The sequence below is a fragment of the Aythya ferina genome (assembly GCF_964211825.1).
Source record: "Aythya ferina genome assembly, chromosome: 14".
In the NCBI taxonomy this organism is placed as follows: Eukaryota; Metazoa; Chordata; class Aves; order Anseriformes; family Anatidae; genus Aythya; species Aythya ferina.
The window spans coordinates 7,066,245-7,205,058 of NC_140312.1; the positions used below are offsets into that span (position 1 = coordinate 7,066,245).

A 138,814-nucleotide genomic window follows, 5' to 3' on the forward strand; every position below is an offset into this window, starting at 1 on the left:
AGAAAAGCTCTTGGCTGGGTGTCTGGCTGAGATGGGCGGCCCGGCTCGGCAGGCGGCAGATGGCAGCAAAGCCGGGCTCAGGCTGTGCCTCCCCTGCCTGAGGCTCCCAAATCCCTTCCTCGCTGTGTCCCGGGTCAGCAGCAGTATTTCTTTCCTAGCAGAGTGTCCTTCCAGGGAGAGGGGCCTTCAGCCAGCCTCTGCACACCCCCAGTGCTTTATCTGCGGGGACCCACGGCTGGGGCAGTGCTGGTGAATTCAGGCCCGAGCCGTATCCCAAAGCAGCCACCTCTGCTTTGCTGCGTCTCTGCGGGATGTGGGGAGGCACAGTCCCAAAACCTCCCTCCTTTACGTGTCCTGGGGTCTTTCCCCTTTGGGGAAGGATTAAACAACTCCCACTGTGCTCCCTGCTGCTTTGCTGGGGGTTTCTGATCCCTCTCAAGGGAGATCCTGAGACCTTGAAGAGGGAGGAGCCCCCCAGAAATAAAATAAAATAAAATAAAATAAAATAAAATAAAATAAAATAAAATAAAATAAAATAAAATAAAATAAAATAAAATAAAATAAAATAAAATAAAATAAAATAAATAACAACAAAACCAGCAAAGCACCAGGTGGGGCAGCTGTATCAGGTTTGCAGTGTTTGTTCCTGCCCCCAGCCAGCACAGCTGGAGCCACGAGCCCCTCACAGGGTGACCAAGGCACCCCAGAGATGGGGTGAAGGCAGAGGAACAGCTGGGGGGGGCGAGGAGACGCCTGTTTGGGGGATTTTGTTGAGTCATGGTTTGGGACTGGCAACCCTCCAGCACTTCACAACCAGCTGGAAGGAGTTTGGGGCTGTGCCACCCTGAAAGAAACAGAAGGGGAAACGAGCTACAGCCCTGACGGGGAGCTGGGAGCATCTTTTCCAGCCCGCCCAGCTCCCACAGCCCCCTGCTCGGTTAAAAGTAAATGGGGAGGGAGCAAAATCTGCTCTGCGGGCGTGCAGCCCCGCTTGTGGGGCAGCTGCCACCGGGAGGGTGGGCACAGGACAGGATCAGGCTGTGCCTGGAGGCATGGGGGGCTGCAAAGAGGCGACAGGCCCTGGCCGCATGATTTTAGGGAACTCAGCCTGTCCATAGGAGCGTAGAAAGGCTGCAGCAGACCTTGTTTGGTTCACTGCAAGCCCATTCTTTGCTAGCACCTGCCCTGGTGGGAAATTCTCCCTGCTCAGACACAGCCCCTCTCTGGGGCACGAGTTATCTCCGGCGCTTGGGTCCTGGGTGCTGGCATCACCCCACCCAGCCTGGCTTGCCTGAGATGCTGTTAAGAGCCAGGGCTGCCCTCTCCTGATTACACACGTGTGTGAAGCTGCGTTTATCGTGGGCAAAGCACTGCTGGCTCATTCATCCCCTCTGGCCGCCGCCTCCGATGCCGAGAGCCCTGTGCTCGGACCCCGGCTGCGCTATCTCCCCTCTTCACGTGAACTGCACTATTTGCAGCCTGCCTATCTGAAAAGCAGCACCGAGCAGGACGGGGGCCCTGGCCTCTGCCCAAGGCAAGGTGCCATTTCCCACTGCCTGGGGACCTGGCTCCTGCAGGCAAGGACAGATCCTGATTGCTCCCTGCTGGTGCTGCGACCCCCTGGGGGCCAGCAGCTGCTCCTGGGGCAGAAAGACCTCCCAAGTGAGATGAAAAGGGTTAAAAACAAAACAAAACAAAACAAAACAAAATTTAAACGTGACCTCACTGCAGTTTCTTTGGGAGTTGTTTTTCGGGTGTTTGGAAACACCTTGCACTGCGTTGGGCAAGGTCGGTGGCATCCCAAGTGGTCCCCAAAGAGCAGCTGGGGCACCTGCATCAGTCAGCAGATCCCCTGCTTGGAAAAGGGACAATGTGGAAGTGTTTGGTCCCCCAGTCCATTCAGAGATCATGGGGAGGGGGATGCAGGGACAGCTGCTGGAAGCTGTGGGGAGTTTTTCTCTGTATTTGTCTGAAGGTCGCTCAGGTGTGCCTGGGTGCCCCGTGGTCAGCAGGAGCACAAGCAGATCAATGCCCCAGCCTCCACCAACATCGTCAGCTATCGTAGAGTGTTGTCACCATGCACAGAAAGGCAGGAGGCACCTTAACGAGGCTCACTAACGTACATTAATTAATTAAGAAGTAAGGCAGTACCCAGAGAAATGGCCAGCACAGGAACCGCAGTGCCACATGGCACAGGATGGCTCGTGCCTCCCCGAGGGAGCACAGCGGGCAAAGCAGCCTCAGCACCACCAGGGTGAGAAAACGGAGATTTGGGGCTCTGCTGCTGCCGTGGTGTGGTCCCAGCGTGGCTTTTGGCTTTCCCTCACGTCGCACCAGCTGCAAGCAGCCCCTGCTGCTCCGCAGGCCCTGGCTGCCGTCCTGCTCCATGCTCCAGCTGCCTTCACATGTGCCTCCACGCTCAGATAAACTGCGGGGATGTTTTGGTTTGGCACAGGCTTCAGTTTTGCATCTTTAGGAGAGGAATTACAAAATAATAAGATAAGCCTGCAGACTGGAAACAAGCTCAAGAAAAGCCTTCTCGACTGTAAAGAAGTCTCCGCTGCCTTGCGGACCTCTGGGCTGAGTGTGATTTGGGGCCATAAATTCCTGCAGAAGGTTTCTGAAAATCTGGAGAGACCTCAGCATTGCCCTGGGGTGGGACTGTGTCGAGCTCAAGCTGGCTGTGCTGAACAGAGAGAAGATTCTGCAGCAGGAGCAGCAGCTTGCAGGGGTGGAGAAGGGAAATATGGGCTTTTCCCCCTGTTTGTTGTCTGTTTGTTTTATTTCATAGGTAGGAGAGGAGAGAAAAGGTGAGGAGGGTGAGTGTGGCAGTGTCTGGCTCCTGGTGTCTCCACTCAGAAGCTCTGGCCCTGCTTGTTGTCAGATGAAAAAGGGTTTAGGAACAAAGGGGGTTAGCTAAGAAGCATGAAAATCTAACAGACTGAAACACCGGCAAGAAATCTTGGCTCCGACTGCACGCAGCCTCACGTTGCATTCATTTTGCTCATGATTTAACTTCAAAGTCTAACAAACACCCTGGCAGGAGGTTGGACTCTTACAAGCCAGCGCCGTCACTCACGCCGGATGATGAAAAGCCCTCAGATCACCACAAAAGCTGGCAAGCAACACAACAAAATCCACCTGCGAATTCTGCTCTTCTGAATCCAAACAGCAGGAAAAATCTTTGGCTGGTGCTGCCGTGTGAGCAGCACTGATCCACAAAGTGCCATGCGGTGAGGTGGCATCCAGAAGTGGCTCACAGCCCTGTAGCCCCCACCACCTGGAAGAGGAGAGATGCCATCACTGGAAGAGGAGAGATGCTTCTCCGACGGTGCTGCTGGAGATTGTGAGCAGGGAGAGCCAAGGAGCTGCTTTAGTTGCATTTCTTCCTCTCTGGCAGGGAGAAGAGGCTGAAGCAGACTCCAGTGGGAAGTGTCGCTGCCTACCTGTGCTGTGTCCTTATTTGTCACCGTGATGTGCTCAGGAAATCTTTCCCTCCTCTAAAGCAGAACTATTTTACCCAGCCCCTTCAGCATTCCCAGCGCTTACACAGAGGTCAGTGGGATGAACCCATTTTGCAGAGCAGGTAACAGAGGACAGCACCTGTCCTGTGCCCAGGTTCAGCTCCCCGGTGCTGGGAACATCTCCAGTCCCTGGACTGGGTGTCTTCTTCCCTTGTAGCTTGCTTGGCTGCCAAGAACCAGAGCTCGTTTGGAGGTGCAGGGGTAGAAGAGGCAAGGGCCAGAATCAAGGCATAAAACAGAACCTCTCGGCCTGGATTTGTGGTCCCTTCCCTGTGCCTGTGCCAGCTCTCCATGGGCAGTGGATGTAGGAGGCTCCTGGATGCTTTGCAGGAGGGTGTCCATGAGCATCCCATGGTCTTGCTTGTCCCCTGGAGCCATGCCATATTCAGAGGCTAAGTAGAAGTGCTGCAGTTCGTGCCTTTGCAGCTCTTGAGGAGCCACCACTTAGGGCTGGCAGCAGTGACATCCGTAAGCCACAGACCAAGCAATCCCTTTCTCCCATCTTCAGGACCAAGTTGAATTCTCCAGCCCTCCTGAGTGCCCCTGCACAGCCAAGGCATCCTCTACAGCCCCCTGGGCCCTGCAGCACCATTTTACACCCCCAACCCACATCCCTGCAGGCTGGGGAGCAGAGGGACGGCGGGTTTCCCATCGCCCAGCCCCAACCCACTTTGCAGTCGCCCGGCCACAGCTCGTTCCCATCCCCAGTGACCTCCCTGGGGACAGAGCATGAGCGTGCGCCCTCGTAGCTGTCCTGTTTGTATACACAGGCCCGCTGTTGACACAGATCTCTTAATCCCCCTCTCTGTCCCAGGGACTGTGCTGGTACAATGGGAACCGAGGCTGGGTGCTGGCACTGCACTTTGCTGAAACCCTTTTACCTCTGACTCGCTGATCAGCTGCTGACGGGGTGTTATCGGCGGCCGTGCCCACGTGCTGGCGAAGGGGCCTGTCCCCAACTCAACTTGGTGGCACCGGGAAGAGGCTCAGTGCAGAAACCTCAGCTGTGGGCCGTGAGAGGAGACCCGAGCACCATGCAGGAACGCTGGATTTCTGCACTGCTTCGTGAGAGCAGGTGGCTCAGCCCCACGTTCAGGACAGATTTTCAGTCGGAATTCCTGTCCTGTTCTTGGGATGCCCATCAGAGCCCAAGTCATATGAACCTGAGGTGTTTGTGCCTGCTGCTGGAGTCAACGTGGCTGCAAAAGTGAAAAGGAAAGCGCAGTGGAAGGATGCTTGGTGTCCTTGAAATCCTGGGCCCAGAAGTCTGAACTCGCACACAAAATAATGGGAGAATTTTAACTTTCCACCTCCCTGTTTCCCAGTTCCCTAGCTGTCAGAGAGGGAGAACGGCACCGGCTGGGTCCGTACGCACTGGGGCAGTGCACAGCTCCCAGCACGCTGCCTGCCAGAGAAACACCCGGCAGCAATGTAATTATGTTGTGGTTCAGGGTAAGATTTGAAAGGCAAGGCCCAGGGCTTTGCTTTGACTGCAGAGGGGTAAAACAATATTTAAATAGCTACCAGCCTCTGAAAGCAGCAGGACTCCCATGGGAAAAGAGAGGATCTGCGGCCATGCGCTGCTGATGGGTTTGTCGCAAACACGCAACCTGCAAGGGGGGAGAATGAAGCTGCTGGGAGCTGCCCCTGATTTAGTGTTTCATAAGGCTGATGGTCGACTCTGAGCCTTTCGGTTGTTAATTATCCCTAGGTGCTTAGAGAAAAAATATCCCAGGAATCCCAGTCGTAAATCTTATTGATTCTCACCTTGAGTCTTCGGGAGCTTTTAGGGCACCTGCACAAGCTGCCGCCATGTGAATTAACTGAGCTCCGTGGACCAGCTGCTGGCTGGTGTCTCCCTGCACATTGGGCACGAGGCAGCAAGATGCACGTCCACAGCCAGCTCTAGCACGAGGTGCTCCTGGCAGGAGAAGCGCGGGCTCTGGGGACTCGCAGCGCATTTCCAGCCTGCTTTGTTTCTCAGTGTGAATGGCACATCCTGGGAGGGGGACGCAGGATGTCTCATCCGAAGCACAGAGACCTTGAGGCATTCTGAGAAATGATGGCAAGGCTTTTATAGCTCATCTCTGTTTGTGAAAGCGTCTGAAAGATTTTTGCTGAAATTTCTGAATGTGGAAGAGGTGCAGGGGGAGGAGGAGGCAGTGTCCTTGGCAGGTAAATATCCATTTCAGAAAATAGCAGCCTCAGTGGTCAACTTCGGCTGTGTTTGCCAAAGCACCTGGAAAGAGAAATCACTTAGGGGATAAGTTAAAGCAGCCTCAGGTTAATATATCCACAGCAAAGTATACAAGGTGGGAAATTCTCATCTAGAGGAGGTATGGCTTTCTGCAGCCCATATCATCAATAACAAGGCAGTGGGGGTGTTTTCACAATTCTTGAATAGAGTAAGTTATGTATTGACGTTAGGAGAGTGCCACAGGAACGCCGACTTTTGGAGCAAAAAGTTGTGACGATAAAAGCAGTCACCTACCAATAGATACATTTTGCCCACTCGATCTATTTATTAAAAACATGCAAAAGCTGCCGAGCAGCCTTCAGATGATTAATTCTGGGATTTTTACACCCATTTAAATCTCACTTTTTAACACCAGGAATAGACACACGGAGCATTGCCGACACAAACCTGTTTGCCAGGGCATTTTCCAGAGGACTGAAGATGTGCGTGAGCTGAAGAGGAGTTCGGCAGAGCAGATGTGAGCCGGTCTCTGTTCCACTGGTGGGGCACGGGGCCCGAGGAGCACAGTGCTGCCAGGCTGGTCTGCGAGCTCGAGCTGCTGAGCCAAGCCTGTGGGCTGCGGAGTCCTGCTAAGCAAAAGCACTTGGTAATGGGAATGTAATGGAACTCGTTAGTGTCTGCCATTTTATTAGGCGGGTTGAAAATTATTTATCGGTGCGGATGTGCTCAGTCTTCCTGCTGATCACTCGTATGTTTTGCTAGAAGGGTACAAGCACATTTATCTCAGAGCCAGGGAGTCTCTCCTACCTCTCAGAATCACTTGGCCGCAGATATAAAGGGACCATGGGACTGTCTGGGAGCACTCAGCATATTCTGATTAAATAGCAGAATAAAAGGTTTGGGGTGTTTCCTTTTAAAATACTCAACTTCTTTGGGAATGGCTCCACACCAGCACACCACAGCGCGAGCTTTTTCCTTCACAAATAAGATCTTTGGAAAAATCTTGCCTTGGTGGATGTCAAAGGTAGCCCTGCAATTTGATCGATCATGCTGAATTTGCAAGTCTCAGGGGAGCAGAACAGATATGGCAAATATCTGGGACAGCTGAGCGAGTCAGAGGGCAGCAATGTGAAGGACTGCTGGAGAAGAATTTGCATAACCTTGAGTGTGTCGTCCCGCACAGCGTCCCTGCCCGGCAGAATTCACAGAGCAGCAACAACTACGTAAATAATTCAAAGCATATGACTCAGGATAGGAAGTTTGGGTTTTTCTTGGCAAAATCCCCTTTCTCTTTTCACAAGCTTTAAGGTGCCCGATCCTTAATGTTCTGCTGTTCGTGTTTAAAGCATGGGCTTGCAGCTGGTGGCCTCACCAGGGGACAGAGCGATCACCACTCGCTGGTAGCCAGCAAGCGGGGTGAAGGTGCTGGGGAATGGCCATGAGATTCGCTTCGAAAGTGTGCTCCTGGTCCAAATGACCTGTGAGGTTGGCACAGCTTTCGGATGGAGGGAAAAAGGATGCGATGGAGAGCACACCCAGTGTGCTGCAGCTGCTCACGGGCACTGAGGAGCAGATTACAGCTAAAGCAAAACCCTGTAAAACACACTTCACGTTGCTCCTCTGAAACCAGCGCCTGTCAGGCTCTGCTACTCACTAACGTTGCTGCTGTCGTTTTACAACCCGTGGTGTCTAGCTGGGCTCAGATCTGGTTTTCATGTTGCTGAGGAGGCAACAAGGGTTGGAGAAATGTTTCTTTTTTGCTGTTGTTGTTGTTTTTTTTAATGTTAGTTATTTACAAACACATCTCTTTCAGGAGAAACATACTCCTGGTTTGGCCACAAATTGCTCGTGGGTGTTGATATCATCTTAAACACCAGGCAGTTCAAAAACTGTTAACATAAAGGTGGGTGTTTGGAGTACATCAGCTGAAAGGTTCAATGCATCAGGAGCTCGGTTTAAAACATCAGCCACCCTGCTGGACCCTTAGCAACTTGCTGTGGGTTTTTTGAGGGCTGGGGAAAAATTCATGGGGCTGAAGGGGAACAGCTCAAACTGCTCAACTCGGGTCAGAACCACCCATGGTACTTGTATGAATATAGATAAAATCAGGCAATTGGAATATGCAAAAGGGGGCTGAGCAGGGGGCTCAGCTAGCAGGAATGGGATGGTGTAGCTAAGGGGTACGTCGGTCACGGCTGCTTGGCGCTTTCCCCATGCACACACCCTTAGCAGGAGGCCTAAGTGCTGCCACTGAATTAAAGTGAGTCCCAAAGTGAGGATCGCTGCCCCAGGCAAGGTCGTCAGCCTGGCAGATACAAAGCTGGGGATATTCAGGGTCAGGTGAGACTTGGAAGTGCTCGGAGAGGTTAACGGCCACCATCAAAGCGCCTTTAAACCTACAGGCCGGTGTCAAAGCAGCCGAGGTGTCTGTGACAAATACGCAAGCCATGCTTTATTCAGGGAGCAAATAAGTAAGCTGTTGTACTCAGATCAAGGGAGGCTGGGAGCTTCTGCCCAAATCCCAGCTCTGCGGCTGCTGATGCTGGCAGAGGAGTTTCCCCTGAGACTGCTTCCTCGGGGGCTGCTCGGTGGCTGGCTGCGCTGCTGCGCTGAGGCGAGGAGCACAGGGCTGGGAGGCAGCCCCGCAGCCGCTCAGCGAGGTCAGGCAGGCACGGGGACACGGCCGGGGTGAAGGATTAGCTGGAGAGGCAGGCTTGGGGATGACGGCTTGGTGCTTTCATCGAATTTGGGGAAAGAGGAGCTGGATTCGTTCCCAGCGCCGCGGAAACGCAGCGACTTCTTGGCTGCTTCTCAGCGCGTCCCTGGAGCCTGGGAAGAGAAAATTCCAGCTACCGCCGCACTAAATGTTGCCTGGTGGGCAGAGGAGGGGGAGAGGGGCCTGGCAGAGGTGAGGACACCGAGGGAGGGCTGGGGTGCCTGAAATTGCTGGACATTGCCAGTCTGTTTAGGCTGACTCGAGTCTGCATGCATGGAGCACAGCTCACTTGCAGAACTGGGCAGGAGCTTCCCTTCACGTAAGGCTGTCTGAGAGGTGGCCACCAAGGGCAGCAAGGCAATTTGTCCTCTTGGCTGCTGCGTAAAGACTGTACCTAAGCCCGGCTGCTTGCGTGGATCCCTCTCGCCCATTAATTTATATTTTAGCATTTAAAACCATGACAGCATTTGGTCTGGCTGGCCACAGGGTGCGCGTGGAGCACGAGACTCACCCGGCTCGCCCCTGCCTCGCAGCCCTTGAGCCACTTTGGCTCTCGCCCACCGCGGGCCGCTTGCTGCTCACGTGGCAGGCAGAGCCCAGGCTGTCATCTGCTGCCCAGCTGGGGCTGGCACCACGTGTCCCAGGGGGACTGAGCACAGTAACGCTGCACCCAGCTATAGGAAGGGGAAAGGGACCCCACCAGGCTGCTTGTCCCCCAAAGTGCAGCCAGATGAGGCTCCTCAACCAGCAACGGGTTGTGCTCACCGCCTGGGGACCCGCTCCTTGCAGAGGGCAAATGTGTGAGCCTGGCCCAAATGGCCAGGAGTTGTGTAGTCCCTGAGCTAAGCTCGTGAGAGAGTAGAAACCCCCCGGGAAACATGGGACGGGACTACCAGGAGTGTAGGACACGGCCTTGTTGTTGCAGCTCAGATATGACACCATCCGCTCTGGATCTTCAGCCTGGCAGCAAGGCCAGCAGCCACCTCTCCTAAAGTTATAATCAACTTACATAAATTTCCTTTTGCAATTTTACCGGGCAGATTCTTACGCGGTATTTGGGGCCGTGGCACGTGCTGGTGATCCCTGAGGCTGCGGTACGTGGTGACGTTGTGTCACACAAGCGTGCTCTCTAACTCGAGGGTAACCAGGAGGATCCCAAGGGAGAAAACCCTTTTTAAAGCCTGTGTGGGAATGGAAGTTTCCTCAGGCTCCATCCTGGTTTCAGGGCTCGAAACATGAACTGGAGAACTAGGCAATGAGGTTATGGACCTGGAGCTGGCTATCAAGGGACGCGGGAGGCCAAAATGGCCTCAGCGGAGAGCCAAAGCCTCCTCCCTGTGGGGGTCTGTCAGACCTTTGATTCTGTCGCCCTCCTGAATGAGATGCTGAGCTACGTTCGCCTCTCCCCTCTCCTTCCCTTCTAATAGCTAAGCTGTGAAATCAGCTTTTCATCCTTCTCCACGCACCGTCAGCTGGAAGCTGCGTTCACAGAGCCTTGTCATGCTGTCAGTTTTCCCGAGGGGTCTGCACAGATGCCTCACTGGAGCTCTATTACAGCCAGGTTTCCTGGATGAGCATCTCTGGGTACGAGCAGAGCACGTGCTCTTTGTCGGAGAGAAGAGGCTGGGGCAAGGCTTGTTGTCAACCAAAGCGTCACCGAGAGGCACCGTGAATCAGGTCTTGCTACACGATAACAACAGCAGCGCAAGTTTGACATCACGCCTTGCTTTTTGTGGGGGGGTAATTTGTGTGTACCTACACGCAGGATTTGGCCTCCCTGCCCGGCCTGCTCTAAGTATTAAGGGACGAGGACTTGAGGACATCAGAGACAATCACGACCGAGCAACATTCCGTCTGCGGGAGATTAATCAGGCATTTTAACCTCCTCAAATGAAAGTGTGCAGGTTTTGCTGGGTACAAAAGCCAGTCCTTTAATCTCCTTCCATGAAACACATTGCATTCCCCAATCATCTTTGTAGTCCTTGCTCCATTTCATCATCCCTGAATGTGGATAACCACAATTACACACACTGCTCCGGAGGAAGGTTCATCAGTGCCGGCTGTAATGGGATAAAGAGCTTCTGATGCACTCGAGGCTCACGCTCGCCTTTTTCATGTCTTTTGACGTGGCGCAGTCAGCCTATGACAAGGACCAAGCCACTCTCCCCCGGTCACCCTCACCAACCGGTCTTTCTCATGGTCACATTGAACCCTCCTGGGCCAGGCGCTGTCCTCAAGGACCTCTGCCTTGTAACCTATCCCTGACGGCCCCACAACCCGCTCCCATCCCATGCCAGGCCCTGTGTCACCATGCAGGGTGCAGCCAGGAGCGCACCCCTCTTGTGGTGTCAGGCGTGGAGCCCCCATCCCAGAGACCCCTCTTATGGTGTCAGGTGTGTAGTCCCATCCTAGAGACCTCTCTTACGGTGTCAGGTGTATAGTCCCGTCCTAGTGACCCCTCTTGTGGTGTCAGGTGTGTAGCCCCATCCCAGAGACCCCTCTTATGGTGTCAGGTGTGTACTCCCATCCTAGAGACCCCTCTTATGGTGTCAGGTGTGGAGCCCCATTCCAGACACCCTTCTTATGGTGTCAGGCGTGTAGTCCCACCCTAGAGACCCCTCTTATGGTGTCAGGCATGGAACCCCATCCCTGAGACCCCCCCTCTTAATCCTTCCTCCTCATCCCCCCCCAACACCCTCACCACCAGCAGCCCCCATTTTAGGGCCGGGCACCCCCAACCCACAGTGGGCGACCCCTTCCCACCTCCCCCAGCCCCACAACAGACACCTTCAGGTCCCTACCTCACCCCCCCACACACACCCCAAAAGGGCCCCTTTAAGCACCCCCCTCCCGCCCCCAGCCGTTGCATCAGGCACGTGCGCGCGGCCGGCCCCGCGGGGGCGCGCCCCGCCCCTCTCCTCTCCTCTCCCTCTCTCTCTCCCCGCCCCTCCCCTCCCCTCCCTTTCCCTTTAGCCGCCGGGCGGGCGCGCGCGCGCGCTCTCGGGCACGCGGAGGCCGGGCCGGGGCGGCGCGGTGCGCGCCCCCGCGGCTAGTCGCGTGGTCCCCGCGCGGCTCCATATTGCTGCGGCCGGCCGGGTAAAGGGGGGGGGGGGGGGAAAGAGAGAGAAACCGGGTAATAGGAGCAGGAGCAGCAGGAGCAGCAGCAGCGCTCGGGGGCGCGTTCAGGGGAGTTCCCCCCGCGGGGGCGCGCAGATGGCGACGCAGGTGGAGGCGCTGCTGCCCGGCGCCCCGCTGCTGCCCGCCGAGGAGCGCGCCCTGGTGCTGAAGCCGCCGCAGGACGGCGGCCGGGAGAAGGGCGAGCAGCAGCAGCAGCAGCAGCAGCAGCAGCAGCCCCAAACCCAAACCCAAGCCCAAGCTCAGCCCATGGGCCCCGACGGCGGCCCCGCGGCTCCGCGGCCGCCCAGCGCCAAGCAGCAGAAGGAGGAGAGCAACAACCAGGAGAAGGAGAGCCTGCTGCGGGGCGCCGAGCCCGAGGAAGGAGCCGAGCCCCCCGGGGGAGGAGGAGGAGGAGGAGGAGGAGGAGCGGGGGGGCGCAGGGAGTTCATCGAGGCCCCCCCGCCCAAGGTGAACCCCTGGACCAAGAACGCCGCCGCGCTGGCGGTCAACGGGCAGTCGCCTCCAGGTAGGGGATTTGGGGGTTAGAGGGGATTTGTTTTTTTTTTTTTTGGGGGGTGGAGGGGTATGGAAGGGGGGGGGGGGGGTTGCAGCGCCGACCGCGCCCCGGCCGGCCGCGCCATGCGGCACAGCGTGGGGCCGGCCCCGCCGCGGCCTCCGGGGGGAAAGGGGGCGGCGGAGGGAAAGGGGAGAAAGCGTGGGGGGGAAATAGGGGGCTCAGGGGGAAAAAAGGGGGTCGGGGAGGGTGCCGGGGGTTGGATTTTGGGGGTGCCCGGCGGGGTTGGGGCCGGGCACGCGGCGGCGGCCTCCCCTTCCCAGCATTCCGCCGCCGCGCAGGCAACGTGGTTGCTGCCCCGGCTGGCGGCGAGCATGTGATTTCCCCGAGAGCGCGGCCTCCTCCTCCTCCTCTTCCTCCTCTTCCTCATCCTCACCCCCCTCCTCTACCCTCACACCCCCCCCCCCTCCCAGAGGGGGGCTCCCCGCCCGGCCCTCCCCACGTGCGCGGCTCCTTTCTCTGCCCACCCGCCCCCTCCTCCTCCTTTTTATCCCCCCCCCCCCTTTCCCCTTCCTCCTTTTTTTTTTTTTTTTTTTTTTTTTTTCCTCCTCCCGGTATTGTGGGGGCCGGGCGCTGCCTCCCAGCCACCATCAGGACCCCCCTCGGGAGCCTTCCTCCCATTTCCACGGCTTCCCCGAGCCCCGGCAGCAGGGCCCTGGCGCGGGGCTGGGATTGCAGAACTCCATTTTCCTCCACGGGCGTCGCCTCCACCGCCGCCTCCATCGCTCGCCCCTGCCGAAATCGCCGCCGTTTGAAGCAGGGTGGCGAGCCTGAAGTTTGCACTTTTTCATTCTCCTCGGCCTCCCCGCGAGGCTGCCAGCCAGATCTGACATCAGGCTCCCCGCCGTGTTGGGTAGGGGGTGGGTTATTATTTTTTATTTATTATTTATTTTCTGCAAGAGCGGCGCGCGGGGCTCGGCCGCGCTGATTCATCGGGAGGGGATCGATCCCCGCCGGGCGCTCGGCGGCTTCCAGCCGGAAAGCTGGCGGCGTAATGGTGGCGAGGAGGAGAAGTTCGGTGTGCCAGGTAAAGGTCTGGGTTTGTCGCCAGCCTGGTGCGCCGTGACACGCAGCTGGCCACATCGCTCCTTTGTGTGGGAGCCGGGCCCCGCCGCGCTCCCTGGAAATCAACCCGAAGCTGTAGGGACGCAAGAAAAGGTCCCTCAAAATCCCGTGCAGGCGGCTGCAGGCCCTTCGGAGGTCAGGGCTTCGGGGTGGAAGCCAGCACTGTGGTGGCTTTGTGGTCCTCCAGGTGATTTTTGTTGTGGTAGGGTGAGGGGCTGATCCCGCAGCGCACGGGGTTTTGTTGGGCCCGGCCTGATTGTGCCGCTGTTCCCGGAGGTGTTTAAATAATGGAATTGGTTTTGTGACGCTTGGCAGCAGTGCCTGGTTCGTGTGGTGCCCCAGACGCTGCCGTTCGGCTCTCCCGCACTCGGGGCATTGTTTCTTCGGCCGCCTGCTTCGTTAGCAGAGGAGAAGACGTGTCAGGCGAGCACGGCTGGCTCGCTCCCACGAGAGGCAGGGTAACGTAGTAGCCTTTTACCCAAGTGCCTTCTTGGAGGGTTTGCGGGCCCTTGCCAGGTCTGCGTTGCTTTGGGCGGAGGGTTTCTGACAGCAGATATTTTTAAAAAGAGACTCGGACATGAGTTTTTGCAGGAGATGTGCTGGTGAGGTGAGCTCTGGTCTTTCAGTGACCTCCAGGAGATCACCCAAGAAACGTGACTTCTCTGTATGCTTGAAACAGGTTGGGTGCTTATAAATTGTGGAAGGGTATTACTGAATGGTTTTGGTTTCTAAGCATCACATGGAGAACCATGGGTTGTGATCTCTGCACTCCCAGTGCAGTGCTTGTGTGCCGAGATCCGAAATGTTTCCAACCCTGATCCTGCCAGGGGTAGCAAGGAGACCTAGGAGCCAGCGAGTATCAGGTCAGCTCTGTAAAGATGCGGAGATCCCTCTGTGACTCGTTTTACAGGCTTGGAAAGCCCTAATTTTTTTATAATGATTGTATTAATCATAGGCCTGTAGAGCAGATTCAATGGACAAGACATGCTCCTCAAGGTGTTCACCTGATGTGTGTTGGAAGTAGTGCTTGTAAAAGTGAAGGGATGGAGCTCTGCCGTGTTCAAGATCATCCTGAGCTGCTGCTGCCCGTGTCTGAACACAGATGTGGAAAAGCTTGGAAGTCCATGGGATTGTGCAGGTTTCTGAGCCGCTTGACTCCCTGCTGCTGAATGCCACCGGGGAAGGTTGGCTGCACGGCGGGGGCTGATGCTGGGGAGCTGTCTGGATTCGGTGGGCCAGGCTTGATCCTCGGAGTCGGGTGGCTCACGTACCAAGTCTTGGGGTATGCCGAGGGCTGGCAGCGAGGTTTGCAGTGGGAAGTTGGAGTTAACCTTCCTGCCTGCTCAGGGAGGTGGACTGCTGAAGCGAAGCCTCTCCTCGCTGCTTAGCCCCTCCTCCCAAAAGCACGGCAGCGTGGCGTTAAGTGGAGCAACCATTAGGTCGGGTTAGGCAGCAGCGATACTGCTGATGCTGGAAGCTCGGGCGCTGGCGGAGAGGAGCACCAGGAAAGCTCCCTGGTGCTTGGCAAGGTGCGCGCCGCCTTGGTGAGCTTGGGGTGGGAAGGGGGGGTCCTTGGAGCTGGACACGTGGATATGGCACACAGGAACACGGCCAAAGAAGCAAGGCTTGCGTTAGCATGTGCTGCTCGTGAGGGACGCTGACAAGGCTGGTGATGACTCCTCATTTTTGCTCTCTGATGATCAGGTGGTGAGGGCTGTGTGACCGTCCCCTGGCTGAGCGTTCCCTTATCACATAAAGCAGCCAGAGCCCGACGTGTGAAGGCAGGACGGCAGGGAGGGTGCGCGCAGTAGCGAAGGAAGCCTTTTCTGACAAAAACAGCTTTGTGCTTTTGGCTATAAACCAAACTTGAAATATTTTCTCCAAATCCTTCTATAGAGGAGGAGAAGTGTGGCTTGCAGTTGAGACAGCTCGACCTTCTGGAACATTTTGTGCTCCTCCGTTGTGCCCAGCACCAGCGCTGGCGGTGACGCAAGCGTTGGTGCAGGCAGGTGTTAACAGCACCCCGTTTTGAAAACCTTCTGGATTTCTTTCAAGAAACGTTGCATCAAGGCACTTGGCACTTAATTTTTAAAGCCGTTTCACATCTTGGAAGGAAGAACACCCAGGTTTTAATGGCTGGCACCGCCAGCTCTGGCTGCGCTGACTCCTATGCAGTTTCTCCTCCTGGTTGCAGACGCTCTGCCGTGAGAAAGCAGCACCCGGTATCTCCTAGCGGAGGTGCAGGAGGTGCTCTAGCTTCTTGAAGAGAGTTTGTTGCCTGCCATTTGGCAGATGCACGGGGAGGATAAGCAGCGCCTTGCGGAGGGCACACCTCGGTTCCTAGCAGCAGGCACCGGGGGTGAGCTGACTTCAGAGAGCGCCTGGTGGTTTATGGCTGGTACCGAGGAGAGGGCAGGGAAAGAACGATCCGGGCGCTGCTCACCCCTCGCTGACTAACTCCCCAAAGGGCTTTCCTTGAAACCAGCCTCCAGTACAGGAGATAAGCTGTATGGGAAGCTTGTTTTACCCCTGGCATTTCTTCACATTCGGAGCAGACACGCACATCTGCCTGCCTGGGTATCCAGCAGGGCAGAGCTGCACACACCTATTTCCAAAGTGTTGGGCAATTCTTGCTCTGTCGTGGCACGTAATTGTGGAGCTCTTGGGGCTGTTGGTTGCAACAGAGCTGCTATCGCAGCAGGAGTCCTCCCCCCGTCGCCCCCAAGTTTCCTCTCTGCCATACGGTTTTGTTCCGATCCCGCAACTCGCCTTTGAGTAACGCTTCCCGTTTCAGTGGGGAGCACGAGGGCGGCTGGAACTCCCTGCTCCCAAAACGTGAAGGCAGGTTGGTGCTTTCCCTCCCCCGCATGCCTTTGCCCTTCAGCTTCGTGCTGGACCTTTGCCCTGTTGTGCACTGTTTGTTTCGGGAAGGCTGGGGAGCGCGGCGCGGCTGCTGGAGAGCTGACTCATGGGCTGTGGTTGCTGGGATTTGGAGCTTTTTTTCTACCTGGACCTCTCGTTCCCGACTGCCAGCCACGAGGTATCGCCGGGTGATCCTCACCAGCCTTCTTTCACCCCCACCACCCTTCCTTTAGGGGTTTTGTTGCCTGTGATACCACGGGGCGGTTGTGCTGGGATCGTGGGGCTGGGCAGAGGGAGGGCGCAAAAAGGGCTGGGAATCGGGGCACCGGGCTGCAGTGCTCTGCTCTGGCTCCCAAATTATGACACCTGATCCTTTCACTACGCTCAAATAGTGTGAAATTGTCCTCAGGGGAATGCCAAATGCCGGCTTGGATAGAGTTAGGTTTCTCCTTGCATGCTTGAAACTACTCTGTAAGGAATCTCCGATCCCACCTCAGCGGTAGCTCGTTTGGCTAAATAAGGAACGGGCGTTTGAGTAGAAAGCCGTGCTCTCTAGACCAGATTAGATATTGTAATCCTCACAGTTACCGCAGCTGCAAACAGCAAGCGTTAAAAATATAATCACCTTAATGAAAACCTAAATACACTTGCACGCTGCCGGAGGATTGCGGTGTCCTTTGTGACCATGCAGCTCTCGGAGGAGCCCTGCTCCCAGCTCAGCAACCAGGTAAACCGAGGTGCAGCTGCCTCGCTCGCTGTGGGGCTCGTAGATAACCAGGGGCAGAGCTGGGAAGGCTTTTTGCTCTGTCCTCCCAGTCTGATTGGGAGCGGTGAGCTTTGTTCCTTCCCAGCCGTGATGCACGTTTCCATGATGGCCTTTGAAATGTTATTTATCTGCTCATTTTGGCACTGGAGCCTGAACTGATGTGCTACCGGCGGCTTAAATCTGTGTGCCGTGTGGTCTCCGGCGTGGCCAGCTCTGCTCTTGTTGCTGTCTTCGGTCCCAAACTCGTTCTGTAGGGCCTGGACCTTGTCACGTGGGGTTGGGAGATTTTTCTCCATGCACTGAGATAAAAGTGGCTGCTGTGAAGCTCCAGTAGCAAGTGGTCGAGCTGCGTGGCTTCAGGTAAGAGGAGAGAAAGGAAGGCTTCTTAGAAGTCAGCGCGGTGTTACAAGAACTTAGCGCAGTGGTTTGTGTATTTAGGCAACGCTGGTTGGTGACCAGAACAAATGGGAACCGAATTTGCCCTTGAATAAATCAATTATCGGGGCTGTTTGTGGGAAGAGTCCTGGGTCAGGGTCAGGCTGGGGTGGCTGGAAGGGGCGCACTGGGGGTGCTGCAGCAGCGAGTGTGACCTGGCGCGAGGCGTTTGGAACAAAACGGGTTTGGTGGCAGCTTTAGTGCTGCACGAGACATACGGTTTTTTGGGAAGGGCTGTGGAAAGCGTGGCCAAGTACAGTGTCACCGTGTTTCCAAACACAGGCTCATCCTGTAACCGCAGGTTCCCAGAAAGCCCTCCTGCCTGACCTTCCTCTATCGGGGCACGTGTTTGTACAGCGCTCCTGGGGGGCTCCTGGGGGCAGGGCGTGTTGCCTTTGCCCAGCAAATCGGCGCTGGGCACGGGGTCGCTCTGCCAAACCCAGGATCCCAGCGGGCTGCTGATGGAATCGCAGAAGCCATCCCCAGTGCCCAGCTCAGGTGTGAAGCTCGCTGTGGGTTTTGCTGGGGTCAGGAGCTCTCCGTGCGCTCGAGGACGTTTCTCTGTGACTTGCACGGAGAGGGAGGAAGGGCCGTGAGTTGCTGGACTAATGCCTGCATTAACAGTGCTTTACCTTCAGCGTCCTTCTGGGGCAAAGCTGACTTAGGAGCAGCCGCTTGCCTCGACACTTTTGGGGTCGTAGCGGTGTGTGGGAACACGTGGCAGGCGGTGCTTCCCGGTGGGTGCGAGGTGTTGTTTTTTTTTTTTGGTGTTGTGTTTTGAGCCAGCCTATTTCTTTCCATGGTCACAAGTCGGAAGGACTGGCGGAGATCTCAGCTGCAGATAGCCTGGTGCTGACGGGCTGTGGGAGGTGACGGTGGCAGCCCTGGGTCAGCTGGGAGCTGCCGTTTGTTTCGGAGATGGCCGAGCCCTGGCTGAGCCTCTGATGAGGCCCAGGAGCAGAGTCCCTGCCCCAGGAGGGCGATCGGGGAGGAGAAGCATCTCTGCTGCTCCACAGCCTTTTATTTTTATTTTTTTCAATTTTGGTGCAGAGAGAGCCCTTGGAGGGGGTGACAGCACTAGCCAGGGAGGTCCTTGGGGCACCTGGAAGAGCCGTGGGGCTCAGATGGAGCTCGCCAACATCACTCACATCCTCGCCACGCCAGCAGCGACAGGAGAGCTGGGCAGGGAGGGTGGAAACACGCGGTGAGAGGGCTCGGCACACACGTGCTCCGTGCCGGTGCCGATCCAAATCCACAGACCTGAGCCCATCCCCAGCTTTGGCAGCCACAGGGGAACATCCCCGAGGGTCTCTGCAGGGCGGGGGGCTCGGAGGAAGCAGCATCGGTGTCCCCGGCACGGTGCCGAGCGCGTTGTTCCAGCCAAGCGGCGGCGGCGCTCCCGCAGAGTGACTCTGCAGTCTGCAGGGCATGGCTGCATGGCGGGGAGCAGCAGGAGCAGCAGCAGCCCCTCTGGCAGCAGGCGGCAGGGCACGGGGACGGCTCACTTCTCCTCCTCCTCCTTTCCCAACACCCTTTGGGTTGGGTTTTTTTCTCCCCCGCTCGCCGGTCGGGTGATAGGTGGAGAGAACGGGGCGTGGGGGGGGGATCAGGGTTAGATTCGGGAGGTAGGAGTCGGTCTGAACCGCTGAGAAAAGAGGTGAGTTTTTCCTGCCTGAAGTATGCGGGGAAACGAGTATCAGATTGGAAAAGCCACAAAAATGAGGGGAGGGGAAGGGAGGGGAGGCTTCGGGCGGTGGGAAAGGGAGAGGAAGGTGCGTGGGGAGGAGGACCGGAGAGGTTTGGGGGTGGTGCCGGACCTGCCCGCTAACTCGGAGGTGCCGGATGGGGGGTACGGTGTTAAATCCCTCCAGCTGGCTTGTTTGCAACATCTTTTCAGCCTGCTTCCTTCCTCCCCCTCCTAACCCTGCCTCTGGAAGAGCCTGGTTAGGGAGCAAATAAGCGATTAGTGATGTGCCGAATGTTGGTTACCAAACTGCCTGGGTTGCACGCTTACAGATGAAAGAAGCTGGTGAACAAATGGAATCGAATTTATAATTAAGCAAGATTTAACGATTGATAAGCCAACGCTCGCGTTATGCTACAGGAAATTAGTTTCTTCAGATTCTTCAAGGTCAGATCTTCCTTTTTTTTTTTTTACGGAATATCGCAAAAGCGGCGCTGAATTTATTCCTGCAAGGCCGTTCAGATTCTCATTACAAGGATCTTCTACCTTTTGCTGGAGCCCTTGTGGATATTTGCGCAGTCAGCACAGTGCAGGAACAAGGTCCGTTTCTGTCAACCCCCCTGAACCCACCGAGCAAGCCTCCTGAAAATAAAGACCCTAATACCAAATTCCTGCTTGCCTGTGGATGGCAATGCCCTTGGTCTCGTCTAGCACAGGGCGAGATTTAAAGGGGTGACCGAGGTGCTTGGCTGTGTCTGGGTGCCGACAGGCAGCCACAAAGGGGAAAACAGAGCAAAGGAAGTGTGAGGATTGATACCGGTACACACTAACCCAGAGAAATGATGTGGCCGCAGCAGCAGGTACTGAAATGTGGAAAAATGAATCCTAAAAACGCTGCTAGGAGGTTTTACTCTGACTGGAAGAGAAGCGATAGGGTGTTTGTGCTGGAGATCCCACCCAGTAGGACAGGAAGCGAATCACGGAGGTGGCTCCGCCATGTGCTCGGATGACAAAGCATGAGGCTTTCCTGGCTGTAATCACGTTAAATTGCAGTTTCCAATTCCCTGCTAAACCTTGAAAGCTCGGGGGAGTACCTAATGGGATCTGATGCAGCTGGGTGCGCGGGAAGCCACTGCACAGGGTCTTGCACTGAGCTGAGCAAAAGGGGGACTGGTTCCTTTTGGCTTCCCAATCCCAAGTGAACTGTTACACCGCTGTTTTTTTGTTGGTGGTGGTGGTTTTTATTTATTTTTTTTTCAAATCAGAGGATGGTGGGTGTGACACTTGCACTCTGAGCAGGGAGGAATTTGATGCAAGTGACCCTCATCTTTACAGCACAGAATTAAACCTGGAAGCACAACTTTGAAGAAGATGTGGAAGGGACGTACCAGATTACGGCAGCCAGCTCGAGTGCTTCACTTGGCGTTGACATCTACATTAAGCTAATTAACAGCAGAGAAGTGGAACCAAGGAAGGACAAAGGTGGAGGGTGATCAGGAAAGCTCTGAGTTTAATTAAAACCAACCAGGTAGCCTGGACCGGAGCAGGGAATGTCTCAAATAGGCTGTGAGCCTGAGGTTTTCTAGTTCAGTTAAGGATTTTAATTGTTGTCTTTACTGTGCTGCCTCCTGCACCCTATAGACCCCTTGCTTGACCCTCTACCTGCAGCACCGAGGTGAGAGCCTTGGATTTCAGTCCTGGGGCTTTCATGGGGATTTATGGCATCCCTGCCTGGTGTCATGGGCATATCTCTGATCCTGGGGCTGTTGGGGGATGAATTTCTGGCTACTGTTTGCCCACTGGGGTGGGAGAGGGATTCTCCTTCTCCATGGGGAGAAGGATGTGCCTCGCTCACCATTTATTGCGCTGTCCTTAGGCAAAACTTTGCTGTTGTGTGTTGGAGCACTGCCTGCCCTCGTGTGCGCGCAGAGCGAGCAGCGGGGCAGTGTGCAACAAGCCTGTTATAGGGAAACCCCATCCTTTATCAGTCGCCATAGGGTGGGATCCAGCTGGCTTTCGGGCTACGCCAAAATGGCTCCTGTAGCTCAACGAGAGTCTCTTCAAGCCCCTTAATTTTGCCTGGTCATGCCTGAAACTTCACTGCCCGTTCAACGTCCAGTAGCTTCAAGAACAATTTGGGGAGGGTGACTCTGCCTGTGCCGGACCCAGGCTGGTGTAGGCTCCTTCTGGGCTGATCTGGAGGGCTGGAGGCCTCCAGCAGTGTCACTCCAGGCTTACAGGTGATTAAGGGCCACGAAGCAGAGTGCTGGGTCACCGGCTGCTTCATGGGAATGGCAATCGGACTTCTCTTTTGCTCTTTCCCTGAAGGTGCCGCCTGCTTTCTCCACGGCTCCTTGTCTGATGCGTGAGTGGAGGGGTTGGGGCTGTAAGCACCGTGCTGCTTACCCGTTTGGGGAGAGGGGAGAAGGGGTTAATGGCAGGGAACATCAGTGTTTGTTCTCTCCAGTACAAGCACTGATAAGTGGATGGGAGAAAAAACAGCCGTGACCTTACAGTTATTTTCTGTGTGTCTGCGCAGATGTGAGCGGTGGGTCCGCGGGGCTGTTTGTTTGGAGAGCTCTCGGTTTCTGTGGTCAGGCTGACCAGGCACATTCCTCCGAACCCCTCTGGCATCGCTGACACCTGGCGAGGAGACCTGGGCCCTTCTTTCGAGCAGGTCCCCGAAAGGTGCTTTGGCCAGGTCCCACCGGTGGCTGTGCTCGGGTCCGTGCCGCACAGCATCAGTGGGCTCCTCTCCCCTGCAGTCAGGAGGAGGCTCACAGTCAGCAAAAGGCACCAATTCAGCGGGGTTCATCGTGTGATTCAAAAGCTAGGGAGCTCTCTCAGATAATAATGCTCTCATTTTGCAGCAGGGGACTTCTTCAGGGGGTGTTCCCCTTGCAGCTCGCTGAGGCTGGAGCTCTCCGTCCCTTTCCAAGCACATGAAGTTAGCTGGGGAGCCCCAGGTGAGCTCTGCCAAGGCCTCAGTCATTTCTGCACTGAAAACCCATTGCAGTTTGTGGGAGATCAGTGCCAGAGCTCACCCTGCCTGCAGCTCATCAGCCCTCAACACAGGCAACTGGGGCGTCCCCAGGTAGTGGCCCACCTGTGAGAGAAGGAACCGAGCCTCTGCTCTGGATGGAGATCAGAAAACACTTCAGAGGGTCTAACAGCCTGGTCTGACCCTTACAAAGAAGGGATTTGGGAGCTGACGAGTGCTTCTGCATTTTTTTTTCCCTTCCATCTTTTATTTGAACTGACCTTTGAGGTGCCTTCGGGCCTGACCGCCGTTGGTGAGCAAGACCTTTTATCTGGGTTGCATCTTCCACCCAGCTCCAGGTTCTGCTTCCCTTTGCGGGGGTGAGGAGCCTCCTCCTTCCTGGCGTTGTTAGGAGGTGCTGGAGCTGGCAGCGGGGCAGGGTGGGGAAGAGCAGGACCCTCCCCGAGCAGGCTCAGCAGGTAAGGAAGGAGGGGAGCAGGAAGCGAGATCTCAGCAGGGACCTAATTGGCCTTGCTAATCTCCGGGCTTTGGGTTTCTTGCTTTGCTGCTTTTTCCTAGCAGACCTCGCCCCCTTCCCTGCTGCTTTGAAGTGGCCGGTAACTGTCTCAGGAACCTGTGCGGGCACCGTGTGGGCCTGCGAGGGGACGCCAGGGGGTGGGATCCGAGCTGAGAAGTCGCCCGGGGATGGAGAAGAGATTGAAGGAACGCCGGTCTCTGCAGCAGATGCTGGACTGTGTAACTGGGACCTCTTCCCTACCAGTGCTGTTAGCATCGGGAGGATTGCCTGCGTAGCCAGAGGAGCAGAAGTGGAATTTCCCCACCGGGTGGAAGCTCTGGTCTGGGGGAGATGCCCCCAGTGGTCCTGCCGTCCACCAACATTTCCCTGCCCTGTCCCTCTCCTGGGCAGCCAGAGCAGCCTCTGAGCCATCACGACCAAGCTCTGGTCACGGCTCTGCTGCCGAGTCCCTGCGTGACCTTGGAGAGGTCATTTTTGTGCTCGCATCCCAGTCTTTCATCTGCAAACTGTGAGGGGTGAGTTAGTTGCAACTTCCATGGCCTGAAGCTGGGACAAATCAGCCGGTGCCTTCCCGTAGCTGGGAAGAAGCGGCGAAGGACGCGGGCTGCCCAGCTGCTCGTGGGGAGGCAGAGGCAGCAGGGATGGATCCTGTGTCCTGCTGGGGATGACTGAGGACCCTGCCGTGGTGGCACGAGGTGCTGGGGCTTTCCTGGGGTGCACGAGGCTGGTCCTCAGCCTGCAGCCGTGGCTGTGGCTTTGGGGGTGCAGCGGGGGGAGATGTGGGCTCCTAAATAATGGGCTAGCCTGCCTGGAGCTGTCCCAGATACCTGGATGGCAGCGGTGGGCAATTAGCCCCCGGGGAGGGGGTTTGTGTGTGCACGCAGCAGCGTCTCTCTGTAAATGCCCCAGTTTAACACGCGGTCTCCTCCTCTGTTTAAAAATACCACCAGGCAAAAACCATGATGCCGTATTCCCCCCTCCAACCCCCTGCGCACCTAAAATAGGAAGGACTGGCCTCAATTCAGTTACGTTTCTTGGGCTTCCAGCGCTGCAGCTCTGGGTGGTGGTGTTCAGAGCCGGTACCCCCGCGCCGTGCCCGCGCCCTGGTGTGCCGGTGCTGCACGGGATGCTCAGCGCCCTCCCAAACATCCTGCCGGCTGCCACGCATCCTTGACCTCTTCCTGCTCTTGCCTTTCCTCCACCCCCTGCACTGATAGCAGGGAGAGGCACAAAACTTGGCTTCCCCCGAGATGCAGGCAGCGAGGGTAACGCGTGGAGCCGAGCGGGATGTTCACGTGCTGGGGAAACACCTGGCTCGGCGGAGGTGGGCGCTGTGACAGAGAGATCTCCACCGCCTGCTGGAATTATAATCCTCCTGCTGAGGCACCGGCTCTCGGCCTTCCTGGGTTTTTTTTTGGGCCCAGGGTGAGAAACGAAAGAGCCTGCCTGCGAGAAGGGGAAGGAAACGCGAGACCACAGGGCCCGAGTTCTCTCGCATCGCGATAGCGGCGCCGTCTCGCCCCTTCCCGTGGGGTTGCCTGGGGATGGTTTGGCGTTGAGCTGGCACGGTGAGGCTGGGCGTAGTGAGGTGCCGTGGGGCAGCAGGGCCTTCCCTGCCTCCCCTGTGTGGGGAAACCTCCATCGAGTGGTGTGGAGCTGCTCCAGAGCATCGTCCCCTGGCCTGCGGTAGGGCGCCTGCCTTGGGAGCCTTGGAGGGAAGCGGGTGGGGAAATGCTGCTGGAGAAATCCTTGGGGCTGGTGGGTTTCAACACTGAGGCTTTGCTTGAGCAAAAAGCTGTGTGGTCAGTGTGTTTGAGTCCTCTGTGCTTCATCTGTAACCTTCAGGGACTGAACGGGGCAGGCAGCTTTGGTTCTGAAGCATGTTAAAGGGGCTCCTTGGAGGCAGCCCCAGTGAGCTGTCTGTGGCCTGTTGGCCACGCGTGTTTGTGCCTCCTTCCCCCCCTCCGTGGCTTTTCTGGGGAAGAAAGCACTGCCCGATTTAGGCTTCTCTTGGGCACACCAGGTGCTGCCTCTAATTGGCAGGCTAATTTCTAATCTAGTCACTTGTGCTTGCAGGGAAGGAGGCGTCCCAAAGGGATGTCGTGCCTGGCAGTCCCTGCCGAGCCCTGCCTTGTGCGCATCCTCCGAGCACCTCTCTGTTTCAGAAAAGCGAGTTCCAGGGACAGATTGCTCCGTGCTCCTTCCTTGCAGGGTGAGGAGCTGCCTGCAAGCCCAGCAGTCCGAATCTGTGCGTGGATGTAGACCTTCCCCAACCACTGGTGTGATGAGTTGGATGGGTTCAGCTCAGCCTCCCCATGCCATGAGGGCTGAGGGCTGGAGGACACGCGAGCCCCATTCCTCAACAGGGGTCACGCTGGCACCTCTGGGGGAGAACACGAGCTTTATCCGCCCCTGGGCAGCACGCGTGGCCCCTCGTTTTTTAGTGCCATAAGGCACTGAGGTGTTCCCACCCCTTCTCGAGTTGTGATGGCCGGGTGAGCCTTGGTGTCCTTGAGCCCAGGGTTTGGCTGCGAGCTGAGCAGCGCCTGCTTTGCCTTGGGGTGGTGGCACAGCTGGTAGGGAATGTCCCAAGGGGACCTGGCAGCAGTTGTGGCTTCTGGAAAGGGCATCCTGGGCCTCTCGTGGGCTCTGCAGTGTCTGGCCAGGCTGAAGGTGCCTCTGGTGAAGAGTTGGTGGGCCGGGCTGCCAGGAACACAGGCTGGAGAGCTGCGTCTGGCAGGGCCGCACCGAGGGGATTGTGTGCCAAGGCCTGCAGTCACTGGCTGGCACAGAGGAGTTCCTCTCCTCAACCAGTATTTTTCAGTATTATTCTCTCAATTGTTAATCTTTTTGGTGGTACCCAGTGCCCCCAGCTGACCCAAGCGGGTGGGATGTGCGGTAACCACCGCTTCCATCCCGGTCTTCCTCGGAGAACTCGGCTGGGGGTTGCCCAAGCAGGGGAATAGAGAAATGGCCTCTGCTTTGGGACCTGATGGCTGGAGCACATGGTGTTCCTCCTGGTTGTTGTGGGAGCCCTGAGCTCATCAGCAGTCCTCACAGAAGTGCAAACTGTTCGGATGTGCCTGGCTGAAGCGCTGTGGGAGGGCTACAGCAGCACCTGCAGTCTGCACGGGCTCCAGCCTGGTGCTTGGAGGCTTTTCTGGACCCTTTGGCGTTTACCCAAGCATGGCCATGAGCCCTCTGCACGATGACAGAGGGATTTTTGATTTTTTTTGCCACTTGCTTCTGCTCCCCCCAAGTGGGATGGAAGCATCCCTGCCCCGAGGACGCCTTGAACTGTGCTTTTTGGGGGCAGAGAAGCAGCAGCTCGCGGCTGGGGGTGTGTTTCGGCTGCTTCTGCATTGGCTGAGCCCTGGCCAGAAAGCAGCGCCCTGCCGGGGGGAGTCCTTGCTGCAACTGCTGTGACTTTCCAGCTGAATGTGTGTTTTGGGCCGCTGATAAGCTGGAGCCAGGGGCCTGCCCCCTGTCCTAGGAGGACCTTGGCTTGCTGGCAGCCTCCCTTCCCCCTATTCTTCCGAGTTCCTTGAAGAAAATATAACGTATTGCTCCCAAAAATATGCTGTTTTCATAGCTTCTTAGGAAGCCTTTATCTACAGGGTTTCTCCACATGTGGTGCCTGCCCTGCCTGCATCTCCAGAGAATGGATCTTACCTCTGATCCTCCCCAGCTGTTCAGTACACATTGTCCTTCCAGTGACAAATAGGCTCCGTTAGGAGACTCCTTTTTTGTGTGTGCTTCTAACTGGGAATTGCCCGGGGGTGGGAGGGGTGAGTAGGCTGTTATTTTGGGGCCTGAACCCCTCCAGATCCCAGTACCTCTGCTCCAAGGGCTGTGCTTGCTGAGAGCCATCTGAAATGGGAAGGCGATTGCCCAGGGCCATGTGTGATGTTCCCCTGGCACCCTGGGGGTGCTGAGGTGGGTGCCAGCTCTGGATTTGGCTGCCCCCTGCCCTCCCCTGGCTGGTCACAGCATTGTGCGCTGTGCAGGTCTCTGTTTGGTAACGCTGGGCAGGGGGCTGTCACCAGCTAACTTGTGGTGTGGGACTTTGGACATCTCCCGAGCTTTTTATTCCTCACTAGAAGCCAACACAGAAGGTTATTAATGAGAGCAATACACTCAAGTAAACACTAACTTCTTCAAAATCTTTCTCACAACAAGTGGTTGAATTGAGGTGGGTTCCAAGCAAGATTGATATTTAACTTGGGATACTAAGAAAATACTTCCTCTGTTTAGCTAAAGCAAACAAATCAAGAGAGGAGGGACCTTTTAAATGTGATTTGCACTCCAGCTGCAACCAATACTGATATTTTCTTTTTTTTCTTTCTTTTGCAGATATATTTCCAGCTGACGGCCAGTCTGGTATGTATTAATTAAAAATGGAGTTCTTCAGCCCTCCCTCTCCCCTGCCTTTCCTGCGCTTCTCCTTCTGCAGAGTCAGCATTAACCAAATCTAGATGACTGGTAGAGGAATATGCAACAGATGTTATTTAAAAAAAAAGAAAGGGTGGGGGGGAACCTACAATTTTGTTATTTCTGTATGGCAAGTGGCATCTTCATGCTTTCTTGTAGCGATGGTCTCGGGCTCTTCCTCCAGGCTGTGATACCGTTGTGGTGCCAGGACTGACAGTGGGGTTTTTGTTTTACCCAGTGATAGCACTGGGGCAGATTCTGTGATCCCAGGAGCTGTAATGCCTTTTGGACATCCCATAGCAAAGGCACTGGGAGTTGGGGCAGTTTGTGAAGTGGCCTTGTGCGACCACGGTCACATCAGTGTGTGCACCTCCTGCCCACGTTTCAGGCTTTGCGGTGGGATCCCATTTTCCAAGTTCCCAGCAATAGCAGGAGGATAAATGGCTGCTGATGGTGAAGCACTGCATGATCGGGGTTTGGAAGTACAGAAATCAGCTCCGTTGTCTTAAAGCTGGTTTCAGTAAAAAAAACAAACAAACAAACAAAAAAAAACCACTATTTTTGAGGGGTCTGGTGTGTCATCAGAGACAACTTGGTTCATGAACTGCACAGAGGGTCAGAAATTGTGCACGTGTATTTGTTTCCAGAGCTGGCTAACGGGGCCGTCACACACAGCTGGATCCCCTGGAGTTGCTGAAGATGCCTCTCTGGGTTTCAGAAAAGCTTACAAATGCTTGGGTTGCTTTTCACAATTTTAATCACTTTCAGAACATGCTTGAAAGTGAAATATTAAGCACGGTGCAGAAGGAGGAAAGGCGTCTATCCATGCATTGAGTACAGCAGGTCTGAAGCCAGGACGCAGCAATGACTGCACGGAAAAATTCCCATGACTTAGAGGTTTTTTCTTCCCTCCCCTTGTAAGATGCTTTCCTCCGCCCTGCTTTCATCGGGTGTTGTGCTCTGCCTGCCCGTGCTGCAGACTCAGATGGCCTTTGGCTGGCACCTCTCCATGCTTTGCAGCTGCTGGGGACCTTCACAGCTGGCTCTGGGGTGGAGCCCAGGCGTGCGGCTGCAGCCGGCGATAGCGTGTGGTGTGCGCTGTGTGTCAGGGGGGTCGCAGAAAACATTGCCTGCAGAGCCAGGGGACACCCCTCTGTATTTTTAAGTAGATAAATGGAAGCTTGAGCAGGATTTCTCTTAATGATGGCTTTAACACCTCACAGTTCTTTCTCATTTCTTCTTGAGAGCAGCCTTAAAGCTGGTGCTGCGCCGCTTCTTGCCGTGCGCCCTGGGAGCCCCAATGGCTCCACACACAGCGCTGTGGATACACCGAGGGCAGGGTGGTGCTGCCAGCAGCGTGCTCCCGGATCAGAATCTGGTGTCCTTTAGCCCAAGGAAGCATTTAGCACAGTGACCGAAGGTGCTGCGTTGTGGTAAAAGGGTTGGGACCTGCACGGGCCAGGAGCCTGAGCCGAAACACCGGCCATTTTGTAGGCACGGCAGCAGCAGCGTGCCCCAGAGCGTGTGGCTGCTTGTTGGTGTGAGGCTGCTGGAGGCGTTGTGCCCTCAGCCTGGTGTCACGGGCAAGCACAATGGAGGTGGAAAGGGAGCAGCGTTTGCATCCTGGTTACCTAACAGCATTTGGAAATGAAGCTGCTCCCTCGGAGAGAGTACCGGGGGCCTGCCTCGTGTCTGGCACAGCCATTCCCAGGCCTCTCCCACGCTCAGCAGCCAGGCTCCAGTTGCTTTTCAGAAGAAGCCACTTGAGACCTCGTGATCCAGAGTTGAGGTGAACCTCGGAGAGATCTCAGTACCCTTGAGAAACGCGTGCTGAGCTCGTTTGTGTGTTGCCAAAGCAGGAGGAAAGGCTTCCTCCCACTTGGGCTCCCCACTTCTGCTGTCAGAGGAGGGCCTTGAGGATGTCTCCACTCTGTGGATGTGTCAGCCTTGAACATCTAACCCCCCACGAGGCTGCCCACCTCTCAGGCCGTGTTGTGCAGGAGGTGTTGAAGTTTGCTGCCTGCTGTTCAACGAAGAACTTCTGCTTGCTCCGAGCACATCTGCCAGCTTCATGCGATGCTCCCGCTGCTGGTTTGTCAAGGGATGCCTTCCCAGCATCGCTGCAATCAGCCCATCTCCCTCAGCAGTGGAGAGCCCCAGCCTTTTTGGTCACACCTCCTAAGGGCTGTTTCTGCTCAATTGAATTCCTCTGTACACCCATAACACTGCTGTGCCCTTGTTGAAATGCAGAGACCAGACCTGACTGCGGGGTTCGGTTTCATACAGCAGCAAGTGATGCTCTTTGTCTCATTTTCACTACTCCTGATGATTTTTTTTTTGGTCGTCTCCATCCTGAGATAATCACTGGAGAACTGTCAGCAGGGCCTGATCCACCTTCCCTGAATTATAAACGCCACTTTGAATTGAACGCTCTTGAAGCTCTTTCATAAAGAGATGTGGGTGATGCTCCCGCTGCAAGGAAGCGGTTTTTAGTCCTTTATAAAGAAAAGGAGGGGAGACGGATCTCTAAATTGGCACAGAAAGTGCTGTGCTGCGCTCCCTTCTGTGGCCGGCTGCTCTCAGCTTCCTTCGGGAAGGCTCGCTCTGATTAAGGGCTTTTTGCTCTTTTTACTTTTTTGTGCCTTAAGAAAGGAGAGGCAGCCGCCTGCGGCGCTGGAATCGCCTGGATGGGCGAGCGTGGTTTGTGTAGCAGGATGCACGGGGCTGTGAGCCCTGGAAGGGAATCGGCAGCGTTTGTTACAGCAGGTTACTGAGAGGCTTGGATTGCGTTGCCTTTGGCTTGAGGCGGGGGCTCAAGTGAGGGTGTTTTATTCCATGCCTGGAGAGCGTACCCTGAAATCAGCTCAGCTGATTTCTGGAGAAACACTGCTTAGAGGGAGACCTAGGCCTGGCCTCCCCAAATCTCAGTGTTTGCTGTTCCAACCACCCCAGGACAACTGCTTTCCCCTGCCCCCAGAGACAGGGCTGCGTTTCTGCCTGGTGGTGCCGTTGTCATCCTGGTCCCCCAGGCTGAGCTGCTGCTGTTACACGGACTTGGGGAGGCAGATCTGCAGCTGGTTTGATGCAGGCTTCGAGCACAAGGTCTGGTGGCTGCTTTGTGAGTGCCCGCTGCCCAAGGGAGGCGGCTGGTCCCGCAGGGAGGGCTCTGCAGGAGCAGGGCTGGGCAGAGGAATCACAGCAAGGAAAGACTTAAGAGCGATGTTATTTGGATTACCTCAGTCTCCTTTCTAAAAACGCGGCCTCTGGATCTCCTCTTTGAGGTGACAGCTCCTCCAGAGGTGTGCTTTGTGTCAAGTTTGCACCTTTTCCTTGCGCGACCCCCTCGCCTCCCTGGGCTGCTGCCTGCGGTGGGAACCGGGCGGTCCCTGCTGCAAGGGGGCTGGCGGCAGCGCCCGGCTCTCGCTCCCTGTCTGATCCCTGTTAAATATTTACAGTGAGACGTACCAGATGCTTCTGAGGAAGGCTTTTTGTCAGCTTCCAAGTCCCCGGTCGCAGCTGCGGCGAGGCTGACGGCCATTAAAGGGCTTGCATCTGTGCGGGGCTGCGGCACGGTGACCTCGTGCTGCTCGCGCCGCGGGCCCCGCCGCTTGTGCTGTCTCATCGGCTGCAGCGGGCTGCGGGTGGAGAACACCCCTCTGCGGATGACAAGAGATTAATGATGTCTGGTCCTCGGGCTTTTTTTTTCTTTGAAGCTCCTCCACTGCAGCGGGAGGGGGAGCGGGCGCTGCTCTCGCAGGACCGGCCTTTTGTTGCCGTGCACCTTTCTTCTGGGGCTGGCTCCGCGTGGCAACAGCACATGCCTGACCCCAGCACGGCTGCTTCTGCCCCCTTTTTGTTCCAGGCACGGCCTTGTCTGCCTCCTTGGCTTCCACAGAAGGAGGAACAGGCTGATCCAGGCGAGGCAGAGCTCCCACTGCCAGCTCCGAGCATCGCCACTCTCCTGCCACCCAGGGCTGGACCCCACAGCAGAGCCCCGCTTCTCGCTGCCAGCCCAGCAGCTGCAGCCTTTCTGCCCAGTGCCCCCCCTTCCCCGTGCTGGTCACACACTGGTCAGCTTCCCGGCATACCTCCTGCTTTCAAGATAAGCTCCAGGACCTTGGGCTGGGCCCTGTTTGCTGCTCTTGCTGCTTATCAGCTCTCGGCCGCTGACAAGGTGACCTGCGGCACCAAGGACCGGGCGGGAGGGAAGGTCTCCCCAACCCGTGCCGTGCTTTGGGATGGCACCGCTGGGACCCACAGCACATCTGCGTGTGTCTGCGTGTGTCTGTGTGACCACGTGCACCCCACATCACTCGTGTGCTGAGCACCCCGGTCCTGGTGCCAGGACCCGGCTGGATGCAGGGCTTGCAGCACGCCGCGGAGGTCGGCTCCTCGGGAGGGGCGGCCTCGCTGGGTCATCGTTTTTCAAACTAAATATAGTTGCCTGCGCTTTCATAAGGCTGGGATTTTGGCGTCACGTGATTTGTCTTATCCCTCCTGGCCGGCAGTCAGTCAGAGTAGGGGATCTTGTGTCGGAATGGGTAATAATTAACTGTTAACTAGCTTTTCATTAGGGGCTGGCAGAACAGGCAGAGCGGTGCTGCGGAGGAGGGAAGCAGGAGCGGAGGAAACCCCTCTGGGTCTGTCCTAGAGGGTGGAGGCCGGTGCTGGTAGGACACCCCCCTTTAATTTGCAAATCAGCAGCCCCCAAAGGTGGGTGGGTTGGTTTTTCTTGTGCCTTTTACGAGTAGTCGGAGTCCTGCCGTGTCCTGCGCGTCTGTCCTTGCCGTCCTGTACTTCCTGCTCGTCGCCCCTCCCTCTCCCCAGCCGCTGATTTTTTTTTTTTTTTCAGGTCATGATCTATCAGCTGGGCTCCGGGCTGCCCTGGAGGAGAGCCTGACCCCCAGCTCCTCCATGACTTGGCTCCTCTTTCTGCCTGCCCTCATTCTCCCCCAGGCCCCTGCGGCCTCGTCTCGGTGCTGAGCGCTCCGCGGCGTCCTCCCCTCCCCGCCCCGCCGCGGAGGTGCCCTTGCTGTGCCTCGGCGCCCCGAGCAGCAGCAGCTGAAGCCACTCGCCTCTTTTCTCAGGGCTCGGCCTCTGCAGCCCCAGCCTGCCCCTGACAGACGTCCACAGGTTGCAGGACCCGTGTGGCATCTGCTGCGGGCGCCGCCGGCTTTCCCAGCCCTCTCCATTAACTGTTTAATCCGCCGGGGAGCGTTCGCAGATGTCCTCGGAGGCATGGGGGCGGCTGGCGTCGCTCTCCCGCGGGATGACAGGGGAATTGCTGGCTCCGTGCTCTGCCGGCCAGGGACATGCCTGTGCCAGGGAAGCCAGGTCAGGAGCTGGGGCTGGAGCTGTGTGGTAGCGTGGGCGCTGCTCCCCTCACCCAGGGACAGCGAGGGGGCTCCGGATTGCGCCCTGGTTGTGAGCTGGGCATCCCTGGCTGAGTCCCCACCGCAGTTTGGAAGCCACCAGCTCCCAAACTCCACCAGTTCTTGCAGCAAAGACCATGGGAGAAGTCAGCTTTCTGTAGAAAACTTGGGAATTTCTTGTTGTCTCCTCCTGTGCGACCCAGGGATCGGTGCAGGGCGTGCGCGTTTGTCGTCGGTAGTGAAAGTTTCCTAGAAATCCTCTTGGGGGAAGGACGTCACTTGAAAAAGTGGTTGAAAGATGTCACTTGCCCTACAGATGGTTCATTTGCTACCTTTAATAGCAGTCAGCTGTGCCAGGAAAAATCCACGGTGTCCTCAGTGGTGCTGTTCCCGGTGGCGTTTTCCTTACCCGCTCCTTCCTGATGGCAGCTTGGCTGTGAGCTGCGGGGCTCCTGCCCTGAGCTGGAGGGCTGCGGGAGAGGTTTGGGCAGTGCTGGTAAATCCACACTGGTCCTGGAAGCAAACTGGAGTCAGACGCTGTGGATATGTGTGTGCAGGAGCTTGTAGCTCAGTTACAGGCATCAGCCAAGGGATGCAAGATGTTGTGGAGCCGGGAACACAGCTCCGGTGCCGTGCTCCCAGCCCGGGGCTCTGGCTCCGTCCCGCTGCCTCCCATCACCCTGCCCTCAGCCTGCCCCTCTGCATCTCCCCGGGGCCAGCCCCCGTGCTCTGGGATCCTGCTTTAGGACACGCAGGTAGGAGCGTTGCCGTGCTCTCTGCAGCGCTGTCAGATGCCCTTTTTGAAGTTATTTTTAGCCAGTGATCTTTGCAGCCGTCGCAGAGCTTCCATTGCGGAGAAGTGTAGGCAGCTCCTCGCTTCCTTCCCTGTGACAGCAGGGCTTGCGAGGTGGAGCTGGCTGCTGAGGAGCTGCAGAAAATTGCTGGGAAGGCTTTGAACTGTGGTGCCTGCAGCTTGTCTGGCTCCTGCTGAATGTGCTTCCCACGTGCTTTGCGGGATCCTGCTCCGCTCTGCAGTTTGATGTCTTTTGCTTGATCCTTGCCCGTTGCACAGCAGCTTTTTTTCCACGTGCGAGAAGCTTCTCAGTTGCAGGGCTGTTGAAATTATCCCTCCTAGCATCTGACCCTGGCCATGAAGGTGTGCTGGGAGCTGTGTGACCGCTGCCCCGGGCAGCGTGGTGCTGGCTGCAGCCACTTCCCTGCAGTCCTGGAGCAGGAGATGCCAGCTGCCAACAGCTGGAACATTTCCTTGCGGCAGCATCTGGTTTAAAACTCCTGGCGAGCTCTGTTCTGGTGCTCCCTTGATTTTCCACGCTCATGCACAGCTACAGCTGAGGTTCGGTGCAGGCAGAGCAGCGCTGTGAACCCGGAGGAGGTGCCTTCTCTGTCCCAGTTTGCCCTGAACCGTGCGGGTTTCGTGCACCTGATGGTGTCCCCAACAAAATGTGGGCACGCGAAGCCAGATGCTGCTGTAAGTCCCGGAATTTCCCTTTGTGTGCAGAGCTTTGGGACAAGTGTCACAGCACTTGTAACGCTGGGAAGGGGAAGGCTGCTGTCAGCTTGCAGGGCACGTCTGCCCTGCGGGACTGATCCTATAAACCTCTCCGGAGGAGGCGTGGTGCTGGTGGGCACAAAGATCACCGGCTGTGGCTTCTGGTGCCTGGGCTCGGTCAGGCTCCTGCACCAAGCTGGGCTTGGCCCTGGCTGGATCCCTGCTGGATCCCTGCTTCTTGTGGGAACTGCTCTGTGGGTCTGCCCTGCACTTCGTGTCCCCGGAGGGACTCGTGCCCTGCTCCAAAAGGCTCTGAAGGTGTTGGCTGCCGCCAGAGCAAGCAGCTTACCCCCAGGCTGCTGTTCTGTGCCTGCACAATGAGTCTGCAGAAAAACGGAGGGATGGAGCAGTGAAGTAGCATCCTGCACAGCTTGGGAAGGAGGGAGGCTGCTCTGGGGAATCCGGGGCTTCCAGCTCGTCGCCTCCACCCCGGCAGGATCCGCAGCACGGAGCCATGCCCCTGCCTCAGCCTCTGCAGCACAAAGTCCGAGCTCTTGGCTGAAAATCCGCCCGCATCAGCAGTTTTCCCTAGACGCCAGCCCGCGGACTAGCAAGGCTCTGGGGCAGGCCTGCTCCCTTTGGGGGGACTTGGGTATTGGGGACTTGGATCCAGGGGAAGGAAGGATGTGCTGTGTCAGGGCTGGGGCACGTGCAGAGCCCCAGGACTCCGCATTCCTGCGAGCATCAGCTGCCTTTGAGAGGCTGGAGCGGGGTGCCAGGAGCAGGCAGGACAGTCACTTGCTGGAGATGCAGATATTTCTGCTGCGTAATGCCCCAGCCCTGCAGATCTGTTCCCCCTCTCCATCTGCCTTTTCTAAATATTCTTCACGAGCTGCAGTGGATGTAAGGGGTGGCTGGGAAGCAGGCTGGCTGCTGGAGGGGTTGATTTCCCCAGGTAAGGCGGCTCCTAGGCTGCGTGCAGCGGTCCTGCAGCACCTCCCTCGCAGGGGAGCACCCTCAGGTGCAGAGCTGCTGTGCTGGCTCCTGGTCCTTGTTCTGCTCTCAGCTGCCAGGGGTTTGCTCGCCTGGATGCTCCCTTCCTGCCTTGAGGCTTCCAAAAACAGCTGGGAGGATGATCCGATTCCCCCTCGGTGCCACAGACAGCAGCAGGCACAGCCTGGGGGACTCAGTTTTGGCAGCCTGGCTGCTGAGGATGAGCAGGGAGGAGGCAGGAGGCTGCAGGCAGCGGTCGGGATCAAAACTGGGGACCTGCTTTCTATTTCTGGCTGCCCTTGCATCTGCTCTTTGACCTCAGGCTCCCTTCTCTGGTCTCTGTCTCCTTGCCAGGCTTGCACAGCTAAAACAGGGGCTCCCTCTGCAACCATCCTGCCCATCCCCTTGCAAAGGGGCACCCTGGTCTTTGTGTAGGTTTCCAGGCAGTGCCAATGCACCTGAACCTTACTGCAACCCAATAAACACAACAGGAGACGTGGGGTGTGCTGGGGCACAAACCTCCTGGGTCGATGTCCTGCAAGTATTCACAGCAGTCAAAACCTGCAGGCTCTGCACGCCCTGGGAAGGGGACGGAGGATGGTTTGTCTCCTTCCAAGGCTCCCCTGGGTGCTCAGGCAGGTTTTCAGCAGAGCCACTGACTGCACGCAGTCCCCCTGCTCTGCTCAGCAAGGAGCTGGTGCCCTGAGCATCCATCTGAGACGGATGAGGTGCCCCCAGCTTGGCCTCTGGAGCCGTCTGTTGGTACCTGCAGGGTGCCTGGGGGGGTGGTCGCTCTGCACCCTGACTGCCCCAGCTCTCCCCTGCTCCCTGGCACTGCTGCTGCCTTGGATGGGGTCAGTGTGGCCCCAAATACCTGCAGGGGTGTCCCGCCAGTCCTTTACGTGGTCCCAAGCACCAAAAGGGAAGTGTCCTTTTTTTTTCCTGATTTCTTTCATTTTAAGTTTCTGTCCTGGAAGCCTCCATATACCCCATTGCTCCCCAGCAGTGACAGAGGGCAGCAGGATTTCCTCAGCATGGTTCAGCAGGGGCCCTCCCAGCCGTGTGCCACGCAATGCACTGCTGTCCTTGGGGGAAGGTTTGCTTCTTTTTTCCTAGCCTGAGCGCGTGGCTTAGCCTTGTCTGCCTGCCTGCCAGCACGGTCACACCCCCTCTGTCTCCTGCCTTCGTGTGAGCAGCCCTGATCCCATCCTGATCCCGTCAGAGATCTCGATGGGTCTCGGCTCCATCCTCGCTGGCCTGGCTGCGCTCCCTGGATCGATCCCTCCATGGGGCTGCAGTGCCCGCGCTGCTGCAGTGCTGTGCTCGGCGTGTTTTGTCTTCCCCAGCGCTCTGCACACGCTAATGAGTCCTCCCAGCGCCTCTCAGCTAGATAAGGGCTCCCTGTGCCTATCTGGCTGATAAAAACGAGTTCTGCTGCTTGCCTTAAATCTGCTCCTCTCTCCCCCGCAAAGATGCTGGAGTCCGGGGCACCCACCCCTCTGCGCTGCCTCCCTCTGTCCTGACACGGGGTGAGGGGGCTCTGGGGCCACAAAAGGGCATCTTGCCCCCAAAGATGCTCAAAAATATCCCTGCCTGCGAAGCTCTGGAGCTGAAACAACTGGAGAAGAGGGCAGGGGGCCGTCCCCACGCCACGGGGCTGCAGTGGGGTGGGAGCAGGCGTCCGGCAGCAGGTTTGCAGTGGGCTGGGGAGCCCTGCTGCCCCCCAGCCCTGTGCTGCGGACCCCCAAGGCTGCAGACTGACTTCAGTCATTATTTTATATTTTTTTTCAGCAGTGCCAGGTCCCTTGGTGCTCGTGTCAGAGCGGGCAGGTGCTCCATACCTGCGGAAAGCCGGGCTGGCTGCGGGTTTGTGCCGTAGCGCTCGGCGCCTTTTGAAGCTATATTTAGTTGGTGACATCTGTGGGCGGCGAGTGGAAGATTTTTCAGGGCTGGTTTGGAAGCGCTCTTTCTTCCTACGCCGGTAGGGAAGTTTTAAAAGCCTCGTGGCAGGCTTTGCGCCGCGGAGCCGGGATTTTCATTGAGGTGCACGTGGAATAAGTGAGGCGCACGTGGGATCGCCGCTGCTGGGTGGCGGGGGCAGTGCCAGCGGGTTGTGCTGCTCCTGGGGGAAAGGGAAAGGATTTGGGGACCCAGCTGGGAGCTCAGGCTCTCCCTGGGGTGAAATCACCATGTGGGAGCCTTATGAAAGGGGGCTGGGGAGTGGGAGCATGGATGGCTCTGTACTTCGATGCCTGACTCGGCCTTAGTGACACTTCAAAGCCTCCAGCGCGGAGCAAGGCAGGGCCAGCGGGATGAATCACACGTTTCGAGGCAAGGAAGGGGACCGGTTTTGATCATCTAGGCAAAGTTGACCTGGCTTATGCAGCAGATCAAAGCCAGCTTTGAATGGAGCTGGGTAGGCTATCCGGGGTGGGTCCCGGGGTGTCCCCGGATAGCCCCAGCAATTCCTCGGGGCTCTTTTCCTCACCTTCCCCTCTATGCCCTGCTCTGGAGCGCTTTTGTTTCGAACAAAGCCGGCGGAGTTGGTGCTGCAGGGCTGCTGGCGCTGTGCAGAAACGCTCCCTGCTGCCAGTGGGATGGCCCCGGGCTGAGCAGTGGCACTGCCAACAGCGGGTGCCTGGCACCTTGCTCAGGCTGCCCCTCGAAGCCCCTCAGCCCTGCTGCTGCTCAGAGACCTTCAGCCAAAAGCAGGAGGCAGGAGAGGAGTTTTTTTCCTGGTTTTGGGAAGGTGGTGTGTGAACAGGGGCTGGGACAGGGCACAGAGGGGCTGGTGCTGAGCTCCCTCACCCGTCCCGCCAGGGCCCAGGGGAGGCACCGTGCCTGGAACAAAACTTGGGTGAAAAGCTGCGCAGGCTGAGCCTCACTCTGAGCCTCCTTCCAGCCTTTTTGGGACCGGTGCCGCCGCCTGACCTCGTGCCGTTCTGGCAGGGTCAGTTCCGACAGCAGTTTCCACGCCAGGCTTTTAGCCTACGAACCTCAAAGCACCCCAGAGGTGCTCGGCTACCTAATTGCTCCTGGCTGCGGCAGGGTTGAGGCGCTTCTCAGATCCGGCTCCTTCTCCGGCCGTTCCCTCTCGTGAACTCGCTGCCCCGTGCTGGGACGCACCGGAGATCAAAGCAGGGCACGAGGCGAGCGGCATCCGCGTGCTGCGGGCTGGGCCACGTGGCTGCAGGCACGGGGAAGGCCGATGGTGCTGGGGAGACGCCTCGCCTGGTCAAGGGCATGTTTGTTTGGCTGCGCCCAGCAGCACATCGGGCTCTGCGTGGAGCAGCCTCAACTCCTCGCCACCTCTCTTCCCTGCCTGGCAGGGCCGAGCTGAGCACGGGGTGCCCAGGGCCTCACTCAAGGCCCCGTCTGCTCGGGGAATCGGCCACCTGGGTGAAGCAGGAGGGGCAGCTTAGGCTGACGGGCTCGCCCCGAACCTCTGTAGCAAGGTTGTGTGCTGGGCGCCTTCCCTTCATCCTGACGGGCCCTTCTGAAGCTCTCCTTGCTGTTCGCCTTTCTGTTCGGAGCCCTCCTGTGCTGAAGGGGGAGGTGGCTCGCTTTCCCCCTGCCTGCTTCCACAGCCCTCAGCTGGGTGTTAACACTTCTCTCTTCTCCTCCTTTTGCAGAGCAAACGACTCCTGCAAAAGTGGTGAGGGCTGCCAACCCCAGGCAGCGGAAGGGAAGCAAGGTAAGTGTGTGCCTGCTGCCTCCAGCTCCTGCTGCGGGTGTCGGTGCTGTGTGAGCACCTCGGGGGGCTGGCAAGGAGACCCCTTTCAGATGTGGAGGGTTTGATGTGCTAACCTGGCCGTTAACATGCAGGAGAACATCCTCACTCCACCTCTTAAGCATTTTAGCATCTTGCACAACATGGACTGGTTCCTTCCCACCTGGGCTGGGGGAGAGCTGTTCGTGTCCCCTCTTGAAGGGAGCACTCAGAGCGTGGTGCTGGTTGTGGGAAGGCTGTGTCTGCAGGCCTGCTTTCATCCCTCTCCAGTCTGTTCTTTACTGGTACACAGAGAGCTAGGGAAATTGAGCAACAAAGCAACTGCTCTGGAAGAAGCAGGGCGATCTGTTCCAGAGGCTCGACGTGTGGTGGAGGAACAGTTGCTCCTTGAGAGCATTGCGTGCAGCTGGGGCACAGCTAGGGAACCTGCCTCCCGGGGAGACAAGTGTGGCACCTGGATGGAGAGCCGTGGTCTTACGGGCAATTTGGTGACTCCAAATGAAATTAGAAATAATAGGCCCCTCAAGGGCGAGGAGGAGTTTCTGTGCCCAGATCATTGTGAATTCAGTGCCCAGCTGTGATTCATTGCATACCCCGGCAGCTGTTCTTAGGCCCTGTCCTTGTGCAGCTCTTTATCTCCATCCTGCTTCCAGCAGCATGTTTCTTCCGAAAACTGGGGGGGGTGGAAATGGTGATGGTGGCCTGGTCGTTCTGCTGCCAGATCCCTTTGCTTTGCTGTTGCCAACACGTGGTTGCAGCTGGGTGCTTAAATGAAGCTAAGCCTGGCTGTAACCTGCCACCAGGTGGAGACAGCTGCTTTGGTGGGATGCCAGGGCTTTAGGTGGATTAAGGATGCTGAAAGTTGTGTGCTTTCCCTGTCCGAGGGACAAGGACTACGATGAGTTACCTTGGGCAGCTTGGTGCCTTAAGCTCTTGCTGAGGCAAAAAGCTTGGTGGGAGCTGGAAGCTCACAGGGCTGGTGGCAGCCCCACAGCAATCCGTGATGGGCATAACCTTACCTGCAGCTATCGGGGATTAATTTGGGTGTTACATGGGTGGAGAGAGAGGTTTGTGCAGTTTGGGTGTGATGCCCAAACCTCCTGGGGACAGCTGTTTGCGGGACACCGGTGGGTGATGGCAGTGGCAGCGTGTCTGGGAGGGTTTCTGGCTGCTGATCCAGGGAATGGCACCTGCAGGTTGTGTACTAACGAGACCTTTCTCTTTGGCTACAAGGTTGGTGACTTTGGTGATGCTACAAATTGGCCTACGCCTGGAGAAATAGCCCACAAGAGCGTCCAGGTGAGAACACACAACCCTCAGCTGGTGTCTGACCGAGCTCCAGTATTTCGCTCCCCTTGTAGCGTGCCCGGTGAGGCTGTGTGCTTGGCAGGCGCCTCTGCACGCTGATCCTCCAACACAGCAACACCAGGGGCTTGCTCAGCTGAGCAGGATCAGGCCCTTACAGACCTCCCTGTCCCTCTGTGGCACTGGGAACTCTGCTGAGCCGGGCTGCTCGGGGTGCTTAGTGCCAGCGCGGAGGCATCCAGGAATAGCTGGGTGCAGGGGATTGCCTTTTAGGGCTGCCCGGCGCATCGGGCTCCTTCCCTGGGCGCTATTCTGGGAGCACGGAGCCCGGTCTAAAGCCCTGGGCTTGGCAGAGCAGGTAGGGCAGCTCCCAGACCCGATCTCCTTGGGGCTGCTCAGTGCAAAAGGGGGCCTGGGCAGTAGCTGCGACTTGCAGTGGGGAAACTGGAAAGAGCTGTGAGAAAGGGCTTGGGGCACGGGGAGAGGGGGAGCTTTCCTACTGCAGACACGGGTGGTGTTGAAACCTTTCTATTTTGGGATGCTGCTTCGCCAGCTCCTGGTCGTGTGTCAGGGCACGAGGGTCACTCACCCTCTTGCCCCTGTCACTGTCTGGTCCCTTCTAGGAACCACCCGTCTGGGAGCACCAGGCCTCCCTGGCAGCCCTTCTCTGTAACATCTGTGCCTGGGACTTGTGCCTCTGCTTGGGCACTTCCCAGCATCCGTGGGGCACCTTGCTGTGCTCAGACACGAGCCCTTCCCCAGGAACAGGATAGCTCTGGGGAGCATGAATCTGGGGTGCCCCTAGCCTAGGGGAAGGTCCTCCTGTTCCTGCTCTGACCGGGATTGCTGGGCTCTGCCTCCAGCTTCTCGCACCCCTCACATTTTTCCTGTATTGATATCTCAGCAGCCACACAAAGCTCCTTCCCTCCGGAAACTGCCTGTCAAGAAAGACATGAAAGAACAGGAGAAAGGAGATGGGAGCGATGGCAAAGAGAGCCTGAAAACCAAATCGGATGAGTCTGGGGAGGAGAAGAATGGTGACGACGACAACCAGAAGTCGGCCCAGAAGAAGAAAGGTAACGCAGGACGATGCAGACTCCTGGCACAGACCAGCCCTGGGCTTAGCCTGCCTCCCCCTCTGCAGCCCAAAGCCAGCTGGAAGTGTCTGCTGCTTACCCTGTGGGCTCAGGGTTATGGTCTCAGTGCAGGGATAGCTGTGGTGGGAAGGTGTTTGCAGGTTTTAGCAGAGCCAAGTGCTGTTTTGGTGACTGGAGAGGCTCAGGCAGGTGCTGAGGGCTCGGATGGCTGCGTGGGGTGGCGATGAGTACAGGTCTGGGGTGGTCTGGCCTGTTCAGCACCCTGTTGCAGGGGAGCAGGGCCCAGTAGGTACATCTGTGTCTATTTGGGGAGCAGGGCAGCAGTGTCTGCCTTCTCGTGTGTGTTCCACGGTGGCACAGAAAAGCCTCTGGCTTTGGGTTGCATCACCTGTGGTTGACACTTGGGCTTGGTTTAGCCTGAGCCTCCTCGAGTGGAAAGGAGGGGAGGAAGGACAAGTGCTACAAAGCCACAGCGGAGTCTTGTACCGTGCTGCTCCAAGCCTGAGAGCCCCAGCTGGAGCCTTTCAGCATCCTCGTGGTGCCCCATGTACAGTTTTGGTGACAGCAAGGCCCTGAGGGATGTCCAAGAAAAGGTTTGGCCTTGCTGCTCCCCGCACTGTGTGTGTGGAGGAAAGGGTCTGTGGGGTAGAAGCGTCCGCTTTCTGAACCTGTGTCACACCCAAATTCTGTCCTTTTGCAGGCAACAAACACAAGTGGGTCCCTTTGCAGATCGACATGAAGTCAGAGGTGCCTCGGGACAAAACGGCCTCGCGGAACAACCGGCAGAACGAGCAGCACAGGCACCCCTCCAACAACCGCGGCGAACTGAAAGGTGGGCGCTCGGGCTCGGACCCCACTCTCCTTCCCCGGCCACGGGGAGGGACCCAAACTTTTTTGTGCATCCAAAGAGCTCCGAGAGCAGCTGGCTTGATCCGGGGAGCTGCCTTCCCCTGTAACACCCCTCCTGCCTCTCTGTTCCCCATCTGCTGCAGGCTGGCACCCGGACAACAAGCACGAGCGCAGCTGGCAGGACCACGACGAGACCTCCAGCGTGAAGAGCGAGGGGGGAGCCGTGCGAGGAGCCTTCCGCGGCCGAGGCAGGGGCCGTGGCAGGGGCCGGGGCCGCGGCAGAGGAGGTACTTGCTGTTTGTGCTGCCTTGTGGCAGAGAGAGAGAGCAGGACACGTGCCGAAGCGTGCAGGGCTGTGCGTGTGAGCCGGGCTCTGAAGCAGGCTGGGAGGGCAGGGCGCTGCGGGGCTGAGGCAGGTCATCCCCGCTGGGCAGCGAGCTGCTGTTCCCTGGCCAAGGAGGGCTCTAGATGTGAGATCCCCCGCGAGGAGCTCCGTGCTGCTGCGGAGGCGGCATCCTGCTGAGCTGATTTTACTAACAGCAAATTATTCCTGTTAGTATTTTAATAAAGGCAAACGTCTTTCCATTACTGGGGCCAAGCTCCTCCACCTGTTTTCTGCCCTGTGCAGCGGTTAAAGCATGCTGGTGCTCTGCACGGGCTTTGTCACGTTGAGAGCCGAGCAGGAGGCGCTGCTTTTATGGGGAAGAGCGTCTGCAGCAGCGTTTGGTAGGGCTGTGCCTGTGCAAACCCTGACAGAGCTTCAGCGCAGAGCCTTGCCGTGTTATCTAGGCTAGCCAGGTGCCCTTGGATGAGAGGGTAAATGGCCTCCCTGCATTATGGTGAGGCTGTGCGGGGATCCCTTCTGCAGCAAAGGCTGAGGGATGGGGCAGCAGTGCCCTGTTCTGTGCTGTCACAGGGACCCAGGGATGGTGCTGAGGGAGCTGTTGGTGCAGGAGCCTGGCCCCACGTAGCAGCTGGCAGATCCTGGGCCCTGTGCTGACCGGGGGGCTTCCCTCGTTGCTGTTTTGCAGCGCACTTCGACTACCAGTATGGGTACCGGAAATTTGAGGGCTCGGACGGCTCCCGCACCCAGAAGTACGCAAGCAACATCACTTACTACTTCGACAACATCAGCAGCACCGAGCTCTACAGCGTGGACCAGGAACTGCTCAAGGACTACATCAAGCGCCAGATGTAAGCGCCGCCTCTCCTCGTGGGGACGTTGTTTGGGGGGGGGTTTGTTCACTGCCCTCCCTCGAGGCTGTGGCTGATCCCTGGGGCAGGGTTGGGGCCGAGGGGTGTTTGCTTTCTGCCATGGGCTGTCTCTGTTCAGCCTCGAGCAGGTGTGGGAGGGGATGTTCCCATGGGGGTGGCCTGAGGAAGGTAGCTGGAGTGCCTCTCACTGATGCATTGTCCGTGCAGAGAATATTACTTCAGCGTGGACAACCTGGAGCGAGATTTCTTCCTGCGCCGCAAGATGGACTCGGACGGCTTCCTGCCCATCACCCTGATTGCCAGCTTCCACCGGGTGCAGGCGCTCACCACTGACATCAGCCTCATCATCAAGGTGAGGGCAAGGACAGCTGAATTTCTGCCTTCTTTGGCTTCTTACTGTCCCTGTCTGAGAACTGTTTTCCAGCAGGGTCGTGGGTGAGATGCAAGTGGCACCTTCCCTTGTCCTTCACCTGCTCCCTACTCCTCCCGGACCACCTAGGGAGGAAAGGCTGGGGCTGAGCCTCTCCGGGCCAAAGCAGGGCCTTGAGTTAACTCGGTATCACTTCCTTGCAGGCCCTGAAGGACAGCAAGGTGGTGGAAATCGTGGACCAGAAGATCAGAAGAAAAGAGCAGCCAGAAAAATGGGCTCTGCCTGGCCCTCCCATGGCAGACTACACACAGACGGACTTCTCGCAGTTCATCAACTGCCCTGAGTTTGTGCCCCGGCAAAGCTTCCAGAAGGAGACAGGTGAGAGTAGGGGGAAGTGTGGGACCAGCATTGGTGACACGGACAATGGGAGAGACTGAGCCACGAGTGTTCCCCGAGGCAGGGCTCTGCTGTTTGGTTTCAGGGTCTGGGCTTGAGAGGCCAAGCAGGGGATCTGCTTGGTGGTGTTGTAAGAGTTTGTTTTGGCAGGAGATCTGTTAGATCTGGTCTCACTGGCTCCAGGCTGTCACAGGAAGGTTTCCCTGGGAGCAACAAAGTCACCACCTGTTTAGGGCTCTCTGCATTTCTGGGAAACCCACGCCCGCAGAGTTCTGTGGTCACCACCAGCATCACAGCCTTAACCAGAGTTTGTTTTTCTGCACTCTGGGGCAATGCGCTGGTAAGCAGGGCTGATCCTGCCTTGGCTGCTGGATGTTGACGTGTCCCACAAGCTGTGCTGTCAAAATAACCCCATCTAGGTCGGGTGCTTTAAGTATACAGCTCCCCAGGCTCTCTGCCTCCTCCTAAAACATCTCGTGGCTCTTCTCAACTCCAGAATCTGCTCCTGGCTCCCCGCGTCCTGCCAGCCCGGTGCCCACCAAGACGGAGGAGGTTAGTAACCTGAAGACGATGCCCAAGGGCCTGTCCGCCAGCCTGCCCGACCTGGATTCAGAGACGTGGATCGAAGTGAAGAAGAGGCCTCGGCCCTCTCCTGCCAGGCCCAAGGTGTGTAGCGGCTGTTGGGGTGGGGGCTGCCGGTTGTCTGAGTGACTTTAGCTGCAGGCAAGCAGCAGTTTTCACACAGCATGACGTCTGTTGGTCATGGGAACGATGTCCTGGTCTCTCCAGTCCCCACTCACTGCATCCCCATTGCCTCCCCCACCTACAGAAACCAGAGGAGTCGAAAACCCCGCAGCAGCAGAAGCAAAAGGACCAAGATGAACCCGAGGAGTTGGATTTCCTCTTCGACGAGGAGATGGAGCAGATGGACGGCCGCAAGAACACGTTCACCGACTGGTCAGACGAGGATTCGGATTATGAAATCGACGATCGGGATGTGAACAAGATCCTCATCGTGACGCAGACGCCTCCTTACCTGCGCCGGCATCCTGGCGGGGACCGGACTGGCAACCATACATCCAGGGCTAAAATGAGCTCAGAGCTGGCCAAGGTGATCAACGACGGGCTGTACTACTACGAGCAAGACCTGTGGACGGAGCAGTTTGAGCCAGAGTACTCGCAGATCAAGGTGAGGGCGGCTTATCCGGGGAATGGAGCTCGTGGCTCCTCGCAGGGAGCCTTGTGTGCAGCGCCTTGGCCTCGGTGGCAGCTCGGGGTGATAGAGCAGGTCCCAGCCCGAGCGTAGGGTAGAGCTCAGCTGGGATTAATCCTCTCACAGAGCTCAGGATTCCTGGCTCCCAGTGTCATGCTCTGCTATGCGGAGGATAAATACAGCTCAGCAAAGTGCTGTAAGGCTGCAGCCAGTTAGACGAGGTGCTGGTAACGAGGTGACCTGGAAAATGTGCAGTCTGCCAGGGTCAGGGCTGTTGGAGACCAGCAGCTAGCGTGCGGGCAGTGCCAGCCTGCTGGAGGGAGCTGGCTGTCTGTAGTGCCCAGCACTTGATGACACAGTCCCTTGAGACCTCGCTGACTGGGGATGTGTTCATTGACGACTGGGCCACGCTTGGCTCCTCGTCTTCCCCGGTTTTCTGCCAGTTTCCATAGACTTGGGCTTTTTATAGAAAGCCCATCTGCTTCTCTGAAATACTCGAGTCCCAAGTTGGTGGCACTCGCAGTCAGGGTCTTGCCTAGCCTGCAGGGACCGTGGTTATTTGGCCACGAGGTGGAATGGCCTGTGGGAGCTTCCAGCTGGGCTCCGTGTCTCCGTGTTGGTCCCTGGCACACTGCTGAAGCCGTGCTGCTCCTGGGGGTGGCTGACGCTGCGGGTACAAGGGGAACAAGTGACCGGGGCTGCTGTGAGGGTGCTTCAGAGAAACGGGAGCCTGGGCCTAATGGGAGAAGCAAGCAGCTCGGATATGGTCCGTGCAGGGCCCTGTTGTGTGTCCACTGTTTCCTCTTAACCTCTGAGCAACGTGGCACCCTCCTGGGCACCCGGGCCCTGTTGCTGCGTTTTGTGCTCTGTGTTGCGGCTGTTGCACAAGCAGAGCGGTGGTCAGGATGAGCTGTTGAGATGAGGGGAGAAGAGGGCAGTTGGTTGCTTCATCGTCTTCCTCTTCCAATGCAGCAAGAGGTGGAGAACTTCAAGAAGGTGAACATGATCAGCAGGGAGCAGTTCGACACCCTGACCCCAGAGCCCCCCGTGGATCCAAACCAGGAGGTCCCTCCTGGCCCCCCCAGGTTCCAGCAAGGTAAGAGACAGCGGGACAAGAACAAGTAGGGCTGAATTTGTCTCCTCCTTCCTTCAACAGCAGCTGGGGGGAGGAAGGAAGCAAGCAGGGCCACAGGGTACTTCTGGGCGAGGGAACCATCCTTCCCAGAGCAGTCCCAGCTGAACATTTTGGAGTTCCAAAAGCAGGAGCGTCCCCACTGCGTGAGGAAACTTGGGCACGCCTCCGTGTAACACCAGGGATGTGACTTCCCTCTTGGACCCTCCCATCGCACTTCCCTCGCTGGGTTACCCGATCTGCTGGGCCTTGCTTGCCCCTGCATGGGGCCCGGTGCCCAGGCGGAGCTGCTGGCCTGCCCTTCTCCTAGAAAATACCTTGGAGGGGCCCTGAAAGCTCAGGTTTTGGGCTGTCTGGCCAGGCTGGTCACAGACTGGGTGTCAAGTTGCTTGTCTCAGGAGGGTTGGGATGTGCCCATGAGTTCCTGTCCCCCCCCAAAACACCCGTTCCTTGGCTGTGGTGGTGCTCTTGTGCTCAGAGCTCCGTCTGACACGGCTGGGGGTTTATCCCTGCAGTACCCACAGACGCGTTGGCTAACAAGTTGTTTGGAGTCCCCGAACCTTCCACCATCGCCCGGTCTTTGCCTACGACCGTACCAGAATCACCCAACTACCGCAACGCCAGGACCCCCCGGACCCCTCGCACGCCGCAGCTGAAGGACCCGACCCAGACCCCCCGGTTCTACCCGGTGGTGAAGGAGGGCAGGACAATAGATGCCAAGGTGGGACCAGGGCTGGGAGGCTGGGGCTGGGAGGTTGGGGCTCTCAGGTGGGGCCTGGAGAGGCAGGGGACGCGTTCCTGATGCCCTTTGTCTTGCAGACCCCACGGAAGAGGAAGACGAGGCACAGCTCAAACCCTCCGATGGAGTGCCACGTGGGCTGGGTGATGGACTCGCGGGAGCACAGGCCCCGAACCGCCTCTATCAGGTACTGGAGATAGGTTCCTCCACAACCCCGTGGCTCCTGAAACAAGAAAGGGAGGGAGCAGAGGAGATCTGGTTTAGCAGAGGAGATCTGTTAGTCTGCAGACGGGGGTTGGACCTGTTGTGTTCTTCCTGGAGGGAGCTGAGGGAAGTCTGAGGCTCTGCAATAACAGTAAGAAACTCGTTTGGGAACACTGGTTCCAGTCCTAATAGGATCCCCATTAGCTCAGGTCCCAAACCCAGAGCAGAAGCAGTCACAGGGAGCTGGTGGGAACAACAAAGGAGTGCAGCGGGGTGGAGCAGGATCCTGCTGTGCTGCTGGCTGGGTGCAAGGAAAGGGCTTGACCGGGGTCTTTTATGCACAGCTCCAGCCCCTCAGAGGGCACCCCAGCTGTCGGAAGCTACGGCTGCACCCCGCAGTCCCTGCCCAAGTTCCAACACCCTTCCCACGAGCTGCTCAAGGAGAACGGCTTCACGCAACACGTCTACCACAAGTACCGTCGGCGCTGCCTTAACGGTAGGTGTGGGATGCCGGCACCACTGGGTTTGGGGCCGGGTGCCTTTGATTTGCTGCGCTGGGGCGCAGGGTTTGGCAGCAGAGTTTGCACACAGAGGTAAATGGGGTCCTACAGGACAGCCCTGCTGGTAGCTCGTGTTTCCTCATTGCCTAGAAAAGCGAGCTGTGGCTCGGGGTGTCCAACAACGGGCTGGGTGTAGTTCCAGAGCCCTCCTGTGTGCGAGCCCCCGTGCACTGATCAGTTTTCTCATGAGTCCCTCTCCCCGAAACAGAGCGGAAACGACTGGGCATTGGTCAGTCCCAGGAGATGAACACGCTCTTCCGATTCTGGTCCTTCTTCCTACGAGATCACTTCAACAAGAAAATGTACGAGGAGTTCAAGCAGCTGGCTGTGGAGGATGGAAAGGAGGGATACAGGTAGGAGAGGAGGGACAGAGTGGCCTTTCTTGGGAGGGGAGTGAGGGAAAAGAGGTGTGGTTTGTTTTTTTGTGATACACAGCAGGACCCAGGTGTTCTGTGCACCAGTGTCTGAGCACCGCATGTTCTCCCGTTCCCAGGTACGGTCTGGAGTGCCTTTTCAGATACTACAGCTATGGGTTGGAGAAGAAATTCCGGCCAGACATATTTAAGGACTTTCAAGAAGAGACCATCAAGGATTACGAAGCTGGTAAGTGCCTCCTTTGGCTTCTGCTGTGCCTAGCAGAGATGTAGCCTGGATGTGTGGCTGCCCCGTGCCTCCTTTTCTGCCTTTATGGCAGCCACGGAGTGCTGGGTGATGTGTGAAGTGATGGGCTGTCCCTCAGCATTGCTGGTGGTGAGAAATGCTCCTGCGCAGAGCTCTGAGATGGAATGGGGGGTGCTCAGTGGCCTGAAGGCTCTTGGGGGTATGTATGGAGGTAGATAATGGAAAGCTGTGGCTTTCCCACAGCTCACCACGATCACCTACCCAGTCCCAGAGCCTGGGGACACCCCTGTCGAGAGGGCTCCCAGTGCCTGTGTAGGTTGCTTTGCTCCAGGTTCTCTGCATTGCCTTGGTTGTGCCAGCCAGTGGGACAGGAGGGCCTGTGGGGCGAGCAGTAAGCCTTGAGGAGAGAGCTCTGACTCCTGGCTTGATTTTTCTTCCCCCTTCAGGTCAGCTCTACGGGCTGGAAAAGTTCTGGGCCTTCCTAAAATATTCCAAAGCCAAAAACCTGGACATCAACAGCAAACTGCAAGAATACCTCAGCAAGTTCAAGCGCCTCGAGGACTTCCGAGTGGACGTGAGTAGAAGCAGTGCCCGCACCGCGCTGAAAACCCCCACGAACACCCCGCAGCCTCTGCGAGGACAGAGGGCTTCAGGGGCCCGGTCCCCAGCAGTGCTGGCCAGGGGGTGGGTGACACCTAGTGTCGTGCCCCATCACTGCAGCTGGGCCAGGAACCAGCAGCCTCAGCTGAATCCTGTCATTCCTCAGCAGCTTCATCGCTGAGACAGCGATGTTCAGCCCTGCTTAGCCCCTGGGATTTCTTTTTTTCAAGCAGCCCTGCGTGGTTTCCTTTCCCCAGGGCCTTTCCATGTGCCATGGCGGGGCAGTGAGTGAGGCTGGGCATGGCAGGGTTGTGCTGACGTTTCTGATCAGGTGCTGAGGCTCGCACAGCATCCATGGAGCACAGGGACATGAGCAGACAAGGGTGAAGGTTAGGAGAGGTGACAGATGGGGGCAGAAAACCATTCAGTGAGGGAAGGAGGATGCCTGTTGGTTGGGATGGAGCAGCAGAGCAGCATGTGCTGCCCGTGCTGACACACTGGGTCTCTTCCTGCTGCTCCTTGGGTCTTTCGGATGCTGCCTGAGCCATCGGTCAGGCTTCCAGTCACTGCTGCCTCGCTGTCTCTAAAGCAAAGCAGTTGCTGCAAGGTCTGAATATTGCACATCCACTTCAGGGCAGCTCTCTGGAGAAAGGATGAGTGCATCTTCCCTGATGAGCTGGAGAGAGAGGAAGAAAGCGAGCCTTAATGGCTTGAGTGAAGCCAGCCTCGTGCAGACTTCGGCTCCCAGACTGCTGGATCGTGCCCCTTTTGTGGAGGAGGGAGGTGCCTAAGAGCAAGGTGTCCCCCTTGTGCTTTCTTGGAAGGCTGGCTGCCAGCAAATCTGGCAGTGGGAGATGTGGAGAGGAGGGGCAGCTGTCCCAGTCCTGTGTGCGTGGGGCGAGCACGTGTGATCCCTGTGGGCCAGAGAGGCTGCAGACAGGCTTCCAGCAGGGCTGCCTTCTAATCCGGGGGGAGGAAATGCGTTCGGAGGCGGCTGTGCTGATACCGGGGTGCTTCCATTCCAGCCACCCATGGGAGAGGAAGGTGGACACAAGAGATACCCGACGACATCGGGGGGAGACGGCAGGAAGCGCTACCCATCCCAGTCTTCCAGCAAAACGGTCAGCCAGTGCCCAGCCAGCCAAGCCCACGCCTCGCCCAGCCAGCCTGCACAAGAGGATGCCAAAAACCTGAGCCAGCAAGTCCCTGCCCCTGCAGCCGCAGAATTGCAGACAGTGGGGAAGTAGAGGGGCTGCAGCTTCGGCTTCCCTCGGGGAGACGGGGTGGGGTGGTGGGGGACTGGCTCGGAGAAGGGGAGCCCCGAGGGGTGGGACAGGAAGGGAGTTGGAATGTGGGTGCCCAGGAATAGGCTGCTGGGGAGAAACTTCAACGCACACGATTTTTTTTCTCTTGTGGCTGGAAAGCAAAGACGATCCGCATCTAAAACACCGTTTTGCTATTACAAACCTGACCAGAGCCAGACCTACCCCCACCAGGCCCACCCTCTGCTTTTCTTTACCGCCCCCCTTCCCTCTCGTGCACACACTCATGTCTTAGTGTCTTTAAAAAAAACAAAAACAAATGTTCTGGCTGGGTTGGAAAGGGGAGATTTTTTTATTATTATATATATATATCAAGTTTTAAATTATTGCTAGAAGTTTGTCCAGATTTACCAAAACAAGTCTGCTCTCTGCGGCCCCGACGACTCCCCTCTGTGTCCCCCCCCTCGGACCGCTGGCAGCCCGATCAGGAAGCTCGGAGGAGCGAGGTTCCCCGCCGGGGACCGAAGCCGCAGCGCGTCGTGGTGCTGCGGAGCCTCTGATCTCCGTGACCCCGCCGGCGGCTCCCCTTCCACGCACGGCGCTGCCTCGGGACCGACCACCGCAGAAGGAACGCGTCCTCTTCGTCCTCCCCGTCCCTTCTCCTCCTCCTCCTCCCTGGTGTCTTCGTCTCCATCCTTCCCCGGGGTCTGGCTCTCCCTCCGCCCGCCTCTCCCTTCCATCACGGACGTTTTGAAGCAACCAAAGGACCTTTGCCAAGGATGGGTTTGTTCTGACTCCTTCCTGCGAGGATGGCTTGGGGGGGCCAGCAGGCGCCTGGACTCGAGCCTGCATGGACAGTGCGCCTCCCCGGGGCTGCTCGTCGCACGCAAAGACAGGACTTTGCCGAAGGAGGCTTTCTCTTCCTTTTCCCTAGGAAAAATGAAAACAACCAAGAAAAAAAAAACAAACACATAACCCCCCCCTAAAACAACAACAAAAAAACTTTGAAAAGACACATCTCCCTTTGCTTTCTTCCTTGGAAATATTAATTGAAGAAAAAAAAAAACAACAAAACAAACAAAAAAACACAAAAAAAATACAAAAAAGAAAAAAGAAAACAACAACAAAAAACAAAACAAAAAAAAAAGTTGCCTTACGGTGGAGCTGGAACAGGGAGGCTCGCTGGCTTCCTGCACCCCGGGGTGCGCTGGGTGCTCTCCCCGCCCGCCCAGAGACTCCTCACGGCCCCGCTGCCGAGCTTCCCCGCGGCCTCTCCTCCGCCTCGCACTCGCTCGGACCTCGCTCAGCTGCACCCTGCTGTGGAGAACCGCCCCCGCTGGCCCTGCTCCTGCAGGGGAAGGTGCTGAGGGCTGTCAAACCCAAGACTTGTGCTCAGGCAGTAGCTGAAGCCGCTCCGTTGTGTATATACCGTTGTAGCATCCTCCCCGCCACGGTGACTGCGTTCGGGGCCTCGCTCAGCCTCCTGCGGGCAGCCTCGGGGGGCGAGCAGGGACATCCAGCGGGCACCCTGGGGACTCCTTGCCCTGTCTGTAGCCTGATAAATGGCGCGGCTCCTGTGGCTGGGGCGCTGCTAGTGGGACTCGCTGCGGGGACCTCTTGCCTGGGGTTCATCGCACGTCTCGTCTCAGCGGGAGGCTGCGCTGAGCCCTCCGAGGGCTGTGACAACGCCCTGCTGCTGCCCCTTGCTCGGCTGAGGCGAGGGGGTGCTCACAGAGCTGCTGCGCCGTGTCCTGGGCTCCTCCGTGCGGCACCAGGGGGGCTTCGGCCGGCAAATCCCTCCCGAGCTGTGCTCCCCCGAAAGCGCGTGGCTGAGGGGGCGAGTTCCAGGGTGAAATCTGTGCCCAGGGTCCAGAAGCAGCGCTGGGAGGTTGTGTGCCTGCTGCGAGGGTGGAAGCCCCTCTTCAGCGAGCTGTGCTGGCCTCGCTGCTGCTGCTGTGCTGTCTCCTGGGTTGGGATGTGTGCTTTGCAGCTGGCTCGGTTGTGGCTCTGGTGTGCTGGCCTCATGTACCACGAGCGTGCTTCTGTGCGTGGTGGCTACTGGAAGATGCAGCTCGTCGCGTTACCCTCGGCAAAATCCAAAGCTGGTAACGAACAGCATCTTCCTCGAGTATCCGCTCGATACGGTGCTGCAGCTGGTAGCTGGAGGAAGGAGTCATCCCTCCAGGGCTGCCTCCGTATGGCTGCGGGGCTGGTGGACAAGAGCAGCCAGGAGCTGGGAGCAGAACTCGGGGTGCTGAGCATGGGCACGTTGGCCAGAGCGGCCAGCAGGGAGCCGGAGGTCAGGGGTGGCTGCGGATGCTGGCTGGGCCCTGTTATCACCTTCCTGAACTGCCTCTGCACCGAGCAGGTGGGAAGGGAGAGGAGCGGGGCTGGGCCACGTGGAGCAGCTTCGTGACCTGCTGCTAGTAACTGAAAGCACAGCTTGGGTTTGAGCGAGGCTGGGTAGCTGCTACTTCACCATTTCCTCCTAGTGTGATCCCATTCTGGTCCGTCTGCCCCTACCACGCCATCCCGCGGCTCGGTACCGCTCGGAGGCCCCGTTCAGGGCACGAAGGTGCCCAAGCCATCGGCGTGCTCCAAATCCGCAGCAGCACTCCGGGGGCTCAGAGCGGTACCTGGCCCGGGCTGGCGAGTAATGTCTGTACAGCGCTGCGGCCTTGACTGTTACCTCCAAATTTCTCTTCTCTTGTGAGCCGGAGTCAGATCTCTCACGTTACGGACCTGGCAGGGTTCGGCCCTGATTTGGGAAGGAGGCACCTCGGAGGCTGAAGCCGGGGGTTGGCCGAGGGCGTTGGAGATGTTTTGCTGGTTGTTGGCAAGTGGAAGCGGGTTCGAATGTGCCACAGGTGGTCCTTGCTGCTGTGTTCCCTGTATTCCTCTCGTTGGTGTGCGTTCTCTTTGGAAGCCAGTGGTCTGCTTTTGAGCAGCAAACGAAATAGGAAAGGAGGAGAAGCGAGCTCCTGCTGCGGAGCTCTGCCTTATGGAGCAGGCTGGGGAATTGCCGGGGTGGTAGAGAAGGCTAAGGAACGTCCCAGAGAATTTTCCAAATCCTGAATTGATTTTAAATTATTCTTCCTTTAATTTCGAAGGCCGAGACTGTGTAGTCTAGGCACAGAAGACCTTTCCCCCCCCCCTCATAGTCAGTGGTTTGTTGCATCAGTGTGGCTGAGGGCCCTGGGGAGTGCCTGTCGGCGCTGCCGGCTGGGTTTGTGTGCCAGCGGCCTGGGTGAGCGTCCACGTGCTGCCATGCGCCTCGCTCGGCCCTCTGTGGGACAGCAGCGGCTGCAGGGAGCCACAGGGAGATGGAAAGAAGGGAAAGAAACAGCCCCAGGCGGCTGTAGCTGGCTCCTAGGGCAGCAGGGCCTGCAGGCCGCCACCGAGCAGGGCTGCGGTGCCTGCCGGGCCCAGCCCCACACTGGGCTGGCTCTGTGAGCCCCATGGCACGTGGACACCTCATGGGGCCAGGACTGCTGTGGTGTGGTCAGGGCCGGGCTGTGGGGCTGCAGAGGTGTTTGGCCTCCCTCACAAAACGTGCTGGTGCCACACATCGGGCAGCACACGCCGCTTGCCGCACTGCGCCCCCAGGGAAGGCGGGCAGCTGTCCGGAGAGGGGTTTGCTTTTGAGGAAGCTTTGCCCTCCTGCTGAGGAAGGAGTTTGGCCTTGCTTTTAGCTTGGATGCTTCGCCACAATCATATTTCATGATTATTATTATTATTTTTTTTTTAATTTTAATGGCCTGGGTGATCAGGCACGCTTATTGCCGGGACTGCAACGCCGCTCATGGTGGCAGCACCAGGCTGGTGCCCAGCCCCCAGCACGGCCGGAGGGAGCCCTGGCTGCTGGTGCAAAGTTTGGGGCAGCCAGGGGAGTGTGTCCTGTCTCCCCCTGGCTGCTGTGTGAGCCCTCTCCTCACTGAGGTCCTGTACATCCACCCCCCTTCGGGGCCCAGGCACCTGGGACAGGTCCAGACCTCTGGCACGGGTCAGTGGTGGAGGTGGGCGGTGTGTTTCAGAGGAGGCTTCGTTGCTTAGCCACGCTCATTTGAAAAAGGAAAAAAAATAATAATAATGCTGCTGATGCTCCATTTGCTTGTCTGTCCTGCTCCCTGCTGTGTCCCTCGGACCCTTCCCCGTCAGCAGCCTTGCCCTGCAGCCCCTGGGTTCCCTCGAGTTTTGGCAACTGCTCGTTTTGCTTCGGCCAGGTCGCCCGGGGTGAGGCGTTAACCTCGGTGTCCTGCCACGTGTCTGCGCGCTCAGCATCGTGGTGTGGAGGGGGCCTTTTAGCTGTTAATGCCTTTCCAGTTATTTTAACAAAAGGAAAAAAAAAAAAAAAGGAAAAAAAAAAAAAAAAGGAAAACTGTAAATGTAGCAAGCTGTGTTTGCAATGCTTCTTTTCTCCTGTCTCTCCTCTGAGACTGGTTATGTCACTTTGTCACTGTTTTGAAATGGATGCTAGGCTCTTCTTCAGAGAGGGTTGCTACACTTGATGTTAAATGCCTCACTGACTTACTTTTTTTTTTTTCCTCTAAATGAAAATTCTCATCTCAGTGGCGTGGAGTGGGTGGATGGATGGAGGGCAGTGTTTCAATGAGTAGTTTACAGTTTCACTTTCTGCAGACACTTGAACATAGGACCGATGTATCTGTGACAAGCACATCCCCTCGGTGGGAAGCTCCAGAAGAGCGTGGACTGGCCCGGGTGTCAGCCACCCCCTTGCAGTGTTTGGGCTAACCCCAAAGTCCCCCTGCTGTCCCTCTGGCTCCCTCTCCTGTCCCCATCTCCACCACGTCAGCCCCACACGTGGGCTGGCAGGGACGGTGACACCCATGCCGGGATGGGGTTTGGCAGCCCTTGGTCCCCCCCGAGCTTCATGTGCCTGCAGGGATGGCAGCCACCCCGCTCCCCCTTCCTCTCCCAGCCTGGCCTGCTCCCGTTGGGGTTGGAAATCCTCAGATCTGTGACTCGGAAGCAAGCGCTGGTGGCGGTGTGCTCCGAGCTGCTCGGGCGGTGTGGGTTAGAGCTCGGCCTTTGGTAGCTCAGCTGGAGCAACAGGGGTGATGGTTCGATGTGCTGGCCCTTCTCAAACTGTGTGTGTCCCAACCTCAGCCTTCTGTTCCCAAAACTAGAAAGTGTGTGCAACCTTCTTCAGCTGCATTTATCGTAGAGACAAACTTAAAATGACTCATCACAGACCATTTATCACTTGGGAGGAAAATCTTGTTAATATGGCCCGCTGTACATGATCCATCTTCTGTCGATAGTACATAATCTTTGACCCATGTGCTAGGATCATCATCACATATAAAAGGAAAAGAGACAAATGTAAAATACTTGAATGAGAGCTTGTATTATAACATTAATATTATTCAGAGTATCTGCTTTCTAGGCTGATGTGATTCATTATTCTAGTAATGCTTTAGTCCTTTGTAATTTGTGGTAATTATGCTTTTTCCTTTTTAATACAAAAAAAAATGTATAAAAATAAAAACTTCAAAAGACAATGCAGTCTGGGCTGTCTGTTCTGCTAACTGATGTGCCCTCCCCAGAGGGCTGTGGGTTGGACAGACGGGCTGGGTCGATGCAGGTGCAGTTGAAGGAACTGGAGGAGGGTGGAGGAAGAGACTTGGCTTCCATGGGCTGACAGCAGGTAAGTGCAGAGCAGGTCAGCTCTACAAAAAATTTTGCAGCATATCTTGATTTTTATTGTATGGGTACTTGTGGATCTGCATAAAGGGGTGAGTGCTGTTTGTGTTGGTTTGTGGAGTGGCCATGAGGACGAGACAGCCCTGACCTCAGATGCACTTCTATCTTGCATAATGAAAAACTGCTGAGGGCAAATCAGGCCTGTGTGCGTGTGTAAGGGAGTATTTCTAGAGCCATGGCTTCACTGACTTTTTGTAAGGCCCACATGCAAGGCCGTCTGAGGTTGGGTAACACTAAGTCTCAGAGGAACAGTGGTTGTAATTCCTACAGTATATAGCCGTAGTGATCTTCCTGGTATGTCCACACAATGCTGCTGAAAGAGGCCAAAATGTGATCTGTGTTATAACCTTAATGAGGATTCAGTAACCCCCCAAACCATGTGGCTTATGTGCAGGCGGCTAAAACCAAGAAACAATACAAGTTTAAAAATAGCTTTCTAGAGCAGTTTTTTCACGCTTTAGGTAGAAAATAACAGGCGGTGACTGTGGTCATCTCAAGTTGCATGTTTCAGTTCAGTTTTGGGAACTGTTACTCGTGCCCAGTAACTTTTTTCCCAATTAAGGTACTATTTGGCATGAATTGTCCCCAGCTCTCCTTGTCGCTGGGCTCTGCAAGAATGCAGGCTGCAGGGTTGGAGGTCACTCTGCCCTCTTGGGTGTCTCCGGGATGCTTTCTGAGAGAGGTGTGAGGCTGAGGAGGACCCTGTGCCTCTCGTAGGCTTTGGTTTGTCTGAACACCATGTCTGTTCCATGCAGATAATCCAGTACTCCCAGGACACCATAACACTGGTTGAACCTGGAAACCAAACAGAATAAACAGCACTGGAAGTTACTGAGGTTACCTTGCCCTTCCTATTTCTATCTTCTTTCAGGGCCCTGATAAGCCATCCGTGTGATTGCTGCTGCTGTACCAGTTTCCCTTGCAGCCCTAATGAAACCTGGGTGAAACCTATGCAGCTCCCCTCCTGCTGCTTCGTTATCCAGGTACGGTGACGCCGAACAACACCAGTCCCTGCCCACAGCAGCTCGGAGCTGTGGGAGCAGTGGGGCAGCCACCTCGCCATGTCTGTGCATCCAGCCCAGGCTGCCCAGAGACGTGGAGCTGACGCGCTTCCAGCACTGCAGATGCTGGCACAGCTCTGCCCAGACAGCAGCTGAGCTCTGCGGCGATCCGTGTCCTGACATGAGCCGAGCTGCAGAGGAAATGACTGGTAACAAGAACTGGCTCCAGGTTCTGGGTGTTGCCCTGCGCTTAGGTTGCAACAGAACGATCCCCATTTTCTATTTCTGCAGGAGAAGCAAATTGCGTTCGAAGAAGTATGGCAGATGGGGACAACTCTTCCACGATTTTGGTATGTATCCCTGAACAACCTACTGAAACGATACTCCTGTGTAAAAGGGGGCTGGGAGTCTTTGCCAGGAAGGGTTAATTGAGATTGTTTGTGCAAGGTGTTATCTGATCACTGTTGCTAATCCCTGTGTATAGGAAAGGGACAGACAGGGAGGCTCCTGCAGCAGATTTGGTTTTGCTTTGTGATTTGTCCTTGCTGCCTTGAATCTAGATCATATGCGGTGTCTTCTGAGCTTCCAGGAAGAGCCTTGCAGAGAACTGTCTGCACTTGTGCTGGGGGAAGTCCAGCACTGTCTGCTTCCCTCCCATGTCACTTTGGGAAACCTGAACCACCCAGCCTCAGCTGTGCGTTTGTGCTTTGGAGGTCTCCAAGTCAGCTGATGGAGAAGCACAGAAGTCAGCGAGGTGGCTGGCAGTCGGGTGGGAAGTCAGCAGGAACCCGGTGAGACCAAAGCTCTGTTTAACTGCTCTGAGAACTGATTTTGGTCTGCCAGCAGGTGAGCTGCACAGGCTTCTCTGCTTATACACAAATCATGCTCCAAAAGGAGCTTTGCCTGTCGGCAGTGACAGGGCGCAGGAAGGAGGGGGAAGGGAAGCGGGGACCTACTTGAGGTGGTGGAAGTCGTGGAACTCCGGCGACGGCAGGAAGGGCAGGTGGTAGCCGCAGTGCGAAATGCTGGTTGTTACAAGAGCAAGGGAGAACCACGCTGCGATTGAAACAATGTGGGACCCCATGATCATCGGGCCAGTCATGACAGGCAGCGTGTTGGAGAGCTGGAAATGAGAAGCAAACTGCCTTGTTAATGGGTCCACAACAAGCAGGTTCTCGCCTAGGAGCCAAATTGTTTCGCTGGGGTGCATTAGTTCTCTGCAAACAGCACAAAGGGCATATCCCTCTGCAAACATCTTGCTAAAAGTACATAATTAGCACCAAAGAAATAATTTTGCTCTGAGCCAACTGAGTTTTACTCACTCTGAAGCATAGTCACAGTACAAGCTTCCTGAGCTAGTAGTAAAACTTGGACATGTGAGCAAACCAGGGGTATGAGGGCAGCATGGTTCTAGTACCTCACCCTGGAGTCAGAGGTGAGAATTTCAGCAGCTTCTTGGAAAAAAGATGAAGCTGCTCTAGGGAAACCTAGCTGTAAGGGGGCACTGGCCTATGGACGTTAGCAGACAAGAGTAGTGGTGTGATGATCCCAGGTGCAGCACTTCATTGTGTCCTACCAGTGCTACTGGTAGCTGCTATGGCCCAGACGAAGCTTACTGCACCGATGGGGCTCAGCTTGACTCCTGGATTTAACAAGCTCCTCTGCTACCCAAAGGCTGCCAGTTAGGGAGATTCACAGAGCTGAAGCTGCAGCCCAGTCCTGTTATTAACAGGAGGTGGTATTTAGAGGAATCTTCTGAAGGCGGGATGCGTTTTTGTGAGAAGTCTTGGCTGGAGCAAGGCTGGGAGACACTCAAGGGGGGTTTGCAAGCACTGACTCCAGCCACCAGCATGAAAATAATGACAGAATTGAGTCCATGCAGTAACCTAGCCTGTGTAAATGTTACGTTTCTTGCTGAAAGCACAATCTGTGCTCCCAGCTCTTTCTCTACTCTTAAAGCTAGGAGAGTCTGGTATAAACAGGCACTGCAATACTTCCACAGCCAGACTTCTTGGAAATGCAGTTTAGCTTCCTCTTCTTAGAAAGAAGATTCTAAGGAAGCATTTGCTTTTTGTCTCTTACCACTCCTCTTCCTCCCATGGAACTCACACTCCATGCAGGAAGTGGAAGGTGACCATGAGGAGATCACTTACTATGTGCTCTAATGGGTGAGCATAAATGGAGACCACGCCAATGGGGGCTGTCCATTCGTGGTGCTTCTTGTGAATGTGCTTGTACAGGAGGGGCAGGTGAACAAGCCTAAGTAAAGAAAACAGAAACATAAATTTTGAGCCCCATAAGAAAGGAACAGAGAGTAACATTACAACTTTTCCTGGGGCCTGTCTCGTCTCCTCTTGAAAACGGATTTTATAACAGCTGGGAATGAGTGCAGCACTCCTGGCTTCTCTCTTTCTTCATCATTAAGTCCTTGTTCAATGGATTCAGTGTCTGTTGGTTGATGTTGAACTTAAGTTCAAGTACATCCCATAAATCCAAGTCTCTGAAAGACTAATTCACTCAAACCTTCCCCTTAGGGGAAGACTCACTGTATTTTTTGCTGTTTTGACTTTTCCTACTGGCAGCTATGAGAGAAAGAATAGTAAATGGCCCTCCTTTTTTTTTTTTTTTTTTTTTTTTGTGCCTTTGTCCAAATGCTTTTTTTTTTTAACAGCTTTTGTATAAAGCTGTTTAGTTTATTCCTGAATCTCTAACCTGTTCCACATTTGTAGTTTTTATCCGTTTCTGCTTACTGTAGCAGCATTGCAGCAGCCAAGCCTCATGTAGTATGGATGTTCCCTAGTATAGGAACTTATAAGTAAGCTTCAGGACCTGAGTTTTCCATACAAATACAAGGTTGTTGGAAGAGGGTGGCCTAGGACTATTGCTGTTTCAAGAGAGGGGTATAACCTTAAAGGCAGAGGGACAAACCACCGAGTCCCGTTCCAGTGCTCAGCTCACCTATGTGAATAATAGAAGAGAATTTCCTCAGTTACGGTAAAGATGCTCAGCTCGACAAGAAACCACTGGAAGGTGGGTAATTCCTCGCTGAAGGTGTTGCCCCACCATTTCATGACACGGAACATGGGCACAAGCATGGGCAAGGAGATAAAGAACTGATTAAACAGCGCTGTGTAGATGGCTTGTCGCAATTTTTTTGTGTCCACCTGCAAAAAAGAAGTCAGGATTTGAGGCTACATCAGAAGCACTGGGTCCTTGATTAGGGACAATAAAGAGCTTTTAGATTTGTAGGATGTTTTTGTATTAGTTAGTTTAGGGGTCAACTTTTTAACAAGCAATCTATCAAGATCTGATCCAGAGCCTAATTACAAGAACATTTTTCCTCTCTGCAGTGGATATACAAGACTCAGCTTGACTCTCCTTGAATCCTATCTGGTTGGAAGAGAAAAGCATAACTGGTTCTTCTCCCCTCTCCTAACCTAAGAGACTCCAGGAAGTGTTTAGCCAGCAGAAGACGCACAGTGACAATTACTTACAGGATCATTCTTGCCCAGCTGAATGCGATACCGAGTAATGAAAGTTGGCTTTCCTGTTACATCAGCCACCATAAGGATTCCATTGAAGCACCAGAAGGCAAGGGCAGGAACCAACGCAGCCCCTGTGACATGAGGAAAGGTCAGAGATGTGTGAATACATTGAGAGCTGTGGCTAAATCAGAAAAAATGTACAGTGGATTAGTATCCAGAGAACCTTGCTTGGACCTAAGTACACCAGGTGCATAATCCCTGCCCTGTGATGCTTTAAAATGGAATATGGGTAGGTTCTGGCACCCAAGTAAGATCTAGGGAATGGTGAGGAGGTTAAACTGCGCAAATGCCCCATAGGCTAAAACCTGCCACAACACGCTAAGAAAAGATTTTTCTAGGAGGTTGGGGAACCTCTGTCACGCATTATTTTTAAATACACATTGGATAAGATCAAGTTGATTCCTAGGACCTTGCAACATCCCTACCGAGCCTGTTCACCAACTGCTAATCACAGACAGAGTAGGGTTGTACACTACGGCGAGCGTAAAATTTACTAATTTAACTTTAATTTTCAGTAATTAGTTCTACTGAGTCATTCATTTCTCACAGGAGCAGAGAGTATGTTTACACAGGGAAGCTGTTCTGTACTTTCAGAAGCAGCAAAAAGATCAGGTTTTTAATCCCTGTAGTAGGTCTAATGAGGAGCCACTCCAGAGGCGGCACCGTTGCACTGTCACTTACAGCTGGCTTTGAAGCCAATGTGTGCTTTTCAGCAGGGAAAGCGGGCAGTTTGGGATGGAACATCCATGTCCCATTTTAAATACAATATGTGCCCTTGTACAGCAAAGGGTTGTTAATCTGAGTAACTCACCAAAGAGGAAGAGTGACCATTCATTTCCCTCGAACAGGTTGTAAAGATTTAGCCATGCTGTTTGCCAGAAATTGCCTGAAGTCTCCCAGATCTTCTGTACATACCTGTGGGAGTAAGTGTTGTTAGTGACTTATCTTTTCACAATCTGCTTATCCCCTCTCCACAGAAATGCTTCTCCTCAAGCCCCCTTGTTCTAACAATCTCACCAAGAAGCAGAGTTCACGAAGGCAGTGAATATGAGCAGGCCTGTACCAAGGACCATGGCAGAGGTCTTCACGGCGTCCCAGAGCTTCTCTTCCTGTGAGCAAGCAACAAGAGTAATTAAGTATGTGCTGTGGGGCCCCGTGCTAGGCTTTCTTGTACTTGAAATGCATGGGTTAGAGGTGGTCCCACGGTGGTCTGTTTTGCTTTACAGATTCTAAAGAACGCGGTAACCAGGCTGTTCTGGGGTAGTGTGTGTAACTGGGGGGGAGAGTTCACCCACATCCACCTGATGTCTTCACAGAGCCCTGAAGTGTCACTGACGTGGAATTTCTCTGGTGTAATCAAAGGGAGAGGATGGGCCACTGATCTTTCCCTCCCCATTTTTATTGGGTATATTTCTGAGTACCTGGAGGACTGTAATATAAAGGGCTTCTGGATAACTCAGAACAGTAGCAATGGAAGACCTGGGGGTAAGGAACCGTGCTCCATCTCAACATCTCCCTCACTCTGCCAGTTTATTCTCCCTCCCAGTATCCAATACGCTATCCTCCAGCAGTAATGAAGAACTGTTATGGTCAGGTGATCTGATTAATAGCTCCAGTTAATTCAGAACCACTTCTCTCAACTTTTTTCTTAGCTTTGAAGAGTGCTTCTGAAGAAGCTTAGCCTTTTTTTTTTTCCCCTCTAACTGTAACAGAGGTCTAACAGAGGATAATACTTTGCCTTGCAGATACAGCCCATCACAGATACAATTTGATTCTAGTACTGGGAGTACAACTTGTCTAGAAGGTACCATGTGTGATCTGTACAGAATAACTGCCCTATAACAAGAAGTTAAAATACACAACTTCACAGAAGTATGAAGTTCACTACATTCCTGTTCTCAGTCATGGAAGTGTTACCTACTAAACAAATATCCCCGTGTACAGCATAATGGCACCTGTGGTGTTAACAGGACTCCTAGGACAGTACGGATTTTAACCACACAAAGCAATCAGACCAGTGTGACTTTTTGATTCTAGGAATAAGAATATTCAAAAAGCAGTATTTGATATATTTGAACAATTAAATATGCAAAAATGATTATCAATTATATGACAAATATATAATTAACTGTCTTAACATAGCCCAGATTGGTTGTGCAGTTCAGAAATCTTAGTTTGAGTTTTCTTGGGTGAATACATGTTATATTTACCTGCAGGATGATTTAAAAAGAAATTATAATTCTAAAATACTATAGCATAATAACCAGCTAGTGTTTTGTTCTGTCCTTCCTGTTTTTTTTTTTTAACTGTGTTGTTTAGCTGCAAAAGCAGACTGGAGTAAAAATAGCATGATTCATAGTTGCTGTCCTGTTTGTCTCCTGTCAGAGAGGCCAAATGAGAGACAGCTCACTAATGCATACTAATGCATGTTGAATGCAGGTGTGTGTAGGGCAATGCAATATAGGGAAACCCTCTCGACATAGCTTTCAGTGTGAAGAGTTTTTTTTAAGATTCTGTAACAGCTATAGAATATTAATCATTGCCCAGAACTTGTCAGCAGTGTTTATCTGTCCCAGGACAGAACTTTGCTCATTAGCACTGAAACTTTCCTCATTAAAACAAACATTTGTTCCTATCGTTTCAGTTTTTATCACATTAGCAACTGGGGAGAAAGTAATTTACAGGACTCTTGCCCTACAGCTTCATGTTTGTGAACCCTGTAGGCTTGTATTTGAAGCAATACATTCAGTTGCCAGCGTTATGGCTAGGTGTACTCAACTGAAAATGCAAGGCTGGTGAAAGAGCCATCTATTCCAGCTTCAGATAGTACATGCTCAATTTTGGGCTGGAGGTTTGCCCTCAAGTTTCAGACTTCCAGTTGTATCCATGTTACACCTAATGTATACTGATATAAGATACGGATTTCTTAATATTTAAACCCTGGCATACCGTCTAGGTATTCTTAGAAAGAAATATTAAAAGCTATAAACGTTTCTGAGCCTTTTAACAGAATTGTATCCTTTAAATCCTTCTTTTTCATAGGATGACAAAAGAATATACCAAAGAAAAACTTTGAAGTCAGAATTTTTAGTTAGACCGAATAATATTTCAGATTCTTTAGCATCCTCCAGCCAGAAGATCTCAAATCATTTCAAATATTAATAACTTCTAATACACATCAGAGACCATGTATGCCCTGCTTTAAGACAGCAGCCACAGCTCTGCACTCTTTAAGCAATTTTAAAAGCCATTTGGACAGAAACTGTCTTGTTTTGAGACTGTGCTTTTATTGCACGTGAGGAAGTAATTACGTGACTGAAGCCCACACAGTATAATTACATGAGCTGTAGAAGCAGAGAAGTTTACATTAAAAAAAAATCTTGTTCATCAGGTCCAAGTGCTAACACCCTGTTTCTCTTCATGCCAGCGGCTCCGGCACAGCGTTTTCCAAATTTTGCTCCACTGATCACCTGAGACGTTGCCCTTAAAGGGCTTGTACAAGGTGACAAATTCCTTAAGTGCAGAACAGGGTTGCTGCCTGCAAGGTAAAAGAGAAGGAGGTGCACCAGCTGGGAAAGACTCTGCTCAGCTGGCCCACCACACTGGGCTTGGCTAGGTAGCAGAGCTGCTGGCTACAGCAGAGGGTCATGGTCTCCTGCCATACAAGCAGAGGTAACAGGCCCTTCACCACATAGTGCTGTAGCCACGGTGCACTGGAAGTGAAAAAATGTGAAAATGTTGCTGTAGTGATGAGCAATGAACTCCTAGTTGTGTTAAAGCGATTGGAGTGTTGATATCTGTCTGTCACTTCTCTTAGGAGGTTATTCAACACATCCAGCTTTCCAAAGCACCTGCAAAACGCTTCCTTTAAAAGGTGAACTTTGAGTCTTTACCTGTTTCTGCTGTGCAGCCATGGTGGAGTATCCAGAGTCACTCTTCATCTGAAATAAGAAGTGATACAAGTGAACTTTGTACAGCTGGAGGGTGGAAGAACACAATGCTGACCGTAGCAAATCACTTCAAGCTCAGTTGCAAAACTGTACAATAGTTACCCTCTATGCTCTGTCCCTCCTTCATTTTTGTCCATGGCACAAAACCGAGCTCTTTAAGTCTTACAGTCCCCACACCTCCCATATTTCCCAATGTGTATTAGTATTTTATGAACAGAACACATCAAGTCTAATAGTGTAAGTGACAGCTTACTGAGGACTGCAGAATTTAATCTATTTTGCTTTTCATAGTTGGAAGAATATTCAAACACAGGCACACTGTGTTACCTAAGGTAACAAAGGAAAGTGGAGAGAAGGTACAAAGGCACCTGTCTAAGGTACAATGAAAATCAGAAAATGATTCATTAGACAGATGATATTCTATTACCTTTACGATGATAGCAGGCCTCCTGGGAGTGCTCCTCTTGCAGCTTGTCAGAAAGGGGGAATGCACTGCCAAAAAGAAACCATCATAGGAGCAGAGGGATTAGTGATAGCTTTCAGGGTACAGTCTTCCAAATGCAGTTCTGTTTATTTACAAGCATTTCCAGCTTTGTTTCCCTACAACATGCTAGTGTGCAGGTCAATGGGCAGGAGACAGAAAAATTGGACACTTTTTTCCTGCTTGGGTTCCTGCTTACTCATGGACAGAAAAAGGTGAGGCCTTTTCTGCTTACTACTGATGTTAAACAGTTCTGGGAAGACAAAAGAAATCAGACAAAAAGTGATTTGACACTGGAAACAACAAGCCCCAACTCCCAGCCCTCTATGTCAACACTAGGGTTGCAAATACTCCAATGGGAAATGCTAAATTTTGGTAGCAACCTTAAAACAAACAACTTCATGTTGTCTCCCTTTGCCAATAAGTAAAAAAATAAATAAATGGGTGAGAGGTGCTATTGCTTAAAATCAGAATGCGTTAGGGAAGTCCCCATGTCCTAGTACATCTTGTCATTCCCCAGATCGAGAGCTCCTCTATTAGACTTTGTGAGCTACTAGAGCCAGACTGTGAGATCTTTTTTGTATGTTTTTTCCCCATTATATCTAGTTTCCCAGCCACAATCTTACTAATAAAATATTGTGGGACTCTAACATATCTGATGCAGAATGCCTAAGAGTTACAGTAACAAGCAACCTGCTAGTCTGAATAGAGCAGGGTAAATAATTTGCCACGGGACAAACTGAGCTTATCTTCATTTGCGAAGACCTCCTGATCATGATGAAGCAGTTTGTTATGCAATGTGCAGTGTGTTCCCATCTTGTCACACAGGTCCTCTCGGTGCAGGTGTGCCTGCTGTCTCTATGAAAACACTGCTAATAGTTGTAATAAGTCAAATAATCCATTACTTCTTGGGCACCTTGCTCTATTCCAGACCCTGTTTTAACACTCATTATTCTTCAAGGATGCTCTACCTCACTACTTAAAATCACAACATCAGTTGGAAATAACTTCTGGACCCCTTGGTCCAACCCCTTGCTCAGTATGGGGCCAAGTCCAAAGTTAGATCAGGTTGTTTGGAGCCTTGAACTGTTGACCTTTGAGTACATGCATGGAGATGTTACAGCTTCTCCAAGAAATGTGTTGTAGTGTTTGTAGTGTTACCTTTACTGTAATTTTTTTCCTAATATCTCATCAGAATTTCCCCTGTTATAACTTGCATCCCTCGTCCTTTTGCTGTTCACCTCCCTGTCTTCCCTACAACCACCCAGCAGGGAGCTGAAAACAGCATCACTGAATTATTCTGCTACAGCAGTACAGAAAATAGTATTGGCTGTAGTTATCTGTGATAAAAGAGATTATTCTACTCCTAGATAATCTCGTAATAGACGTTAGATCTTAGAGAGGTGGATATCTCAGTTACTATTTGCAGCACCATACAGCAGTGCTGATTCAATCCCTGCTGAATCTTTGCATGTCAAAGGCTAAAGAGCAGAGCACAGGTGAGAGCATGACTCTGCTTTGAGTTTCTGGGAAGAGAAAGAGCCAGTGCTTGACTGAGTCTCACATGGTGTTAGTTTGGAAGGAGTTAAAATTGTAATTGCATTTCTAGTCCTCCTCCTTTTTAAAATAATCAGATTATGATAGAAGTCTTTGTTGGGCAAAGCCTTCTAGTTTGAAACGTATTTGCTTAACCTTCCTCCCTTCCTCTCCCCCAAATCTCAGTCAGCTACCTTTACTGTCACATTTACAGAATAAAATTTTACGTTACTTATATTAAAACAAGACAAATTTTGATGGACCATATCTTTGCCCAGCATCTCATTGCCTACCCCTTTTTTCACTGGATAATATCTTTTCTGATTCAGAATACACCAAGTACATAAACAAAAGCATTCATGTCACCACGGCTGTTTCAGCAAACAAAAAAAATCCTTCCAAGTACTTGGCACTGATCTCTTTTGGCATATTACACAGCCCCGAAGCAAACAGCGAGGACCTCAGCTGCCTGCAGTTATTTGCTAGCATTAGATAGAACTAGTGCTATGGAAAATAAAGGCTCTGTTTATTTTTTTTCAATCTAGTTAACACAAAATCTGATCAAACCAAATTCTAAATCCTGCAGTAAATGTAATTGTTTTTCTGATCATGCTCTTAATGGCAAAAGGGAAACAGGCACCAGGCAGTAAAGAATTCCAATACAAACTTTTTTTTTTTTTTCTATGTATTTTATCATTTCTCCAACAACTGTGTATCAGATCTGCTTTCACTGTATTTTCCATTTCAACTATCAGAAAAGGCTAGTTTGTCTAAGTCATGTTTTAAAATCCATAAAATAATCTGGAATAAAATAAACAGTTACACAGCTTTAATAAAGGAACTGCCATACTTTTTACATTTGTTTTAAAGTTTACATTATTATTCAAGTCCCATCTTTGCTGTCCCCTTCCAGTTCCTGATGCCCAGATAGTCCCAAGTTGAGACTGCACAAGCGCCTGCTTCTCCTTGTACTGTACCCAGTCTCCTATTGCATCGCATCCTTCTGACACCAGCTAAGTCCTGCTGCTGTCAGGTACAGCTGGATAACTGTCTGCAGTGATGGACTGGCTGCCAACCCCGTTGTTTGGTATTTTTTTCCTTCCTGCTTGAAACTTCTACTTTAGAACTTCATTGGAATCAACCTTTGTAGTACATAGACAGTGGAAATGTTGCCCAGGAGAAATAAGAGTACGACTGTGAAAGTACAAAACCTATAGAGAGGAGAAAAGTAAGGACAACCTACCTGGTCACCCCTGAAGTTGCATATCAGCCACGCTGTATGGAGAGAGATAAGACTAGATGTGTCTGGTGGGGCTCCTACCGTGCCAAGCAGTGCACAGATTTGAAGGCAACTACCGTTCCTATTTTAAATGTACATATGACACTGCCTTTTAATTATTTCTTCAGAGTTTCAATCATATATTTTCCAGCCACTATGCCCCTGAGCTCTGGCTGCCCGCTCTTTGCTTACCTCCTGCTAAGTGTAGCCTAGGAGAGGTCCTTTGTGTTTATCCAGAGCCCAGAGTTCAACTCCTCACCTTTCACTACTGCTGCGGAAACTTTATGAGGGTTTAGGCAAAGGAGTTGGGGGTGTGTTTCCAGGCAGGAGTTGGCTGTCCCCTCCCAGACAAGTCATGTGAAGCCAGGGCCATGTCACTGGCAGTACTGGCAGCGTTCCCTGCACATGCTGTCACTCGGTTCAGCATTCAGAATACATCTCTGCAGGTAAGGGTTTTTCACCAAGAGATAATGACTGTGTCTGAGAATAAAGAAGGCAGATACACCTTAAAAATAAATAGTTTTTGCAATGCCCTACCTCATGTTTTAAGCACAAAATAGCTAATGCCAGTGCAACTGAATGAGTCAAAGGTGTATTTGTTAAAAGCATAAGGGTTACTGCGGATCGTGGCCAAAAACAGCAGTCCAAGATTTCGTTGTGTTGGCCTAACTACAGATTTCACCATGAGTTGCTGCATAGTGTCTTCAGTCAGTTGCAGGTACTGGTTCTATCTGTAAGGATGAGACGCAAATAGGTTAGAATGTGCTTGGGCTCAGTTGTGTTTAAATATGCTTACAGACCGTAAAGTCTGTAATTACAGTATTGCAAGATGTAATTTGCAGTAGTATTTGTCTTTATTATGCAGATGTGGCCCTAATCTACTACTTATCTAATATACAGTGTCCTATTATGAACTAAACTCTGAGAATCACGGAATCATTAAGGTCGGAAAAGACCTCCAAGATCGTCTAGTCCAACCGAATAAGTGAGGGTGTTACTTGATATATGTTACCAGATTTATTTTTCCACTCAAGGAAAGACAAGGACCATCTCCTCTCCCTCACGGTTAGCTTTGCAAGGCCATACATGTGTGAAGCAATATATGCTGTTGTAAGCAACATCTCAAGCTAGCAGTAGTTAATGCTGCATAGCACAATAGTAGATATGCAAGCACGAATAGTGGTGGTGCCTAGTTGTCTCTGCCTGACTTCTTGGACCTACCATTATATCTATATTTTTATCAATTAACTTTTTCTTGAAGGAATATTCCTGAACTCCCCCCCCCTCAACCAGTGCTGTGTGTCATCAGTATGGTACACGTTTGCTGCTGTTTCATTTCAGATTTAGAAGCTTTGCTGTTTTCATCGCCACTTTCTCTTGACTCATAGCATCAATTCCCTGGTGGGGAGTTTTTTTAGTTCTCAGCTGTTGCTACTAATTGTTATTTACTGTAGACAGCAGACTCAACAGGGAGCAACGCAATTCCTCCAAACTATTTGCACATGTACCGAGGAGGAAGTGGGAATTGGCATCTCAGGAGAATGAACGCTGTCCCGTCCTTTTTTTGGACTTGATCTTGCACTGGGAGGGCTGTTCATCCAATATGCTAAAGACTGTGATAAGCCCGTGAATTTCACAGACCTCAGTGTTCTTTTTTAACCTCTGTTCTATTCAGACACGGGTTATATCTGAAAGATTTATGCCCAGTAGTAACAGACAGATTAGAGCATTAGTCATAAGGATGTAAACTTAATTTACCTGCTGCAGCAAGTCTGGGTCTAGTGCAGGTCAGCAGTAACCTGAAAGCTGCTTCTGTTGGTTAGCCTGGGCCCTAAACTGGTACCGTCACCAGAAACCCTCCAGTTAATGCAATCCCTGCCAAGGCTCAGCTCTGAGGAATGCACAAATTCTGATTTTCTCTTAGTAGAAACGCTTTTTTTGATCAGATACTTCATAAAATAACTTCTCTCTGTTAAAGGTGATACCTTTCTGCCAATTTAGCATGTTGCGTGACTTGCACAACCTGAGTGAAGTTCTGAGCTGAGGAGGCAAAATGGGAACTATCGCCTACAGAGATAAACGTGGCATCAAAACAGAGCTCAGAAGATGCTGACAGCATCAAGGTCGCTTGATAGAGAGCAGTGTCCAGAAAAAACCCTCTCCTTTTACATCTACGTTTCTGCTGAGGCATGAATGCTAAATCTGGGAGACTGAACTGTGCCTGGAGTGCGAGAGATACCAAGATTTATGTATTTTTTCCAGGTACTTTTATTTATCTGATTGGTAAGCAGGCAGCTGAGTCAGTGAAGGCTTCTGGCTGACCCCGAATGGTGGGCAGAAGTAATTCTGCAGCACTATGACGAGTGTAATCTGTTTTTAACAGATGCAACCCTGCCCGGGGAGGCTGGCAGCCTGAGGGTGAGGCAATACGATGGCAGCGCTGTGACCAGAGAACCTTCCAGATCAATCACGGATCTGCCATCAGCCCGCAAAGTGGCGGTGCTGGCAGCAGCGTGACACCAGAAGCTGTGTCGGGCTGTTTTGGGGAAGTTTTGGTGTTAATGGGACTTAAATAACGTGTCTGGGGCAGAAGCAGCTGAGTGCTGCCACACGGGGCCGGAACAGAGACCGCTGAGGCGAGGCGGCGCTGGCAGGGCAGGGCCGGGCCGGGTGACAAAGGCCCGCACCGCTCTGCCCCCCCCCCACCCGCACCCTTTGGACTCGCCCAAGCGTCGCGCTCTCTGAGCGCCGGGCGAGTCCATCGCCAGCCTGAGGGGGAGGAATCGCGGCATCGCCTCAGCCCAAGGGCAGCGGCTTTGCGCATGCGCACAGCTCCCCGCGCGGCGCTCCTCCCTCCCAACTCCCCTCCCCTGCAGGCGCGCGCGGCGGGCGCGCGGCACAGGGCACGTTGCGGCGCGCGCGCGCCCGCTCCCCTCAGCTTTCCCCAGCGCTTCTCGCGAGACCCGGCGGCAGGGCGAGGCGGAAATCCCGCCTTAAAGCCCCGGCGGGAGGCCCTGAGTGCGCCTGCGCGGGGCGCCACAGGCCCGGCCCCGGCTTCCGGGCAGGTAGCGGCGGGGGGAGGGGGGGGGTCGGGACCCCTCAGAGCGCCTCAGGGACCCCTCGGAGCTCCCCCGGCTCCTGCCCGAGCTCCCCGCAGCCCCCCCGGGCCTGTCGCGGGAGCCCCCCCCCGGGCCCGGGCCGGTGGCGCGGGGCCGCCCCGAGGCGCTCCCGGGGCCGTAACCGGGCTGTGGGGGAGGCAGGGCCCGGTTGGGGCCCGGCTCTGCCTCAGGGTGAGGCCGGGCCTCGCCCAGCGGCCTGCCGGGTGCCTCAGCACGGGGTGGGTTGGGGTGAGGGGCTCCGGGAGCTGCGCTGTTACCTGTGCGCCCCGCGGGTTTTACCTCAGCTTCTCCTTCGCCGTGTCTGCAGGCTCATAAAAAAAACCCAAATCCTCTAATAAACTTCACGCAGGCTATCGGGAGGTGCAAACAGGGCCGTGAGCTGCTCTGCCAGATCCCTGCTTCCTTCACGTAGATCTTCCTTCATGTGAAACACCGTTTCTTTTTCCTATTTAGCACAGCACACTGATCAGACCGCACAGCTTGCAGCTCTGCCCTGCCATCGGAGCTCGTCAGCTGTCCTTGCCCTGGTTGCTGCAAGATGCCAGCAGCCCCTGCAGAGAACAGCCAGGTTATCTGCGAAGTATGGGCAAACAACCTGGAAGAGGAGATGAGGAAGATTCGAGAGATTGTGCTAAGTTACAGCTACATCGCGATGGTAAATGTTTCATACTTGACCTATTTGTCTCAGTGAAGGGATTTTGGGTGGGGAGGGGGAATAAGCTGGTTCTTGGGCAAGAAATGATTTCCCCTGTTCCTGATCTAACTAAGCTAGAAGTGGTGAAAAACCAGAAAGCCGTTTATGTTCGTTTCCAGAATGTGGTGCATGTGCAGTGTTCCGTTCAGCTTGATTGATAGGCAGGGAAGAGACAGAACACCTGAAACAACTGAATTAATTTAATATTTAGTCATTCAGTGTGTGTTAGTTTATGGAACAGAAAGTGGAATGGGTCAGATGTACAAAGTCTTTAGTGTTCTGCTGCCCTATTTGTCCTTTGAATTTCCTTCCCCTTTTGGCTATGGAAACTGACGCAGAACTGTAGGACAAGAAACCTGCCAGTGACAGCTCATTAGCAGGAGTGCCTCTTCTTGGTGTGGTCAGATGTTGGTTCTTGTGGAAGAAAAATGTTCTGGTTGTAGATAGGATGGTGTGTTCCAGGAAGTTTTATTTAAGAAGGCCAGAATATCCTCCAGTTGGGAGGAATCTCCGCTCTTAATAGCCTCTGTTCACTTGGCAGGAGCTGGTTAGTTACATACATGTTCTTAGTTATGGTACCCTAAGTTATACCACCTTTGATTGGGGATACTGAACTTAAAGACGTGACAAGTCCCTTATAAAAGTGTGGCATAAAAATACACCTCAGAGTCTGTAGAATCCAATGTAGATCAAAGTTGTGCAAATAAATAGAATCTTTTGGTGCCATACACTGATAGGAAATGAGCTTTCACTTCAATTGTTGTTCTGTTTCATCTCATTGAGAGTGTTCATCGCCTGTTTTATTAGCTGTGTTGTAGGAGTGGACACAAAAAGATGTTGGGCAAGAGAGAAATGTTGTAAGATATGCAGGACTGTGTTATTTATGAAAGCTTTTGCGTATGCTGTAGAAGTTATGTGATGTAATCTAAGAGTAAAAATAGTCTAAAAGTTTGGGTTTCAGCAAAGATAGCAGACAATCACTGCCTTAAAAAAAAATAATGGTTTTATATAGTAGGTGGAAATGATAGAACACTTGTAACAGTTTAATATCTATAATAGAATATGAAACAGGATTAAAAAATAAGTGATTTTTATAGAAGAAGTCACAGAATGCAGCATTTGAGACCTGCAAGTGTGGAATTGAACATAGTCCTAGTGGAACAAGTGATGAAATAAGATTTGCTTTTCTTTCCCAGGACACGGAGTTTCCGGGGGTTGTTGTAAGGCCGATTGGTGAATTCCGCAGCTCCATCGATTATCAGTATCAGCTCCTTCGGTGCAATGTTGACCTTCTGAAAATTATCCAGCTGGGCCTCACTTTCACAAATGAGAAAGGAGAATATCCTTCTGGGATCAACACCTGGCAGTTTAACTTCAAATTCAACCTCACGTGAGTCTTCTAGGGAGTAGTCTGCTCTCTGCTGCTGAAGTGGTGCTTGTCTTTGGGAAATGCAGAAGCCTGTATGTTCGTCATCAGTGGTTGGTTCTGGGCAATAACAATTCAAATGCTAATACTGATTTTATGGGACCCTATTTTGGCATGGCAGGAGTTGCAATATTTCTGGAAGTCAAAGCCATGCTAAAATGCTGTCCTTAACACCCTTTCCCTTGTTAAATAGCCTGTGCCCAGTAATTCTGTGTGCCTTAAGCTTTGTACGCTTTCTGTATCTACCTGTCTCTATATATTATATAATCATTTAAACAATTAAATCTATCTCTTTCTGCTAAAAAGACATGGATATACTGTTTGCAGCAAAAAGGAAAATCTCTCTCTTTGCAGATCCATGCTAAAATATAAACTGGCATCTAAAAGAAAAAACAGTGGAATTGTCACATCTGTTAAAGGGAATGAATCTTGTTAAAGGGAGTGTAAATCTCAACTGCAATCCAGTTAAGATTGCAGATTAGCTTGTTACGTATTTAGGAGGGTGCAGTGATGATATTGAAAGTGATGTGATATGAATTGTCTAGAGACACAGGTATGGAGAGACAGCCTAATGGTCACTCCAGTTTTTCAAAATGCAGTGGGTGGGGAATTTTTCTGAAAAAGTTGCTTTTCTCCTTCAGGGAAGATATGTACTCTCAGGATTCCATAGACCTCCTTGCAAGCTCTGGGCTGCAGTTCCAGAAGCACGAAGAAGAAGGGATCGATACCCTGCATTTTGCTGAGTTGCTCATGACTTCAGGGGTCGTCCTTAGTGACAGTGTGAAATGGCTGTCGTTTCACAGGTAGGTTGGAGGTGATCAATGATGCTCAGGGGGTTTCCTCAGAGGGTTTTCTGCTTTTCCATGTTGCCTGGAGTTTTATGAATATCAGATTATGTTAAGGTTTGAAAACTATAGGATATTAGAAAGCAAACTACTGAAAACTACTTTCTTGTGAAAAATGTGGTATTAGTACTGATGAGTACAGGTGCTGCCTGTTTATCTAGTTCCTGTATGTTTTTGGTTTCAGTGGTTATGACTTTGGCTACATGGTGAAGCTGTTGACAGATTCCAGGTTGCCAGAAGAGGAACACGAGTTTTTCCATATCTTGAACCTTTTCTTTCCATCTATCTACGATGTGAAGTACTTAATGAAGAGCTGCAAAAACCTCAAGGTACTTGTATCTCCCCAGCAAACAAGTGATGGATAGATAGATAGCAGTGCTGCAAATGGGGAATAAGGCAAATGACAGAACTGCTACGCGTATCATCGCTAAACTGGAGTGCGTATCAAAGCAAATAGCCATGCATACACACCTAGGCTAAGTTCGTATCTAGCAGATGCTGCCTTCCCAGTTTTAAGCATACCAGTATGTTTATCATGTGGGGGACTTTTGCATAACCTTGTGTATCTAATTTCAGAGGACAGCTGTAATTCAGTATCCTTTATTCTTTCCTATGCAAGGTGGGGCATTTTGTTTTGTGTGACCTACTGCATGACTTCATTATCTGGTAGACACTCAGAGGGTAGAAAGTAATTTATCTACTGAATCACAGCCTTGTTTCAGGAAAGGGTGGGAAAGGTGCAGCATTTGTAATCTCTGAATATATACTCACAGTCATCTCGAGTATCTGCAGCAGGAAAGCAAGGTACCTAAATCTAGGCAGAGTTTTTTACATTCTTTAATGGTTGTCACTATTTGAGTTCACTCACAGTTGGCATGTGTGTTGCTGGAAATCTGTGCTTTGGAGAAGTGTGGCAATTTTGGTAAGACAGGGCTTGTACAAAACAGTCCGGTCTGTTTTCACTGCAGGGCGGCCTTCAAGAGGTGGCAGATCAGCTGGATTTGCAGCGAATTGGACGACAGCACCAGGCAGGATCGGATTCTCTTCTCACAGGAATGGCATTCTTCAGAATGAAGGAGGTAGTGCGTTATTCTTCTTTCTGGTTCTTCTTCCAGTCCCTATCCACCAGTGCCAATACAATTGATGTCGTTGGTGTTCTTGGTTTTTGTTTGAGCCTTGTGGCTGGCACACTTCAAAATGTCAGTAACAGAAAATGTTGATATTGGCACACACTTTTTCCGTTCATGCTTCTTTCCAGTCCTTATTTTACTTCCCTAGCTGAATCCTAGAGGTGGCTGACTTCAGACAAACTCCTTGATTAAGGCTAGGTGCTTTCCAGTTTAGGAAGAAATAGGAACTGTTTAATTGTGCCTCTTTTTTTTTTTTCCTCCCCTCTGCAGTTGTTTTTTGAGGATACAATCGATGATGCAAAGTATTGTGGGCGATTGTATGGCCTTGGCACAGGAGTGGCTCAGAAACAAAATGAAGATGTGGACTCAGCCCAAGAAAAAATGAGTATTTTGGCTATTATCAACAACATGCAGCCATGACAAGTGGGTACCCCTCAGCAGGACATGGTTACTGTATTGGCAGCTGCTGTCCTCAACTATTTTCCCTAAGCGTGTTTCAAAGGGCATCTAAAGTACACAGTCTGCAGAAGACCTTCAGTTTTGCTGAATGAAGAGCTGCATCTTCATTTGAAAACCAGAAGGAGAGAGTTGACTGAATTCCTAATGCCAGCATTTGTGATTTGCCATCTTTTTAATACGAAGGGCAAAAGACACCAACTACTGTGTATACCTCTTTTTTTTCCCTCTTTATACTGTACAGAATCTGCAAGGAGGACTTCAGAGTAGAATATCCAGTAAAGCTAAGGGTCTGGAAATCCAATGAAATCGGACACAGACATGCACATGAATTTGCAAGTTGTGCTTTAGAAAGCTTATTTTAAAACTTCTGCATGTTGTGAGGGTCACAGCTTCACCTCATGGTTCGCTTCTTTTATCTTTGTATAGCCTGTGGAAATTGTTCCCTTTGATCACTGCGGAGGTTTCGGAAAGGATAACATTAAAAATGATCCTTGCAGTTAAAACTATTCAGAGATTTGCTTTAACAACACTGGGGATGGATATTACTGGAATTGATTTGATCTGCTCCATAGTTTCTAATTCTGTATGGTACAGGTTTGACTCATGCTGGGCTTTGGCTTAGTTCTTACAGGCATTAATAAACTGTTCTGGAAGTAGATTAAGTTAACCTTTGCTCGAGGACCTCTTGACAGGACCAATATTCTGACTTCAGTCTTCTTCAGCTAGACCTACAAATTTTATTCTTGTTCTACCACAGCTAGTTCAGCACGTGGGTAAACACTTGTCCCTCTTCTCCCCTACTCCTCCAGTCCCCAGTTTTACTATATGCTTAACAAGTGACAAAGTAGCTTCCTTCCTTTTCATTATAAACAGCTGAAAAGCAGCTAGAGGATGGAAGAAGAGTATGGGATTCTGACTTTTAAAACGCAAGCCATTCTATAATAGTTTTTTCTTCCCCAACAGCTCTGTAATGGCATTTCTTTTTTTTTTTAAAAAATCTTTTGAACATGATAAACGTAAAATGCATTTTAAACGAGCTTAACTCTTACTTAGGAGTGACGGTTTAGAGCTGGTATTTAAAATGCTTGTAAATAGTACTTGTTTTTAACTTTTGTAAAATAAATTTTTTTAAAACAGGCTTTGTTTTGGATTTTCCATCAAGTACTAAAATTCCTCAGAATTGAGGATTTGTAAGCTGAATTAGTGCTACCTGCATCCTAAAGAGGGAAGATGCTCAAGTTTCTTCCTTCTTTGACTCTTTATGATATGCTACTGCAGTAGTTCTTAATAAAATCGGCTTTTAACTTTTGTCAGCTACTATACAGTAATTTTGAGTTTAAATGTACTCATTCCCTTTTTACTCTTCTGTCAGCACAGGAAGCAGTATTATGGCCTATTTCAGCACAGCTTAGCCACTTGAAGTGACAAATCCATTTTGCTCCTGTGAAGTTCTACTGCTTCATCTCGACTAGTTTTTGCTTAATAGGAGAGCTGTTTGGTTAAGCAGTAGCTCCCCCTCCTGGTTTTTAAGTGCATGGTAGAGAGAATTTAAGCAAACTTGAATCACCAGCTTATTCTGCAGGTGGATTAATCTTTTTTTCATATAACCCCTTACTTTTATCTACTGCTATTTGAACTGTTTTGATGCTGTACTTGCCTTGAAGCAGGAAATGTATCAGTGTCAAGTCTGTGTTCTGACTACGTGAATCTAGAACAGTTCCTGATCGTAATTTTTTTTTTTTTAAGAGAAATCTTTGTGCTTACCAACTTTCTAAATCTATGTCCTCTTATACTGTGACTTTTTTTTCTGATGTACTTAAGTTGCTTCTAGAAATTACTAAGATGCTATATTCACTAAGGCTTTCACAGGCTTGCTTTGTCAGGAAGAGTTAGTTTTTATGTTAAGATGGGAGAAGCCTTAAGTAGGCTCTAAGACTGGTCAAAATGTTGCATGTTCAAGACTCCATAATCTGGGATATCGCTTTAGACACGTAAGTTAAAGCACCTTTATAGAACTTACTAGCACCTTATTTTACCCTTGCTATAGTTGGGGGAAAAAAAAAGTTTAGGCACAAACAGTTTCAGGAACAGGTACTTCTGCTTTTCCTGACCTGGAAAAGTCCCTTATCTCTTGCCAGTTATGCTGGAATCAACTGTAACAACTCTTGCCTTCCCTTTTAACTTGTATACTTGGCTTCATTCCACACGGTTTAAGTCATAGCACACAATACTTACTCTATCTAGCATGTTCAATTTATGCTGTACTTAAAACAACAAAAAGACTTGTTTTTAAATGCACTCACCCTTGATTGACATCAATTTATATTCATCAAATTAAATACCAATTCCTGCTTGTAGAAGACTTTATTTAGAGGAGGGAAAATAAATTCACAATGCTCTTAAGAACAATACTGGTTGGAGGGTCAGACTACTTAAAGGAACCATTATTTTTTTCTGGAGGGTGGCTCCTATTCTTCCTCTGCTGAAAGACTGATAGCTGCTCAAAACTGTTTATCTTAAACATAAATTCCAAGAGCTTTCCTTGGCTTAACTTCCAACAAATAAAAAAAGATAATACAAAAATCCTCTATACCGTTTCAAGGCCATAGTCTACTGCTTTTCAGTTCTCTAACAGTCTCTTTAATAGTAGTCGATGACCATGAGTGTCTGTATATAAACCTGATTTTTTTTGTATTTTTTTCTAAAACCGTAGTCATAAATAACCACATCCATAGAAACAAACCTTCGGTTGAAGGAAGAACAGCCTTGGCGGTGTTAATTGGTGTTAAGCAATTGAGGGTAGCTCTAAGGAGCTGTGCCTGGTCTCAAAACGTCATGTCAAGAATTTCCCACCAGCCTTCTTGTAAACATTAGCACTACCGTGTTTCCGGAGGAGATCCAATGCCTGTTCACGGAGTTCAGGAGGACACTGGGATCCGATGTGAAGGAGTACAAGGCAACACTCCAGCACATCAGGGAAGGGATAGAACTGGAAGAAAAAGAAAAAGGTAAAGTGATGTCTGCTCTTTCGGTTAGAATAGTTCAATACGTTCAAGCAGCCAGCTCTAAAAACTGCTTTACAGTAGCCTTGTAAGAGACAGTCAGGAGTCAGATGGATTTTTTTTCCTGTTCTTCTAGGACATTAGCATGTTTAAGCGAGTTTGTTGCCCCATGTGCTATCACTGTGGTTACCTTTAGTTATCTTACAGACTAGAGAAGAGAGGGGACAAGGCAGACTAGGAGACATGATTTTGCAGCACATGGTGTGGTTACATCAGTTTCTGATCAGTACAGGTCATTTTATACTTGACATTCACAACTCAACTATCAAACCTGTTTTTGCAAACATAGTAAGCATCAAGGGATTACTTTTAAAAGACATCAGAAAGTTTCAGTCAGGATATCCCATTGAGAAGCTTTATCTGCATTCTCCACCAGCATGGAGACCTGTTAACTCTCAAAGCTGCCGTAGCATCAATTCAGTGAAAAGGAGGACGATCCTGCTCATGTATGTGAGCCAGCCTGTATTTACACTGCTAGCACCAAGACAGCAGAGTAAGACACCTTTATCTTACAAATCTGGAATGCAACCATGGCACGAAGTCACTGCTCCTTACCTTATGTTAAAAAAAGGGGGGGAGGATTATATGATGAGACTGCCCTTATGAGAAGACTGTCTTCTTTCAGAACCATACTACCTCTTCTGAAAACTTACCTTTAAACTGTCTGGAAATTCTGCTAGTTTCTGCTTTGCTTCTAGAAGTCGCTTCGTTAGCTCAGGGAGGGTAATCGTTTCCTTTGCTTCATCTTTACTGTCAAGAAAAGAGCAGGTGTAATGTAATGAATTACTGTTTGGCTTAAATGACCACATAGCCTCCCTACTGTAGTCAGAGCACAGGAGGGTTAGACAAGCGTTACGCACACCCTTCTTTCTTGCTGAAGTCCCAAATAATTGTTCAGCAAAGAGACAGCACTGTTAGATCATGGTTTGTCCTTTTCATTATCCTCCCCTTTTCAAGTTGCCCTGCTTACTCACTGTATCAACACAGCCTGTGCATCAGAAAGTTGTTGAGCTGTGTTAAATTCATGCATGTGGTGGTGCCCCTGGGATATGCAAAACCTCTGAGCAGTAGTATGTTAAAGTGTCCCTGGGCAATGAGCTTGAGATCAGAGGGCGTCTGAGCTAAACAAGAAACCCGCTGCACAAACAAAAAAGCAACACCTTTCAAACCCTTTGTTCATGTTCTGAAAGCTTACCTGTTTATCTGGCTCTTGTCAGAGCTTGGTTTATCTGATTCATTCTCTGGACTCTGCGGCACGTTGCCTTCCTGGATGCTTCCATTTGTGCTTTCCTGGAGATTGTTCCTCTGCTGCTGATGCTGGTGTATCATGTCTGCTAAAATCTGCTGGACCTCAGCTATATCTCTCTGCGTGTTCTGTAAAGCAGCGGTCGCTTCTGAAAGAAGCACTTTGCAGCCATTCAGTTTTGACTGTCTGTCTACCAAATCGACTGAGCTAGTTCTCGAGTCGCTTTCTGGCTCACATCTCTGAAATTCAGTTGTACTGCTGAGATTTTCATCCATCTTAGTTGCAGTTTGATCAGGAGTATCTTCAGGAGAGGAGGGAGCTGATACGGAACTCTGCTCAAGAGCTGGCTGCTCACTGGGACACAGCACAGGATCCAAACCAGTCTTTTGCAAGACGGTGGAATCGTTGGGTGGGTTCCACCACAGGTCATACAGCAGTCCGTAAGCTGCGAAGCCCTCTAAACTTCTGCAAGCAGCCATGCTTTGAGAATTTGTGCTGTCCAGTTTGTCTCTCAGGTTCTCACAGCCTAGTAATGACCAAAAAAAGGATTACAAATAGATCAAGAGCTGCAGGATAAATGCATGACATGCTCTGGAGGAGAAAGAGAAGAACGGTCCAGATGATTTGTAACTATGAGAGGAACACAGCTTTCCAGTGTGCCCATCTCCCTTACAGATCAGACTGTGCTGGATTTCTAACATCACCAACACTGAGTGACGTTGCTGAGCTTCCTTCCAGTCAGGAATTTTCAGAGGCCTTGAATCACCCTGATTCCATAGACAATTAAATGAACTCAGCATGGGAGCTGTACACTTCCGAAAGTCACAGGTTTCTTTATATATAGGAATATTTTACTCCTGATACTATGCCTAGTAATAAAAATGGGCACATAGCTCTGAAGGTCCCCTTGTTTGTCAGTGCCAGGAGGTGTACCAGAAAAGCCTTACCTTCAGGAAGGAAGATACTGCAAAGCTCTTGCATCAAAGTAAAATTGCCAGCATCGTAGCTGCGGGTCACAGCACCAAGAATACCTTTCACTGCTTCATCCCAAGCAGCAGCCTGATAGCTCAGTGCTGCAAGGGTCAGGTCATGGGAGATGTGGAAAAGCACCTAGAGGAAGCAGCAGAAAGCACAATGAATAATTTTACTGCTAAGCATGAATGACTCACTGGTTAAAACCATTACAGAGAAGTCCAGAAGCACATGACTGACTCAAAAGCAATTTTCACAATGATGCAATTTACATAGTTTCCTTCATGTAGGAAATCAGAGCGCTTTTACATGACTTGCCACTGTAATAATCAGCAACTCTGCTTGCATGTGTCCTACTAATTTGTACATCAAAAGTCAGTGACTCGCTGAGGTCAGAGAGCTGCAGGAGCACCAGTTTATGACCAGACTTTCTGAACTCCAGAATATTTTGACAAGCACTCCTGCTTCTCCTGACAGTTCTACACAAAACCCCGTATCACTGCTGAGAACAGTCAGCTATGCCAGTCAGTCCCACCCAGCCAGCACGTCATTGCTCATCACTGACGCCATACGTGAGTTCTTACGCTGTGCAGAAACAAATTGGTAGATATGGAAGCTGCCCCAGGTGCCTCTCATCTACCTCTCTAACTATAACCTCATCTTTTAGCAGGATGCAGAAAGCAGTCCCCTGGAAACAGCTCACACAGCACCACAATATGTCTGTGTTTTACTGCACATGCTGTAGTGAGGCTTAGTGTGTATACAGATCCAGTCCAATTACCTGCTTTGGGTGGGTGTTGCTGGTAGAAGGAGGATGCTCAATACTCCGTAGCTGCTCCTGTGCACACGTGGCTTTTTCAGTGGTGTTCATGCCCAGCTCCTTCTGCCACACTTCTATCACCATGTCAAAAAATGAGGCGTCTCTGTTCAGCTCCCAGCTGTGGTAACAGGGAGGCACAGGGCTCTTTCGGTTACAGGGATTTCTTTCACTAAGGCACTTGCAAAGCAGTTCGTTGAGGCAGAAAACAAGTCTTTGCCCCTTTAAAAAGAGGAAAAAAAAAGCACTGAGCTGTTGCAAAACGAAAAACAATCCCTTACTGACTACAGAAGTGGTCAAAGTTAAAAACGTGGCTAGTAGCAGCTTGCTGGTGATGATGCTTCACAACAGCAGCTACCAAAGAAAAGTACTGACAGACTGAGAGGCTCTAAGGTCAGAAGGAAGCCTCATAACGAGTTAAAGTAACCTTCTGCTTCACAATCCATACAACAATGAATTCCTGGATTAAACCTGTAATAGCAGATGGAGTTACAGCGAGTGTGTTCATTCTGAATGACTTGAATGACACTAAACACCTTCTTTTACCTCTTTTTTCTGATTAGTATTATGTACTGATAATAAATAAATTAAAATGAATCTGAGTAAGAAAATGCAATACATCATTGACAAAAAAAAAAAAAGAAAAAAAAAAACACAGAAAAACCTCCACTACCTCTCTTACATACCTAATATGCACAGAGCCTACGTGCCTCTCCACCACATATCCTTTTCCTCTGCAAATATGCATTTATTTATTTATTTAAGTATTATCGCACAAACTTTTAGCAAAATATTTTGAGGCAAAACCCATTCAGGACTTCCTGTGGATTGTTAATATATGGGCAGAGGTGCAAAGTTCATCAAGGTAATCTGGAGAGAGACAATGCTAAAATGAAGTAGAAAGGAAAGAACCAGACTCACAAATAACGTTTTCTGTTGTTGAAGGACCTCCTGAGCTCCAACCCAATTTCTGGATAACAGCAGCTCTTGGGCACATCTGAAAGACAAACTTGCCGACAATTCCTCCTCTCCAGATATCAGAGCAAGCTCAGCAGCAGCTTTAAGGGATGTCACATCCCCCTTTTTTGCCAACACCTTAACTGCATCATAGGGTGAGGAAGCTCCCAAATAACTGAAGAGATACAAGCAAATTGATCTCAGGTTAGTACTAAGATACCACTTAGAAATTGTGTTGCAATAGTTCTAGCACAAACTTACAAATGAAGATAAACTTTTATTTTCTACAAGGAGTCAGAGTTCTCATCACTTTGCTTTAAAAAAGGTTGCTAGAGACAGAGGTGCCTGATCCAATGCAAAGCTCCAGAGGGAAAGTGATGCAGCCTACTAGTCTGGATGGTGGGACACACGCCACGCATGGCTTAGAAGAGTAATACAATAAACAGATTCAAGAGACAAAAATTAGTGCATTTTTCCAGATTCCAGGTGAATCTTTTCAGAAGTGTAAACACTCCAAAAATGCCAGAGCTACAATCAACATCAAGCAAATCCACTACAGTAGTCCAAGCCAATATACTTCAAGCATAATTAGTAATTTTGGTAGTCACAAATTTGAAACATTCTAATTAGAGGAGGGAGACCCACTGATTAGGATGTTAGCTAAGGCAACAAGAAACTCAAGTCAATTGTTGCACTGCACATTTCCAGTGGAAAGGTTAGAACGCTCACACAGATTTTTTGTGTACATCTTAATTTTAGTTTTGGCTAGACGAGTTTTCCAAGACTTCTACTAATGTCTCTGAGAAGAGGTGGCTGCACTATAGCATGGAATTTGGGCCTTCTGCTTTGAACTGCCCTCTGGTGCTTCTTTTCATACTGCACTACAGGGAGTCAGTCTAGTGAGATCAGCCTCAGAAAGCACCTTAGACAAATAACGAACAGGCCAGTCATCAGATCCTACTGCTAAAAAGTCAGGTGTTTCAGGTATTAAACCAATTCTGTCTTCTTACCAGTAACACTTACCATTTGGCAGCCATGGAATAATGACCATCTTTCTCTAACAGAGCTGCCCAGCTGGTGTAGAGATCCTTCAGAATTGGATCTTCTGGACGCAACCTGGCCTTAGCAATTACAATTGCTTCCCTAATGCACATAAGAGAAACCGGACAGAAAAGTTGATTGACTGTATAAAAACCAAATAATTCCTCCTTTTGTAAGGGAAGTTTATCTTGCATTTAAAAAGAAACTGCCTCAAGTATTTTATGTCCAAGAACAAAAAAGAAAACTGGTCTCATTAGATCAGAAAACCAATGCCATTACATCTGAGATCCTATCTCTTATTTAAAAAACACCCAACACTTTGAGAAGCTCCAGAACACTAATACCTGTATCTGGCTACACAATCCACCATGGGGAACATTCTACAGAAAACGTTTTAATTCAGAGTAAACAAGAATGATGTTGTTTTATTCTATTCTTTTTCAGTTATTGTGTCTTAAGCATTAATATGTAGCGCAGCAGGTAATTTTTTTTACATCATACTTGTATGTAGAGTTGGTAACTTCTCTATACATACTCTCATGCAGCTCCCACGGTGCAGATGTTACAGCACAATGGCTGTAACCCACAGCCATCAAAGGAAATCTACCCCACTAGAAAGTAACAAAAATCTAAACATAAATATACAACAACCTGTAAAAATGATTCACTTTCAGGAGCTCAACAGCCTCATATACTTTATGGATGGACAGGAGATGGGAGGCAGCTTTCACATATTGCTCCTGAAAGCACAGCTGCTTCGCGAAGGCTTCTACTGTCCAAACCCAAGCCTGATATCCAACTGCAAAAGAAAAGGCAATACAATTTACATGCAAAGTTTTAAGACTGAAAGAATTCCTGCAAGATTGACATAATCACTAGTTTCTTCAACATGTAACTCTTCTCTGTCCCATATTAGTGTTTTTGTTGTTGTTGTTTTTTAATCATTCTAATACAAACTACTGAGGAAACAGGACAGGGAAAAGCTTGGACTTGAACACAACTGTAAGACTTCAATATCACAAAAAGGTATTTAAACCAACAGCAAGCCAGAGGGACTGCTACATATATCAAAGTACCAACTTTATCCTTATAAGTAATGCCTGCTCCTCTGAGAAGTCCCAAAGGAAATAACTTTATTTTCTGCTACAGCAACCTAAGGGTGCTTGTGGGAACATCCAGGTCTTTTCCTCTGTCATAAGCAGGATTTGTGTTTGACTTTTGTCATCATGCAATTAAAGAAGCAACTTCTTTCCAATCCAGAAAAAACATGAGTTTCCAACTCATGAAATCATAATGCAGTGACCCTTAGCAGCTGATTCAACATACTTATGTGTTACAAGAACAAACATACCCATAGGCGAGATTGCTACCAGCTGGTCTGTCAGCTCTCCCCTCTCAGCAGCTGCCTGGAGGACGCCCTTCATATCTCCTTTCCACAACATGAGCTGCTGATAGAGCTCAGGATGTCCATTCTCCAAGTGATATTTTCCTGTTTGAAGTAAACACACTTCCTAGTTACCTATCAGCATGAGTGCAACAGTGTTATTCAACATGGCAAAATACATTGGCAAAAATGGATTTGTTCTGGCGTAAGACATTGCAGATTTGCATCTGAAAGCCATAAAAACTGTTTGGGAAAAGCAAGTCTTTTGTTCTCTTCACAAAGACCTGCATTCTCAAACCTACACTGTGCTCTGCAGTAAATTCAAGCGTTTTTCCTAATCTGTTTTCTCCTTGAATGTCACGGTGACAGTGTCAAATTGGTCTCATTATTCCATTTACCTTCCACATCAATCATGTTGTGCAGAGAAGCTCTGTCTGCGAAGAGCCCCAGGTGGATACGATCCCCGAGGTCAGGGGACACTTCTTCATTATGATCTAACACAGATAAAGAGAATGAACATTCAAGATTTGATACAACACAGGGAACTAGGACCTGCCAAGTCACTGTTCTGCTCCACTACACTCAACTATAGCAAATATCCGTGTCTTCCACTTTCTTACACATACAGGGATTTAACACGTGCTCACATTCACAGATCATTACTCAGAATTTGTGCCTGAGCTTGATTAGAAGGACTATGTGTGAGCAGAACGTTTATTCCAAATCAAACGTAGCAAGTTCCCTTGCATTCGCTGAGTCTAAGGAATCCGTGAGAATAAAAACATCTCCCACATGGCTTATTTTCTCCTGCACATGTCGTGCTTCTGAAGGTGAAAAAGATCTTTGCAGCTCTACAGACAATTTTACCCCTACCTCCACTACACAGGATCCTACACAAAACTTGTCTGGAGCGTCTACAGAATGCTGAAACACTTCAGGAGAAGCGAGATAGGAGGCTATAACCAGTTGCACGAAGGCCAAAATATCCAAAAGTTAATGCCTAGTGGTCCAAATCAAGTCCTTAGACACTTACTTCTGAATACTTTGGAGCAGTCACCCCCTAAGTATTTTACCCAGTTGATCAGATGGAGGAAGCTGCAGTTTAAGATCAATACCTTTGGTTTTCAGACATGTAGCCAGCCTCAAGCAGTCCTGATGCAATTCATCTTTTGATCTGTGATCCATGGATGTGGTGAAGGGTAGAATAGAGCGAGGCTTCTTCTTCTTCAGAGAGGCATCAAAAACTGAAAAATCAGTCACATTTTAGTCACTACTGCACAGTTACAAGTCTACAGCAGAGCTCTCAGAAATACTCAACAACAACCCTGTTCCTTAAATATGAAAATAAAAAGCAGATTCTCAAATGCCACCTGCATCTCTTTTATGACAATTCTAACATTTCAACACTGATCATTTTGCATATTTTTCTGCCCATCTTGCCTGGACAAGAACTAGCAGCTACAAGGCAGGATCTCAGCCCACATTAAACACCAATTGACCTGACAAGCAGGGAAAATAAAAGAAGAAAACTGAAACATTACAGAGATTTTAAGAGATTCTCTCTTTCTCCACCACTTATTTGGTATCTTATTAAGAAGGGAAGCTACAGCCAAACTCCATTCTAGCAGTCCCACATCAAAGCAATCTGAAACATACTAACTTGGTTTCTCTTTAGGTGGATCTTTTTTCATGGGAGTGGCTTTCTGGGTAACAAAAGGCTTTGACAAACTGAATGGAGATTCAGATGCAGATGAAGATATATCCTTGGATGCTGTGGAGTTAAGTGATTAAAAAGTGATTAAAAAAGGAAAAACCTAGAGCAAGATACCTGACATACACATTCTGTAACAATAATTAAAAAATACAAAGAAAATAAGCTTTGCTTTGCCATAGAACTTAATAGTATTTTAGGGAAAGTAAATAAGAAGAAAATGTTACAGAACTGTCAGAATGCTAAGGAAGATGTCAGAAGGCACTAATGAAGGTCTATCATTACAAGACTTATCATCAGAAGGCAACACTGACCAAAAATGATGCTTTTTCAAGACATGGTTAATTTTGTTCACTAGTCCAGAATCTCTTAGTTAAAGACAAATAGTCCCAAATTAGTTTATAAAATTATGATTTCAGAACACCTTTCCTATTTCCTTCAAGTGGACTACTTCAATAAAACAACATTATGAGAAAATCCTGCATGAAAGTACTAAGCTTGCTGATGCCCTGAAGGCTGAGCAGTCTGGGAACCGTTAAACTAAGACAATTTAATTATTACCAGGTGCGGAAACTTTATCAGGCAACTCCATCTCCCGAGCTTCTTTTTCTCCTTCATGGTCTGACACTCCATTTTCCTCTAGCAACACATCCTTCATGCTCTCATCTCCATTCACGACATCACTTAGATCCTGTTTGGCTGGACTCTTTCCTATAGGCTTTTTCTTCTTCTTGGCTTTGACTTTTGGTTGGATACTTCTTTTTTTCTCTAATTCTATACTTTTTTTGCCTATAAAGGTCACAAAAATTACTTTCATATTATTTGTAGAGATTTTTAGTGTACAAGCTGTCTGCCTCCCAAAACTGCCTCCCAAAATTTAGTTTTCCAATAGAGATACGACTCTATTTAAAACTGGAAAGTTTATCCCTGAAGGGGTAGCAGGCAGGCTTGAATTTAACATAAAAACTTTACTACTATTTCATAGCAACCCTCTATTTCCCAGCTCCCACATCCTCTTCAGGAAAGGATCTTTTGTTTGAATATACTTACCCTGAGGTGGCCGTGTATGTTCCTGCTTTGAGATGCACCACTTGTGAACATAAAAGTCATCAGCTCCAGTATAAACAGAATCTGAATCCACTGGTGACCATTGCACACACAGTAGCCGGCCCTGGTGCCCTCGATAGTTGCAGAGTGGCTCTTCCTTCATAACATCCCATACCTTATGAACCAGAAAGAAACCCAATTACTCAAGAAGTCTCATCTTCCCTTAAAACCCTGCATTTCCTCTTCAGTGATTTGCATTTTATGATCTTCTCTATTAGTGAGCTTGCAGATATATTTCAATTACCGATAGGTAAATGGAGAAAACTCAAGAGCTTGCTTTGTTTGCAGTGATAGATCTGTGTAATATCTTTCTTTTTTAAAAGATCCAAAAATGCTAATATGAAAACAGAAACAACTGGACTTAAAAATCAGTTTGTGAGGCACAAAAACACATTCACTGACCAGCTTCTCTCTACAAATTCTCATAGGTCTGCACTAAAAGCCTTCTTTGCAACATTCTCATTTGTGCAGTGTGTAGGAAAACCAGAAATAAACATAAGGCAAAATGTATCTCTCATTTTCAGCTATCCAGAATGAGATTGTTGCCAGGGGAAAATATGCAGTCATTAAGCAAGTTAAGTTCACAAAAGCTTTGTTGGTTCTAAAATACTGCAGAATGGATGATTTGAAAGCAAAACAAATACACTTCTGAGTGGCTGTAGAGCAATACCTGTGCAGTGCCATCATAACAAGCTGATACCAATCTGCCCTCATGGTGGGGACTCCAAGAAAGACTTGTGATTTTAGCTGTGTGCCCCGACAGAGTTCGAAAAGGCTCTGTTATTGTCAAAGGACTTTCTGAAGTGTTCTCTGAAAGAAGAATGAAAATGATAAAGTATGGTTGGCAATACAAACCAGGAATAGAGCAAAACAAGATGCCAAGATTTGGAATATAATCTGCAATCTATTACCTACGACACTCTTCAGATTATGCACATAAATAGTGGCATTGACTGAGCCTGAAGCTATCAAGTAACTCAGCTCTGGCTGGCTCCCATGCTCGTGATGCCATCGAATAGCGTTAATCAGTTTATGATGCTGCTGGATAGTGCAGAGCAGCTTCAAGCTTGGAGCCTGAAATATTTCAATTGACCTGAAATGTAAGAACAGCAACATAAGAAATTTATGTCAGTGAAAATGAGATTTTTTTTCTTGTTGTTATCCTGCATAAAAATGACAATCCATGAAAAAGAATAGCTGAATGAGTTTTTCTTTTCCAGATTCAAGTCACACCCTGGTTTAATATACAGGAAAGCGTGTTTCAATCAGAGTAGATCCTTGTAAAAATGACCTAACGTGATGTTGGGGATTCTCAATGTCACAAGCAACTAAACTAAACATCAGCAAATAATGCTGTATTATCACAATTCAGGCACACTGGCAATGAAACGAGACAAACCAGGATAACAAAAATACTTTTGCTTCACTAGAGTGACTCGACTCAGGATCAGCACATACGCAACCTTAACCTACAAGCAAAACATACCCATCTTCATTGCCAAGAGCCAAGAGTTTTCCATCTGGTTTCCAGCTAATCTCTGTACGTGCAGGCAGTTTGTGCTGTGGAAATAAGACACAACTATTACCAACAATCACACAAACTCTTAAGTCTCTTTTGGATGCATTCAACAGAAGACTGGCAACTGGACAGAGTTACGATTACTCTGCAAAATGAAAGTCAGAAAACTGCTGGTTGAGTGATGTAGCAGTGACATAAACTCGAACAATTAAGAAGGACTGCAAAATGATGCAAGAACCAGTGACTATTTTTATCAGTTCAGTGAAATGTCTCAAAGGAAGTCTGTCTGGATTCCAGTAAGACATTAACGCTCAATTCTCCTTATGCTCCCTAGAAAGCCCCAGACTTTCTAAGAAAATTCTACTACCCTTCAAAAGAAATCAATGTTTACTGTAATTCTTCCTATTCTTTCTAGTTTGGATGCAAGTGACTTGCAATACAACTATGATTTAGATGCCTAAAAATGATTATTTCATTGCTTATGACATTAATCTCTTAACTTCCAGCTAGTCTTTTACTCAAGCATGAAGCTACAACCTAGCTGACATAAATCAATATAGTCTGACTGACTTCAGCCGAATTATGCTGTCTTACAGCAACTGAAGACTTAACCCACTTCACTTCCTTTATCCTTTCAACTAAGAAATGACTGAATCATACCAAAGAACTAGTTATGGTCAGCTATCACCAACTGCTCTGCATTAGCAGAAGTGTAACAGGAAATAGACTCCTGCAGAATCATGAATGCCTTTACTTACTGCTATGTTTATTTTAAAAAATGAAAAAGTCAATGTTTGCAACAAAAGAACCAGAGAAACTGAGGTAGTTAACCCATGCATGCCCACCACACAGTCTAAGCTATGACATCACTCAGGATATTACTTCAGCTGTGTTGAAACTGGAAAGCTCTGTATAAATCAATTATTTTAAAGAGCCATGTACAGCTTTATAAAAGAAAAATAGAAAGGTAAGTAACTCGTTCCAGGAACAGATGTGCCATGTTGACGCTGGGGAAGAGAAGACTCTTTCAGTGGCAAACACAAACTGTCTAAAGTGTTTCACGGGTAGAGATTAAGGGTTTTATTTATTTTTTGTTACAGATTCGTCACGGAGGCTACAAAAACTATGACACGGTTACTGCAGATCCATAGAAAAAGACAAAATCATACTCACTTTGATTGAATTAGTGTCTCTAATGACCTTGTTGATGTCATTTGCCTCCCCACTAAGCTTCCAAGGGTTGTGTTGAAAAACAATACCTTCTCCAGCACAGCTATATAAAGTTACAGAGGGTTGTTCACCTTCTCCTGTTCAACAGAGGAAATGACTAAATATATTATGTTGTTCATTCGTCTTAGCAAAAGCAATTACTCCCACTATAAATCAAATGTTATTTTAAAAAGCTGTATAAGTGCTTTGATTGCCTGAGATGTGGCAGCAACAAATTCTCACAATAGAATCCTCTGAAATGACCTCTAATTTCTAGATATCTCCATAGTACAATCGCTTCACATATTTACACTTCCTTTAAAGCCTGGTCAGTGGAAAAAAGAAACAAGCTGTATAAGAGTAGCTACTGGCACTGTTCTGTTTAGTCTGAATGCTAGAAACATTCCTATGGAGCTACAGAACCCGTATCTGACCCTAAACAATTACAACAGAGAGCCCATGCAGTTACTTGTTTGTAATACCCCGAGATAAATGCAGAGGTGCTGTACTCTACTCCCACTTACTTCCTTTAAAGCTACCGGAATTCAAAAACTAGAACAGATTGTTTTGCTCCCTTGCAAAACTATTAACGATTCCTCTAGCAGAACACACCCTAAGTGGCTTGAAAGGATGGCTACCAAGCAAAGGATGGTGTGCCAATTTCATGGCATCTGTGGGCTCTGTGCAGATGTCCTACTCTGTCACAAGACATTGCAAGACTCACCAGAAGACAGAGGTGGAGTTGGAGGCCCCCAGGCTAGTGTGTACACAGTCTTCTTGTGGTAAGTACTGGAGATCTGAGGTGGCTTGTTCTTTGCACTGGGCAGGAATATAAGGAAGAAGGGGTAATCAAATTTCAAAGGGAAATACAGATGAAAATAAAATAAATCAAAGCACTGTATTCCAGTGGTGAAAATGGACACCACCTTCTGTAGGACAGTACTAGAAACAGAACAAAACTGTCTTGATGAACTGCACCTGCATGTTGCTCTTCATTTTCTGATAACATCTGTTTAGTTAAAGTTTTCCTTGACTGATGACCTCCAAGAGGTGATGGTTATGCAATTTGAGCAAGGTTACTTAAGAGCTACCAGACATAATGAAGAGATGAAAAGATACACTGAAAATCCATCTGACTGCTTTTAATTTAATCCTATCTCTTACCTAATAGCAAACATATACCTCAGGAATGACCACATCACCTAATGCATAGTGACACACCAGCAAGATCTGACACTACTGAACTAGAAAGCTTCTTTCTTACCTGCTGGAAAAGGTGTCAAATATGCCAACTTTTCCATCATCTGTTCCAAAAGCCAAGCAACCTTCCTTAGTTGGATGCCACGATAACTGCAAGAAAATGAGAAAGGGACCCAAAATTACACAAGCCACAGACAATTTATTTCTAAGTAATAAACAAAAAGTTAAACATTGAAACTGATAAGCAAGCACTGTCCCTTATATCCACTCTTCCAACTATAGCCACTTGATTTGATCACTCCACAATGAGTATCAAAGACTCTCCCCATATCAGTTATTGGGATGAGACGAAAGGTACTAAAATCATTAAAATACTACTTGATATCTACATTACAGAATAGAAATGGGGGATACTGTAGGACCATGAGAAATCTTTTGTCACAAACAAGAACTACCACCATGTTTTAAGGCTGCTGCCCTTTACCAGACATTAGCCTCTGGCGAATCACTAGTCATACCCAACCTGAAGATACCCATGTCAGGCTTTGGGCAGGTCATAAACCTCCCAGCAGAGCGAGAACCATGGATGAAGCAAGAAACAATCACAAAGGTGCATAAAAACAAAAAAGCGAGGAAGTTTCTAGAGCTGTTAAAAGGTCTAAAAGAATGTTGCTTGATTCCAAAATGTATTGTATACCAGAATAATTGAGCACAAAACGCATAAATTAGCTTTATATGCATTTGGTTGGGAAAAACCTTTTTCAGAGTGAAAGACATTCTTCAATGAGAAAAACAGAGTAAGAGGAAGAAAAGAGACAAGAAAAAAAGGGAATCAAAAGCACACTTACTGCTGTAACCTTGGATTTTATGCTTTGCCAGAAGGTTTTAACGTCATAGATATTGCTCATGGACAAAGTATTCCAGACACGGATCATGCTGTCCCCAACACCGATGGCAAGGCAGCCTGGGTCCACAGGGGAGAAGGCAAGACTATAGACAAATCCCCCAAGCGAGGGCATTGTCCAGCTACAATCAAGAGTTGATAGGTCCCAGCACTTCACCTACAGAATATTTAAGAAAGAATAAATGGTAAATGTAGTGACCGGTATGACAAGGGAAAAACAAAGTGAGAGGAAGTGAGGGGAAGAGTCAGAGGGTCAAATTCAAGACAATGTATGCCATTTCCACCCAGGGGAGTACATCACAAACGGCTGTAATAATTGGAAGACTGTAATGGAACAGACAAAATGACTGTGCTTTAATAATATGGTCCTCTTTTGACCTCAAAACAGGAGGCTCTCTGCTGCTTGTAAAAGGCAAACAAAAACAACAACAAAAAAAACAACTTCAGTTTGTACAAGTCAGTACTATAAATAAATTTAAGAAGGAAAATAAAGCCACATTAAAGTGGCATACACAGAAAGACCATGGTAAGCTCTCATGATTTAATGTTTACCATTCAAGTCCAGAAGGGGATAATCATTCGGTCCACGATGGTAAAAGCTTGATCTTACAAACTAACAAAAACACACAGTCTGTGCTCAGAACAAATTTTAAGCTACGTTATAAAATGCTGAGATAAACCCACTTTAAGAGAAAATATACAGCCAGAAAAGGAGCAGTTGCACTCAGTCATACTGTATAGCCACTGCTATTTTTACGTTAATTTCAAAATGGGTTCTTACATCTCTATCCATTGAAATGGAAAAAAGCAGCTCTTTGTCTTGATGCTTCACGGAACACAGATTGAACACAATACGGGAGTGATTTTGTCCTTCTGAAGATCCTAAAAGCGTCCACTTGCGTTTTCCAGGTTGGGTCAAATCCCAGAGCAGCAGTTCTCCTCTGTAAAATTTAAAGTGTACACTTCATTATTCTCTTCAGAAGAATAACACAGGTTGATGATGGTAACACGTTAACATGCTACAAGAGTAAAAGTAATGCCATACTAACTCTAGACACACATGCACTACATGTCCCTATACACAGATATACAAGACCCTATAGATACCCATACTTAACCACACTGAAGACTGACATGCTATTTTCTCCCATTATATGGGCAAAACCACAATCAGTACCGTTAGCAGTTGATACTCAGATAAGATAAATAATGGGACAAATAATACTATTCTAGAAGTCTGAACTCCCACTTTAACTCTTGGCCCGTCCTGTCTCCAGCTAGATCAACAAAGGAAAAAGATGGGAGAGTCAGTGTTTCCTACCCAGTTCTTCCTTCAGTATTGAATAGATTAACCTACAGTTACTGTCTGTACCCAAACTGCTGTGTGTCCTACTTACCCAAAGGAGCTGGATACAATTTCTGTGGAACGACCGCAAGGCCAGTGAACAGTCAGCCAAATACGCTCTTTGACAGCAGGATCAATAGCTCCACCTCTTCTCTTTGTCGGTGGCAACTTCAAAGTCATAACACCTATGAAACCAAAAGGGATCATCTAGACCTTGTACGTCAAAATCTGACAGAAAAAGAAGTCCTGTAAACCTGAAGCTTTAAGTACACTCCCCACGCTTTAAGCTATTGGGTTACAAATGAAACCTGAACTTAGAGAGGAGCTCTTCCCCCATATTGCTATTGTTTATCTCACAGTATTAATCGTACTTACTTCTGCCTCTAGTACAGCTCCATATTCGTATGGTCTGATCTTTGCTTCCTGAAGCCAGGTAACAACCTTTCTTTGTGGTTGCATCTTGACTCAGCTCCCCATTTGGAACTTCACCTGCTTCTGAAGGAAATACCACAGAAGTGAAATTATTATACTCTAAAATTCAAAGCTCTGTAAAAATTACCTGAAAATACATTGCTCTGTATCAGAAAATAATTGAACTCAGCAGTTGCCTCTGATTAGCTACTTACTGACTTTCTATGGATAAGGAATTCAGTCCTCTAGGAGGACATCTAAGTGAACTAAAAAGCACTTCACAAACTATTAATCACTTCTACGTACCTTGGAGTTCATCTTGCCAAGCAGGTAACCTTTCTTCACCTGGCACAGGGCACCAGGCCAGACAATGTATTTCATCGTCATGACCTCTTAGCCTATGAAGAATTTCTTTTTTCCTGCTGATGTCAATTACAATCACCATGCCATCCTTGTAGCTAAAAACAGAGATTTCAATTAAAAACTAGATTCTTGGATCCTTGTGGAATATCATCTAACCTGACTGCAAGCTATTTAACAGGATCACTATCTCCGTATTACAAAAAGAGATGTCAATTCACAAGCAAAATGAGAATAGCTGTCAACTCTGGCTTAAGCAGAGCACTGGCATACGTACAGCTGCCTTCTCTTCAAGACGTGCAACCACACAGTACATTTGGCTTCAAGAATGACACCAATTTAGTAGCAATACAGCTCTCAGAAATTTAAAAATTAACAGTGGCTTTTATAAAACGAACATGTTTTCTTTACCACAAGTTACTTCCATTCCCTTACTTCTCTTGTGTTTGTCATCCCTCAAGAGAACTGTATGAAGTCTAAAGGGCTTTCAGGTTCCATATAGTCTCAGGTTTGCCTGAGGGACAGGAATTGCAATGGTTGACAATGGCCTAATAAAAACTACACAACTCTATTCAGATAGTAAGCTACAGATAGTTCAGAAGTAAGCTACAATAGGATAAACACCAGTGAAGTCTATTCAAGAAAGATGAGTTTTCAGTAACTTCAGGGATTCAAACCAAACCTGGTCCTGTGAATTGTTACAGAATTCTACATCTTGCACATTTGCTAATCAAAATGTTATTTCTAAGTTGTTGTATGCCAGAAGAAAAAAACAGCCAACAAAACCTCTTAAAAATAACCTTACAATTGTGCAGCAAAATATCCAAACAAGAATCTTTCAGAAGAATGGGAAGCAAAGCATATTTACCCGACAGCCACGAGGTTTTCATTATGAGGAGAACAAGTGAGACAAAAAATTGTCCGAGGCTCTGGGAAGAATTGCTGGCTGTCGCTTCTGCTATGCCAGTAACAAACAATTATCCCTTTTTCATCACCGGATACAACCAAATCTTTCACAAGGGGCGACCAGTGCAACGCTGAAACTGCATTCTGAAGAAAGACAAACGAATACATTTAAGGCTGTCTAGTATGCTTGGCCACTGAATTTATTTTGTAGGTGGTTTAAAGAATTAAAGCACATAGTAAAACAAAGTGCATTTAGCAGTGGTTTCTTTTGGATGGAAAACAGACAATGATACTCTTAACAGCCTGCCTTCATTCACGACATAGAAATCATGTAACAGTGAACAACTAGCAGAAAATACTGTGAGCACTCCCCAGTATCAGTTGGGTTAGCTCTAAACTTTTTCAATTATTTTGGGCTTTTGCACATTTGACTGATTTGCCAGCGTTCTGAGACACAACAGCTGTCCATGTGTACGTTTTTACCCCGTCCTGTGCGGGATGATAACTTGATGGAAAGATTTGAGGCAGGCAGGGTCTGGATGAGTGGCATTGAGCACGTGCTACAAGCACAGGCATGCTCCCAAAGCTCTGATGACTGCTTGTGAGGGTGTTATAACAACACACAGACCTAAGGCTAGGACAAAAACCTGCCCAGGAGCATTCACTCACCCCTTCTAACTTCACCACTTGGGGATTCTCCCTCGGGTTTGGGTGAGACCCTGACCTTTAGCGTGAGACCTGAGGTATAAAAGGGCGGGTTTGGGCCTCTTAATTCTTACCTGGTGCAGGTCGTGCTCCGCCAGCGGGCCCAGGCTGTCGGCGTCCCACAGCTGCACGCTGCCGTCGTCGGAGCCGCTGGCGCAGAGGCCGCCGTGCGCGGGGTGCCGGCAGAAGGCGAAGGCGGCCACCCTGTCCGTGTGCCCGAGCAGCTCCCCTGCAGCGACACCGAGGCGAGCCCCGTGAGCACCCCGAGCCTCCCCGGTCCCCCCTCATCCCCCTCCCCAAACCCCCTCACCCCGTGAGGCGAGGCGGCGGGGGGGGGGTGGGAGCAGCGAAGCCCCCCCGCTTCACCACGGTACCATAAAAGGCGGGCGCGGCGGGGCTGCTGACATCCAGCAGGCAGATGCGGTGCCTGGCGGCGAAGCCGAAGAAGCGGCCGTCGGCGCTGGTGTCGCTGCAGCGGCTGCAGTACCAGTTGGGCGAGGCGGGCAGCACCCTGCCCGCTGCCGCCGCCATCTCGCCCCCGCCGCCGCTCCCCTCAGGCCGGGGGCGCTGCCGTCGGGCGCCGCGCCGCGAAGCGTCGCGAAATGCCCGCCCCTCGCCTGCAAAGCGCGGCCGGGAAGATGGCGGCGGGCAGGGCGCTGGGTGCCGGTGAGCGGGGTTGGGGTTTCTCCTCTCTAGCCCCGGGCTCCTTTGGTGTTCTCGGGGCTCTCAGGGCTCTTCCCCTTCTCACCCCGCTTCTTTCTCTTGCAGGTGGCGCCTGGCTGCGTGGGCTCCTGGGCTGGGCGCGGCCGGAGAGGTGAGTGCGGGTGCCCGGGGCTCGTTTGGGGCTGCCCTCGCCGTCAGGCGCATTAGTGCCTTCTGCTGAGGCATGAAGGGCAGCACTTACCGTTGGTTACGTTGTTAAACTGCGAAATGACGTTCATGTACTCGTCAAGTATTTTTCTGCGTTGATAGGTGACGTTATATTTGGTGATGCTAAATAGTTGTTTCGATAATAACTGAAAAAAAAATAACCCATAACGTTTACATTTACATAGTGTCCTACTCCCTACTGATGCAATGTGAGAGCTTTCCAATTTGTACAATGCCTTCTTGAAATTAACAATTTGTGTTCTGCTTGTCAGTCTCTTTTTAAAATGCTTTACACCGTTTGGCAACCCAGACAAAGCTGCTCAAGCCTCAGTAGAGCTCAGTGTCTGCCCTTGATCTCGGCTATTTCTTGGCATTGTGAGGGGCTGCCTGGTGCTGCCCTGTCCGGTCAGCAGGGGGCAAAATGCAGCTTGGTCTCTGAGGTGAGCAAATGGAGTGAAAACTGTAGAAGTATTTTTGAGGTCAGCTATCTTACAGTGATTTCCTTGCATTTTGAAAGCAGTTGAGGTTTTCCCTTTCAAATTTCAGATAGGGTGAATGCTTAAACACTTCTAATATTGTTGGTACTTAGTCCTTTGAAAAGATAGAAATGTTTACTGTTAAAATGTTGTTAGAAGTTAAATAAGTATTGGTTAGTCTTGGAAAACTGAAGATGTGAATTGTTTATGTGAGTCAGGAACTCCTCGCAAGACCAGAAAGGTAATGGTGTCTTAGTATGATGAACAGGGGACATTAACTGTAGAATCTTATGCTGCACAAATGCATTTAAGGTTCCTGGCATACTTTAGGAATCCTAAAGCTTTCTGTTGAATTAAAAAGCCTTTGCAGTGTGAACCGTGAAGGACTTGAGCAGTTTTATTTGAAAGTATTCAAATGTGACAGGTCTCTTCATCGTGACGGGTAAGTTTGCAATTTTCCAGATAAAATGAACAGCAAGAATGCTTCTGTTCAGCAGCAAAGACTCTGTTTTTGTCTTGCAGGTGGTTAGCATCCAGTAGCGTTTTCCCCCTGTCATGCATCCACACAAGTGCATGTCTACAGAAAGTTGGGAAGTGGGAGAAAAAGAACAGGATCGTTTACCCTCCGCAGCTGCCTGGAGAACCTCGCAGACCAGCTGTAAGGATACACCTGTGAATTTCTTTACCTGTTCATATTTAGCAGTTTCAGAGCAGATTGTCTCTGCATATATTCACAAGGCACTATTCTGGTAGTTTATTCATTTGTTTTTTTAAACATTTTAGTTTGTTTGGCATGTTGATATTGGAAAAATTAACATCTCTCTGGATGTTCTCCATTTCTAAATTATATTGAAACTGCAAGTTGCTGTGCAGCTTATTGCTTACTTAATGTGTTGCTCATGGCAAAGATGCCGCCTTCCTCTGCTTGTAAAATTTCTCTGAACTACAAAGAGATGAAAGTTGTCAGGGATGTATCACTACAAACTTGTCCCGTACATAACATCAGCAGTTAACTAGGGAAGAAGACAGCTGGATTGCTGCTTCTGCACCAAACTATAAACGTGACTTTCTTCAGTAGTGGAACTAATGGTGCCTCTTTACTGTTAGTAAAATAGTGTACGCTCTCCATTTCTTTGTTGTTTGTTTTTGTTTTTCCTGCTTTATAAATTCCGAGGTCTGATGCTTGCCTCTTACTGCGGCCTGCCTCTTAATGGAGTTGTTTGTAGGTTGTCTGCTCTCACAGTAGTTGCTTCATTTGCTTGATATGGTCTGGAGGGTTCTGAAGTTGTGTGGGGATGGACGTGTGAGTCAAGTGTGGCATGTGATTGCAGAAGTCTTTTTTCCTTAGGAAACCACTTTGTAAACACAATACAGTGGGGCTGTTGCTCTTCCATCTGTTGCACAGCAACTTGTGTTTGCTAAACCATAAACAGAATCAAAGAATCTAAAATCCTTCTGTTACCTGTATCCTCAATAAAGGCCTTTTGCTGGTCATGCAAGAGAATTTTTGGAAAAGTCAGCTTTTTAAAATGCAGTCATAACTGATGGGATTAGGTTTTGATAACATCAAGTTTATGCAGTTTCTCCATGTCTCCTCTTCCTGGTCCTTTTAAAACTGTGAAGTACAGTTAAGTGTGAATAGAAGCAAGTCCTTTGAGTCATTCATGAAAGTTAAGTGTTGCGCCTTTGGAGGGAATAAGCAATGCTGCTTTCTCTGTACATCAACCTGGCAGAGTTTTAGGTGAATGACTCAGTATTTCATCATTCCTGAAAGCTGATGTTTTTTATTTCCATTTTCATAATCGTACTTCATTGGGAAGTAAGCTCTTTTGTCCTGTGCTAGGCATACTGCTCAGCAAAATAAAGTATTTACATCTCAAAAGAATAGATTTTTTTTCTTTCTGACGTGCTTTGTGGACCATGAGCACCTGTCACTTCTATCAACATTATGGCCTAGAACTTAGAAATGCATGCTGTGAACTGTAGTGACTAATGCAATATATATGAAAAGAGTTATCAACCAACTCAAATCAAATGAAGAATGCCACGTCCTTCAAATTTGTATTGCTGTTAAATTTTACTAGCTGCTTTTGTTCCCTGTTGGTACAGTAACAATGTTAAATCGCTCTTTGGAGACAACTCTCAATGCCAGTCAAACTTGAAACCCTCCTCACTTCAGAAGAGCTAATTAGTTTCATTCTGGTAATAGTGCTTTGTTGCTATCCCAGTAAGTTCACTTTATGTCAGAGTAATAAAGACTGTATGGGCACGTGAGTTTTAGACTGCTTGAAAAGGTGGGGAGGAGGAGAGGAAAAGATGATGAAAAATCTGACTAGGCTTTTCAGGGACCTCTGTTTATAACCTAGTTTAATTCTTACAAGGTTGTATTAAAATTCACTGTGTGCTATATTTTTGTATAATGCTTTCAGTTTAAAATGGCAAAGGTAAGCCTGACTTGGTGTGTCCATGGTATAGTAGGGAGAGCCATGCTTCTTTTATTCCTAGAATGAGCATATGCTGCAGAGTGAATGTATGCTTCATTCTTGTTTTCACAGCAAAATTACCAGTCCCCAACCTTTTTTTTTTCACCTAGGAAATATATCACTGTCGGAGGGACATAAAATACAGCAAAGATAAGATGTGGTATCTGGCAAAACTGGTAAGCAAAAGTACAATTAAATTTTGCATTCTGAAATTCAGTATTTGCCTTACCTGCCTAGTTTAGTCAGAGTAATCACCATCTTAATAACAGAGTCCTGAGGAAGAGCATGCACTAGTGCAGGCAAGCAGCTGTTCGTAATTTTGTTTAGCTTTGTTTATCTTAGTATGCTCTCAGTGCATATCCAGGATCATACACAGTTCATGCACTGTGGAAGAATTATCATGTTAATTTTGGCCTAGCAGTAGATGGCAAGGGGAACTTTGAAACAGAGTAATGGGCTGTTTTTTTTCACTTAAAAAAAGAAATAATTAAATATTTGGTTGAGAAGTACTGTATGTAAGGTATTGCATTGAAGAGATGATAATTAAGGAAGCTAAAGTCTTCTGACTTGCTCTTTGTAGTGGTAAAGTAATTTAGATACTGTTTTCTGAGTAAGAGAATGGAAATATTTGTAATTGCAAAAGTTAACTAATGCTTTATAATTGCAGATAAAAGGAATGTCCATTGATCAGGCTCTTGCTCAGTTGGAGTTTAATGATAAAAAGGGAGCAAAGGTGATCAAAGAGGTATGCAGTAGTATTCTCTAACCCTCCTAATTTCAAGAAAACTTTTAAATCAATAAATATTACCAGAGATTTGGAGATATTTCTATTAAGTCTACTGGGAACACATTCAAACCACATTCATGTAATGTGACAAAGATATACAGAAGTAGTTTGTGCTGAATGTTTTATTTTGTAACGATAACAAATAACATGTGGGTATCATCTTCTCTGTAATGATGCTTGATGTTAAGTTTGTAGTAAATAATGCAGAATCTGTCACTGTCCACTATATCAACGTGTTTTGGTTCTTCAAAGGTTCTTCAAAATCAGACGATGAGGGATAGTGTCAGGGAAACGACCGAGTTCTGTAAAGGCATAAAAGTTTTTCTTACACAGTAGTTAGGAGTCTCAAATTACTTGTTTGCTGGCATAATAAGAACAAAGAAGAATCAAACATTAGCTGAAAGTATTGAATAGCATATGTTGATTTTTTTTTGGTCTACCTTGAAGTTTGTTTTTAGTCTGATGTCTAATTAGATGAAGGTCCATGAATGGAATACTGATAATTGCTCGTGGGAGCCATCTTCACCATGTCCTCTCCTCCCCGAAAGTGTAATAATTGTCCTGAAGCTTTTCAATCTGTGTGCAGAGAACATATTTATGTAAGGGATGTCTATTTTCTAATAGTTTTGATGTCTCTAGAATACTTTCCTGTAACTGACTTAAACTTGCAATTTCCTCCATCTTATCCAGAGATAAGAAACAGCATTGCTTCAGTTTCTGCTCATACTTCTATCTCTTCTTGTTACAGGTTCTGTTAGAAGCTCAAGAAATGGCAGTAAAAAATCACAATGTGGAATTCAAATCAAATTTACATATAGGTAAGTTTTCTCGTATTTCTGTACAGAAAAATACCATCTTACGTGTACTTGATGAAACGGTTTATTCTTAAAGGTTCTGTTGCTTGAAATCAGTAGAAGTGGATGGATAGTTTCTGTTAAACATATCTTCAGCGAAACATTAAAGGCATGTGCTCCCTATTTTAAGCAGAGCTGAAGTTAATGTGGTTGTTGGTTTTCTGACCATCAGTTTCTCATAGTTGGTTTCTGACAAGTGGTGTTCTGGCACTGACTAGATGCATTGTTTTTAAAGATACTCATCTGTGAATGGAATTTCTGTTCCCAGTGTGGAAACAGTCCCAAAGAGGAAGCTGCTTGACATGAGTATAGAAGACTAGATAGCAGGAAGTAAGCTGGTATTACTTCTTAATGCAGCCAGTGAACACAGGTCATGGAAATTTGTCATGGAATAGTACTACTGCCTTTGAAGAATCAGAAATTTAGGCTTCTCTTAGAAACATTGTGTGCAGGTAAATGGATATTGACAGGAGACTTCTTAATAATAAGACAGATAATTATGGAATAAGGTTATAAAAACTACCACGTTTTCTTGCCTAGAAACATGAGAAATACTTACGTATAGGTGTTTTCAGTCTCAAAGAAAAAAATCTGCTATCTTGCCAAATATGATGTGTTATCAAATTCACCTCATCAGCTTAAAGAAACCTGGATTGTAGAGATTTGATTAGAATTCTTTGGACCCTTCCAGGCCTCTGCCATAAAGACAGCTTATTTGCTAGTGCAGGACTGGATGTGTAGATAATGAAAATACTTATAATGAATGCAATATTGGTCAAGCGGAGGAAAAATAAAGTCTATTAAGACTTTTCCAGGAATAGATGGGACAAAGTACTGAAAAACAATTGAATTAGTACCACATTTGTAAGAGCTATATAAGCTAGCAAGCTTTCTGTCTAACTATGTAGCTTTGCTTGGTTTTCTTGTTTACTATATATTCATGTGAATGCTTTCTAAATACAGTTTTTTGGTGCTCCTGAAGAGTGTAAACTCAACCCTTGAATTTCTCTGTAGCAGTATCTGCTAAAAGTAATGTAAGCTGGAGGGGAGAATCATGAATGGAAAAACTTTTCCTATACAATCATGAAAAATACACTGAGACAATGTTTTAATTGCAGATATGTAGTAGTTTATTCTGAGACTTAAATAGTCTTTTCTCTCCCTCCCCCTTTTTTTCTTTCAGCTGAGTCATTAACAGGCAGAGGCCAATACACGAAACGGATCCGTTACCATGGTAAAGGCATGTTTGGCATCATGAAATTAGTCAGGTGCCACTACTTTGTGAAGCTGGTGGAAGGTCCTCCTCCTCCTCCAGAGCCACGAAAGACTGGTTTTGATCAAGCAAAAGAATATGTGCAACAGCTCCGAAATAGAACACTTGTTCATACACTGTGACAAACTTTTGTGACTGTATTGGTACTCCTTGTTTGACAGTGTAGTTATATAAAATAATAATTAAAATCATGTGTTGGGTGTATTTTAAGTGCTGCTGAAGCTGGATTCTGCAAGAATGACCGTAGTTTTTTTCTTAATTTTCAAGCAATAGAGAAAAATCTTGGAAAAGCAGCAACAGATCTTGAGTTACTTGGACCACAGCATTCAACCTTGTCCGGGCTATCAAATCTAGAGCATACAGGGCACCTACACAATTTCTCAGGAACTTTGGTTGTCACAAAACTGATGCAGCTATCTTTTTGTTATATACATTTGGGTCTTTTGTTGTAAAAATGTACAATGGACAGCTTGCAAGGTCAGGATTTCGAGTAAAATGATCAGAATTGAACATCTCAGAGTAATTACAACACTTCAACAAAGCTGGCAACAATCATAGATTATCATGCATCACTTTCAGATTCCTTTATCTGGGCTGCATTGCTGATTCCTTACTGTCTGTTATGTGTCTTAGGCATTGTGTCTGGCAGTAAGTAAAAAATGTAAAGTTCAGGTTTTGACAGTGTCAGTAGGTGGCATTGTTTAGTTTGTCTGAGAGGGACATGGCAGTGAAAACTTTCAGCATGTTGAAACTGTTCTTGATTCTTACCATGGCATTAATAGTCTGATATGTATTTGGAGCTCAAGCTGTTCTCTGTAGAAACTCAATAAGAGTAGCAGGCATTATAGGGAGGAAAGCTTATCTTGGTGAAGAGTGAGCTAATTATTCTGTGGTGTCTGGGAACAAATTGCTTTTGTAATGCTGAGGCAAGTAAAATGCTGTATGGATTCAATATGGAATAGCTTGTTGCATATATGAACCAAGCTTTCAGTTCTCTGAAAACAATCTAATTTTTATGACCTGAAAAAGGGGGCAAAAAAAGGTCAACAGGGAGAAGTCTGTCTTTACCCAGTCAAATTTTCAACCTAGATGGCCAGAGATCATGAACATCAGCATAAAAACAGAATGAGTAGTTGCTTGTTTATGAAAATAATCTGGTATTTAGACCTTTTCCATTCTGGGAACATTAGAGTAGGAGATGAATTGCTTACATCGTTTGGATCATTTTACCACACTGACTAGTGGTGGCTTTTCTACATTCAAGTAGTAGTGAAAATAAAGCCATATTTTCAACACTACTTGAATGATGGTCAAGGGACAGTTCCCACAAGGAAACAAATTCTTTGTCTTAATGAAGGTGTCATACAGCTGATTCTTTGGGCTACTAAAGAAAAGGGAGTGCTAGGGGATTGTGAAGTTACACAAGAAGTACATGCATAGATCATACCACTAATGGGTGCTTACTTGCACTCTTTTTCTGTAGTGCACTTACAGAAGCATTACTTGTTTTATTGCAGGGATTTAGTAACTTTTATCTGAAAGGTGTGTCTGAAAGATGGAAGAAACTTCTGTAGGCCTTGATGTGTTTAAGGAACTGGTTTTGGTACACTATAATAACTGTGCTTTGCTCTGCCAGCTGCCCTTACCTCTTTTGCCATATTGACTCTTAAAAGTTGTAGCAAACTTGAATTACTTTTTTTTGGGGGGGCTCTGGGAAGCCAGTGATTTGGGAAAACGTTAAAGAATTGCAAAATAATTGATGTTTAACAGTGCTTGTCATCTAAGCATGTAAAATCTGGCTCCTGGATACTTTATCCCATTGCTTCTTTCTACTGCATACTGTAGATTTCCCTTCAGATCCCTTCTTGACCTCCAGACAAGATTGAATCTATACATGGATATGCATTACTCTAGTTTTCTCTAAAAACTGAAACAGAATTGAGAATGTGACTGTCCTTTCCAGCTTCATGATACAGCAGGTGGCCCTGACGCTCCTTTAATCAAACGGTTTTGGTCTTCTAAACATTTTCAGGCAGAAGGCAGGATGCTTGCATTCTAGTTTGGCTGCTTGTCATTCCTGTTTTCCTCAAAACAAAAAGTAGGAGGATTCATTTTTGGCATACTTTTCAGCCCCCACCTTACACCTTAGTACCCTTCCTTCTTAAAGGTGTGTGACCCACAGTGGATTCTTAGGGTATTGGCTAAAGAAGCTCCACAACTTTGGCTGTAACAGTACAATGGGAGATTTGCGAGATAAGGAGCTTGAACTGACTTGATCCCTGCCTTTCACTTATAGGAGGGTAAGAGTGTCTGAAGTGTTTTCAGTGATGGGTGTACCAGAGCATGGGTATGGGAACCTGCCTGAATCTGTTTAAAAAATCAGTAAAATCTAGTAATAAAACTTTATACCATCAAGTTTTCTATGGAAATGTTTTTTTGATTCTACTGTGTTTTCTTAGTAATTAGTATGTCTACACTTAAGTTAGATTTTTTTTTATATGGTTTCAGAAAGAAAGACTTGTTGCAGTTAACAGTACTTCACCAGAAGATAAATGTTTTTATTACTGTGCCCTCCAATAAGAGGTTATTCTTAAATGAGCTGTCACCAGACACGAGGAGGAGAGGGACCTAGGCCTCTACTTGATGCTAATTTTGGTGGTAACATCTGGGGGCAGTGTAAACTCACCACTTGTGTGTATGTGCTGACACTGCAGAAATAGGAGGAGGAGCAAGTATGCGTGAAGGTGTAGTAAGGCTTCAGGGAAATCTGAAGAGAGCAGAACTTTGAGCTGTGCTCAGCAATGTGAGATTTAATTGAGGAAAACTTAACCTGCTGTTGGGCTTGTTCATAAACATTTTAAAGTATTTAGTGAGAAAGTCAAAGTACTTCAGTCAACCTGATGTCTTTCTGCATGTGTTGTATGTGGTTCGTTTTCCTTTTTAGAACTCCAGAGCAATTACTGAGGAGATTATTAATGGATCTTCCTAAATGTACTTTTGAACTTACTTAAAAAGTGTTCATCAGCCTTCTCAAGACCTCCTCAAGAACGTGGAAGATAAAGATGAGAGTGATAAACAGTGACTGGACCCTGATCTTCGACAGTGTTAGGGCTCGAAGGGTAAATGGGCAGCCAGGCCTGTTCTGCCTGGTGTTAACAACAGCTGTGTTGCAGTACCTGACATGAATTTGGCTAGACCAAGGTCGTGCAACGTAGATCTTCTGATTAGCTCTGCTTACACAAATACGAGAGCTGTGCTAGCAGTACTGCCACCTCAGCATTGCAGAGATGCTTGGGGAAATCCTTCACTCACTGGAGCATAGGAACAATAGGAATTGCTCTTTGCCTTCTGTCAATCCCCATGAAAACCCATCAATGGGATGTTGGAAGGTCACTTGCAAACAGAATTCTCCTCTAAATGGGAATAAGGTTACTCCTAATATCCTCAATGAACCATGTAAACAAAGTGACATTCTTCACCATATGATCTATTGTTCTCTCGAAAATGACCTTATTTCTCACTTTTCAATGAATGAGTCTTTATTGCTGAATGACAGCTATCCAGCTGTATTTCAGCCTTGTAATTTAAAATAATTACTAATTAAATGAAATAGGAGACCGTAATAGCAATAATCACACAAGTTACTGTGTGCTGGAGCCTTACCTAGGGAAAATAACTTCAAAGGAAGGGAAAGTTTCAGGAACAAGATATCTCTTGGGATTAGTCAGCAAATGCAGAGCTAATTTTATATTTGCTCTATACCATCCATGCTCTCTTGTTGTTTCAAGGAAGTTGTACGCTAATAGAGAGGGCAGGCTGCCATTGAGGAGAACAAGCCAAGGAGAGTGTAGCTTTATATTGGGCAAATTATGTGTCCACCTCAGAGTATTAACCGGGGAAATGAACCTGAAAGCATGAAATACACTTGAAGAACCGAGCATTCTTGCAATTAAAGGCAACTTGGGGCAGAGCATCTGATTAACCAGCACGTGTGGGTGCTGCTGCTGTGTATTGCTTAGTAGTAAAACTGTTGGGTTTTGTGTGGTAGAATTAATTTTGTCATGCATGAACCTAGATTTTTTTCCCTTTTTCTCTTCACCAACAATAATGAATTGGAGCCTTAAACTGTAGATTTATGTGATAATTTATTTTAAATTACCTTGGAGTGGGACCATTGTCAACACTACATCAGGTCACCTATGCCTTTGTCTAACAACACTGGAAAACCTGCAAAAATTGAAATCCCTCTGCCACTTGGTAGCCTGTACTGATACTGTGCTATTCTCCCTATGCAAACTTCATGCACAGCTCAGCCTGAATCTCCCAAGCTGTACTTTGTTGCTGTCCTTTGTTCTGTTGCCTGGTGTTACTGTGACATGGTTGACTCTCCCATTGTGACTGTCCTGTTGCTATTGGTGTTAACCTTTGTGGCAGATGAACACGCCTAGCTTCAGCCTCTCCTCATAAACCCAGCTCTCTGGGCCTCATACCCGTACACTTTCCAGTTTCCCCCACTCTGTTGCAGTTGGGAGTCCAAAACCAAGTCCTTCACCAGCATTGACTTTCCTCAGTGTGCTGGCCGTGCTTCTGATGGAGCCAAGTATGCAGTTTGCTCTGTGACAGGAGAGTGGTGTTGGCTCACATTCAACCAGATGTTCATGCAACTCCCAGCTCCTTTTTAGGTTGCTCATCAAAATTGCAGTAAGTACCTTTGGCACCTGTGTTCCAGCTCTCATTGCTTTGCTGTATACACTAATGAGGACTCCTTTACTACCAGGAAATTGTTTTGTTTTGTGGACGATGATCTTTCTTTCTTTCCCAATAGAAGAGTTGCAAAACAGTTTTCTGGCTTCTGTTATTAATCAAACTCCTAGGCTAGCTAAGAGTGGAATAAAAGCATTTGTACACGCTATTGTGGTTAACCTCTATCAATGTATGCAGCTAAGAAGCAGTGAAACGTGTCTACATCTCTCCTATCGATTATCTTCTTCAGAGGAAGACAAACATAGGCCCTTACTGTATGCTGGCCATGTAAATTAAAGCTTTAATTAAAAGAAAACAGAGTGGACTGTGAGGCACACTGCACTGGGCCATTAAAGTATTGCTGTTCAAAACCAGCTCTTCTAGATGTCCCCGATTCCTTGCCTTAGTTTTCCCCGCTTAAAATTCCCCATAGTGCATTAAGATGAACTCAGTAGTTAGTAAATTTTCCCCTGTGTAGTTTACAAGCTCAAGGTTATGGGCTAGAACAAGTGGTGTCATGCTATAAATCAGGTGTAATGGAACAGCTGGAGAGCATGCACACAAGTCCTGTTTCCCCTTACACAGCGTGTGTCCTAAAACTCCGAAGGTAGTGTTGGCACAAACAGAGAACCCCCACAAATGGCTAATTAAGTTATTAATAATGAGCTTTGTCCTGCTACCATCTCTCCTGGAGTAAAGAGTACTGGGAAGTTCTTACAGGGCTGTAAATCAGGAAAGAAGCTCTCAAAAGAAAGAGGATGCAGCTGAGCTCCGTGGTGGTGCAGAATGGAGGATGGGATATCTGCTTCTCAGGAGATTTTTTCCAGCAATTTTTTTTTTTTATCATAGTGTTTTGTCATAACTTAAGTGGATTTAGCTTTCAGCTCTCCCTTACGGTTCTTGTTCTTAAAAAGTGCTTTTTTTTTTTTTTTTTTTTTTTTTTTTTTTTTTTTTTTTTTTTTCCCTAGGCCTGGAACGTGCTGGAATGTGTTACAGTTCAGTGAGCCTGAATGTTGCTCTGTCTTCAAGCAAGAACTTTCCTTATGCAGGGTGGGATTGTCTGAAGGTCTGTGGATGAGTTCACATTGTTCTCTCAGCTCAGAGCACTGGCAGCAAGCAGCAACCTGCAGCCCTCTGTGTTGTGACAGACGTGCCCTGAACCTGTGGCATGGTTCTTGCAAGAAGAAGACGAATGGGAATATTGAACCTTAAGTTGGAAAGGTTCAGTCACTGGGGAAGAGCTCTGTGTAGAGGTTATATTAGAGTAGCAGAACTATGTTAGAATAGTGTAATTGTGCCTATGCTCTAGCTATGTATTGTCTGCCCTGTTCATGTGAATTGTGGCAGCATCCAGAGATCTGCTGGCAGTGACCTTTTTAAAAAACAAAACAAACAAAAAACAAAAAACACCCCCCCCCCCCTTTTTGTTTTTAAATTAAATTTTAAATAAAATAAAATATTTTTTAAAAAAATACTCTGTTCCTCAGTTTTTTATCCTAGTGTGGCCAGGGCATTAGGTAAATGTAGAAATGTGGTTGCAGACATTTGAATGAGGGAAGACAAATGGCACCTTCTCGACCAAGAGATTCCTGGAGACATTTGCATGTAAAACAACTGGAAATGTAGTGCCCTTAAAAGGGGAAGGTGACTTCAAAGTCAGCAAAGGGTGGTAGGGATAAAATGATGAGGAACTTGGGTTTACCGTGGGCTGCCTGGAGTCAAGAATAAGGGGAAGAGGTGTGGTACAGTTACACCTTTCTTACCTACAAAAGTCTGTGGCAATTTCTACTGGAGAACGAGGCAATACCAGCTAAACTACTGGCTAAATAGCTACAAAGGTCTGTAGCATGTCACGTTTCAATGCAGAGATTCCCACTTGTTCTCAAGTCATAGAATTTTCAAAGATGCTCTTAATTTTTATTTTTCTTTTGCTATCCATCTCTTTTGCTATGCTCTCTACTTTTGTGGGGATGGATGCTTGGAAAGCAGTTAGTGTTCATCTTCTCCATCTGTTCTGATTCTGGCTATGTCTGCCTTTTTGAAGATTTTCTGAGTCTGTGCTGGGAATGCATTTCTTTTGCTAGTGTTGAGAGATTTATATTTTTAATGGGTATTTGTTTTATCTATCTCTGCTAGATTTATTCATTTGATAATCTTAATGTCTCAGCAACGTAGGCAATCTTCTCATGTCCTGATCTAGCATGCAGGGATTTTATAAAGTTAACAGTTTGGCTTTTCGATCAGATAGTCAGCAGAGGTAAATCCTGCAATGTGCTGAGTATGTTCAACACCACTGAAACTGAGAGTATTGGTAACTTGCAGGGCGCCTGCAGCATCTTTGAGGATTGTGTTCTTAGTATCTTTCTTTACACATGAAGTATGTGAATAAGTTACTCTGCAGTGCACGTCTTTCCTTGCTAGACTCTGTCCTTTAATATGATTTCTCTCTAGTAAGTTACTTTTAAAATATTTCTCATTCTCTGATACAGAAACTACTGACTTATTGCTACATTAAAAAAATAATATTTTAATACTTAAAAAAAATAATTCAGATCCTTTATCAGAGAGCATAATACCTCCACTTTTTAAAACTAAGTTTGAGATGTTATATTTGGGGCCAAAATTCTAGGTTTCGGAAGGAGGCCAATAATATATTTTCCCGATGTCATGCCTGGAACAGCAGGGGAATAGGGACAGTGATCCAGGGGTGCATCATATACCTACAAGGTGAAATGCAACAGCAGACCCAGCAGCAGGCTTGGCAGAGCTCTGACTTTGGCAGGCCAGCACACTCGTGGCACTGACAGCACAAACATTTTGTGGCAACTGTGCAAAGCAGGCAGCCAATTATTTTACTAATGATTGCTTCTCAGCGCTCTCCTCCTTCATCTGCCCTAGAGAGGAAAACTTTCTCCCCTGTATTCTGTCCTCTTGGATAATGGCCTAAACGGATTATTTCTGTAAAGATGTGGTGATGACACCGCAGTGGTCTGTGCTGTGTGGGACTCAGCTATGTAATTACATTTTTTCTCTAAATTCCCTCCTTTTCTAGACTTTATTTGTAGACCCACTCAGTGACCATAATAATTGTAGCAGGAATAGTCTGAAAGCTTATATGCATGCTGAATCCTCTCTGAGCTGCTCAGCCGCTTTCTGCCAACCAAAGTGATAGGAAACTTAATGCTTAGAACGTTTCTAAAATTCTTTGCCTCAGAGCATCACAGTTAATAGTTTGCATAAGAAGGTGGTGACCTTCTGCTGACTCATTTGCACAGCTGGTCCAGGTTGACCCCAGGAGTTTCAACTGAGGAACTCAAAAAGAGGTTTCTGCGCCTATTGAATTCTCAGAGTAGTCATGCCCATGGGGATGACTACTATATGCTAAAACATATATGCTAAAACAGCATATACGTGGATACAAAGTAAGAAAATGTTTGGTGTGGTATGTGAGTATGCCAGGAAGAGTGGTAATTCTTCCTGCTTGAAGGTATGTTCTTGATCAGTGAGCTGAAGGTTAGCTGTTATGCTTTAAACAGGAGTAGGATGGCAGGAATCCCAACTTAAAGAGCTGTTTCTCTTTGCTGAAGTCCAGGGTTTTGCTCCGTGTTTGGCGATTCCTATAGGTTAATTCTGAGTCTTCAAGTTATAAAGCAGAAAAAGCTCAGCCAGTTTCTGGATAGCCTACTGAAAAACTTCTCAGCTTCCTTAGCAGTCACACAGTACTATCTTCTCAAGCAGAATCTTTGAGGGTTCCTGGGCAATACGACCGTGACATCACTGTGACCTTAATTCTGATAAATACAGTGATAAATACAAGCTGAGCTGCATCCTGCTGGTGCTAGACTGCTACTGGCCTCTGAGCTAGCTAGATTAGAGCTAGTTGGAGTGTTCTGCAGTGAAAAGCTAAATTCAAAAACTGCCCTCCTCCAACAGTTTTAAACACAGAGGGGTATAGCTTCCTAATTGAAGACTATCCTCTACCTCACTACTGTTGTCAGCTATGGAATCCAATACAGCCTTTTCATCTAGTGACAGTGATGAAGTGGTTATTAAATGCAATGGAAACCATTCAGCCCCCTTTTCATTAAAAGCTTCACTCTTATCTGTGGCTTTCAATGTTCTTGGAAAAGGGCTGGATGGAAATACAGAAATAGGGAGCAAAATGCTACCCTATTTTTGGGGGAGGGAGGGGGAGAGAGTGTATTCAAGTGCCCACAAATAGGCCTTTACATTTAAAGCAAAGGACTGATATATATTCTTGAGACACTGGGGTACCACTTCTCTCTAGTTTGGGCACAGGACTTAAGAGCAATGATCCTAGTGGATTAAACTGTGTAGAAATGTCATCTGTTGGGGACTCATCGTAGAATAAAGCACCAAACATTTGAGAAATAACCATTGCTTTTCATATAAGACATGCCAGAAAAAGTCCGGAAAAAATGTCAGAGCCCTTCTATTAGCCAGCTCTTTTGAATACAAACATAAAATATTAATTTAAATCAACTGAAAGGCATTAAAAAGTTGATGTTCTTTCTTTGCCCCAGAAGTACTCTGCTGATAAGAAACAAATTAAAAATGCAGAGTTTTTGAATAGCAAAAATGCTGCATATTTCAAATGAAGTTGGTCTTTTTATGTGTAACATTTTGGACTAAAAAAAGTGCACATAAAAATGATTACTGTAAATGGTGAAGACATCAAAGTTTGGCATCAAAGTTAAATGAAAGCACTTGGAAGTCTGTTTGTTTGATCTGTATATAAATAAGCTTAAAAAGAAGCCAGGGCTTTTTTACACAGCTGGAACTGGGTAGCCAGTTCAATTCTACTGCATCCTAGGGATTCCCAAACTAGGTTAGATCCAAACACAGTCATTATTCATTTATTTATTTATTTTTATGTTTTCCCTGCATAGCTCTATGGTGATACACCAGGGGAAATGAGTTGGGAGAAGCCCCAAGCCATAGGCTCTTGTAAATGCTTGAGTTCATTTACGAATGGACAAAGTTTGGGATGCTGAAAGAGAAGTCTGCTTCCTCTTCTAGACCTGGAGCAAGTACTACCAAAATCAGAGGAAACTGGGTCCTTAACCTTCTTGAAGGAAAGGTGTTTATTGGTAACTGTAGTTGTCCTGGCTATGTTTCACCAAAGATCCATTCCTGGCTTGGCAAGAAGGTATAGATTAGGAAAAAAGAATCAGAGCTATGTTAATTTATATCAGCTAAGGATCTGCTTTAGAACTGAGCCATATTAATGTTCAATTAATTTAAATTCTCTCTTAGGAAAAAAAAAATCTTGAAAAGTGGAATTTGTATGAGGAAACTGCAATTTACTTCTTTAGCGCCTTTCACCGAAAGACCCCACTGTGCTTTACCAGTGATTAATTCTTACAGGAATACCACATGGCGCAGAGGAATTGCTCTGAACTCTAGGAGCCCTTTTGGTATAGTGCAAATGTCTTTATCTACAGAGAGCCAAACTTCAGCTCATTTATTTTGGGAGCTGAAAGTTGCAAGCAACTAGAAACAAGGCTTTAAAGAAAAACACCTTGACCTCTGTAACTTCTGCTTAGTGTCCCAAACCTTTGGGATCATCAAACTTTCAACGCTTAAGCGAGTGTGATCGTTAGTAAGATGGGATAAATTCAGAGACTGTTTCGTTTGGCCACTAATCATGGCCTCTGCGAACACAGACCTTTCACCAAGAACCTGAGCTGGAGCTACACTCAGTGGTCCAAAGGAAGATGCACAGCTGTGAATACAAAAGTGAAAGGCTATTCATTACCTGATACAGGAGAATACGCTGCTGCTTCACCCTGACACCTGTTAGCAGTGCAAGAGTTGGGTGTATGTCCTCTGTGGGAGGGCAGGCTGTCTCAGGAGTCACACTGTAGCCTGATTACTTCAAGACCCCTTCTGGGAATGCTTTATGAGGTCACTGTGGGGCAGCCAGCAAGACAAGTCTCACAGGAGGACTTGCCCTTCAAAAATCCAGACGTATCCTTAGGGAGCATGCCTCTGACTTGTAAAGGTATTGTTTTTCCCTGCTGCAAAGGTTGAAGTTATTCCCCCATGTTCTCTTCCATTAAGCAGTTCTACAAGACTTTCCAGAACACACAAAAAAATCATTATCTCGTTAAGGATGGGTTCCTTCTTTCTGGGAGATTTCCCCTGTGAAGTGCTAGAAGGAGAAACCTAAAGTCTCCATGTTGCTTATCCATTTTCTTGCTGGGAGTGGGAGTGTATGAAAGCTGCTCTATGTGAAAACAACCTTTTTTAATAAAAATCCTAACCTAGAATAAAAACATTTATTCATATTTCACCCCGAGTTTGTGGGCAGGAAGAAGAACCAAGAGGACAATGCTATCACCTCCATCTCTCTTACCTGAGAACTTCTCTGCAAGTGCCAAAAATCTGCTTTCCTATGAATGCAGGAGAGTTCTTGAAATAATCTCATTTCAATCTCTCATGATATTTTTAATGGATTCCAGGATGAGCTGGTTGTTATGTGTAGCTTTTTTACATACAAATTTTGGTTTGAACCCAGCTGAATATTGTGTCCAATTAAAAGCAGAATCTCTGCTAAACTAAAGGCAAGGGGCACAGTGGGAAAGGTTTCCATGCAAATGAACCAAACAACAAAACCAGGAGGACTGAATGTTTGTTATTCATATACACTCTTAGAGGCAATTATTGTTATTTCATTCCTTAAAAACTGCCTGTTCTAAAAGGAAATTATTGTATTCTAATAAGCACTTGTTTATTAAAACTGTAGGAACTGAAGTTGAGTATGAATTATTAAAATGTCTGTGAGGTGCAGAGTTGTTTTTCTTTTGCCAGGCGTCTATGGAAAAATAGCAACAACAGGAGAACATGCAGCAAAACAGAAGAGGCGAAGCACAAGGAAAGAATTGGCCCTGGATCAAAGGCCCCAATCCTGCTGGCCACAAGATGTGATTCCCAAAGTCTGTCAGAGCTGCAAACCCATGCAAGGTGCAGGGTGGTCCCTCTGCTGGTCTGGGGAAGGGCCTGGGCTGCCTCCGTAAGTTTGCTGCTCTCATCAACTGGTATAAGGCTGAGCCATAACTCTCCCTTGAGAAATAAGGGGAAATTTTAATGGGAAGAAGAATGCCAGGAGGGCAAAAGTAACAGCAGGTGGATTGCAGCACATGGCAAAGAGGAAGGAGGGAAAGAGCCATCTGTGAGGATGGCTAGCATCTGGTTATCTATAAAGGACATGGCCTACCCCACAACTTCCAAGTACTGATGAGGTTTCAGCAGGGATGTAAGAGCAAAGCAAGGGAAGCCTGGAGAACTCAATAGATTCTGCCTTTTAAAAGTTAACGGCTTAACCCTTAAGATGTAACAGAAAATGCAAGGATGTTGACGTGATGGCTTTGACGTGTTCTGACAGTAAGCACAAATGAGGGTGTTTCCTCCATTTGCTCTAAGCTTTTGACTTTGCTCTGTCACTATGGGAAATTCACCATAAAAAAAGAAAGAGAGAATGTGAAGTTCTGTTGCAAATTTTTCTTAAGCATAATTTACCACAGAAAGGAAGCTTATCCAGCTTATTGCACTGCCTGCATATCTGCCAAACTCCTCAGTGGTGTCAGAACCTGCTGACCACGTTTCACAGATGGAAGAGAAGTCTGGAAGAGCATGAAGTTTCTAGAAAATCAGTGATAGGCAGAGTAGAGATCCTATAAACCCCTGAAAAAGTAGCGATGACCTCCAGAAAAGAGACCTTATCACCATCCTAATTCAGGAAAACCTTCTACTGGAGTTCACATTTTCCTAGAACATGACCTCCAGAAGTCACTTAACACAAACCAAGAGGAAATCAAACTACATCTTTTCTTTCCGTGCTAGTGTGGGTGAATTCTGCAGAACCACCAAACCTAAATGTCCTCTACAGGTAATCCAGGTAATCACTGGGACATCCTGTCTAATAAATGAGTTCACCTTGTTTAAACAGCACCTGTGCAATGGCATTCTTTAATTGCCCTCTGATTCCTAGGAGTTTGCTATATGGCTGTATAGTTTTGTCCAAGAGAAATATAAATCAAGTGACTTTTCTTTAAGCAAAACAGCCTGCTGTGTGACAGAACACAGGTACAGCCATATAAATATTTTTCATTGCTGTTATTTATGCAAGGTGGTGAATACATCTGTGCCATTTTAACCAAGTTCCCTGCTGCATAGTTTTGCTTCTGTCAGTCTCCCAGCAGAAAAACAAGTTTTGGCCTAGCGTTGTCTGCATGTTACTGTTTTCTTCATTGCACTCATTTTCTTAACATTTATAATTTAAATGTCTCCAGAAAGAATTGACAGTTGCCTTCTCCAAAGTAAAGGACAAAATGACTTGTGTTAATTATTCCTTCTCACTTACCGGGACATATATTACTCCAAGGCTTTTAGTGCCTTCAGCCAAAAAGGGTCATTACAGCAAGCAGCATAATGACCTGACCAAAAAATGTAAGTGGGGGAGAATGAGTCCTTCTCTGCTGAGCTCTCTGAAGTCATTAATGGATGCCTTGGGAATTCTACAAAGCAACAGCTCAGAAAACAAACAGAATTGTTCAATGTTGGATATCACTCTCATGACATCTATGCTATTACAAAGATTTACAGCTGGAATAATTTGATCTGGGTTTTTCTCTTTCCCCCACTGACTCACATTTTGGAAGGCAGTCAGACCCTTAAAGTTGGGTTTTGCATAATTGAAGCACCAGAACATATTAAATGGAACAACTAATGGGGACGAAGCTTTTCCCTTCCTTCCAGCCTGGGTTATCAATTATGAATTAGCGGCAATCTGAGATCAAAGGGGTTCCATTTTTTGCAGCTGAATTTGAGGATTTTGGAGCTGAACAGATGAAATGCAGTTAACGACTCTTTTCAGGAAGGCAGAGACAGGAGTTAACTGACAAGGGTAGAGTTAAATGTTTGCTTTTATGTATTTCTGAACATGGACACATTCTAAAATGTAAAACTGGACACTGGGATCAAGTTACTCATCTACCATGATTCTGTTAGAACCTAGATCCTCTGTGGGGCATGGCAGATGGGAATCTGATCTGTAGCATTTTTCTTAACACTGCATGTGACCGAGTTATTGAGACATCCTATAGAAGTGCATTAGGGTTACAACTGTATTTTGTTGCACAGCTGTTTTGCCCTAACACACTGAGTTCCGTTGCTGCAGAGAAAATATCTCTCTGCAGCAAGAATAGTTTGACACACACTTAACACAAAATCTGGAGGGTTTTAATTTAAGGGCTGCTATAACCTGAAGGAGGGAAATTCAAAAGAGCAGTCTAAGGCAGGACTTAGCTACACACTCCCCATAGTAGCAAACAATAAAGCAGTTTATGATTCAAGATAGAAGATTGTGCCATAGAGACCTCAGAAACCTTTAGGGAACAAATGACAGTCTTAGACCTGCTGCAATTTCTACAAGAGATGTGCACGGACACTCAACAAAGCAGACACATGCATTGGGTGCTGATTGTTTAATTATTATTATTTTTTTTTTTTCATTGAAACACTCTGGTTTTGAATAAGCAGTACCCACATCAAACCCACTAAGGTGTGGGTGATTAGGGTGCTGAAAAGTCAGATTAGCCCAGCAGTGAGGAGGTAAAGGACACTGGAACGGGGATGGGAGGCTCAGGTAATGCTTGTGATCACCTGGGGAGGACTCAGAGCCTGCTGGGGCTCATAAGGGTGAACACAGGAGTTGTGCTGGTTCTTTGCAGCTAGAGAGGAGGAACTTCTTCACCCAGGGCTTGAAGGCAGTAGGAACTTATGAAGGGTTTCCTGATGAGTCTTGGCTGTCCTGACCATAGTAAGTGATTGCTGTGATAACTCCCTGAGAAAACAGAATCACAGAATCACAGAATCACAGAATTTCTAGGTTGGAAGAGACCTCAAGATCATCGAGTCCAACCTCTGACCTAACGCTAGCAGTCCCCACTAAACCATATCCCTAAGCTCTACATCTAAACATCTTTTGAAGACTTCCAGGGATGGTGACTCCACCACTTCCCTGGGCAGCCTGTTCCAATGCCTCACAACCCTTTCAGTGAAGAAGTTCTTCCTAACATCTAACCTAAAACTCCCCTGGCTCAACTTAAGCCCATTCCCCCTCGTCCTGTCACCAGGCACATGGGAGAACAAACCAACCCCCACCTCGCTACAGCCTCCCTTGAGGTACCTATAGAGAGTGATAAGGTCGCCCCTGAGCCTCCTCTTCTCCAGGCTGAACAAGCCCAGCTCCCTCAGCCGCTCCTCATAGGACTTGTTCTCCAGGCCCCTCACCAGCTTCGTCGCCCTTCTCTGCACCCGCTCAAGCACCTTGATGTCCTTCTTGTAGCGAGGGGCCCAAAACTGAACACAGTACTCGAGGCGCGGCCTCACCAGAGCTGAGTACAGGGGGACGATCACCTCCCTAGCCCTGCTGGTCACACTGTTCCTGATACAAGCCAGGATGCCGTTGGCCTTCTTGGCCACCTGAGCACACTGCTGGCTCATATTCAGCCGACTATCCACCATCACTCCCAGGTCCTTCTCTGCCTGGCAGCTCTCCAACCATTCCTCTCCTAGCCTATAGCTCTGCTTGGGGTTATTGCGCCCCAGGTGCAGGACCCGGCACTTGGCCTTGTTGAACTTCATGCAGTTGACCTCAGCCCATCGGTGCAGCCTATCCAGATCCTCCTGCAGAGCTTTCCTACCCTCAAGCAGATCGACACACGCACCTAACTTGGTGTCATCTGCGAACTTACTGAGGGTGCACTCAATGCCCTTGTCCAGATCATCGATGAAGATATTAAAGAGGACCGGCCCCAGCACCGAGCCCTGGGGGACGCCACTAGTGACTGGCCTCCAACTGGACTTGGCTCCATTCACCACGACTCTTTGGGCCCGGCTATCCAGCCAGTTTCTAACCCAACGAAGCGTGCGCCAGTCCAAGCCAAGAGCAGCCAGTTTCTTGAGGAGAATGCTGTGGGAGACGGTGTCAAAAGCCTTGCTGAAGTCAAGGTAGACCACATCCACAGCCTTTCCCTCATCCACTAAGTGTGTCACTTTGTCATAGAAGGAGATCAGGTTCGTCTAGCAGGACCTGCCTTTCATAAACCCATGCTGACTGGGCCTGATCGCCTGCTTGCCCTGCAAGTGCTGCGTGATGACTCTCAGGAGGATCTGCTCCATGAGCTTCCCTGGCACTGAGGTCAAACTGACAGGCCTGTAGTTTCCCGGGTCTGCCCTCTGGCCCTTCTTGTAGATGGGCGTCACATTTGCTAGCCGCCAGTCAACTGGGACCTCCCCCGATCGCCAGGACTGCTGATAAATGATGGACAGTGACTTGGCCAGCTCCTCTGCCAGTTCTCTCAGTACCCTTGGGATGCTGAAACAGCATTGTGGGCTGGAGTCTGGGACCAGTCCTGGGGAGTTGTTATGCCCATAAGAGGCTGGACTTGTTGCCTCTCTCACTGCCTGGCCTCTCTTCTATCACTGTTACTGGCAATGTGTTCCCACTTCAAAAATACTGCAGAAAAAGCTAGTTATATCTTATATATGCTTCTAAGTAAGATATTTTTTGGCCTCCAAGTCATCATCTTTAATAGAATTTTTGATATGTTTCATGGTATATATTGCTTTTTTTGCTTGGGTAATGCCTTGTAAGTAGGACTTTAGATTAATTTAATTTTAATTGTTTCTTATTTTGTTTGGATAATGCCTTATAGTAAGATTTTTTAAATTAATGCAAACCTATTACTAAATTATAATAGAGTAATTATGGAAGTAATGAATTTATTATCACAGCTGCTGTTAGAATAAGTAAAAAGGAGATTCTAATGACCTGACTCTCCCTTGCTTTTACTGATCTATCAGAAGAAAGCATGGTTTGGAGTACTATATTCTTATATTCAAACAGTTTAATGTTTGGGGAAACTTTCAGAACTTCATGCTTACCTAGGATGTCAGGGAAATATTTATTACAGAACAAGAAACCTTTTGTAATTGTGCTGAACGCAGAGGCCAACTAACAAAGCCTGCTTCGACTCTTATTCATTTTTTTTCTTTTTTTTTTTCTTTTGTCTTGGAAACTTCAAACACTCCTTTTGAGTCTTCTTAATGACATTTTTATTTTTTCTAATTTGTTTTTACTTTGAAAAAGTTCTGACTTCTGGTGTGTGTGTGTTCTGTTGCTCTGAGTTGTGCAATCCCTTTTTTTTTAATTAATTGATGGCTGTGATGAAAAGCACCTGGAAATGAAACTATCTCCCTCAGATAGCAGGAAAACAGCAAGGAAACAATTTCAAACAGTGGCTTACACTATTCACTTTCTTGGGTCAATCTGGGTTTGTTCATATGTTGTTCATGTTTCTCCAAGGGCTTCTCTAGTTCATGACCCTATTCTTATTCAGCTATTTGGGAACCTGTAAATCTCTGAGGAGACAATAGAAGGTATCACAGAATGGTTGGGTAGGTAGGCACCTTAAAGCCTACCCAGTGCCACCCCCTGCAGTGGGCAGGGACCCCTTCACCACACCAGGTTGCCCCCAGCCCCATCTAGCCTGGCCTTGGGCACAGCCAGGGTTCCCCAACCCAGCCACAGCTTCTCTGGCCAGCCTGTGCCAGGGCCTCACCACCCTTATAGCAAAGAATTTCTTCTGAATATCTAATCTAAATCTCACCTGTTTTAAAGTGATTACCCCTTGTCCTATCCATACACTTCCCGAAAAAGAATCCCTCTCCAACTTTTCTGCAGCCTCTTTCAGGTACTGGAAGGGTGTGAATCTATGTGTGACCTAGGTGGGGTCTTCTGGAAAAAAAATATTTTTGAGAAAATACACGGATAAAAGACTGAACCCTCATTTAAAATGCTGTGGTAAATTTGTCCTTGATGACTCCTTCAAATCAGTGTGAGGTTTGTTCCTTTGAAGGCTCTTCTTGTAGAAGCACAGCTATTCCTTAAGAATTCAATATTCTGTCTGGACAGGGTTGCTAACGGGTGTGCTGAAAATAGAGACAATAATAACTTTTCTGTTGATGTGTTATTTTCTATCTGATGGCTTAAGTCTGCTCCCGAAATGGGCAGCTCTGCCCTCTCACCTCTTGTGTAGAAGTGGTTCAGCTCTTTGGCTTTAGCTAGCCAGAGGAGTTGTGCTTGTGGGATGTGGAGGCTGCTTCCCTGCGGGTGTTGGGAGTTTGTACCTCAGAGGGTCTTCTTTAAGGAGTAGGTGAAGAGCTCTCTGTGGCATCCAGGTGTTCAGAAACCTGCCTGTTTTGAGTATGATGGGGACGTCTTTCCGTGATTAGGAAGAGGGATTTGGCTGATGCAAGCAAATAAATTGTACACTCCCCATCAGGCCCATCTTTGAAGGCTGCTAGCTGCTTACTTACCTCCTGGCAATATGTGTAATCCTTAATGCTTTTGTAATGGGTTCTCCTCAGTGGTTTTGGCCTTTGATCCTAGATGCAGGCTCCCTGCAGGGAGGTAGCCTTGTGATCCTCTGTGCTGCTGCTCTACTCTTCACCCACATGCCTGGGCTGGAGATAGAGGTGCCACTTTCTTTTGAGGCCTGATCTGGGAAAATATGTCCTTGCAAAGTGCAGAGCAAGGCTGTTGTGCTTGGAGGGCTGCAGAGCTGTGGGCTGGGGAATTTAAAACCTGTTCTGTATCTCTGCCATTTCTAAGGCTCTGCATCCTCTGGGCTCTTCCCTGCTGCTGCCAGACCATGCAGCAATTTCATTCCCTGGAGCGTGTCAGTGATGTGAGCGAGTAGGTCCCATCCCCTCTGCTTGCTGTTTGTTTTATTTGGTGTGTTGTTAACCTTTACTCGCTGCACTTATTTACTTCGGGTTTTAATAGTGTGATAAGGTCACAACAAATTTAGTGGGAGGCATTTTAAGCACTTACAGCAATAAATCACAGTGTACATCACTCTTATGTGGTTTATCCGGAACCAGGGAAATCCAATTTGGTCCATAATATGAAAGCTGAATAAAGCTAGGTATCATAGGAGAAAGCTTTGACGTATGGCTTTGAAAGAACCTACACACTTCTCCTCTATAAATTAACAGATATTTTGCAGAGCTGACAAGTAGCTGATATTCTTGGAACCGGTCCTATTTGTGTTTTTTTTTTTTTTTTTTTTTTTTTTTTTTTTCTTTCCCTTCTTCCGTTCCAGCCTCTAGATCTTTCCCTTTTGAAAATCCAAAGAAGAAAAAATGGTTGTTCTCTAATGTGGGTTTTAAAACTCTGGTGGTATGGGCACATCTCACAAGTACAATGAACTAGCTGGTAGTGCATGAAACCCTAAAACCCTGGGGACTCAACTCTGCAGGAATATCTTCTTATCTATTCCTTTATATGCTGATTTTTATCCTTAGATAATACAGCCTTTGCAGGTGTAGGATCAAGCCAGCCTGCAGGTCATCTGAAGAGCTGCAAAGTCCTAGTGACCAGAATGAATAGCTACAAGCTCTCTTCAGGACCTGCAGATAAAGCACACGGGAATGTGTCATGGGCTGCTAAACTGCACTGGCCAGGAAATGGGCTTGATAATCTAGTATATATATCCTGCTTTAATTCCTGTTGGCTTATGGCCCCTGCAATATCCCAGGAGCCCTGTCAGATGCCTGACCTTACCCCTGCCTTTAGTCCAGCAAAATTGAAAGGATGTTTGAGAGAGGAAGAGAGGGAGGAAAGCATTAGTTGCAAGCAGTAGTGCTGGACTCCTGAACTCTCTAATTCTCAATAAAGGAGACAGATTTCGCTGATAAGTAAAGTCTAGCAACCACCTGGGTTTTAAGCCAACATTAAAAATTAAATACCAGTTTCCACGTTATTACAGGTGGAATAAAAATGTTGAACCTTACCCTGTTCATAGCGAGAACAAGCTGGAGGCTTTGTAGGGCTCAGCAATGCCATTACCATGAAGCACAAAAGCAGTGTGAGGAGGAAGGGCTGTCTCCTCATGTTTCTCCTTCGTGTGGGTAGTGACAGAAGAAGAAACATTCTCTCTGAGTGAGAGACAGCACTGTGATATCTGCCAAACGTGCCAGGTAGCAGCATGTCTTGGCTGTGTGAGCAGCACACCTGATGGATGCTCAAACACAGCCCCTGTAAAAACAGGCAAGTTGGGTTTTGCCAGGCAGTGCTGCCCCTTGCTGTGTCAAATGCTCCCTGCAAGAGAAAATCCTCAAGCAATGGATTAAAAAGCAGTGAGAGCTCATCAAAATCTGAACACATAATTTCTAGGTAAATAAAATCTTGTTGTAGGGGGAGTGGATGAATTTGTGTGGGCTGTGAGAAAGGCAGACTTCACTCTCACCATCATGGGGTGGGGGTTGAGTTCATGTAACCATTGCTTATTCTGCCATTTTGAGTTCTTGACTGATGACTTCCTGATGTCTGTAGCTCCTATAAATGTCTGTTTGCTTTTAAATGCCTGAGCCTCCTACTTTCATTTATGTAGCTGGATTGAGAGTATCTGACCTGTCTGCTTCAGGCTGGGAGTGAACCAAAACTTTTATTGTCCTGAAATCCTGGGACTTCTTATTTAAGTGTGTGTAGTTTTAGAGTACTGTTATTGAGAATATTGAAGAGAGAAATAGCTGGTGCACAGGACCTGTGTAAGCAGGTGGAGGTCCTGTTGGCAGAACCACCTGTGAAAGCGGTCAGTCCTTGCTGTAACACTTAAGGAATGGGGCAGCAGAGCTTTAAATGAACTGGATGTGCCCTTGCTGGAGGTGCAAACTCCATGGTTGTCACTGGCCAGGAACAGATGAGAGCAATAGCATCCCTGGGAAATGGAGCACCAGTCTTTAAGTGGTCTGTGCTGTGGAGGAATGGTTAAGTGAAATAGGACATGTTGATGTTGGGCAGTTAGGAGGCAATGGGCTAGTAAAGTACCGTACTCAACTCACATGAGTCTGGCACGTACGCAGCTGGCTGAGAGCCAATCAGGATCAAGGACACGATGCCCTTGAGCGATTGGGAAAGTCCCTAAGGCGGGACGGTGGCTAAAAGAAGGAGGAACAAACTGAAAAGAGCGGGAAATGTTAGCCAATGCTGAGCTTAGTTTTTGCAATATGTATGAGTTGATTATGTTCGAACTAGATAAAAGGCGACTGAGCTATCCATTAAAGTTGAAGTTCATTGTTCACTCATATTGAGCGTCTGTGTCTTCCTCCCGTCGACAACAAATTGGCGCCCGAACAGGGACCGGTCTGAACGGGATTTGGACACTGCTGGCAGTGATCCTGGGCCACGTGTTCGACGGAATAAGGGAGGATCCGGTCCTGCAACGCAGCCCAGGAGGTGGAAGGGACAAGAATCCCCGCACACGCGTCGGGAAAGTGAAAGGGACGTGGAGTCCCCGCACCCGGGAGAGGATCCCGCCGGTCACGTGTCGCTGAGGTCTGAAAGGTGAAAGGGACAGGAGTCCCCGCACCCGCAGCTCAGAAGGTGGAAGGGAGTCCCCGCACTCGGGATGAGCCTATAAAGGGTCCCGCCGGAAAAGCGCCGCCGAGGTCTTTGCAAAGGCTGTAACTGTCGGAGTATTTTAGATAAAGGCCATTTTGAATCATCTGAAAACTTCAGACTGTTACTTAGAAAAGAAACAGCAGCTCCTCAGAGCAGCAACAGGAAATTCACTGTTCACTCATATTGAGCGTCTGTGTCTTCCTTCCGTCGACAACACTGTGCCTCCACCTGAAGCCCTGCATCCTGGGCACCTGCCAACAGCAGTGTGCCATGGACCGAAGGCACTAGCTCAAGCACTTTGCATGCAGAATAGTCTCACTCAGTCTTTAATACCTAACTATTCCGATCATCCTCTTTTAATTTTTTTTGCTAACTACACCCATAACTTTGCTCTAGTAAAAATCTGCTTAATGCATAACCATGTTGTAAAGTGGAGCTACGATTCAACTTGCCTAATCCTAAAAGAGGCATTTGTTCAAAAAAGGTCCATTTCCCTAGGAAATGTGCTTTGATTTGTGAAACAGAAAATGTGTTCATTTAACTGAGCCGTTCATGTGACAGGTCACTATTTCACCCTTTTGGTGCAGTAAAAGTTTATTCTTTTAATAGGTTTATTGCTTTTCAGTTATTCATTTCCAAAGGACTCACTTGAGTGCTGCAGCTCTGATCTGAAGTACAGAAAATTAATTCTTTTTATGGTAGCCTATTCCTTTCACAAGTCCTCATTTTAAGTGTAGCTCAACTGTATTGCAAATAACAGTATGTGGTCCTAGAGAGAGTACCAGGACTGTAATTTAATAGTGTGCTGGAGGCCTTATAATGTCAGCACTGCTGAGAAGAACTCCTCTTTGAGCCCTCCTTTGTGTCCCAAGGGGAGCCACAAGTGGATTGCAGTAAGGTACCAGGCCGGCTGCTATTGACTTGCCTGGCTGCTGCTGGGTGAGTGGGTTCACTCTTTGGCTTTTGGATTTTCTGGTCCTTAGCCTCATTAGTGAAAATGAGTGTCTAGAATGAACCATTGTCTTAAGCTCTGAGATGCATTTTTACTGCTGAGATTCATTCTCTGTTGACTGAAGTACCTGCTGGGGTTTCTGGTGAGGTGTAGGGATGAGATGGTCCTCTCCACCCTGTTTGGTGACAAGACACTGAACACTGGCTTATTTTCGTTTTGCGTGTCACACTAGTATCTAATCTCATGTGAAATCAGAGCCCCTGTTTATTTTGCAGCACTGGGTCCAGTATGTACCTAGTGGTTTGACCTGTAGGAAATGATCTGGATATTGAAGATGTGCCCTTTTCCTTAGGGAATCTAAGGTGGAAAGAGCAGAAGAGCAGCCTTCCCTAGGGAGCTTGTTGGAAGCCCTAGCAGTGACCTCAAGGCTACTTTGGGTGCTGGTGGCAGTGCAGATATCAGTGACTGTGTGTGGCCCTGGCTATACAAGAAACAGGCAGCTACCATCTGTGAAATTGAGCACTTTCCCTCAAAAATTAATTAACTTAGCTGAGATTCCATAAAGTAATACAGCTAGATCTCCCTGGAGCCTCCCAAGAGAAGTCTGTTTTAAGTCAAGTGTACTGGGAGACCATACTTGGAAATGAGGCAATTATTAGTTTAATTCATTCATCAAATTAATTTTATGGAAGCGGAGGATGCCAGGTTCTGGGGGAGGTGGTTATGGCCTGTAGCACATGGTGGGATCTGGCTCTGGTGGGCCTGTGGCAGGCAGGGCATGAGGATGGACCACTGTGTCCAACCACTGGTTGTATCCAAACCACCCTTAGCTGAAAGTAGCCCCTTGGTCTGTTCTTCCTTTGCTTTTACAGGTGGGGTTTTTACACTGCTCTCAGCAGAAGAGCATCCAAGGGCTATACCCGCACCAGCCTCAACGTCTTCCTTTGCTGCAGCTGCTCTGTCACCTGAGTTCAGGAGAGCCTGGAGAGGATAGGAGCAGGAGCTGGCCAGGGCTCCCAGACAGCAGCTTGCTCATCAGCTGCTAAAGGGAAGGAGTTCTGACACCTAAATTAGTCTGATAGTAGGTAGTTTGACTACAGCCCTGAGCACCACCATGAAATGCATTAAGTGAGCTGTCACATGCTGTTTGCTGTTTTGATCATCCTCTGCCCGGGAGACAAGTGTGTGCACAGTGAGTTATTTGTAGCAGTAGGCATTTATTTATTTTTTTTAAACAACCATGCACCCATCTCTGCTGGAGAAAGCAAACTGAAACGTGGAGATAGTTGCAGCAGAGTGTGGTGATGGTCCCTTAGTCACAGAGAATCTATTTTACTTCATAGGCTCTAATTAGTTCCTGAGAAGATGGCCATCTACATCTAACCCACCCAAATAAACCTGCTTTCTGCGAAGCTGTTTGGCTGTTCCACCAAAGCCAGCATCACTGCTAACATAACTACTGCAGGCTTGCATATACCTTGGTCTCTAACCACTTGCTTGCCAAAGCTCTTGGAGAAGCCACATAAGTGTGCATGGTTTCTTGTCTGTTCTTAAAAGTCTGCCCATGCTGGAGCTCAAATCTGACTTGTTTAAAACACAATAATGTTTTAAACACATTGACCTAAGTAGGGTATTCATCTTTTTGCAGAACAGTGATAGTCTGTCAGGTGACAAATATAGCTGTATAGATTACAATAAATACTGTCTAGTTATTTAAAATCAGTATAAATATTTTAATCCACACAGTACAAAAAGAAGGGGAAGCCATGCTACCTCTAATTGTCAGGCACTCTAGTGCCAAGAGGTTCTTCTCCAGCTGAAGTGTCCCAGGATTTACTAGTAGTTCTGTCAGAAAACCTGTACAGTTCTTGAAGAGTTTTGGATAGGTACAGAAACACACGTATGTAGCTCTTTTCATTTTATTCATTGGTTGGCCTGTTTTTCAGTTTTTTTACAAGAATCAGAACTAGGTCTAAATGCTATTATTTCAGTATCCATACTAACTGCTGCCTTCCTGAGAAAGCACTTTTTCCAGGTTCACTGGGGGCACTTATATTTCCTTGCACCAGTGGATGTGCTTATTCCATCTACACTCAGCTTGTCCTAATTTTTGTTGATTTCTTGAGTCCCTTTACTTGCTGATGGTCTGTCTCTATTTGAAGTCTAAATTTTTCACATTTTTTTAGAAGGCATTTTGTTTTCTGCCTAGCCCTTACAGCTGTATTTTAGCATTGATGTTATGTTCAAGTACTCATAGTTTGTTTCAATCTGTCCAGTGCTGTTTTTTTTTTCCCCAAGTGATTGCTCTGACTTTCCACTCCTTGTATTTCTGTCTCTATGTAGGTTTTTCTGTGTGGTATGGCCAAGTGGTTTGTGGGCTACCTGCTTGAAATGCTTTCTGCCATGATGATATTTCTGGTTATTTGGGCTCCAAGGATTACACCTGGGTAGCTCTTTGTGACTTGCCATTTATGCTAGGCTGTTCACCATTTTGCTTGTACGTGTGTGTACTTCAGGCAAAGTAATTGAGATCGTTTGGTGATTGGCAAAAATAAACTCTTGTTTAGAATATTCAGTTACAGTAAATACAAGAACAAAAACAAAAAAATCCTATAGGCAACTGTTTCATGCATTAAAGAAAATCTTCAGTCCAGATCTGTAGTCAGACGTCACACCTTGACCTCAGTGGGCTTGAAACTTTGAAATGTGTAACTTTTGCTGGCTAGCACCTCAGTCCAGGCTTGAAGTGAAATAAGACCAAAGGGAGCACTTGGAGGTAAATATTCAGTGCTGTATGTGGGGAGTTTAGCCATCCACATGATTGCCACTAATGGTAATGATAGTTGTGAGTTTACATCCTCATGCATCAGGTTGCAAAATTACCCCTTTGGTGCCATTCAAGAGTCTCTTAAGGTTCCCTCTTCCCTTTCTGCCATCAGCTGGAGCACCTGCCTCTCCTCCAGAGCCCCCCATGGGATCTGCTTCACCATTCTCATGTAACAGGTCTTGTTATCCAGGGTATTTCATTAGTATTTACCTTAAGGAGATGATATAAATAATCCTGTCATGGCACAATAATACAAATGGGAAGAAACAATCAGGGAAAAAAAAAAAAAAGACAACAACAAAAAGAAACATGCCACACAACAAAACAATGATGTTTAAAACAATTTCTATTTCTCTGGTACCCAATATGCTGGGCAAGACCCCTCTGCCTTCACTTATGACATCTGCATGGATCCTAAGTGACCACTTCTGCATCTGCAGGAAGAATCCCTACTGACTATGTAGTTACCTATGCACACTGTGGTCACTTCAGCAGCAGGAACTGCTGGGGACTGCCAGGCTTTCCACCCAGGGGGTTAATCCAGGCAGCTGGTTAATCTGCACCACAAGTGCTGTCCATCAATTTATCTGTGCACAGCACGAGCTGCCTGGGGCCATCTCCAGCACTGTCCAAAATTTCCAGTCTTGTAACAGCCGGCGGCTTTGTGTGTCACTCCGTTGTAGAGATAAGCTGGGGGGTTCCTGGACCACCCTGGGCAGTGATGGCCAAGGTACCTGCAGACACAGCCTGGAGGCTGAGTTGCATTGCTCTTAGTTTTCTTGCTGAAATCATAATTATTAATTCACAGAACTTTCCACAAACCCAGTTTAGGTTCTGGTTTCCATGCCTGCTAGGGGAGTACAAGGAGTTCATGCTTTGCCTTCCTGGGAGGTTACACCACTGGGCAGAAACCCCTCTGCTAGCCTCAGAAAGGGTTGTGAAACGCAACAGCATGCTGCTCTGTTCTGATGCTTCAGCTCAGCATGGGCTCTCTTCTAGGTGAGTTAACCTGTGCTGAGCTTGATCATTTGCATCTGGGTGGTTTTAGGCCTCTGTCATGTATCTTTGTTATAGTTCCTAGTTCGTTCATACCATCAATCACTGTGCCTATGTAAGATTAACCAGCAGCTCTCAGTAACCACTTAACCAAGAGTGGGTAAGCACTGCACAGGGGAGGTTGCTGAGTTGAATATGGATGACAGAAGATATTTTTCTCTCTGCTTCCATGCACTGATGATCAGACCTGAAAGTCTCGCTTTCTTCAGTGAATTTTAATACAGAAGGGCCTGCACAGCCTCTGATCAAGGAACACAGTCACGGTGTAATGGTGAGACGGATCATGGAAAACATCCTATGGTTCCACAGAAGTTTTCCTTTATTGTCTTCCCTTTGCTGATTCCTTTCTGTTACCGAGCACTGATGTGATGAGGTGTGGCACTCTAATGCTGCTGACAATGTTCTGGGTTTGTTGGTCTTGCTGGGAAATGTCGATATAACATCAAAAGCAGTCTGGCATAGGATGAGCACTGAGGTGATCTGTAGACCTGTCAATAGCTGATCTATAGGGCTCAACGATGCTTCACACCCTGGCAGCTGAGTGGGAAGTCAAGGAGTTGGCACATAGGCTTTGCTCTACCAGAGGGTTTTAAGTCAGTCCTATTTTTCTTCACATTGTTCAGACTCAGCATGACCATTGTGGTCAGATAACCTCCTAAGTATGCTTAAACTGTGCTGGAAAATCATTTTTTGGGCTGAATCTAGGGCTTGGACCACAGGCATGATCCGATTTAGCCTCTGGGTTTGTTTTTGTTGCAGGTATGTTGTTTGATTTGGCTCTAGATGTGCTGAGGTGGGAAGGGTTTTTTTGGAGTTGCAATATCCAGCTTCATGCTGGCCTTTTTCTGCTTCACAACCTATTTGGTGCAATCTGCTAAATTCATTGTTGATGCACCATGAAGGGATCTGACCCCCGTTGCAGTTTTCTTGCCCACTTAAGCATGTTTACTTCTCTTTGCCAAAAAGATGGTGTGTGAAAATTGCTTTTATTACCAGAAAAAGAAGTTTGCAATAAAACCTGTCTCCTTGGGTGCACTAATTCTATTTTACGAAGAAAGAACATATTGTTTTAATTAATCATATGAAAGCAAAATTAACATGATTATGTGAAAGGTGCTGTAAATCATTCTGATCCACATCAGTGAACAAAGAGCACTTAGTTATTCTGGAGTTGTTAAAGATTTTATCTACCCAAGTGAAAATTCAATTAGCACAACCCAGTCTCATATAAAACTAGGGATTCTGACTGCAGGAAAAACTTTGTGTGTGAATACTACCTTGTGCCACTTTGATAAATTACTGTAATTAACTGTATCCCACACAAGCTAAACAAAATTTACAGAAATGGTGTTGTACAAAAAGAATATCTCCTCTCATTCTTAGGCAGAAATTTGAATAGCCTCAATAATATTGTTTCGAACACCCAATTCTATATCAAGGTAAAAAAAATAAAAATAAAAATAAATACTACCAACAAATGCAGACAGCTCTGGAACTTTTTTTTTTTTTTCCTTCTGCTGTATTAGAAACAGGCTCTGCACTTAACATGTTTCAATTAAGCAACTTGAATTCAATTAGTTAACCCAAGACATTAATAGTGATAGGCAAACTAAGAAAGAAATGAGATTGCTTAGGAAAAGAGCTCTGTTCATATTCCCAGGCCAGCAGGGAGACTTGTGTATGTGTTAAAGATAAGGGCAGAATTGCTGGATGTGGCAAGTTATGCCAGAATACATCATCTTAATGGAAAAATAAGTATACAAATAAATGGATTTGTCGTCTTGGGCATGTCTTCCCTCACCTGTTAATTATATTTGTCAGGTTTTGGCTGATTTCTCTAGTAAGGAAAACCTGCTGTCAGTGTCTGCAGGGTTGGGCTCTTTTTTAGCCTGTGCATGAAGTGACATCGGCACAGCTCTGGTTTGAGGCTGGTTTCTGCGCTGCTCTCATCACGTGCGGCTCTTCATATGTGTTGAAAAACACTGCTGGTGAAATAGTAGTGGCCTCTTCTAGTGAGAGTAGTTGAATAGGGTTAAAGTGGCAGGATTAAGTGTGTTTAATACTCCAGGGAGGTATTTCTTCTGTAGAACATTTTTTTCTGACTCATGTGCAGAGGGGTATAGACATGGTATGCAGTGTCCTATAGCAGAGCTCTCCCTAGAAGTCTACCCTTCTACAAAAGACAGAAATTACAGAATAATCTATGTTTAGGCTGGACCATGTGTACTTGGAAGGCAGTCTTGCAGGATCTTGAATGTAATTGCTGCATATTCGTATTGAAAAAGTAGCTGTTTAAGAAATGTTCAGTGGAATCTGGGCTTCTTTTCTTCATCTTGTCTTGCACAGTCTTTTCCACTGAGAGATAGGAGAACATTCATGCTAAGGTTGTGCAATCTGAAGGAAGAACAGGAAAATGAAACCCTCTTTTCTGTGCTGGATGCTTGGGTGTGCAACATGTCCCCTTTCTTGTTTCAGTTGTTTACTATGGTTGGATTTTCTCTGAGTAGCTTTAAACTCCTTTCAAATTTAGCTTAATTGTCCAAACTTACAACTGGAGAAGTGTGGTGGGGGAAAAGATAACAGCGAACACTGGAAGTAGGTGCCACTGCAATTTAGATTAAGTGAAAACACCTGGCTGTGGGGCTCAAGTTATGTTTCAGCATGTTCCCTTGGAGGTAAATGTGTAAGGAATTGAGTGAACTCCAAACACCCATGCTGGAGAGGGGATCGTTGGGATCTGCTCCTGCACCCCCTCATAAAATTCCCCCAGCCCGCAGCAGCTCTGCGGATCCTCCCCAGTGCAGTTTGCTGTTTCTCAACAGCTCGCTTTCCATGCCAGTTTAATTTCAAGTCTGTACCATTTCAGACTTTTTCCTTTTAATCCCCCGCTTATTTCTTTAGCAGAAATGGCCAACACTTTTGGGTCGAGGTGGATTAGTGAAAGCATTGTGTGCACGTTAGCAGCGAGTGATCTCACTGCGTGGGAAAGCCCACAGCATGTTTCTTCTCGGTGCCAGATTAGCTTCACTCTTCCCTGCTGAGCGAGGAAATGGGTCATTGCTAATGTTGTTTAATTTCCTTTCTCCGAGGTGGGCTGTGGTTGCCTTTAGGTCCATGTAGCTCTATTACATGCAGTTTGCTGCTCCTAAGCCTCTGTGCCTTTTGGTAATGTCATAAGGGATGGTGCTTGCACAGAGCTAAAGAAGGTCAATTGTGGGACTTATTTTTTTAACCTCTTTCAGATATCAGTCTGCATTCCTCACTAAAACAAAGTTCATTTTATCCGAGTCAGATTTGCTTGATTATGAACCTAATCTGTCATCCTTTTTCCTTCTTAAAGCCTGCAGTGGTACCTCATGAAATAAGCAAATGTGCAACCGCCTGCCTTAAGCATCCCAGTCTTAGGGCAAGGTTCTGGGGAACAGGTTTATGTTAATTTCCCCTTTAATGAAGTCTGCTCTCTTTGCTGACTTCTGAGTCGTCTTGGACATGCTGCTGCTGCTCTCTTAATGACATGGGACTGGCAGTTTGCTTGGGTTTTGTGCAGGGAAGGCAGACGGTATATATTTGGAAACCGAAATGACAGCAAGAAATAGCTAGTCCAGAGTTTTTTCTTCACCACTAGGTTTTGCAGGTAAATTACTGATGATGTAATTCTAACAAACCTCTGCCATGTCTGCATACGCCTGTTTGTTTACACGTGTGGGCAGCAGCATGTCCTGGAGGCAATGACCACCATCTATTACCCCACTGCTGATTTGTTTTGCCATGGGACATGGAATTCCTGCTGTGACTGGATCATTCCTGTACCACCAGTGGTTGAAATAAGGGCATTTGCTCACACTTGGTGTTCAAATTGCTGTGCAAACCCATGCAGATGGCTGTCTTCCTTGTTGATTGAAAAGCAATGACAACACAGGCTGGGGCTGCCCTCCCCATCTTTTGCACTGATTTAAAAGTCAATCATGTATTGAGTAGTTTATTCTTCCTTTCCTCCTTGCTCCCCCTTGTGCTTTCTTGGTCTGTTTTCAAATCAAACATTAACTTGTATAATTTCACTGGCTGTCAAGCTGTGGTGGAGTTTATTTGGCTAGTCACTTTTTGTTTTTGCAAAATTAATTTGCTAAAGCTATATTTAAGTGTCTGTGGAAGTCAACAATGAAATGTCACATTCTTATTAGCAAAAATAATACAGCTGCTCTGCAGGGATTTTGAAGACTGCAGTACAGCAAATGAGATGGACGCTGGTGTGAGGAGAGGAAGCTCTGCAGTGACCGTTTTCTGCTGGGGTGGTGGTGGGCTGGTCGCTTGTCATCAATATGCCTCCTTCCGAAAGGGTTTCCTTCTTGGTTGGAGCTGTGGAATTTGACCAGGAGGCTGTTCCTGGTGTTCAGGATCATACTCAGCACTTTGGGACCGTTGCTTTTTGTCTCCTCCTCCCATTGCTGAAGGATCCCCCTCTCCATCCCAACACTGCAGATTCCCCTCTGGGTAAGGGTGAGGTTCTCCTGGGGTTTGCTGTGTTGCAGAAAAGTGATGAGGAGGGAGAAGAAAAAGAAAGAAGCAATAAAGAAAATCAAATGAGACAGAAGAAAAACTCCAGCATATGTATTGACTATAGTCATATCTTCATGGGGGAGGGGTTTCATTCATGTTTTTGAATGTTTTGAGCTGCTTAGCTGTTATCATAAATATATTCTGGAATAAAATAAATAGTTTTCTGTTGGGACAAATAAAAAGCCTGATTTTATATCAGTGTAGAATTTCAGTGTCCTGCTAGATTCTGAGGTTCACCTTTCCCAAATTAAAGTTCATCCCTCGATTTGGAGACCAATTGGAAATCTTATAACTGATAGGACGGAGCTCTGCTGCTACAGAGAGCACGAGCTGTTGTGAATGCAGAGCTGCAGTCTGAGCAGAAAGGTGATTGAATTCCTGGGAGACAAACAGCTGGAGCTGTACTGACATACGGCTAGGGGCACGGATCCGGGGGTGGATGAGTCCCTTCTATAAATAATTGAGGAATACAGCACAGGACAAAAAGGACAGAAACCAATGGCAAGGACAAAAATGCACACCTAGGGAATATGTGGAGAGTGGAATGAATCAAACAGAGAAAACCAAACTAGAACGGGGAAGGTTCTGGGGTTACAGCAAATAACAATGCTCCTCTCCTGTAGAGTGCTTTGAATGAAAGGCACTTGGTGAAAGTGGTTTATAAACTGTACACTGGATACAATTCCCACTGAAGCCCATGGAGTTGCTTCCATTTATTTATTTATCTTTAATGAGGTGATTTGGGTCTCATGCTCTGCTCTCTTGTACTTTGTGCTTTCTTACTTTACTCAGCAAATGTATCGATTGATTTCAGCTGGACTGTCTGAGCACTAAGGCTATGTTAACTGCAAGTTAGGATATTCCTGCTTGATGCCTATGATTGCAGGCTGTCACAGGATCAAGAACCTCTTTTTCTACAGGAGTTTTAAAAGGACTTTCTAGTACCAACACAGCTAACTTCACAGTGCAACGGTGGGTAGGATTATAGCTGATGGAATAGTACTTTAATGAAAGATGAAGAACTGAGAGGGTTGAACCTATTTGCAAACTTTGGGAGTACTCAGAAGGTGTTTTCAGCTGAGAATCCTGAGTTAGGGGTCAGGTTAGTAGGAGAATGGGCTACCAAAAAGGAGTCTTGCTTTGAATTCAAAGCATCATTAGAAAATGATAAGAAACATCACTGCTTAACCTCTTCAGATTTTATTCCTTTCCCTCTAAATTAAGTAAACCCAACTATCTCTGTTTCTTTTAAGGTATGTGACCATGCACCACATAATGTAGTTCAGGGTGTAAATCAGGGAAGGGAACCTGGGGCTTGACTTTCATTGTCAATAAATACTCAGAAGAATCTGGGAGTTGCAGCACAGTGAGGAAAATCTGTGGGCTGAAGGGGTAGGACACTGAAAGTGCAGTGAAGCAGAGTGGAGAAAGATGCTTATTGAATAAAACCATTCTGCTCTTCATCTGTGAGAATTAGATTTAGAAAGAATTAAATTTCAAAGAGACTCAAGCAAGCTGATTTGGTGATGTGGGTTTTGGTGTAGCACCAAGGCCTTTTCTTGTTTGCAGAAGTGTGGATGCCAAGGTCATGTCCTTGAGCTGTATGTGGTTTTATTAGGGATAAAATTAGAAGACATTCTCGGTGTCTTTGAACTGGAGGGCACAAACTACAGTGAAGTGATAGGTGCTCCTGGAAGATGTGATGAAAATTTCTCAGCTGGACAAAATTTGGTACTACACCATACATCAGCTACCTAAAAACACCCTGCAAGAAAGCGCTGACAGGGAGCAGAGTGGGTTTGTGCTGGGAAAACAGCACATACATTAAATGTTGTGGGGTGCTTGGGGTGATGGCTGGGTGGGTGCTGCAGAGATCTGCTGTGGGAGGCAGCAGCTGCCATGTCACAAAGACACCAGAAGAGGACATGGTACCAGGGGTTTTTGTAGGGGATGAGTGCTCCTCTCCCATGCAGCTGGCAGGGCAGGGAGGTCTGGTGAGATGGTGGGTTGGTCTGGTGAGAGGCAGCAGGAGGTGTCTGAGATTAGTTGTGGTTTCTTTCTTCCCCGTGCTCTTCAGCAGCTTGCGACCTTTCCTGGCCACTTCCTCACCCTTCCTTGTAATGTTTTCCTCCAGTCTGTGACTGTCTGCATTATCCATCCATCTAGGAGGAGTGTTGGCAGAACGGGCTGTCACTCCTGATGATTGACAAAAGGAAGGACACTTGTCCTTTTGTCTACCAGTGCGATAAGCAAATCCAGTGCCAGTCATTTGCATGCAGGGAGAAACGTTTCATTAAGAATTTCATTAAGATGGTAATGTTTAATGTTTCCTGGAAAAAATGAGTTTTTGGGTTGTTCAATTATATAATTAAAGTCAGAGAATTAGGGAAGATTGCAAGCTGCTTGCATAATGTGGGCAAGTTTAATGGTAAAACTTGTAAATAAGTTCAAAGGAAATGAGCTCTCTTTATGTTAGCTGCCTTGAATGGAGTTTGTCTCCTGCAAGGGTGAGGGATGTGGAGGAGGGCAGACGTGGAGTTAAGAGGCTTTGACACAGGAATGTTTGAGCAGGCAGCTCCTGTTTTTTCTCTGCATTTGGGCAAGAGGAGGCAGGTGACCTGGTAAAGCACACAAAGCACTGCTGAGCCAGCCTGCTGCAAGAGCCGTACCCACGGGTCCTGTGGAAATCATGTAGTGCAGAGGCTGAGACTTCAGAATATTTCTTTAGAACAAATTCAGATATTGCAGTGCTGATTCCATAAGCTACTGGAACATGCCCTATCTGCTTTTACAGAATAGGTTTCCTTCAGGTGAGAACTCAAGGCAATGGGAATGATGTAAGATTGATCCTTCTCTCTGTAGAGGATAAGCTCGGATGGTGACTGTGCCCTATCAGCATCATTTCCACTGCAGCAGACTGAGGTCCTCTGTCTTCCCCAGTCTTCCCAAATTGTACCTGCTATAAGGGGCTCTCCTTTTAACACCCTGGGTTTCCCAGAGCACTAGAGGAGCTGAATGTGGAGTTTGTTGGCATCCAGATAGCTTGTTAGGCTCCCTGACAAATGCCTTGCACCAACACTGGTTATCATTCAAGTGGGGGTGTGTGACAGGGAGCTGCTGGGCTCCTTTCTGCTGAGGGTTACCAGATCCAAGTAGTTATTCCAGAAGCTCTCTGAATCTTTGCATAGAATCCTATAAATGACAGTCCTGAAAAGGAACATAAAAACAGGAATTTATTAGGGAGAATTCCCAACAGAAGCTCAGGCAGTATAACACCTTAAAAAGAAAGCGGTGACCTGACAACACTGCAACAATAAGTCATGTATTATGTCCTTCTCTTTTTAGTGCCTTATATACTTTAAGGAGATGACCGTTTTGGATGCACCATTATTCTTTATAAAGAAGATCTATATTTGAGTGATTGAAAATAACTGTTCCTTGCTTTAGTTCTTTTTTTGTGTGTGTTCCAGTTCAGTTCATCATGGATGTTTATTTTAATTTGTGACTTTTGAAAGTTAGCCAGCATATTAATATTTCACATGCAAAAATCATTTATACAGATTAATTAATTCATTACTCTTTTCCTCATTCAGCTTGTGAAAGATCTACAAAGATTCCCTTATCTCTTAAACCCCATCATTTTTCTAATTATTTCCTAAATTTTCAACCACACCCTAGGTTGTGGGATAACTTGGAGCATTTAATTTGGAATATGAGGTTTTGACGCTATATTTTTGGGACATGAGATCAGGCCATGTATTGGTTAATACTAACAGTCTGGTCTTGGTGGCAGGGTGCCCTTACCCATTTCTAGTAAGCCTATGCATCAATATCTATTCTCTTTTCCTGCAGATTAACACTTAACTTTTTTTTCCCTGACCTCTGTGCATTCAGCAAATCTTTTCAGCACATTGACAAGAATGATGCATGGGTCTTTCCTTATTATTTATCTGTAAGGTATTATGAGTCAATGAATCACACATTCGCCTTCTGCCTGATAAATACATGACTTCAGGGAGAAATGTACCCAGTCATTACTAGTCAAATAATTGTAAGTCCTGTGAGTTTACTATTGGGTCATTAAAAATGTGTGTAGGCATTATGCTGGTCAAAAAGGGATTACTGGGTTATTGAATGGGAGGCAAGTGATTATAGATTAAGGAATTTAATTTGCAAATAGCTTTGAATAAATACATACCATGCACATTGTCATCTGGCAAACTTCTGGGTTCTTTGTGATACAAGTATTTCTATTATGTTGCCTATTAACAGTGGTATTACTCTCCTGTTACATTTTGCAATGGGACTTGCCATAGCATTTCAGACCTGATTTGCTGGCCAGCTCTTAGTTCTTTCCAAAGAAACTGCCTGAACTCTGGGATTCATGAGACCCAACATGTGATGCATGGATTTGCCTGTGACCTGCAAGGTCCCATCCTTGCCCTACAGCCCAGTTTGGCAGTAACACAGATCTAGAGCAGCTCTCTGCTTTATAGTACCACCCTCCATTTAACATTTCTATAGTGACTGTCATTATTGTGTTGAGAAGAGCAGAGTATATTTTGCTTCCCACATTCCCTGAAGGAACTGGGTCCATTACTGCAAAGTAGTTGAAAATGCTTCATAGATGGGGAAGATTGATGAGCAATAAGTAAAAAATTTAAAGAAGTGTATAAGTCAAGCTTTGCATGGTATCTATTTATCATGTTGAGTGGATTTCATCTCCAAGCTGAGTTCAGACCTTTAAAAGGAGGAAACGAGAGCTTTTGCTCTTGGAGCAGCAATTTTAGAGAACTTGAAGGAGCAGCAGCCATCACAAAATTAGTCTCTCTCTGGGTTTTTATTGAACTCTTACCAGTTACATGTTTATTGCTGCAAAGGCTTGGTTGCTGCTGTTGGTAAGAGGCACACAATCAGATGCTTCAACAGTGTAATTATTCTGGTGTGGAGGCAACAAAGTTGTTCCAAGGTCATGTTGTCACATCAGAGCAGGCTGTTTCCTGCATCTCATTTTTATGCCCACACACAAAGAGACGCTTTTCTGGCTGATATTTATAGAGAAGTCCTACAGTCATTTTAATTATGCACAACATACTGATGCCTGCTTCACTGATCATAATTGCAGCTCTGACCTGTTTTATTTTGTGATTTAGATGCCTTCTCTTAAGCATTGCTCTGGGGTATGATTTACAATGGCAGGTACTGGAAGTGAGGAGACAGCCATTGATAACACAGCTTCAGCTGGTGGAGGCTGAAACGTGCTGGTGGGCTGTCGCTGAAGGGCTCCTGCATGCTCTTGAGGAACACGTTGCCAAGTTTCAAACAGCCAGGAGGGGACA

At 48.3% G+C, this 138,814-nt stretch overlaps 5 protein-coding genes and 1 long non-coding RNA gene across 19 annotated transcripts; 4 read left to right on the top strand and 2 right to left on the bottom strand.

The window, feature by feature from the left end:
- Positions 1–11,574: 11,574 nt before the first annotated feature.
- LARP1 (La ribonucleoprotein 1, translational regulator) lies at positions 11,575–55,579 on the top strand. 5 transcript variants are annotated; one of them, XM_084535989.1, is made up of 20 exons: positions 11,575–12,080; positions 26,812–26,838; positions 38,397–38,458; positions 39,728–39,793; positions 40,704–40,875; positions 41,597–41,728; positions 41,889–42,032; positions 42,777–42,939; positions 43,168–43,312; positions 43,534–43,708; positions 44,223–44,392; positions 44,556–44,915; positions 45,912–46,035; positions 46,587–46,792; positions 46,891–46,997; positions 47,359–47,510; positions 47,783–47,927; positions 48,068–48,177; positions 48,642–48,769; positions 49,821–55,579. In XM_084535989.1, exons 1-20 carry the CDS (start codon positions 11,651–11,653, stop codon positions 50,040–50,042), a joined length of 3,240 nt encoding a protein of 1,079 aa, XP_084392115.1. In that variant the 5' UTR covers positions 11,575–11,650; the 3' UTR covers positions 50,043–55,579. The 5 variants fall into 5 exon arrangements, with proteins under 5 accessions (XP_084392115.1, XP_084392116.1, XP_084392119.1 ...); XM_084535990.1 differs by having other exon boundaries at positions 40,707–40,875; XM_084535993.1 differs by lacking the exon at positions 11,575–12,080 and adding an exon at positions 12,970–12,988.
- A 631-nt stretch (positions 55,580–56,210) lies between these two features.
- FAXDC2 (fatty acid hydroxylase domain containing 2) lies at positions 56,211–67,894 on the bottom strand. 3 transcript variants are annotated; one of them, XM_084535995.1, is made up of 11 exons: positions 67,766–67,891; positions 67,538–67,655; positions 64,705–64,769; positions 64,221–64,268; positions 61,345–61,436; positions 61,139–61,242; positions 60,277–60,398; positions 59,741–59,946; positions 58,936–59,041; positions 57,739–57,905; positions 56,211–56,576 (listed from the first exon to the last, which is right to left on the bottom strand). In XM_084535995.1, exons 4-11 carry the CDS (start codon positions 64,266–64,268, stop codon positions 56,420–56,422), a joined length of 1,002 nt encoding a protein of 333 aa, XP_084392121.1. In that variant the 5' UTR covers positions 64,705–64,769; positions 67,538–67,655; positions 67,766–67,891; the 3' UTR covers positions 56,211–56,419. The 3 variants fall into 3 exon arrangements, with proteins under 3 accessions (XP_084392121.1, XP_084392122.1, XP_084392120.1); XM_084535996.1 differs by having other exon boundaries at positions 67,538–67,569; positions 67,766–67,786; XM_084535994.1 differs by lacking the exon at positions 67,538–67,655 and having other exon boundaries at positions 67,766–67,894.
- LOC311444688 lies at positions 56,635–61,455 on the top strand. Of its 2 annotated transcripts, XR_014698001.1 has the most exons (4): positions 56,635–56,991; positions 57,074–57,132; positions 60,133–60,415; positions 61,305–61,455. It is a non-coding gene; the product is annotated as an uncharacterized lncRNA (long non-coding RNA). The 2 variants fall into 2 exon arrangements; XR_014698000.1 differs by having other exon boundaries at positions 56,635–57,132.
- Positions 67,895–67,919: 25 nt separating the features above from the next.
- CNOT8 (CCR4-NOT transcription complex subunit 8) lies at positions 67,920–75,749 on the top strand. 6 transcript variants are annotated; one of them, XM_084536015.1, is made up of 9 exons: positions 67,920–68,019; positions 69,575–69,835; positions 69,957–70,072; positions 71,146–71,347; positions 72,583–72,776; positions 73,454–73,615; positions 73,842–73,986; positions 74,626–74,736; positions 75,058–75,749. In XM_084536015.1, the coding sequence occupies exons 4-9, from the start codon at positions 71,231–71,233 to the stop codon at positions 75,205–75,207; spliced, it is 879 nt and encodes a 292-aa protein (XP_084392141.1). In that variant the 5' UTR covers positions 67,920–68,019; positions 69,575–69,835; positions 69,957–70,072; positions 71,146–71,230; the 3' UTR covers positions 75,208–75,749. The 6 variants fall into 6 exon arrangements, with proteins under 6 accessions (XP_084392141.1, XP_084392139.1, XP_084392140.1 ...); XM_084536013.1 differs by having other exon boundaries at positions 67,950–68,019; positions 69,552–69,835; positions 69,957–70,122; XM_084536014.1 differs by having other exon boundaries at positions 67,951–68,019; positions 69,552–69,835; positions 69,957–69,991.
- A 1,842-nt stretch (positions 75,750–77,591) lies between these two features.
- On the bottom strand, positions 77,592–96,633 carry GEMIN5 (gem nuclear organelle associated protein 5; the record flags this gene model as incomplete). 2 transcript variants are annotated; one of them, XM_084535988.1, is made up of 28 exons in its annotated part: positions 77,592–78,235; positions 78,962–79,058; positions 79,504–80,080; positions 80,502–80,664; positions 81,308–81,565; positions 82,265–82,475; positions 83,324–83,443; positions 83,993–84,140; positions 84,693–84,830; positions 85,124–85,219; positions 85,841–85,969; positions 86,386–86,496; positions 86,998–87,225; positions 87,487–87,658; positions 88,214–88,353; positions 88,455–88,636; positions 89,030–89,103; positions 90,236–90,369; positions 90,996–91,090; positions 91,536–91,621; positions 92,320–92,532; positions 93,157–93,316; positions 93,773–93,905; positions 94,096–94,212; positions 94,438–94,589; positions 95,360–95,541; positions 96,177–96,331; positions 96,477–96,633. In XM_084535988.1, 28 exons carry the CDS (start codon positions 96,631–96,633, stop codon positions 78,080–78,082), a joined length of 4,584 nt encoding a protein of 1,527 aa, XP_084392114.1. In that variant the 3' UTR covers positions 77,592–78,079. The 2 variants fall into 2 exon arrangements, with proteins under 2 accessions (XP_084392114.1, XP_084392113.1); XM_084535987.1 differs by having other exon boundaries at positions 94,096–94,215.
- A 30-nt stretch (positions 96,634–96,663) lies between these two features.
- On the top strand, positions 96,664–103,355 carry MRPL22 (mitochondrial ribosomal protein L22). The gene is made up of 7 exons (XM_084536018.1): positions 96,664–96,768; positions 96,871–96,916; positions 97,971–98,106; positions 100,042–100,107; positions 100,599–100,676; positions 101,467–101,536; positions 102,756–103,355. Exons 1-7 carry the CDS (start codon positions 96,705–96,707, stop codon positions 102,965–102,967), a joined length of 672 nt encoding a protein of 223 aa, XP_084392144.1. The 5' UTR covers positions 96,664–96,704; the 3' UTR covers positions 102,968–103,355.
- The last annotated feature ends 35,459 nt before the right edge of the window (positions 103,356–138,814 follow it).

Bases quoted from the DNA above. Each gene is read 5' to 3' on its own strand.
- MRPL22 (XM_084536018.1), top strand. From the start codon at position 96,705: ATGCCCGCCCCTCGCCTGCAAAGCGCGGCCGGGAAGATGGCGGCGGGC. The intron at 96,917-97,970 runs GTGAGTGCGGGT...TTTGTCTTGCAG, and splicing joins GGCTGGGCGCGGCCGGAGAG to GTGGTTAGCATCCAGTAGCG. The intron at 98,107-100,041 runs GTAAGGATACAC...TTTTTCACCTAG, and splicing joins GAGAACCTCGCAGACCAGCT to GAAATATATCACTGTCGGAG.
- CNOT8 (XM_084536015.1), top strand. From the start codon at position 71,231: ATGCCAGCAGCCCCTGCAGAGAACAGCCAGGTTATCTGCGAAGTATGG. The intron at 71,348-72,582 runs GTAAATGTTTCA...TTTCTTTCCCAG, and splicing joins GTTACAGCTACATCGCGATG to GACACGGAGTTTCCGGGGGT. The intron at 73,987-74,625 runs GTACTTGTATCT...TTTTCACTGCAG, and splicing joins AGAGCTGCAAAAACCTCAAG to GGCGGCCTTCAAGAGGTGGC.
- FAXDC2 (XM_084535994.1), bottom strand. From the start codon at position 64,268: ATGAAGAGTGACTCTGGATACTCCACCATGGCTGCACAGCAGAAACAG. The intron at 59,947-60,276 runs GTAAGTAATTGT...TCTTTTTTGCAG, and splicing joins AGCTGGGCAAGAATGATCCT to GTGGACACAAAAAAATTGCG. The intron at 57,906-58,935 runs GTAAGTGATCTC...TCTCATTTCCAG, and splicing joins CTCACCCATTAGAGCACATA to CTCTCCAACACGCTGCCTGT.
- LARP1 (XM_084535989.1), top strand. From the start codon at position 11,651: ATGGCGACGCAGGTGGAGGCGCTGCTGCCCGGCGCCCCGCTGCTGCCC. The intron at 47,511-47,782 runs GTAGGTGTGGGA...TCCCCGAAACAG, and splicing joins CCGTCGGCGCTGCCTTAACG to AGCGGAAACGACTGGGCATT. The intron at 48,770-49,820 runs GTGAGTAGAAGC...CTTCCATTCCAG, and splicing joins TCGAGGACTTCCGAGTGGAC to CCACCCATGGGAGAGGAAGG.